The sequence below is a fragment of the Medicago sativa genome, chromosome 3 (assembly GCF_051527215.1).
Source record: "Medicago sativa cultivar Bolivia chromosome 3, Bolivia_mono, whole genome shotgun sequence".
Classification (NCBI taxonomy): domain Eukaryota; kingdom Viridiplantae; phylum Streptophyta; class Magnoliopsida; order Fabales; family Fabaceae; genus Medicago; species Medicago sativa.
Genome location: NC_140751.1, coordinates 51,980,381 through 52,094,156, shown reverse-complemented (window position 1 = coordinate 52,094,156; position 113,776 = coordinate 51,980,381). Strand labels below are relative to the sequence as shown.

General features: G+C 35.1%; 5 protein-coding genes, 2 long non-coding RNA genes, 1 other non-coding gene and 3 pseudogenes across 10 annotated transcripts; 3 read left to right on the top strand and 8 right to left on the bottom strand.

Annotated features, from left to right (window-relative positions):
* Positions 1-2,985: 2,985 nt before the first annotated feature.
* On the top strand, positions 2,986-7,123 carry LOC146938178 (neryl diphosphate diphosphatase, chloroplastic-like). Of its 2 annotated transcripts, none has more exons than XR_015031134.1 (7): positions 2,986-3,056; positions 3,189-3,459; positions 4,649-5,024; positions 5,176-5,394; positions 5,566-5,704; positions 5,851-6,281; positions 6,316-7,123. XR_015031134.1 is itself a non-coding variant. In XM_085752181.1 (7 exons), the coding sequence occupies exons 1-7, from the start codon at positions 3,054-3,056 to the stop codon at positions 6,994-6,996; spliced, it is 1,542 nt and encodes a 513-aa protein (XP_085608307.1). In that variant the 5' UTR covers positions 2,986-3,053; the 3' UTR covers positions 6,997-7,123. The 2 variants fall into 2 exon arrangements, 1 of the variants encoding a protein (XP_085608307.1); XM_085752181.1 differs by having other exon boundaries at positions 5,851-6,108; positions 6,721-7,123.
* Positions 7,124-10,778: 3,655 nt separating this feature from the next.
* Positions 10,779-11,395, bottom strand: LOC146938177 (uncharacterized). Its single transcript, XR_015031133.1, has 2 exons — positions 11,206-11,395; positions 10,779-11,113 (listed from the first exon to the last, which is right to left on the bottom strand). It is a non-coding gene; the product is annotated as an uncharacterized LOC146938177 (long non-coding RNA).
* A 9,284-nt stretch (positions 11,396-20,679) lies between these two features.
* On the top strand, positions 20,680-21,475 carry LOC146938176 (cucumber peeling cupredoxin-like). Its single transcript, XM_085757821.1, has 2 exons — positions 20,680-20,942; positions 21,033-21,475. Exons 1-2 carry the CDS (start codon positions 20,759-20,761, stop codon positions 21,329-21,331), a joined length of 483 nt encoding a protein of 160 aa, XP_085613947.1. The 5' UTR covers positions 20,680-20,758; the 3' UTR covers positions 21,332-21,475.
* Positions 21,476-41,283: 19,808 nt separating this feature from the next.
* On the top strand, positions 41,284-42,677 carry LOC146938175 (protein translation factor SUI1 homolog 1 pseudogene; annotated as a pseudogene). The gene is made up of 2 exons (XR_015031132.1): positions 41,284-41,335; positions 42,094-42,677. The product of XR_015031132.1 is annotated as a protein translation factor SUI1 homolog 1 pseudogene (transcript).
* Positions 42,678-52,557: 9,880 nt separating this feature from the next.
* LOC146938174 (uncharacterized) lies at positions 52,558-56,898 on the bottom strand. Its single transcript, XR_015031131.1, has 3 exons — positions 56,620-56,898; positions 54,937-55,439; positions 52,558-54,666 (listed from the first exon to the last, which is right to left on the bottom strand). It is a non-coding gene; the product is annotated as an uncharacterized LOC146938174 (long non-coding RNA).
* Positions 56,899-62,102: 5,204 nt separating this feature from the next.
* On the bottom strand, positions 62,103-62,498 carry LOC146938173 (uncharacterized). The gene has a single exon (XM_085749596.1). It carries the CDS (start codon positions 62,496-62,498, stop codon positions 62,103-62,105), a length of 396 nt encoding a protein of 131 aa, XP_085605722.1.
* LOC146938172 (uncharacterized) lies at positions 62,499-66,064 on the bottom strand (annotated as a pseudogene).
* Positions 66,065-73,541: 7,477 nt separating this feature from the next.
* LOC146938171 (uncharacterized) lies at positions 73,542-75,557 on the bottom strand. Its single transcript, XM_085749594.1, has 2 exons — positions 74,922-75,557; positions 73,542-74,854 (listed from the first exon to the last, which is right to left on the bottom strand). Exons 1-2 carry the CDS (start codon positions 75,555-75,557, stop codon positions 74,291-74,293), a joined length of 1,200 nt encoding a protein of 399 aa, XP_085605720.1. The 3' UTR covers positions 73,542-74,290.
* A 1,696-nt stretch (positions 75,558-77,253) lies between these two features.
* Positions 77,254-87,665, bottom strand: LOC146938170 (benzyl alcohol O-benzoyltransferase-like; annotated as a pseudogene).
* Positions 87,666-90,887: 3,222 nt separating this feature from the next.
* LOC146938169 (small nucleolar RNA R71) lies at positions 90,888-90,994 on the bottom strand. Its single transcript, XR_015033786.1, has one exon. It is a non-coding gene; the product is annotated as a small nucleolar RNA R71 (small nucleolar RNA).
* A 9,882-nt stretch (positions 90,995-100,876) lies between these two features.
* LOC146938168 (calcium-dependent protein kinase 2-like) lies at positions 100,877-105,780 on the bottom strand. The gene is made up of 8 exons (XM_085752179.1): positions 104,900-105,780; positions 103,848-103,991; positions 103,583-103,735; positions 103,271-103,383; positions 102,475-102,642; positions 102,260-102,387; positions 101,225-101,345; positions 100,877-101,145 (listed from the first exon to the last, which is right to left on the bottom strand). The coding sequence occupies exons 1-8, from the start codon at positions 105,624-105,626 to the stop codon at positions 101,071-101,073; spliced, it is 1,629 nt and encodes a 542-aa protein (XP_085608305.1). The 5' UTR covers positions 105,627-105,780; the 3' UTR covers positions 100,877-101,070.
* Between the last annotated feature and the right edge of the window lie 7,996 nt (positions 105,781-113,776).

Below are 113,776 nucleotides of genomic sequence, written 5' to 3'. Positions count from 1 at the left end.
AAAAGTTTTTGTTTGGCGGGCCGGCCCGCTAACTCGCAAGCCCGCCACTAAACGGGGCGGGGTGAGATTTTGGACTCGGTCACAAAATTTGACTCGGCTCGTCTCGTCTCGTTTTTAGCGGGCTTAGACGGAGCGGGCCTAAATGGGGCGGGCCGGCCCGCTTTGCCATCCCTCCCAGCCTATACTCAGGATAGAAATTACAAAGGGATATGATAGGAAAATGATTTATTTTATCCTATCCCTTTGGTACATCAAACATGAGATTTAAGCAGGATATGATTAATGTATCATATCATATCTCCCTATCCTGACCATCAAGGTTTCTATTTATATTCGGATCAATAACTTGTTGTAATCATTCATTTTTTCCTCTACTCACTATTATTTTACTTCCTCCCACCCCCACTTATTTAAAACTTATATTCTACACCCCGACTCTATATTATTTTATTTTTTATTCCTTTTTTCATTTTATTCAAACTCTCATAAGTCATAACATTCTCCATTCATCATCATAATTCTATTTTCTCGACAATAAAATAACACTCAAGCAAAATAACATCATCATAATCATAATCAATACTTCACCTATTAAACTTCATTGAATTAATTAAAATATAAAATAGGGGTGTTACAAAATATGGGTCACAAATTAAAATACAGAATCCTTTACGCTCAAAGTATCCAAGTCACGTTGAGAAAAGAGTAACAAGAGAATGTATGTATGATTTGATGTACCGATCTTCATTTATGCAATAAAAATGCTTTTCTTTTAAGTTGTTTACTTTCATTTTTGAAGTTTTATTTCTTTAATTTGAAAACCTTTTCAACTATGATGAAGGAGACAATTATATTCATCTTTTTCGTACTTAAACTTATGAATATGATGAACATTCAAACTTTTCTGAGAAATAATTGCACAAATATATCCTAAGATTTTTAGTTTGATCCTGCAAGCAATTAATCTAAAACTAACGCTTGTTTACCAAAAACACGGATAAACAGTGTAAATTAGCTATATATCTTCACAGCATGGACGATAATCATTTCAAATTTTACTGTCGTCTGCTTATATTTATTGAACTCGATAATAGGCACATTCGTGGCAATTTGTTTTTTTACGAGACTGATGCTAAATAGTTTAAATAAAGATAAAAGTGAAAGAAAAATTTGGTCAAAAAATATATATTCTTTTTATATATTGTTATATATTTAGAATTTTGAAGTAATTAAATTCGTATTTTTTTGATAGAGTTTATTCTTAGTTTTTTTTATTTGATAGAGTTTATTCTTAGTTTTTTTTTTTATTGACAGTGATGAGTTTAATCTAATTTTTTTTTTTTTTGGTAGAAGAGTTTAATCCATTTTATTGTGGGTGTTTTTTCTGACAAAATTTTCTTTTGTCTGTGTGTATGTACTATGAAGCCCAGATACGGATACCGGTACGGGTACGATACGATACGAGTACGCGGATACGCAAATTTTTCAAAATTTAGGATACGATACGGCTAGGATACGTCAACAAAATTTTTATACTAAAACTTATATGTATGTAAAATACTTGAAGAAAATAAACATTGATTAAAAGAACTCAACACAAATTTTATCTAATATTGATTAACTGAATCATCTCTCTCTCTCGTTACCTTCATTCACAAGAAGTATAATTTTAAGCGGTTCATCGAGAAACAATTCTAGTGATGCATATCTAAAATTGAATCATATATATCTCCACTGAAGGTTTACATCATCGTCTCACTTTTTTACTCTTCATCTTTTTCTAGGATACGTATCTGTGAAGTATCTTATAAGTATCCTTGTGTATCTGCGGAGTATCGTATAAGTATCCGTTAAAATATTTTTTAAAACTTTAAATAATTAATTCGGATACTTCGTGGGTGCGTATCCGCGAGTATCCGTGGAGTATCGGTATCCGATACGTATCCGGTACGGGTACGTCTCCATTTTGGAGTATCCGGGCTTCATAGGTACTATGTTTAATCAAGTGGTGTGACTACCAAGAAGAAAGAATGAAATAAACGTTATACACACAAAAGGGATGGCTGAACCCAACTTGGTTGTTGAGAAAAAACTAGGGGACATAAACATAATCCAGTAAATCTATACAAAGTGTATGTCAATCCAATCAAGTGATACGAAAAAATGAAAACAATACCGGTTGGTGTCTAAAGTGCGGTGTATGCATCACTGTCAACACAAAAATAATCCAAGAACCAACAACTCCTTGCAAGAACAACAAACATAATATCTCTTTCGAGGCAAACAGTCCAACATCAAACATGTAGACTGATGAGGGTTTCAAAACAGTCTGTCAGTCAGGAAGACCAACACGGATATTAAAGTGTTGCCGGCGCGGAGGAGGGAAATCATAATTTGAAACCTGCAGACCTCAACAAATCTGGACAACGATTAGAGTCAAATTATTAGAACACCCACAAGTGGCAACAAGTATGATGGCTCTTTCGAGACCAACCATCCAATATCAAACTTAATGTCGAGGATATAAAACCAATTAGTGGCATCGGTGCGGAATCTGAGCCATTGAAATCTGTAGATTTCAACAAATTTGAAAGATAATCAGAAATCCAATAAACAAAAACACAAACCCGTACCTATTCAGTCCAGACTGTCGGAGAACAACCCCGACGGATTCAAACAACACAACAGAACGTATCAAACAGATCCAAATGGATTGAGAAAGACCCAAACACGAACGAATATTCATGGCACCATAACCAACCAGACACCAAATCGACCCGACACCAACGACATGGGTTGAACCTAGAAGCTCACCCTAGCCGCCGCCGTGTGATCGATTTCAGTGGAACCAAACCAATTGATCACCAAAACCAATTTGAGTTTGAAAAACTTCTTTCAACGTCATCTTAAAATTGAGCATTAATTGAATGAACCACGTGCATTATTTAAGATATAAATAGCCTCACATATCATCATTTCTAATACAAGATACTCATAGCTTCCTTGAGTAAAGTCAGTTTTTCTGATCAAAGAATTAATTTCAGTTTTCAAGCATGGTAATTAAGTGTGTTTATTATTTTATTTTTTTGAGGGATTTTAAGTGTGTTTATTGAAAAGTACAAATTATCAAAAAAAAGAATTTCTTCTTTTAATTTCAATGTTATGATCAATCTGTTCTACATTTTCAGGATGGTATTTATGCCAAGCAAGCTTTGATGTGTAAGCAAGTTAACAAGAAACTTGCTACTAGTGAAGATCCAACTGAGAATTTTCATTTGATTGACATCATCCAAAGGCTTGGCATTGAACACTACTTTGCCGAGGAGATCAAAGTGGCTCTTGAAAAACAATTTTTGATATTGAGCAGCAATCCAATTGATTTCGTTAGTAGCCATGAACTTTATGAAGTTGCACTTGCATTCCGCTTGCTCAGACAAGGAGGCCATTATGTCAATGCAGGTTGGTTATATTCTCTTTGGTCGGTCTCCGTGAGCATAGTTAAGTTGGCAGATATGTTGCCGTATGTAGGGCTCAGAGTTCAAACTCAAGATTTCCCACTTATTCATTTTAAAGGATGGATTTCTAACTAATAGACTACTTGAAAAAAAAAATTATCTTTGGGTCTCGAATATAAACTCAAGAAATATTTGACATCATTTAAAAAATCAGTTTTATTTTTTTGATGCAATTGAAAGATGATTGCATTCTCTAAACTACTATCCATATTCACTTATTTCATAATTCTGAAAACAAAATTATTGGAAAATGAAACTTAAATACATTACCTTGTATTATATCAATTACATCTTTAAATACAGTAGAATCAGTTAAAAATTTAAAATTCTCTTATTTTTGTACCACTAAACTTCTAATTTTTGTTGGTTATATTCAAGACCACATAAAGTAAACGTATACTAAAATCAAGAATTAGTATTTATCTGCATAATACATATATATGATTGAACTACTAGAACACGTCAAGTTAGTGACTGAAATTAGTGGGAAAGAAACTAACAAACACAATAAGACATGGAAATCTTAACACAAAAAAAATAAAATATATGAAAATTAAAGACCAAAATATCACTACGAAAAAAACGTGATTTAGTGAAGGAAATTAGCAAGGAAAAATATCCCTTACTAGTTGCGACGAAATAAGAGTGAAAAGTTATATACACTATCCGATCAGTATGATCTTTATTATAGACCACATACATCATTTAATGAATGAATCTAAAATCGTAAAACTGAAATAGATGAACATTAGCGATGAACTATGTGATGATACATCTAGCACAAAATTTTTGTCATAAATTTTGTCACAAACCTAATCAGTGTGAATTTAATGAGGAATTGTGCGATGAAATTTATCCCACTCTAACGGTCCTGTCACAATTTTCGTCACTAATACGTAGGATGCTAGCGGTGATATATTTTAAGATGGAATTTAATTCAGTCTCAAAAAACTTTTAAAAAATTATGAAATTATAAATAGTTTAAAGCTTATTCGTTTTTGAAATTATTTAATTAAAATAATCAAGATAATTATCTAATTAAATTTTAGTGACTAATATAATTAGATAATTTAGCAACCAAAAAATCACTCAATAAAAAATAAAATGTATTTTGTTTACAATTGGTTATGCAGAGTTATTTGACTGCTTGAAGTGTAGCCAAAAATCATTGAGAGTAAAATATGGTGAGGATGTGAAAGGTCTCATTGCCTTGTATGAAGCATCCCAACTAAGTATTGAAGGAGAAGATGGTCTCAATGATTTAGGGCACCTCAGTTGTGAGCTTCTTCAAGCATGGCTTTCAAGACATCAAGACCATAGCCAAGCTATATATGTTTCAAACACTCTTCAATACCCTATTCACTATGGTTTGTCAAGATTTATGGATAAAAGCATATTCATCAATGATTTGAAGGCTAAGAACAAATGGATCTGTTTAGATGAACTTGCAAAAATCAACTCCAGCATAACTCAGTTCATGAACAAAAATGAGAGCGTTGAAGTTTCCAAGTATGTTTCCTGATTAAAAATGTGTGTTTTTAGACGTCCATTTTTTCTTACACCTGCAACACCTAGTTAATGGCGTTTGAAAAATATGGTTAATTCAATTGAATAGATGGTTAATTCAATTTACTAACGTATTTATTTCCTAAATTGATAGATGGTGGGAAGACCTTGGACTGACCAAGGAGATGAAATTTGCAGGGTATAATCCTCTGAAATGGTACATGTGGCCCATGGCATGTTTTACTGATCCATGCTTTTCAAACGAAAGGGTTGAGCTCACCAAACCAATCTCTCTTGTTTATATTATTGATGATATTTTCGATGTTCACGGAACATTGGATCAACTTACTCTATTTACAGAAGCTGTTAACAGGTATTAAACTTTTGATAAGTATATACATTTTATTTGCTAATATATGTATATAATTATAGTCCTGCATCAAGATAAGTGAGATTTGATTTCATTTTTTTGCTAGAAAACTTTTTATAGCATTTGATATAACTTTTGTAGCATTGTATTAAAATGATGTTTAAATCAATTCAGATGGGAAATGGATGGTGCAGAGAATCTTCCCAACTTCATGAAAGTTTCTTTGAGTTCTCTTTACAAAGTTACCAATAATTTTGCTGAAATGGTCTACAAAAAGCATGGATTCAACCCTATAGATACACTAAAAATATCGGTAAACTAATAAACTGTTGTTTTACTTCATAGTATCTTTTCTAGCTTAACCAAGGTTCTGGATTTGAATCCAGCATTGAGCATGCAACAACGTTAAAACTTTTGGGAAAACTAACGAGTATATCTAACAAACTTTGTATGAAACAGTGGGTGCACTTATTAAATGCTTTCTTGAAAGAGGCTCATTGGCTGAATTCTGGCATTTTACCAACAACTGAGGAATACTTGAACAATGGAATTGTGAGCACAGGAGTTCATGTTGTACTTATCCATGCTTTCTTCCTCATGGATCATGCTAAGGGTATAACAAAGGAAACTATTTCTATCTTAGATGAAGAATTTCCAAATATCATTTATTCAGTGGCAAAAATTCTTCGTCTCTCCGATGATTTAGAAGGAGCTAAGGTAAGAGAAACTTCCATGATTTGAATACTGCATGGAAATTTTATGAGTCTTTTTTAGTACATAAAATAATAAGATAAACTGGCAGAAATATATGAATATAATATTAATTATATTTATAAATAGTAAATACAATCAAGCCCTCCAACAAGCCCTCCAAATCGCTATTGATCTTGGTCTCAATCGGATAGTTTTTGAAATTGGTTTCAGCTAGTTGTGAATGTTGTCCTTAGTTATAGCTCATATGTTAATGAACTAGGAAGTTTACTCTCTAATTGTATAGCGTTGCTTTTTTCTAATGTTAGTTATGTTCTATCTTATGTTAGGAGACAAGCTTATAGAGTCGCTCATAATCTTGCTCGAGCGTTTAGATTACATGCTAGTCCCAGTATTTTCAATCATCCTCCCCATTATATTGACTCTATTATTCTCGATGAAATGAAATGAGCTATCTTCCCATAAAAAAAAATAGTAAATACAATCAAATAAATTATAATTTGTCATTAAATAAATTTAAATAGTTGAAATACATTTTTCTCCATCAAAATGCATCTGAAATACATTGTTAAATGTCGTGTTCTAATGATATCCAATTTTACTCATGCACAAATACAGAGTGGAGATCAAAATGGTCTTGATGGATCTTATCTTAATTGCTACATGAGTGAGCACCAAGATATTTCATGTGAAGATGTGCAAAGACATGTTGCTGAGATGATTTCAAATGAATGGAAATGTCTCAATCAAGAAATTTTGGACCCTTATTTATTTCCATCAACATTTACCAATTTTTGCCTGAATGCTGCTAGAATGGTTCCTCTCATGTACCATTATAAGAGCAACCCAAGCCTCTCTAGTTTAAAGGAACATGTCAAGTCGTTGATTAAATAATGTTAGTGTTTGTGTGAATTTAGTACATTCTCAAATTATGTAATTTGTGTAAAACTAAGTTGTTTGTGTGTAAAACTAATTTGTGTAAAACTAAGTATAAATTATACTCCCCAAGTGCTTTCAGTTATTTTATTAGTCGTTAATGTTTTTTTCTTCCTCAAGTATGTCATTTAACTTTAATAACTTTTTATTATAATGTTTATAATTAATTTTATTGAAAACAAAAAGAAAATCAAATTGATTAATGTTCACGTATGTAAACACAAGTTACAATAAATGAGCTACTTAGTGAAGTAGCTTAAGAGGTGTTTCAAGAATACTCAGATCTAAGACGAAAATACATTGTTCAAACTAGAATTAAAATTCATAAAAATGTTTCCTAAGTGCCTGCTTTTATAGTCCTCATTTGTTGATCTAATGAGTCTCTCTTTAGTCACTTAAGCCCATTAAGACGTGATTCTCAGCCTCTCATTTGTAATCTAGTATCAGTACAGTTGTGTGTCTGTATAGGACGCGTGAATTCGAGACACACTTCAGATACGTTGGTTATTTGCACAAGACATATGGAATCACAACGCACACATATTGCATTAGTGGCACTGCATTGTGTAGCAAGTCATGAAGCACTTGGAAGGGACCAGAACATGATGACTTGCACAACACGAGCTTGGCATCTTGAAAAGGCAAACTAGTGATGTGGTATGGCCTAGCTAGACATGGTGAGGTAACATAACTTTTAACAATCAAACAAGTGTTAATGCAAGACATGACTGAACAAGTTGATCTAGAATAACTTGAATAGTAAAAAAAGTGTTTGAGGTAGTACCTCGTTGGACGGGGTGAGTTAAAATAACTTGAACAATCACATAAGTGCTCAGGTAGGAACAGGATGGACGAGGTGAGCTAGCATGACTTGAATAATCAAATTAGTTTAGTTATGAGTGGGGTCTGGCTAGTCAAGTTGAAATATTAAGAGCCATGTGATACGATCGTCTATATTAGTCCACAATCCACCAAACATCAAACCTATTGAGGTATAAATGTTTTTTCTTACTCATGTCAACCCATACCAGTCCACATCTTACCAAATATCAAGCCTGTTAAGGGATCAAAATTTCTTCTTCATCGGATCACTCCATATCAGTTCACAATTCACCAAGCGTCAATTATGTTAAGACATATATGTTTATTCTTCATCAAATCAGATCATACCCGTCAACAATCCAACAAACATCAAGCCGCTTAAGGTGTAAACGTTTGTTTTTCATCAGATTGATCCATATCGGTCCATAATTTTCAGCTGACTTTTTTTAAATGTGATAGTGTCTTGACTAAGTAAATAAGTTATAAATGATAGTTTGATTCCACTTTTTCAAACTTACACTCTCATCATCTTTGAACTTTTGAAGGGATTGAATTGTCCATCTTGTCCCATCAATTGTACCTACATTTTTTTTCTCCACGCTCATAATTTTCAAGTGGACCTTATGTTGTCTTTTAATCTCCTCTTTTGTCCAAAGCATTCTCCTTAAAAATAGACACTTACGATTTACCTCTTTACCACTTCTCTTTCTATCTTTTACACTTGAAGATATTGCATTTGTGTATGCTGCAGCTCCCCCAACATTCATTCGCCGCACACTCCTCCTTTCACACTCACCCTCATTAATTACTCCCCACTTGTGTACCAGACGTGAGGATAATTTTTATTTTTATTTAAAAACTAGGTATTCGATCCAAGAACCGATTAATTCGAGGGACCAATTCCACCATTCATTTGCAGGGGGGGTCCATTTAAAACCAAAGCCAAACTCTGTATGAACTTGGCCAACGAAATTGGCACCGGAAAAATCGAACATAAGATCTTGAGTGGAGCAAACTTCAAGATCTCAAGCCAATCAATAGGCCTTGAGGATAATTAAGTGAAGCATATCATATTGCAGTAACTAAAGTGGTAAAATTATGGGTGGATGATGAAGTGAAGCGCATCATTCACGTGCAAGTCCTATCTTGTTGCAATAAGTACGATACACTTTGTTTTGTTCAAGGGACAATAACTGCAATAAGTACGATACACTTTGTTTTGTTCAAGGGACAATAACACAACAAATAATAGAATGTAGAGAGAGAACCAACTCACACTTAACCCGTTCCCTCATCACTTCAACTCGTTACTACCCTCACACTCTTCACATCACCTTTTCTTTTTAATGCGAAGAAAAAAAGTTTATTATTCCCTCCGATCCTAAGAGACTTTGAGATCAACAAAAATAAATGTATCTGATCCAAAATTTAGATTAAATACATCATTTTATGTTGATTTAAATGTTTCTTATAAAGAAGACTAGGTGAAGTATAAAAGAACTTGAACAAGATATACGAATACAACAAATAAAAGTTACGACATACACAGCTATCTCCAAGAAATAGGGAAACACCAAGAACCGAAGAAATATTATCTAACTCCAACCAACACTACCAATCTCAAAATTCATCTAACAACCTGCTACCTAGCAGACAAGACATAGAGCCCCAGTTAACAATAAGAGAAAAAGCAAGCATTCACACCTAACAAGAAAACACCACCGACAAAGAACTAGCTTTCAAAACCAATCGAACTATATACAAACTTGAGCTTGATTAGACAGAACCATTGTCCTATGCACCGCAGACCTGCTCCAAGAACTTTGCATGTACAATAACTGAGACAAGATAAATGCATCGCTACCACCCTCAGGGACGGTCCAACAAACTAAGAGGTCTAAAACAAAAATTTTAATACGGCCTTTAAAAATATATTTTTTTAACATAAAATTTGTATAAAATCAATTTTGTGGAGACCAAAATACGAATTCATGACCAAGAGTAATTGAAGCATTTTTAGTATTCAGTTAAGTTATGCAAATATATATAATTTATCTGTCATATGATATACTTATAACCAAATTAATTTTTTAGAGACATTTTTTTTCATCCAAAATTTTGAGGCCTAAAACCCTTGCTTGGGTTGCTTGGCCCTTAGGCTGGCCCTGCCCCCACTCTACAAACTGACCAAAAAATGCACTGCTAAACGTAAAGAGACCAGACCTCCAAAAGAGAAGAAAATTCACCTGACCAATAAAGGTGAGGAAAACACAAGAAAGAGGGAGTTTGAATTGTGTTTGACATTTCAACAACCCTTACAAATAACAACGGAAAGTAAAGAGATAAGGGAAGAATTTATCCTGGTTCATCCTACAACTTGAGATTACTTTCGGCCCCCTTACACTTTCAAAGGATCTTACACTATAATTAAATCTTGATTACAACAAAACCACTAAGACAACATTGTCCTAAATTTCCTTGCCTCAACCTAGACGACTTCCTAATCTCAAACTAGAATAGGGATCATTTACTTAATTGACCCTTTATTTTTTATTGTGAAGACTAGAAACTGATCGATTTCAAGTTTGAATAATCTTCTAAACATCTATCATCGAGGAAAATTTTACTAATTATTTACATTGGTTTTAAAATTACCTTATTTGTGAATTATGTTGGAAATGATGTTATATTCACTTGATATGCTTTTACTTCATTATGATACTTTTTTTCATTTGTAGTATCTTAAAAGTGAAGGGCGTCACACACATACCCTTAAGTGTGTTTTTGGCAAGTTTCTTTTGAATTGAATCATTTAGATTTAGCTAGAGTCAAAGATTGATAAACACATATTAATATTTATAAAGTTATATATGATTCATCAATTTTATGGTTAATTCAGAAAGAGAATAAATAATTAGTGAACATAATCAAACATTGACTTTATTTATTAAATGAGCTATATAATTCTACAGTGAGGATGTTGTTTTCACAATCTCCTATGGACAAACAAATATAATAGTACCTTTATTGTATAATAAGATACTTTTGAGCTTGTAAACGAAAAGGAAATGTGATAGAAACATAAATATAATTCTGAAAGAAATTATAAAAGTACCAATACGGTTTGAAGTAGCATAAAATTATTTTTATTCTTAATTGTTACTCTTTTCCGCTATCACATTTAAATTTAAGGCAAGATGGTTTTAACGGACGTTGACATTCTTTGTATATACAATTTGGCAGTTTAATGGATCTGCATGTCAAAAATAAAATAAAGGATTATGATCAAATAACGCATGTATGATATAAAAGTAAATTTGAAAATGGTTTGTAGAAACTACTTACTGATTAACGGTCTTGGAATACGAACAGCTCCAACAATAAATAAAGAAAGAAATATTGTCAAAGCATAAATCAATTTGTGAAGTTGAGCCATATTTTCTTCCTATGCATGTAATAATTGAAAAATATTTGATGACTTTATAAGTAATTTTTTTTTTATTGTTTGTCAATTATAATTATATAGACCGTAGCACTTTAGAGTTGCAATAAGCCATTAATAAAGTTGTATTTTTAATTATATAGACCGTAGCACTTTAGAGTTGCAATAAGCCATTAATAAAGTTGTATTTTTTTTTGTTAAATGCCTCTAAGATATATCAAATTGTCTTGTTTATATCTTAAATTCACTGATTTGATCACATAATTAAACCGTATATAATATATCACATAAAATTCTTGGTGCTAATCAACCGTCATTATGTTTTTATCATAACTTCATTTTCGTTTATTTTATTTTTATTTCTCTTTAGCCTTTCACAAAATACAAGGGAAAAACCGGGAAAAAAAAACCATTATTTTTTATCATAGCTTGATTTTATTTTATATTTATTTCTCTTTTAGTTTTTCATTAAAGACAAGAAAAAAAACCGAACAAATAAAAAATATGATGAATTATGAAGAAAAAAATTGGATGTAGAAATATTGAATTGAAGAGGTCAAAAATATATTCACTTCCTACATAATGTTAAAAGGACACAGTTCTTTAAAAAAAATTTTTTTTAACTTTTACATTGTTGACATTATTTTTAGGAAAATGCTGTTTGTCCTGACATAATTGTTCACGACCAAATCACGATGGTGCAAAACTAACTGTCTGCATGAATTTACTTTGTATTCTATCCATCCATGATTAAAATAATTTCATATCTAACGGTGGTAGGCAAGTCGTGATAAATTCGGGATAAGTTCCTTCGCTGCAAATAGCAGCGCTCTTATTTTTATCTGATCCTGTTTCGAACCATGCACCCAATTGTGGAAGTTGAAACTCCAACCAACAAATCATCTCTAGTGAGCAGATACAATGCTTTCGAAATTTCTATCCCAAAGTACAAAATAGATCAAATGTAGAAGTACTTGGAAGCTGATAGAAGAAAAACTTCATGTCACCATGCGTGAAGGGCATAGCCTCATGCACCAGGCCCATCGTGATCAACAATATTTTATTAAGGCGAAAGAGTCTATCAAACACGAGTATAATTCTTGAACAGTTGATAAATTCTTTAAATTTGATTTTTGATGAGCTTCATCAATGAATTTCCCAGAGTTGATATCACAAGTTAATTTTCTCTTGATCATTAAAATACATGGGATTATATTTTTTTTTTCAACAAGAGTTAAAACATTGTCCATGTTAAAAGCTTTATAACTATCCTTATGAGCCAAAGCACAACTTAGCGGTGACAAATCCATTGCTTTCTCATCAAATTTACTATTTAGCTCTTGTAATTGTTTATCAATGACAGTAAATAATATTTCATTTAAAGTAGTGTTATATTGTTACCTGATTCTCTTCAAGACAAGATCGACCAAATCTTGATGAATTGAAATCATCAAGATAAGGAATCTCTTATTGTGGTTCACCCTAATGGGCAATTTTAGTCCCCACAACTATGAGGCTTTTCAACAATGGTACTTTAGGTACCCTCTAACAAACTATATAAGAATATAAGAATGTAATTGCTTGATTTCATTCATCATAGTAAATGGTATATATACAATGATAATGTGTAAGTCAAACATATGGTAATAATGACGAACATGAATGATAATAATTACAATGATAATGTGTAAGTCAAACCTATGGTAATAACGACAAACATGAATGAGAATAATTACAAATAACTACAATAATAATTACAAAAATATTCTATTCTATCACACCCCCGCAGTCGAAGCGGGAGGTTCACATACGCTTATACTGGTCCTAAAATCATCAAAAAGAACTCGAGGTAGGAACATGAAGGATGCACGCTTGGCCACGGGAAACCTTCTCGCGCGCAAAGTGAATGTACATCTCAATATGCTTAGTACGCTGATGTTCTACATGATTACTAGAGAGGTAAATGACACTAACATTGTCACAATACACCAAAGTAGCCTGAGAAAATGGGAAGTGAAGCTCTAATAGTAGGTTGCGAAGCCAACAAGATTCAGAAACCACATTAGCAACACCTTTGTATTCATCCTTTGCACTGGAACGAGACAGTGTGGGTTGTCTCTTGGAAGACCAGGAGATTAGATTGTCACCAAGAAACACATAATAGCCAGATGTAGAATGAGGAGTGTTAGGACATCCACCCCAGTCACCATCAGTATAAGAGACAAGTTTCTTAATAGGGGATGCATATAGATGCAAGCCATAATGTAGTGCCCTGAACATAACGGAGGATGTGTTTGAGCGCTAGCATGTGATTAGTGCAAGGAGCATGCATGTGAAGGCAGCCTTGCTGGACAACATAGGAGATGTCAGGGCCTAGTGAAAGTAAGATACTACAAGGCTTCAATATAAGGTGGGATCATCATATGGAGTGCCGACAGAGGTACTGAGATTCTTCTTAGTGTCAACTGGAGTAGCAGGAAGGTTTGCACGAAGCCATACCGGCTGGAGCAATAATCTCACTGGCATAAGTACTTTGACTAAGAAAGAGTCCACCAACATGTCTGGTCACGGCAATGCCTAGGAAGTAACTCAGTGAACTCAAATCCTTCATAGCAAACTCAGAGGCAAGGAGTGTCATGATGGATTTGCGAAGGTCATCAGAGGATAATGTCATCAACATAAAGCAAGATGTAAGCCACGTCAGAGCCACTTCAGTAGATGAAGAGTGAGTGATCTTAAGTGCTATGCTGAAATCCGATGGTGGAGACAAAATCAGCAAAGCGCTGGTACCAGGCACGAGGCACTTGTATCAGACCATAGAGGGATTTCCGTAAGCGGCGAACATAATCTGGGTGATGAGGGTCATGAAAACCCAGTGGCTGATGCATGTAGACTGTCTCATTAAGGTCATCGTGTAGAAATGCAGTTTGGACATCCAGCTGATGTATGAACCAGGATTTGGAGAGAACAATGGTGAGAACGGTACGAATCGTCGCCGATTTCACCACAGGACTAAAAGTCTCATCACAATCAACACCTGCAATTTGAGACTTGCTGTCACCTACAAGACGAGCTTTGTAACGCTCAAAACAGCCATTAGATTTCTTTTTGTGCCGGAAAATCCACATACAACGAATAATATTAACATCACAAGATCGTGATGTCAAACATGAATGAGAATAATTACAAATAACTACAATAGTAATTACAAGAATATTTTATTCTATCAAACTACACTCTCTCTCTTCTTTTATTGGTCTACCTGACCTTTCAAGTGTTGGACAACCTCTTGTAACTTTAGCAACCACACAATCCACCTTTAGATTTTAAATAGGATTAGTGATGTTTTTAACTGATTACATAATTGTTTGTGATCACGATCTAACAATTATCAATTTGATCGCAAAATGACATTTTCTCGAAGTTCAATATGTGATTGCTATAGTTTTGGCTTGAGTGTATTTGGGATTGCTATATAATGTTTGAGCATGAATCTCAAATTTGAAGATGATTATGATATTTTTAAAAGCAATCTTGATTTTCTACTTCTGATCTTTTGGATCTAATTCTGATGGAGATTTGAGGGTTGTTGCGTGAGAGAGATGATCTTCTCATTTGAATGATGTTATGACTTTACATACCTATGCTTTTGGTGAGCGAGAAAGAAACAAGCCGTTGAGAATTATCCATTTTTTTGTCCTTTATTGTTTTGCCTTCATTATCATGTAACTCTTGAAACTAGCTTTTATTCCTTGTGCTTGCCTCTCATCATGTGATCTCTGCAATTCATTATTTCTCATAAGTCATCACTATTTTTCTCGTTTTGGTTTTTCCCTTGTTTTTTTTCTTTTTGACAAATATTTTCCCCTTGTTTATTAGGAAATTATAAAAGAGAAATAAAAACAAGTGATGATATTATATTAAAAAAAATAGTTATCATTTGATCACCACTAAGATTTTTAATGAGATCTTTTTTTTTTTATCTTTTTTTTTTAGTAGATAGACGAAATGGCAAAGCCATTATAAACTCACACACACAAGTGGAGGTACCGGGGTTCGAAACCCGGTCATGGCATCCGGCCTAACAATTTCGGCATTTTGCCAGTTGAGCTAGGACTTCTGGATTTTTAATGAGTTCTTTACTAAAGTTTAAGTACAAACTCAATGAGCTTAAGAGATAAACATGACATCTTCATATATCTTATAAACATTTAACACAAAATTGAATTATATTATTGTCTTCTTGCAACTCCAAAATTATTAGATATATTAAATTGTAGTAAAAAAACAATAAAAAAAATTACTTGTAAAATGATCAAACAATTTTCAATTTATTACATGCAAAGGAGCAAAAATATGGTTCACTATCCTAAATTTGTTTATGCTTTTATAATCTTTCTTTCTTTGTTTCTTGTTATAGGCATTGGTGCCAACAAATATTTCAATAACTCATTTCTTCATACCATTTACAAATTTTCTTATACACATTATCTAATAACCTATTAGTAACTATCTTTTTTTTAGGAAAATGTTAACGAGTGCTCCGGGGCACTCTTTTTTTTATTTGACATAAACTGAAGTGCCTTTTTTTTTTTAAATTGTGAATGCGTGGAACTATTCAATTAAGTTGAAGAATAATTCTATGTTTTTTTTAAGAAGCTAAAATGGAATTTATTAAAAGCACAATGAGTCCTGACCAGCACAAGAGGTGCTAGGCCAGGAGTCGTAAAATAGCAACATACAAATGATAGACGGGGAGCACCCAATTGTAAACCAATAGACCCGTGCATCTAAGACAATCTGAAAAACCCACAGGAAACATCACCTAACAAAGGACTATCTTCGAAAACAGTAAAAGGAACACCAAATTTGAAGACAACCCTCCGCACAACAACATAAACAAAAGTTGTGCCAAATCACTCAAACATCCTCACAAGCTGCCACAAAATCCGAAAACTAGATTATCCAAGCCTACCCGATCCATACCACCACGCAAAAACCACAACTTAAAAACCCCCAACCATCACGCAAGCAGTGATCTCCATCACACCACGCAAACACCAATAATCTCACTAACCCTCCCGTTGGCCACCACCCATTTTGCCACCGTTTAAACATCACCGAAAAACAACCATAAGAAACGATTCCGATGCCCCGTCTTCCTACTGCATCACCACCACCACACACCACAAAACCGCAACCACACTCACAACCCGAAACTCGTATCTTCTCACCACCGATCCACCAAAACAGCATCACAACCTCCACTATCACAACATCACCACCATCACCTCCTCCCATCACCACAACATCACCACCATCACCTCCTCCCACCACCAAAACAACACAACCATCACCACCTCCCATCACCGCAACATCACCACCACCACCTCCCACCACCACAACAACACAACCATCACCTCCTCCCACCACCTAACCCATGACCTACATCACCGCCATCACCGCCTCACCACCAAAACCATACCTACAACACCACCATCACTTCAAAGTGTATAATTTTATATGCACATCAATTTCTCTGGCAACCTTAAAAGTGTTTTATTATATTAGTATTGTTACATTTGTTCTCTGATAGAAGATAGTGAAAACAAAATCGTCACTATAAAATTATATATTGACTTGTAACACCCTATGTTTTTAAAAGAGATAGTGTAGTATTTGTTAAATCACAGCATGGTGGTATTTGGAATTTTGGAGTGTGTTTTTCTTAAGATCTCAAGTTTAAATACTTCTAGTACCAATTTTCATGTGTTAGTCCATAAACAGCTTCGCTCTAACTTTAAATGCCTCTCCTACTAGTGGACAGTGAGATTGATCCTCAGAATAAATCGGTCCTTAAAAAGTTTCATTACCTCACAACTCCTCCTTAACAAATTCACAATCCAACTCCACACCGTTCAATAGTTCAAATCAAGATTTAGACATTAATCAAAATGAAATTCTAGGTATTCCCTAATTAGGGTACCCCTCAGCATCATCGCCTAAAATGCGCCTATGGTTTGTTCTCTCTCTTTTAAACTTAACACACACCTCCTAATTAAATTAGGATGCACTTATTCAAAATTTAGACTAAAATATAACACTTCCTATTTTAAAATCCTAAAACACCATTTGTTTTAGGAAAATTAGGATACCTTTTGTTTTCAACAAGTACTTCAAGAACATCAACGACTAGTATTTATAGTTTCAAAACTCAATCAAAACCATTTCCAAAAATTATAGATTCATAAATCATCATATTTCATTGTAAAATCATAGAATTCTCAAAACTTCCCAACCATCTAGTACCAAATTTTATTTTCAAAAACTCAACCATTTGTTGTGAAACCAACTTCTATAAAAAGTCTTAAGCTTTTCTCGAAATCAAATAATCAACCATCATAACTTCCTTCCAAGCAAAATATCATATCCTCATTTTCACAACATAAAAATGAAGTTTTTCCCTTCTTAGGCAAAATGACTGAAATTTTAGTGTACTTGTTTTAAAATGTTCTGTAAGATGTTTCAACGTTTATAATGTTCCGTTCAATGTTCCAACATCTCGAATTAAACAGAAATAAAACACATGAAAGTAAATGACAAGAAATTAAAGAACACGGTGAGTTTGTTGACCCATTTCGGTGACAAACACACCTACTCTGTGGGTTACCAAGCCAGGAAGGAAATCCACTAGTGTAGTCCTTATTCTATAGCTCTCAGCAAACTCCTCGTTTACACTAAAGACCTAGGACCTACCCGTGTTGATTTCAACCTAGGAACACCTAGATCTGAGATCCCATCTCACTATCCTACAGTCAACCACAACCCCTGTGATTATCAGACTAAAACACAAACACAAAGATGAAGTTTCCTTCAAACACAAACTACTACATTGCTTAAAAGCTTTGGCGTAGCACACATTAGTATACAACTCAACACACAGTCCTTAACATGTACCACAAACGACACAAGAAAGGCTCACAATAAAAGGTACTAAACTTGTATCAACATGATACAAGAATAGAACGCATGTAGACTCAAAACCCTAAAAGCTAAACTTTTTAGTATGACGGCTTGAATAATCAATTAGGTCTTGATATCTCCCTTATATACTGAAGCAGCTTGGGTCAAATAATCCTGTTGGGCTTCAGAACAAAGCAGGTCGTTCAACAAATCTGCAAAACAAGAATCAGAGACAAGTATGGAAAATCCTAATATGTCGGAACATCTTTAGGAGCGTCCAAAACAACTTCAAATATTTCCTAAAATATAATCACAACTTTAGGAATATTCCACAACTGATTCAGTAAAGATATGCGCGTTGCTTGGTCAATAAGATAAGGAAATATTGTTTCCTTAAATAATATTAGGCGCGCGTACATATAGGCATGAACCCAGGCACACTGAACCGTGCCAGGGTGTTGGAACATCGTATCCAACATCTTAAAGAGATGCCTAAACACAAGTTGGAACATTGGTTCCAACAACACAAACAAGGATATTTCTTTTAGCAATAATGCAGCCAATACAAATACCCAACAATGGCATTATATTACAAAAATCCACCTAACAACCATGGTATCTGCTTCCACGGGATTCTCGAGGGTTTGGGAAATTTTAGAGGTCTTTGAGTTCTTGTCTTAGCTTGTCGACAACCACGCATTTCTCAATAATTTAGGAATTCTTCTCCGTTAACAACTCCCACATTCTCACATCGATCCCGACACACATTGGTCACATCGGGAGGAGTAGAAACTATTATCTTGGATTTCTTCTAGAACTTATCTTTTCACTGTCATGTCTTTCAAGATACACAACTTGTTCTCGAATAACTCTAATTTAGCTGCCACTATATGGAACATATTATCCCATCTTTCTCTTAATTTCATATCTATAAACTGAGGATGTGTAGTCTCATATAGAGGTGTGAAATTGTCTCATTGTATTATCCACAAAAAACACACAATGGATCACTAGTTATTCTTTTTTTAAAGGGATCATTTTTTACTGGTAGCTTTGTATGTAGAATCCTCCAAGAAAAATGTATGTGTCTTGGAATACTTTTTATTTTCCATAATTTTTTCCACACTTGGTGATCATTGTCCTGCACTGAGCTATGGGAGAAATCTACTTCATGTCTTGCCTTCAAGACAAAGTTTTTTTTTTTTTTTTTGCTGTTATCTTCAACATTCAAATCTATGTCACATAACTGAATCTAGTATTGGTTAAAACCATAGTTGAAGCCTTAACTTTGATTAAAGAAGTTGGAGGAAAGTTAAATTTTTCTTAACTTTTGATTAATGTGAAGTTGGAATAATCTTTATTTTACTTTACAATTATTAAAAAATATGTGTACAAATATTTAAATTATTGATAATTGTTTGCTATGAAAGAGAGATAAAGTGTGTTAAAAAAATATTGTTGAATTAAAAGAATGTAACTAAGGATTCGTTATCCCAATTACTCCATCCGTTTCTTTTTAAGTGTTTTTTAAGAAAATTTACACCAAAATAGCGATGTGTAGTTTTGCACATTTTCTTCCAATTATTCGCTCATTTTAATCCACCAATAAATTTCTATTTTTTCGCACACACTTTATCTTTTTCTCCAACAAATTCCTTTTTTTTTTTGTGCACTCTCTCTCTCTAATAACAAACATTTGTCAATTTTTTAAATTTTGTGCACATCTTTTTAATTATTTTAAGTCAATATAAAAATTATTCCAACTTCACATTAATCAAAAGTTAAGGAAAAATTAACTTTCTTCCAACTCCTTTAATTAAAGTTAAGGCTTCAACTATGACTTCAACCAATGCTAGAGTCGTCACACTTGAAATTTTTAACAATTGCTACTCATCTTATTTATAGAATTTTAACTCTTCTTAGACTCATTGTTTGGAAAAAAAAATTGTTTAAATTTGAAGATAACAAGAAACAAACTTTGTTTAAAAAAAAAAAACTTTAGTTTTCCAAATAGATAGCATTAATTAGTTTTATTGAAAAAGATAAAAGTAATTGACAAAGGGTATAATTGACTAATCGTACCCTTAAAATACCAAAAAGACAGTTAAATAGGAACGAAAAATTCACCCTAAAAAGACACTTAGAAAGAAACGGAGGGAGTATAACTTTAAACAAATTTTCCTAAAATAATGTTTATCGTTGGTTTCATTCAAAAAGAAAAGAAATTATAATTGTTGTTGTTATTGAGAAAGATAAGTATAGTTTGTTACAATATAAAAATGCAAAATATCCATTATCTAGAGTTAGTATCATAAAAACATAAATCTTGTTTACTAGTTTGTTGCGACATAGTAATAATAGGGAATTCAGTTTTTATAATTTGTGTACAAATAGATACCTCTCGTTACTTGCAAAGGACTACGAAATCATTAGTTAAAGAACTTTGAAGTTCGACACTTTTAGTGAAAGAGGGTATAGTGAAAGAGGATATCAATGTCTCAGTTAAAGAATATATCAATTCTCTTTATAGTTGTTTTTGGTGCAGCAATGTTACGAAGCACAGTAGCAATAGATCATATTGTTGGAAGCACTAATGGTTGGATTATTCCTGTAGGTGGCCATTCGTTTTACTCCGATTGGGCCTCCAATATCACATTCAAAGAAAACGATGTTCTAGGTGAGTGAGTTATTTTCTTTTGCGTATATGCTTCTTAAATCAATGTCTCAGTTAATAGTGTCTGATTTGTTATTGTATTTGCTATCACAGTTTTCAACTTTGTCACCGGACGCCACACTGTTGTTGAACTAAACCAGACATCACCAGTAAGAGTCACCCTAAATAGAACTGGGGTATTCTATTTTACATGTTCCATCCCAGGACATTGTGCCAGTGGCCAAAAGCTAAGCCTTAACGTCTCTGCCAATTCTCCAGCTTCTTCACAAGGACCATCTCCTCCTTCTCCTTCTCCTCTAAACACTCCTATTTCATCTGTCAGCCGAGACACTCATACTCTATTTTCTACTTTCTCTATTCTCGTTGCTCTAGTCGTAAACTTTTTGTTTTAGACTTCAGTTTCTTTGGAAGGGTTGTTATCGTGATATAGTTATGTTTAGTAGTATGTAAGGTCTTTCAATTTATGTGTTTGATGTTCTTTACTTTAGTATTTGATATACATATTGGATGGCTTCATTGTTAGCCTTGAGTTTGAATCAAAATAATAAATTTGCCTCATTCCTAAAGACTTGATTGTTTGGTTGTGAATCTAGAGACTAATAAAATAATGGTTTAAATGTGTAATTGGTCCCTGCACTTTCAACAGATTTTGGCATTGGTCCCTGCACTTTTTTTTGTTTGGCATTGGTCCCTGCACTTTGTAAAAATATTGACATTGGTCCCTGCACTTTTTTTTGTTTGGCATTGGTCCCTGCACTTTGTAAAAATATTGGTATTGGTCCCTGCACTTTGGAAAAATATTGGTATTGGTCCCAATCATTTCATGCCACGTGGCACCAATACCAATATTTTTTCAAAGTGCAGGGACCAATACCAATATTTTTACAAAGTGCAGGGACCAATGCCAAACAAAAAAAAGTGCAGGGACCAATGTCAATATTTTTACAAAGTGCAGGGACCAATGCCAAACAAAAAAAAGTGCAGGGACCAATGCCAAAATCTGTTAAAAGTGCAGGGACCAATTACACATTTAAACCTAAAATAATTAACGATACCAAGGCTAGAAAAGGAACAGGAAGCAAAAACGTTGTTGTTACTGTCTCCTTTGTTGGTCCATCATCATGAATACTAGTTTTCTTCTTCTTCTTCTCTTTCACTTTGCTTTTGACCACTTTGGCTTTGGTCTTCTTGTTCGTCGTCGCCATTCTACTTTGCACTGTGAAATAGCCCTATACTCTGTTAGATCATGGAGAGAAAGAATTAGTAGAGAAAAAAAGGTGCAGAGTAAAAATAGATGTGGCAAGTAGAATGGGTTTATTGTATTTATTTTTTTTTTTTTAAGAAAGAATGGGATTATTGTATTGTTTAGGGTTTAGAAAAATACATAGTACTGACTCTATGCTTAATTGCTACCCAGTTCTATTTGTGGTGGTGTAAAAAACCATTTTCTTCGATTGATATTGTCAATATTGTTAGGTTAATATTTTTGTTGTTGTTAAGTAGCACAAGAAATTCACCTTTTTAAGGTGAAGAAAAGGAGTGTCCGACGTTCGAACTCGATTTTTGCATATATTATGCAATGTCTTTAACAACTGAGCTAAACACGAAGACTATATGTTATGTTAATCATCTTCATAAGAGTTTTTATTATTACAAAGAGGGTCGAAGCCTGGGAGAGGAGAACTACAAAACTACCAAACGAGGGGTAACAATCCCCAAAATGCCAGCAACTAACAAATGACTAAACTGAGACGGACATGTCTAAAAAAAAATCAAATTGAGTTAGCTTTTTGACTTTAAATTATACCCTTAAACATATTGAACTATAAAAATGTTATTGTATTGGTGCCATTAAAAAAGATAAGAATTTATATTTGTTATATGGTTGATATTTTTTTTTGTTGAAAAGATATGGTTGATATCATTGAAAATAATAAGTATAGTTTGTTACAATATGAAAGTGCAAAATACCTACTATCTTTACTTATAATTTTAATCAAAATCAAAATAATTTTGATTAAAATCTATATAAAATATTGTTAGTAAGTTATACTCATTAGCACAATAAAAAGAGCGAACAAATTTTTCTATATTAATATTATATTGTTGATGTTATTAAAAAAAGATAAGAATTTTATATCATATTTGTTATTATATTATTGTTGTCAATGAAAAAGATAAGCATAATTTGTTGGGTTTGTTACAATTTGAAAATCACAAATATTTGCACTTATAATTTTAATTATAATCAAAATTTTATATAAAGAGGAGGATCAAATTACACCAAATAGTTACACTAAATATTACATCATTATTATCCATTGATTTTATACAAGCCTTTCTCCAAAAAAGCTCTAGCTGTGACATCTTTTTTTTTTTTTAGCACAAATCAAAATGCCATATAAATTAACAACAACAGTGAAGCTCCATGCACAAGGAGTGCAAAGAACACCACCAATCAAAGTTTACAGACACAAGGAGCCAACAACAAGCAAAACAGACAACAGTTAGTGGACACCCATACAAGGTAGTGGATGTCTCCACCAATCATGATAACAATAATAAAAGGATGCCTGTTTAGCTTTCAACCACAAAAAAGAGAGTAATTTGACTCGCTCAAAGAGAACCAAAGGAGTAGACACCATATTGTTGAAGATACGGTTATTACGTTCCTTCCAAATTACCCAAACGCAAGCAAACCATATAACCTTAAAGACACTTTCTCAGGGATGTTCCTATGCTATACATCATCCACAAGACTCCTATCCACCTGCTCACCTGAAGTTGTGAGAAAGCGATAGGATTCCCGCACCGAATAACCGTGCACATGATCTAAAAGCCATCTCCAAGAATCAGTGACATCAACCTGCAAAACAATGTTATGTAACACCTCGGAACACTCCCTCACACTATCTTCCTCCCAAGCTAACAAACGGCGTCTCCACTCCCACGCCCTTCCCCCCACCTCCCACCCTAAACTCTCCATCTCCTTCACCGTACATTCCTTATTTATGGCTAAATCAAAGAGTCTAGGAAATTTGAATCGCAAAGGCGTTTCCCCAACCCAATGATCGAACCAAAATAAGGTTGTCTTGCCATCTCCCACTAACCTGCGGACATTGTCATCAAACCAACTTCCCACTCCCTCACCAACCCCCCCTCTGACTCGACATATAGACCTCCACCACATAGAATCATGCCTTCCCCCCCCATTAATCGCCCCCCTAACTCCCCATAACGGGCCTTTAAAACACGATACCACAAACCCTCCTTATCAGTCAACATCCTCCAACACCATTTCCCCAACAACGACAAATTAAATTCACCTAATCTCCTTGAAGGTGAGAAAAACACAAGAAGGGGGGGTTGAATTGTGTTTTGAAAAATTCTTCAATTCTCCTAAACAACTGAATACACTGATCAGAAGCTAAGTGAGACAGCTTCTGAAGTGATGATCAGAATCTAAATGCAGCGGAAAAAACAGAGAGAGAGAAGAAGAACGACACAAAGCAATTATACTGGTTCCTTCCACAAACCGGAAGTAGTCCAGTCCCCCTTGCACTTCCAAGGAGATTTCACTAAGAGTAATATCTGATTACAATTGCTCAAGCACACAAGCAAGAGACTTCCTTTGCTCAAGCACACAAGCAAGAGACTTCCAATGCTCAAGCACACAAGCAAGAGACTTCCAATGCTCAAGCACACAAGCAAGAGACTTCCTAACTAAACAAAATTACACATAAAATTGTTTAAGGTTGAACACTTGATATACAATCAGAGGTGCTCACAATACAAATCAGATACAGACTCAATGGACTTAAGAATTTCTAAGATATGACTATAAGACACAGAAATTCTAAGTGAATGCAGAACAATTTCAGCAGAGGTTTGGTACTTGTGAAAATCTTGTGAGTCTTTCGTTCAGCGTTCTTGCATTACCAAAACTCTAAGTCTTCACTCCTTTATATAGAGGTGTGAAAGAGACGTTGTGAAATTGCCAGCGCACCAAAGAGTCGTTGTTGAAGCTTGATCTTTCACCAATGATATATTGCCTGATTTGGTTGTTGTCCTATGAAGAACAAATTTGAAATCCATTCCTTATCCAAAGGAACATCTATGCAGGCGAAGCTGTATTCTGGAGCTGTTTTCTTGTCTTGTAGCGTGGACACAAAACAGAGTAGTGGAGAACGTGGTTGTACAATTCGTACAAAGTACAATGTCAACGCTTTCGTCCAAATTGCAAGCACAAGCCTTCAAACACCTTTGAAATGACCGTTGCAAAATTCCACTAATCCTTTGTTTGTGTTTTCGAATCCAATAGACAACTTTTGCATTGATAATTCTTCAATTCTTGAATCTTTTGCAAATCCAGTTGAGATTCAGCTTCTGGTGAAATAGCTTCTGATGAGGCAGCTTCTGATGATGCAGCTTCTGATGATATGACTTCTGCAGCTTCTGATGATGCAGCTTCTGATGATGCAGCTTCTGATGATATGACTTCTGGACTTCTTGTCTTCAGGAGCACTATTCTTACTTCAGAAGCGTCTTAACTTCAGGAGCACTATTCTCACTTCAGAAGCGACTTAACTTCAGGAGCGCTTTTTCTCTTCAGTAACAAGTTGCCTTCAGGAGCGTCCAAGCTTCAAATTTTTGTTGTTTCCTTTGCTCTTTATTTGCTCATTCAGAACCAATGATGATGTAACTTTATAATTATGGTCCTGTACACTTGAACAAATATTAGCTAGTCCAATTTACAATTTTTAATACCTTGTTATCATCAAAACTCTTTAAGGTTCATTGTTAAACACATTTTGTTCCAACAATCTCCCCCTTTTTGATGATGATAAACAAAAGTATTTAAAATTGATCAATTGTTGTTAATCTAATTAACAAGTTGACTTTGGGGTTCTGAGGTTTGTAAGCTCAGAGTCTGAGGTTTGTAAGCTCAAACTCCCCCTGAGTCTGATAGTCTTTAAGGTGAGGTTTGTAAGCTCCCCCTAAGTTCTATCCAGGTTAATTAAATTCATTTTTCGCACAATAAAATTATCAGAGCTTTTAAAAAAAATTGAATCATTGAAAGAATTAACTTATAGATAAGAAGAATGGTTCAATTAATTTTACTTGAATTTTGATACTTCTTCGTTCGTTCATAGCTTATACCAATAAGGTCAAAATGATAGAAGTTTTTCAAAAATTTCAAATGCCATTAATGGGGCTCAGAGCCTTTAAATACTTGTCACATATACTCCCCCTTTTGTCATTATCAAAAAAAATGAGATAAAAAAAAATAAGCATAAAAGACAAAAAGATTTGAGAAAAACTCAAACACGAGAGAGTATACAAGTAATTAATTAAATAAAACAGACCAAAGTATATGAACATGAATATCCAATTATCAGAAGCAGCTAAGCAGTCAGAAGCAGTAAGCATTCAGAAGCATAGAAAAATAAAACAAGATGGTTTCAGAAGCAAGGACTAAGAATTTAAAACAAACAACAAACAAAAAAATAACACAAAGGTGTGCAACTAAGGGTTGGTTTGTTGTTGTTTCTTCATCTCCTCCATTTCTTCAATTTTCTTCTGCAACATTTCTTCAAGCTGTTGTTGCCTCTGGAGAAGAGCCTGTTCCCTTTCTCTAGCCTCTTGCTGCTGCTGTGCCATCTGTTTCTTTAGAAGCTTACACAACCTTGCTTCTCTGGTTAAGTAATCCGTTTCTAAGAAGAAAGGCTGGTTTGCCAAGAGCAGTGTAGAACTTCTTACTCTGAGACTCTGATTCAAATGCTCCATTAGCCTTCTGACTGAAGCTTGCTTGACTCTGATGCATTTAGCCTTGATATCTTCAATAAGCTCAGCTGCCCGGTTCTGAAGAGATGCCCAGGAGTCTTCATATGCACTTGTGAGATCAATTGTCCTTCTTTGATCCACCAGATTATGCAATTGACTAAGGATTGTCAGAAGCTCAGAATTAATATATCCAGATTCCAGGATGTTTGTGGGTGGTTGTTCAAGGGTTTCAAGATCAGAATCACTGATTTCCAAATCTTGAACAAGGTTAGGAACTGGAATGGTAAAGTGTGTTTGTGTGTTTGAAGATGAAGGCTGGTCAGAAGCAATGTGTGTGGTAGAGGTTGAGGCTTGAACATTGACTTGAGAGATGTCAACATCCATAGGAGTTGGTTCTGGGGAGTGTTCAATTTCAGTTGGTGGTTGTTGTGGTGAAGTTGATGTTTGAGTGTTGAGTTGGGGGTCAATGGTAGCTATTGGTGATTGTGGGGGTGTTGTGGGTTTATGTGGTTCAGGTGTGTGTTGATGAGGGTTTTCTGAAACAACATTTTCAGAAGCAGCTGCTTCTGGAGTTGTTTCAGAGGCCTTTTCTGAGGTAAGCTTGTCTTTGGGTAAGTCACCTGAATAGTGTAGAATAAGATTGTCTAAGACAGAAGTGTCTTCTATTGGTTCAGGTACTGATGGTGAAGAGGGTGAAATAGGGATGGAGGTGACTGGAATCTGGATTACCTGAACTGCAGGGCCAGCTTCAGAAGTGATCTTCTGTGGACCATCAGCTTGAGGAACTACTTCTGAAGTTCCATCTTCTGGAGCATCCTCCATAATAATCATCATTTCGTCTTCCTCGTTGTCTTCAGTAGACTTACCAGCAATGGCTCTTACTTCAGTCAATTTCTCTTTGAAGAACCTATCACAGTCCTCCATACCCAAGGCATTGAGCTTTTCATCTCTTTGATGAATGTATTGTGCTTTTAGATCCTTTTTGTCTGAAATAAGATCAGAAGCACGTTTATCTGCCATCCTTTTCCTTATTGGAGTCATCTCAACCATAGGACTTACAAGTTGAAGGGGAGCCTTCTTCTTCTTTAGCTTAGGATCAGCCTCTTCTTTCTCTATTTCTTGAAGAGCTTCCTGCAGCTGCTCTTCAGTGATTACTAAATCTGCCTTACCTTTTCTTCTTTTCTGAGGAATAGAAGCAGCACCAACCTTCTGCATCTTTCCTTTATCCTTGATAGAAACAGGTTTAGCTTCAGACTTAGCAACTTTTTGCTTTTCAGATTTAGCAATAGCAGCTTCTGACTCAGTACTAGTTCTGGCCCTCTTTCCTTTAGTAGGAGCAGCATCAGATTTTGAACTAGTTCTGGCCCTCTTCCCTTTAGTAAGATCAGCTTCCTCCTGAGAATTTGCAACTTCTTTCAAGACGTACTCAGCTACTAAATTGGCTAAGATTTCAGGGTTGCTTTCCTTAAAAATGGAAGGAAAGTCCCTGATAATCTCAGTCTCTTCCGTGGTCTTCTCCAACCACTTTTCATCTTTAGAGACTTCTTTGATGAACTTCATAGAGCATAAGCTCCTGCTACTGATAGTCCTTTCAGCAGTAGAGACTTCGAAACATTTATCAGAAGCACTCCTTGTCCTTTTTAAGAACTCCAGCACCCTTCCTTGATGAAATATTTCAGACAACAATCTTCCATAGGGTACTTGTTTTCTTCCTCTTGTAGTGCTTTCGTTTATGGCCCAGCAGAGATGATCCATTACATATCTGGGGAAGTTTATCTTTTCCAGATTGGTCATGAAATAAATTGCTAGCTTCTGTTGGTTGTTGGGTTGGTCAGACCCTCCTGCTCTTTGAAAGAAGCAATCATTACTGAATTTCACCAACATTCTGTTGTGAATCTCCATTTCTGAAGGCTTGGCATCTTTCTTCCCACCCAGAAGAGAGTTGTAGTAACCTTTTAGCAGGACATCTTCCTTCCTGACTATTTCTTGGAATCTTCCCTCTGCATGCATTCTACAAGCTTTAGCTATAACTTCCTCAGTGATGGTTATAGGAATGCCCATCACTTCAGACCTTATTTCTAAGCTGTCAAATGATGTAGGATTCATATCCATGGCCATTTTCCCTTTCTTTGACCCAGCTTGTTTGCTTACAACTTTTGCAGGCTTTTCATTGTACACTTCAGCTTTTAACCAAAAGTCCTTGACCAAGTTCACATATGTTGGCCCATTTAGCATCCTGAAATACTCAGACAGCTCCTGTGTCTCTATCAATCTTTCCATGTTTACTTCGTACTTCTTGAGTGAAGTAAAATCCACCGGTGACTCTATTTGAACTATTAAGGATTCCCATGGAATATCCATAGTCTTCTCTTTGTAGACGGACCCGGATTCTGGTACGCTTTGCATGTTTGATGTAGATTCTGAAACTTTTGAGCTTGATGATGCCATTTGATGATTGACGAAGATTTGAAGAAGATGAAGATTTTAGGGTTCTAAGGTTGAGAGAATGCGCTTACTTCGCAAGAGGTTTGAGAGCAAATGTGTTTGTTGTGAGTGAGTAGTGTGTGAATTGACAAAGTGTTAAAAGTAAAACGATTGCAATTCAAAATAGACAAACAAACATAACATTAATGACAAAATTGGGGGCGCGTGAAAAGTACTTTCAAAGCTATTAAATCATCATTGCCCTTTTAGTTATACACCAACACATACAGGCCACGTAAGAAGTTCACAGAGTAACTACCAAGTTAGTGGGCCAGAAGTTACTTTTTAAAAGGTAACTTCCAACGTTTCCACTAATTCAACTATTCAGAAGCAACAAATCCAGCTTCTGGACTTCAGATGCTGACGTCATCATCAGAAGCGAGTTTTCCTCAGAACCTCAATAAAGAGCTTCTGATGGACTACCGCTTCTGAACTGACTTCAGAACCTAAAACCCTATTCAGGAGCAAGCAAGCATTTAATCAGATACAAAGTGCATGTTCAAATTTTTCTTTATAAAATCAAATCTTTCAACAGTTAAAGGCTTAGTAAATATATCAGCCCATTGATTTTCAGTATCAATGAATTGTGTATCTAAAATTCCTTTTTGAACATAATCTCTGATAAAATGGTGTTTGATTTCAATGTGCTTAGCTCTTGAATGCAAAATTGGATTTTTAGACAAACAAATAGCAGCAGTATTATCACAATAAATGGGAATACTGTTAGCAGTTATCTGATAATCTTCCAACTGATGTTTCATCCAAAGTAGTTGTGTACAACAACTTGCAGCTGAAATGTATTCTGCTTCTGCTGTAGACATAGCAATAGTTGTTTGTTTTTTGCTAGCCCAGGATATAAGATTATCACCCAGAAATTGACAGTTAACACTGGTTGACTTTCTTTCAATCCTATCACCAGCATAATCAGCATCACAGAATCCAATTAGCTTATAATCTAAGGATTTCCTATAAAGGAGTCCAAGATTAGTTGTTCCCTTCAAATACCTGAAGATTCTCTTGACAGCAGTCATATGAGATTCTCTAGGATCTGATTGGAATCTTGCACACAAGCATACACTGAATAAAATATCTGGCCTAGATGCAGTGAGGTATAACAAAGAACCAATCATACCTCTATACAACTTCTGATCTACTTTAGCTCCTTCATCTTCTTTGCTTAAGTTGCACGTAGGGTGCATTGGAGTGTTCATCACTTTACAATCTTCAAGTTTGAACTTCTTCAGAAGCTCCTTTGTGTACTTTGATTGATGAACATAGACTCCATCTTTGCATTGATTGATTTGAATGCCCAGGAAGAACTTCAGCTCTCCCATCATGCTCATTTCAAATTCATCCTGCATTAACTCAGAAAATTCCTTGCAAAGAGATGCATTAGTAGAACCAAATATTATATCATCAACATATATTTGTACAACAAGAATATCTTTCTCAAGGGTCCTTCTGAAGAGTGTAGTATCAACCTGTCCTCTTTTAAAATCATTTTTGATTAAGAAATTACTTAGTCTATCATACCAAGCTCTGGGAGCTTGTTTCAAGCCATATAGTGATTTCTTCAGTTTAAAAACATGGTCAGGATATTTAATATCCTCAAATCCAGGAGGTTGCTTGACATACACTTCTTCTTCTATGACACCATTTAGAAATGCACTCTTGACATCCATTTGATATAATATTATGCCATGATTAACTGCATAGGAAAGGAGTAACCTGATTGCTTCCAATCTTGCAACTGGAGCAAACGTTTCAGTGTAATCAATGCCTTCTTGTTGACTATACCCTTGTGCAACAAGCCTGGCTTTGTTTCTTGTTACTTCGCCTTGCTCATTCAGCTTGTTTCTGAATACCCATTTTGTTCCAATAATGTTTTTGTGCTGAGGTTTGGGTACCAGATCCCACACATCATTTCTTTGAAATTGATTCAACTCTTCTTGCATAGCTAGGATCCATCCATCATCTGAAAGTGCTTCATCAACTGTTGTAGGTTCAATCATTGAGATTAGTCCAATCATTGACTCTTCTTGTCTGAAATGTGATCTTGTTCTTCTTGGACTATCTTTGTTTCCAATGATTAGCTCCTCAGGATGTGAAGACTTTTGTTTGAATGTGTTTCTGGGAGGATCTTCTTGATGTGAGCCATCTTGTGCTTCATCAGAAGCAGTTTCATCTTGCGCTTCTGATGTGGGTTCAGCTTCTGGACTATCTTCAGATTCAGCTATCTGATCAGGTTCTGGAGTAGCTTCAGGAACCTGTATCTCTACAGAACTTTCACCTTGCTTTGAAGTTTTATCTTCAAGCTCCTTGTCATCAAATTTAACGTGCATAGATTCTTCAACGCAAAGTGTTTCTGAATTATACACTCTGTATGCCTTTGACCTTTCAGAGTAACCTAAAAAGATTCCTCTTTGGGCCTTGGCATCAAATTTCTTTAGGTAGAGCTTGTTGTTCAGAATGTAACATGTACATCCAAATTGATGAAAGTAAGAGATATTGGGTTTTCTTCCTTTAAAGAGTTCATATGCTGTTTTCTCCAAAATAGGTCTAATATAGATCCTGTTTTGAACATAGCATGTTGTGTTCACTGCTTCTGCCCAAAAATGTTTTGGTAAATTGTTTTCATGAATCATGGTTCTGGCCATTTCTTGTAAAGTTCTATTCTTTCTCTCTACAACCCCATTTTGTTGTGGTGTTCTAGGAGAAGAGAATTCATGGAAAATTCCATGTTTTTCACAAAAAGCTTCAAATGGCTCATTTTCAAATTCTCCACCATGATCACTTCTGATTTTCAAAATTTTTGATTCTTTTTCAGATTGAATTTGAGTGCAGAAGCTACTGAATACATCACACGCAACATCTTTACTCTTTATGAATTTCACCCAAGTCCATCTGCTGTAATCATCAACAATGACTAATCCATATCTACTTCCATATAAGGATGCAGTACTCACTGGTCCAAATAAATCAATATGGAGTAATTCTAAAGGTCTTGAGGTTGAAACAATGTCTTTGGTTTTAAAAGATGATTTCACAATTTTCCCTCTCTGACATGCACCACAGAGTGCATCTGAATGATAGTCAATGTCTGGTAGCCCTTTCACAAGTTGTAACTTACTAAGCTTAGAGATTAACCTCCAGTTAGCATGTCCCAACCGTCTGTGCCACATCCATTTCTTATCATTCACTGATAGTAGGCAAATCACCTTCTGATCAGCCAGTTCAGAAAAATTGATTTTATAGACATTGTCAACTCTCTTTCCCTTGAACACAATGGATTTGTCTTCCTTGTTGATTACTGTACAGTTGGGTTTTTCAAAAAGCACATCATAACCATTATCACAAAATTGACTAATGCTCAAAAGGTTATGTTCAAGACCATCTACCAACCATACATTATTAATTGAGGTAGAGGAATTACCAATAGTTCCTGTACCTATGATCTTGCCCGACTGGTTGCCTCCAAATTTCACATTTCCTCCCTCTTTCATTGTTAGGCTGAGGAACATGGACTTGTCTCCTGTCATGTGTCTTGAGCAACCGCTGTCTAGGTACCATGATCTTTGCTTTGGCACTGCTCTTAGACATACCTGTATTATTGACATTTTTAGTTTTAGGTACCCATTGTTCTATGGGTCCTGGAAGGTTAGTACTTAAGGCTTTACTCTTCACTTCTTGTACCTTGTGCTGTGAGTTGGGTTGCTTCTGATTAACCATCACCTTAGGTTTTGGTACTTCAGAAGCAGTAACTGTCTTCTTCTGAAACTTAGACTTCAGAACCCCAGATTTTGGTTTCACCAGACTCTGAGGAATAGGTTCTGATCTTTTCAGGATCCTAACCTTTGAAGTCTTGGAATCAGATTTGATCATAGCCTTTGACTTAGAGTTCTTTGGCTTTGAAATAATCTTAGCCTTAGAACTAGAAGCTTCAGGTTCTGATTGAACAACAGTTTCCAACTCAGCCCCTTCTGGTACAAAGAATGTTTTCAGACCTTCCTTGATGCATTCACAACAAGACTTTAGATTGGTTTTCTCAAGTTTCACTTCTGGAAAACCAATTCCTCTGCCATTGTTCTTGTAAATGCTATAAATCATAGAAGCTACTCTGCTTCTGTCAATGCCAGATATAATGAAATCTTCAAGAGCAATTTCATGATTACTTAAAGGTTTTTCATTACACTTTTCTTGTAGCTTCTGACATAAGAACCTGAGCTGATCTTCATATGTTTTACACATGAAGTCAAAACCCCTAAGTCCTTGTTCAGAAGCTTTCAGATCCAATAGAGTTGATTTTTGCTGTTGTACCAAATCAGCATATTTTTCTTTTAAATCCTTCAACTCATTGGTTCTTACTTCAAAATGTGTAAGAAGTTCTTTAAGTGACTCAACAAGTTCATCTCTGGGAATTTTGGAATATACCTCGTTTTCATCTTCTGAGTCTGAATCTGATCCAGCTTCTGAAGTTGCTGTTGCTACCAACCTAACAGCTACCTTTGCATCTTCATCAGCTTCCTCTTTATCAGATCCAGATTCACTACCCAAATCATCCCAGGTTGCCATTAAACTCTGCTTAATCTGCTTCTTGAATTTGCTTGGTTTGAATGTAGACCTCTTTGATTTGTCCTTTGACTTTTCTCTTTGAAGATCAGGGCATTCAGCAATGAAGTGTCCAGGCTTCTTACAGTTGAAGCATCCCTTCTGATCTTCTTTCCTTGAGCTTCTGGAGTTACCCCTTTTGGCGAGAAACTTTCTGTTCTTCTTGGCCAGATATTGAAGTCTGTTTGAGAGCATGGCCATTTCAGCAGCATCTGGTTCAGAATCTGAACTTGACTGTTCTTCCTCTTCAGATTCAACCACTCTGAGAGCTTTTGATGACTTGCCTTTGGATGGAAGAGCTATTGATTTACTCTTCTTAGTAGACTCATGTTCATTAAGACTTAACTCATGAACTTTGAGAGAACTAACAAGATCTTCGACACTTAAAGTGTTTAAATCTTTAGCTTCCTCAATGGCAGTCACCTTCGGTCTCCATCTGGCAGGTAAGCTTCTGAGAATCTTGCTTACATGATCAGAAGCAACATAGCTCTTCTTTAGAATCTGTAGCCCAGAAACTAAGGTTTGAAACCTTGAGTACATCTCCTCAATAGTTTCATCATCCTTCATCTTGAATAACTCATACTGATGTACAAGTAGAAGAGCCTTTGCTTCTTTGACCTTCTTGCTCCCTTCATAATTTGAACAGAGAGAAGCAAACATAGCTTTAGCAGTGGATTTGTCACTCATTTTCATGTACTCCGCTTTGGGTATGGCAGTGACAAGAGCTCCTCTGATAATATGATGCTTCTTGTAGAGTTTCCTCAGTTCTGAAGTATGTTTCTTTCTATCCACAGCAGCTCCTTCTTCATCAAGGACTAAATCACCAACACCATCTTCCAGAATATCCCATAATTCTTCATCTAGGCTCATGATGTAACTGTAAAAATTGGTCTTCCACCAAGAGAACTCTTCAGCATCTCCATTGAACTTTGGAACTTTTCCAACACTGGTTTTCTTACTATCACTATAATCATGTGAGACATTTTTATAGCTAGTATCACTAGAACCAGAACCATTAGGAGGAGGAGTAGTCATGTTTTTCTCAGATCTTTGACTGTTGCACGGTTAAGTGTTACACAACAGACCAAGGCTCTAGATACCAATTGAAGGTGAGAAAAACACAAGAAGGGGGGGTTGAATTGTGTTTTGAAAAATTCTTCAATTCTCCTAAACAACTGAATACACTGATCAGAAGCTAAGTGAGACATCTTCTGAAGTGATGATCAGAATCTAAATGCAGCGGAAAAAACAGAGAGAGAGAAGAAGAACGACACAAAGCAATTATACTGGTTCCTTCCACAAACCGGAAGTAGTCCAGTCCCCCTTGCACTTCCAAGGAGATTTCACTAAGAGTAATATCTGATTACAATTGCTCAAGCACACAAGCAAGAGACTTCCTTTGCTCAAGCACACAAGCAAGAGACTTCCAATGCTCAAGCACACAAGCAAGAGACTTCCAATGCTCAAGCACACAAGCAAGAGACTTCCTAACTAAACAAAATTACACATAAAATTGTTTAAGGTTGAACACTTGATATACAATCAGAGGTGCTCATAATACAAATCAGATACAGACTCAATGGACTTAAGAATTTCTAAGATATGACTATAAGACACAGAAATTCTAAGTGAATGCAGAACAATTTCAGCAGAGGTTTGGTACTTGTGAAAATCTTGTGAGTCTTTCGTTCAGCGTTCTTGCATTACCAAAACTCTAAGTCTTCACTCCTTTATATAGAGGTGTGAAAGAGACGTTGTGAAATTGCCAGCGCACCAAAGAGTCGTTGTTGAAGCTTGATCTTTCACCAATGATATATTGCCTGATTTGGTTGTTGTCCTATGAAGAACAAATTTGAAATCCATTCCTTATCCAAAGGAACATCTATGCAGGCGAAGCTGTATTCTGGAGCTGTTTTCTTGTCTTGTAGCGTGGACACAAAACAGAGTAGTGGAGAACGTGGTTGTACAATTCGTACAAAGTACAATGTCAACGCTTTCGTCCAAATTGCAAGCACAAGCCTTCAAACACCTTTGAAATGACCGTTGCAAAATTCCACTAATCCTTTGTTTGTGTTTTCGAATCCAATAGACAACTTTTGCATTGATAATTCTTCAATTCTTGAATCTTTTGCAAATCCAGTTGAGATTCAGCTTCTGGTGAAATAGCTTCTGATGAGGCAGCTTCTGATGATGCAGCTTCTGATGATATGACTTCTGCAGCTTCTGATGATGCAGCTTCTGATGATGCAGCTTCTGATGATATGACTTCTGGACTTCTTGTCTTCAGGAGCACTATTCTTACTTCAGAAGCGTCTTAACTTCAGGAGCACTATTCTCACTTCAGAAGCGACTTAACTTCAGGAGCGCTTTTTCTCTTCAGTAACAAGTTGCCTTCAGGAGCGTCCAAGCTTCAAATTTTTGTTGTTTCCTTTGCTCTTTATTTGCTCATTCAGAACCAATGATGATGTAACTTTATAATTATGGTCCTGTACACTTGAACAAATATTAGCTAGTCCAATTTACAATTTTTAATACCTTGTTATCATCAAAACTCTTTAAGGTTCATTGTTAAACACATTTTGTTCCAACACTCCTGACCCCCAACCCTCCTTCCTCCTTCGGAACACAAACAGAGTCCCAATTAATCCATGCTATTTTCCTATGATCCTCACTACCCCAAAAAAATCTTACGACTATTAAAATCTATTAAAGATTTATAAGTATTTTAGTTACTTACGACTATTAAAATTATGAGTTTCTCAAAATAAAAAAATTGAGACAAGGTTAACACAACTAATAAATACATTTCATGCTCCTTCAAAATAAAAATACATTTCATGCTTATTATAGGAAAGTATCATTTTTTTTTTTTTTTGAGGGTATAGGAAAGTATCATAATAATCAAATTTGGATTAACGCCTAACTTTTGCGAACCAAAGGTTTTACAACTTTAATTTGATTATAGTACAAGTATATACGTTTAATACAATTTTTTTTTCTAAGCAAGGAGTAAGGACAGACATCAGGAGGAAACATCGACATCCCAACCAGGTTGGCACCCCAGGAAACCTCCATCATATGCCGCCAAACTCTACAATTTTATTAAAAAAAATGGAAAAATATATACAAGAGGGGGGACTAGGCCAAAACCCTCAGAAGAAAAACAAACAGAAAACAGTAAATGCGGAAACAGACTACAACAGACTAAGAAAACTTGTAGTTAGGAAAACCAACTCTGTCACGAAAGAAATCCATATGCAAATCCGCCGGAAGCGTGTCTAACCAAACTGAACCCTGAACAGCATGGGCCAAATTCGCTAAGCTATCAGCACTATGCCATCTCGAACATTCCAATAAAGCAAATTCATTGGGCAGATGGTGAAGGGCCACCTCTTGTACTGGTGTTATACGACGATTTTCCTAACACTAGTTTTTTCTTTGCTTGTTGCTGCTTCTTGGAAAGAACTTGAGTGAATCCTTCCTCCGCGGTCCGTTGGTCATATTCACGAATTCTAGCCCATAAATCCAAGTCGCTCTGGACATTTTTGGAAATCTGAACCTCACGGTGCTGAGCAGGGGTAACCCGAACTGGCTGCATAGTGTTATCATTCATAATCTCAACATTTGTATCAACATTGGCATTAGTGTCTGTGGTGTGCGCCACTGTTTGGGTGTCAAGGGGCAGTGGTGCGGTCTGCTCCATATCTGTAACAACAATGTCAGAAGCAACATTACCATGCACAACATCGTGCTATACAAAGGCCGGTGGCCGAACTGCTGCAAGGGTCATATACGTTTAATACATTGCTCCAACATGATGTCACCTATTAGAGTGAACCATTTTCTGAAGACAACAAATGAACACAAAATGGAGTCTTCATATAAGACATAATTCACTCCAAGACACTAAATACAACTTGTCGAAACCGCAATTTGGCAAACGCGTGATCAAGGCAGACAAACACCAACAATGAAGGGATAAATTTAAAAAACATGTAATAAGGTAAAGATATTGTGAAGAATGCGAAAAACATCACACAATATCGTATATAATCTACATTTGATATAAACAAATACAAGATACATACAATCCAATTAGCAAGAAAGATCATACACATTACAAGTCCAAGAAAATGAATGTTAATTCAATGCTTTACCACCTCTACTTCGTATGCATTTGGCACCATATTACTAACTCTAGTGCACTAGGAGTACATGTTCAATGTCTTTATTGAAGAAACACCTCAATGGTTGATTTCGGTGATTCACCATTTCACTAGTAAAATATTGTCCAGCGACGAGTCAGGGTTATCCAACTTTTAAAGTATGTTCCGACATCATGGGATCATCACGAGAGTTTCACAACGGACATATAGATTTAAAAATCACCCCCAAGACCCCGTAAATGGCCTCCATCATTCCAATTCATATCTATCATCCTCTCACATTTCCATAACTTATGCCATGATGCATTTTAACACAAACCAAGATCCAACTGACCCCTAGTTGTATAAAACTTTTGCTTTTTATTTATGTACCAAGTCCACAAGTTTTTTTAATGCGCTCATATACACTTGGTTTTTCATTTATATTTATGAAAATATAATTTCTATTTATTTATCTTAAGGGGTGAATTTTTAGTCGTTAAACTGCTTGACAAAAAAGGATAATGATACAAAGCACGACATGATTTTTCGTGCATGTTGCACGACAAGAATTTTCTCTTTTATTTGATTAGAAATTGCAAGCATATATCTTCTAGTGGTGTTGTGTGCTGCAACATATGAATCCCATTGCTACAAATCAATCATATAATATCTTTATTCCATTGGAATAAACACTGATTTGGGCTGTAGCGGTATCAACTGTGACGGTGATTATAGCAACATTATTTAGACTATGCTTATTTTTTTGTTTTGGTATTTAGTTTATAGTTGTATTTTTAAAACCTAATAGAGCAAAATTGTGTGTAGACTTTATGCCAGTCGTGCAAATTCGTGGGGAAAAAGCGTCGTGCTATATGGCACCGCTTGACAAAAAAATATAATCCCCATAATTTTTTTTTTTTATAAAAATGTAATTAGATTTATCCCAAAAACACAATGATTTTTGTTAAGATTTTAAATTTTCAAATGGATGTTTCATATACATTTATTTTAAAAAATAATAATATGTAAAAATAGTTTTTGTCTAACCCCTAATGATATAATCGACCGAATAAATAGTTTTTTTCTGTATAGTTTTGAATTCATGACCTGTTATTTGGGAAGGCCCACCCATCAGTTAAATAGAATAACGACTGATTCTGGATTCTTCTCTATCGTTCTTTGCCGTTTTTTTATTTTTTATTTTTGAAAATAATTTTATCCAATTTATAATTTTTTTAATCAATTCTATAAACAAATTCTTAATTTACGAAATCGTTGGATTATCACAAATCGATTATTTTAGAAAAATATATTTAGACTTGCTATATATTTTTTTAATGAGTTTGTTTCCTATTTTAAAAACCGATTCTTTTGTCATAGTTTAAAGGTTATCGGAATTTTGTTCTCCCATCTTACTTTTAGATCATGTTTTGATGACCTAGTCAATTAATCTATGACATAGTAGTGTTTATTAGATATATTTTTGTTTATATAAATGATCTATTAAACGTTTTTTTTGTGAAGAAGAATGATCTAATAAACGTTGTTATGTTATAAACTAATGTGTTGCGTCATAAAATATGATCTAAAATGAGATAAGGTATCAAAATTCAAATAAAAATAAATTGGGCAAAAAAAATCTGTTTTTGAGATTGAAATGAGAGAACTCAAGTTTAGGGTTTTGAAAATGAAAGGATCAGAAGTGCATGTAAGTTTTATATATGTATATATTTTTTTGCAAAGACTCATTTCAGTCATTCCGTTAATTTTATAATTTAATTTCGACGGATTTCTACGATTTTCTATTATTTACTCCCTCTATTTCATAATATTTGTCGCTTTTGGAGAATAATTTTGTTTCACATTACTTGTCATTTTCAAGTTTCAATGTAGTTCTATTATTTATTGCAGAGAGAAATAATATAATCAAATAATAAATGTTTAAAAGTATTATAGAAAATAACACATAAAATTTCATCAAAAATAACAAAATTTATTTAATTTCTCGATATGTGTAAATTCCTCAAAAACGACAAATAGTATGAAACATATGAAATAAATATTATTGATATATCATAATAAATCATACTTTGCACAATCAATAACAACTTTTGATTTTTTTTTTTAGGGAACAACTTTTGATTTTTCCATTTTACTACATTTTATTCATTTTAAAGTATCCTTACCTTAAAAAAATAAACAAAAGTTGCTTAGTTACTTATGCTTGGATGCATCCAACTGTCAAGTTCAACAACAAGTTGCTTAAAAACGCAGCTTTCAAGTTGTGGTCCAAATTTGTCAGCGTACTCGTGCGTGTGCCTTCTTCTGATCTCATCTTATCCTATCATCATCATCAATATAATTCGGATCAACGTCTTTCCTCTCATTGTTAAGAATATAAAATAAGGATCTTATTATCAAGTGTTTTTAAGACATTCGTTAAAATTTTAAAAATAAAAATAATTAATAAATATTAAGTAAAAAAATTAATTTTTCTAGTTTTAATGTGTTAAATGCTTCAATTCCAAAATGAATTTTTTCTTTCTCTTAGAACATTTGTTAGCATTCATCATAAATCAATTTAGAATGTCACTGTTTATACTAGAGAGATTGAAAATATGTAAGAGTTAAAGTTCGAACAACGGGCTAAATAAGTTTTTAGTCTTTATTAATAAAAAAGTGATCGGTTTTGGTATCTATAAAAATTTTCAACACTTCGTTTAAGTTTCTCTTAAATTAAAATGTATCTAATTATGTTTAAACTTTCAATGTTTTGAATAATTTTTCACATACATGTTAAGAAAATCAATTTTGAGCTATTTTTTAGTGAGAAACATTTAAAATGTTTTAAACAAGTTTGTAAAAGAGTTTCAAAATTTTAAAATTTAAGCATAATTATATAAATTTAATTTTAACAAAGACTAAAACTACGTGTTGAATATTTTATATAGACTAAAACATGTCAATTTTTTTATAGGAACTAAAAACCAAATTAACTATATTTATAAGATTAAAAACTTATTTAATGATCAAGAAAATACAATAAAAAAAAAAAAAAAATAGAATAAGATTCATTGAACAAAAAAAGTAGAATACGGTTCTCTTTATCTTTACAGCCGAACACGCATAATTAAATTCTGTCAAAACAAAAACACGCATAATTAAATTAAATTAAATTAAATTATCATCCCCTCTTAATCGCCTTCCACGTGTAATCATAGCCTCATCTCAGCCGTTAAAAAACTAGTGGCCCATCTACTTGCACCGACTCAACCACCTCACGCACTATATAAACACCTAAACCCTCTTTCATTTTCTTCATAATTTTCTCATCAGTTTTTCGAAGTCTCTCGAAACCTTCTTTCGTCACAGGTTCGTTTTCTTTTCTTTCCTCTTCTTTTTCCTTTCTTCAATTATGTCTCTGTTCTTTTCTTCCATTTTTTATTTAATTTAGTTTTCTCCTTTGTTTTTTGGAATTTTATTCTTCGTCGATCGAATAGGTTTGAGAAACATGTTACATGGATGATCTGTCTAACGTTGTTGTGTTTTTTTTTTCCTTTGGTTAATGATTTTGTATCTTAGAATTTTAGGGTTTTGTTCATATGATCTTGCGTTATTCTGTCTTTGATCCTTTGTTTCATAGAATTTTAGGGTTTTGATGAAATCAATTCAAATTTCTATTCAAAGAACATACTCTGTTCATGTTCATGTTGAAAGCATGATGGAATTCTCTGTCTTTGTTTTAATTATGCCACAAATTTTCTTTTTTCATAAATTGGTTTGAATTTATTTTTATTTGTGCTTGCCTATGAAGCACGGACACTCATCGAATAAGTTGTGTCTGGTCGTGTGTCTGGTCGTGTTCGACACCGACTCAACACCGGCACATATAATTACCTTGAATTATCGGCACATATAATTGCCCTGAATTATATAATTTTCTTAAATTATTAATGGTGTCGGGGTGTCCGTGTCCGTATTTGGGCTTCATTTGGGATTTTGATTTTGATTTGGTGATTGCAGATAATATGATTTCCTGTAGAAGTCTAATATGAATTTTGTTGCAAAGCTTTCATGTATGGTTAATTTTTTGTTTCTTATCTAAATATGTTGTTTTCATTACCTTGCAGTTGCTTTCATCGTTCGTGTTCCGAAGTTCAAATCAAGCAAAGTACATGGTTGAGTTGGACATTCAGATCCCAACTGCTTTTGATCCATTCGCTGACGCCATAGAATCGGATGCCCCCGGAGGAAAAGAGTATGTTCATATACGCATTCAGCAAAGGAATGGAAAAAAGAGCTTAACAACTGTTCAAGGGCTGAAAAAAGATTTCAGTTACGAGAAGATTCTCAAGGATCTTAAGAAAGAGTTTTGTTGCAACGGGAATGTTGTGCAAAAGAACTTGGTAAAATTATCCAACTCCAAGGTGATCAGAGGAAGAAGGTTTCTCAGTTTTTGGTTCAAGCCGGTCTTGTGAGGAAGGATCAGATCAAGATTCATGGTTTTTGAGAGACTTGGGTTTTTATAATTTGAAGCTGCTGGGAAATTGTGTGCTGAAATTGGAGTGTCTTTTGTTCTGTTTTTAGTTTGGTTGATGTTATTGAAATAAGTGTGGTTTGATTTTTCTTTTTTTTTGAGTTATGGATTCTGTGGTTGATTTTGAATGTTTGCAAGGCACTTCAAATATAATAATACTTAATGATTTGGTTTTAAGAGATGGTTTTGTTATTTTGATGTGCATGATTCTCAGTTGGTTACTTTATCTAATGACCTGTCTGTCCTTCATCTAATGACCTGTCTGTCTTAGATTTAGAATCCAATCCCTAAACTTAACATCTAAGCAAAGCAAGATGTGAGTTTTATAACAATGGTGGGACCTAAACCAAATTTGGGTTTTGCTTGACCACACTTTCTAAAACTATGGTCAATAGTTTTAGAGTGTTTAAGCATTTGAGAGTTGCTTTTCTCCCATTTGTTTTTGTTTATTTCCGTCTTATTTGAGTTAACTCATGTTGAAAAAATATTGGCGTAAGTTAACTTACGCTATTTGACGGAAATGACCAAAATTAGCTAGATGGGAGGAGCAATTACCTAAGCATTTAGGGGAAAAAATAGAGCAAAAAATGCCTCTTACAGGATAAGCCACAATAACGCTTCCATATGTTTACATTAGGGTTTGAAGAACTATGGTTCTCATCTATAGTGTTGTGCAATGGTAGCGTATTTTACACTATAATTATCATCAATTGTATCCATCACATGATCAGATCATCCACTTCAATCCTGACTATAGGACTCTGCTTAAATTAAGAACTTTAAAAGGGAGAAGAGTAGGGTCAATTAAGCTATGGTTCCAACATTGATTGTTCTTATCAAATATGTAACACCAAACACATAGGCTATGTCTCGGAGTTGGGATTTTAACCCTGTTTTGACAAGGCAACCAATTGTCATCCGAAATCTAGTTGACTTCCCATTGCCAATTTTCCAATACCTTAGCATGATCTATGCCTTTCCAAGTATAGATACCTAAGTTACCAATAGGAGATTTCTCTTCGTGTTAACTTTTGGTTCTCAGAGTAAAAAGATTTTGATAATCTGAAGCTCGGTTGAAAGGTGAGTAAATTTTGATCAAGAATTTTTTTTAACTCAGATTTTCTAAACAATTTTAATGAAATTATCTAACCATTTGAGACCAATTAGTTCGTTACCAACAGGAGCATTTAACTACTCTTTGGCATGAATACGGCTTGCAACAACAAGGGAATTTGGATTATTAAATCTCTAAACTTGTTTCGGCAGCATAACTTCCATGGAAATTCTACATCTCATCTCACCATTGTCTTTTGATTGGAAAATAGTTTTCATCTCTTTATTTTTTGTACTCAATCAGAAATTACAGATAACCTCTCAAGTTTCTCACACAACACTTAGGGTGTGTTTGGATCACCAAAGAAAGTAAGAGGAAAGATTGTAAGAGGAAAGATTGTTAGAGGAAAGAAAGTATGAGGAAAGTGAATGGAAAGTGAGATGATTTGTTAGGTTGTTTGATTATAGTGAAAGTGAATAGAAAGTGAAAGGAAAGAAAGATATATATTTAGTAAATGACATAAATATCCCTATGATAAAATTAGTTGTATTTAATATTTATTTAATATAATAATATGTTTATATTTACATGCTAATAAATGAAAATCGATATGTTAATATATGAATATTTTTACCGGTAGCTAGAATTAGCTATCATATGTGCTACCATCTCCATTTAAAAAAAAAAGTTCTTATATTACAATAATCCTAGTGCATCGAACTATTCATAATAACAAGGGTTATATCTGCCATTTCACTAAAAAATCTCAATATGTGCCCTTTCTTCCCGTATATGAGAGGAAACAAATATGGGTGTGGACCCCACAAAAAGTGAACTTTCCTAACCTTTATATATGAGATCCAAACGACGGAAAGACACATCACAGAAAACTTTCATTCCTCAAGCCTCTCTTTCCCTATCCTTTCATAGGTTCCAAACAGACCCTTAAGGAAGTAGAGAAAACAACTCAACGTAAGTGAGGAAATTGATTTATCCATTACTATCCAAATTCATCCATTTGGCCACACTATTACAAGGCACAATTAATCTTCAATAAGTATTAATTGAATAGATAACTTCACTTCAATTTAACAAGCAAAATTAATGATTTATTTGATACAAAATTATTCATGATAGTAATAGTGGTCTCTTTTTTAGTCGTATTTTATGTATTAAGCTTTCATTTTCTTCCATTTATATATTTTAAAATCTTTGATAACAAATTAATATGAAAACTACATAAAAAAGTCCATAATGTCCATATTTCTTTCTCAGGATTTGGAATTTGGAGAGTGCTGTTTGTAAGTTTGTATAATGTTGAGCTTTGTACTCCTTGTGTTTGGGTTAGTGGCTTTAATAAGTTTTGCCTTTTCAATAAAATTAAGATAACACAAGATAAAAAATGAGAATATAAAAATATGAAAAATAAAACTGCCATAACACGTTGAGGGGTTTGCTATTTTAAGTGTCAACCAAAACCTTCTTTATGTTAGTTTTCCTCTCATGCATATATTGTGCCATGTGCTCTATGTACCATCAATTTTGGAGCATCTCTTATATAAACAAGCAGTATGTGAGGGATAACATCAATGATTTTGGTTGGAGAATACCAAGAGAGAGCTATTGAAAAAAAAAAATATGCTGAGAGGGGGAGGAGTCAAAAAACAAAATCATTATACAGCAATAAAATCATTTGTTTTTCCCCTTCCATCTTTCATTATTTCTTCCTTTCAAAATCTCAAACTGAAAATCATTATACCGGAACAATAAAATCATTCGTTGGCTCTTAACTTTAATTTTGGTTTTGTACATTTTATGGATTTTGTTATTTTTTCTTTTTGACATTTGTTCTGCTTTGGGGTTTTTGGAGTAAATATAATATGGCGCATACGAATTTTTGTTGTTGGGACTTTAATTATTTTTACTCCTTAAGTAGTTTGATTCATTTTCTTGAATTTAATAAAAAAAAGTAATTGCATATTTTCCAATAAATTACTCCTCGAGGAACCTCTTCCATTGAAATAAAGTGGTTATTGAAAAATAAAATCTAAATAAACTGAAGGGCAGTCAGGAAAAAGTAAAAACAACATTAAATATGATTAATATTTGACTATACTTTAGACTATCAAACATAAATTAAAATTTGTTGCTTATATTTGAGAGGAAAAGAATATGTTGAATTCAGGTAAATTTTATATTTTGAGTTGTATGATTTTTCAATTTTGAATCTGTGGATGAAAAATCGGAGTAGGATGGAATAAAGCTGACATGTATAGTGTATCTTTGCACAAATTTTATTCTTCACTCTTGTTCTCTTGTGAATTCATAGTGTTAACATGATATCCAAAGCTTGTTTTAATCCTTCTAGAATTGTCTTGCCACTACTACCGAGTTTTCAATAGTTTGGAAATGCGATCATAGTTTCCTGTTTTTTGACATGATTCTTCTCCATATTAGGAATTTTCTTTGTTTCTCTTATTCTCTTTGAATTCCTGCATATTGTTAATTTATACTAAATCAAATATAATATAATCAAATGGGTTAAACGTCCAGGATCCGTTTCATTTGGTTCGAGAATTAGGAGGGGAGGGGAGGGGAGGGAAGGAATTTTAACGGAGGAGAGGGGAGGGGATATATTTTAATTAAAAGTGTGTTTGGTTCACAAGGGGAGGGGTGGGATTTTAAAATTATTTTACTGTTTTACCCTTAAACTTAATTAAATAAGGATAATAAAGTAACGAAACAATAACGATGTAATCGATAACAACACGATGTAGACGATGGAATAATGGATTAGTAATAGCGTTGTTACAATTAAAAGTAGTAATAAAAGTTGTTACAAGAAAAAATTGTTAATAATATGGAATAAAAGTTGTTACAAGATAATATAACCTATAACCTAATAATAGTAAAAGTTGTTTCGTTTCGGTCAAAAAAAAAAGTAAAAGTTGTTTCAAAATAATATAACCTAATAATAATAAATGTTGTTACGAGGATAATATTGAGATTTTAAATTAATATAAGGATAAATTTGGCAGTGTAATAAAATTTGCTCCCCCCCCCTTCTAAAAATTGAACCAAACACTTCAAATTAAAAATCTCCCCTCCAAAACTCTCGAACCAAACGGACCCTAAGAGAGAAACCACACTCTTACTCAAAATCTTAAGGCAATGGATCTTCTATCTTATATATCCAACATTTCTAGTTGATATGGGACATTATAACTCACACTTGATTTCCAACAATCTTCCTCTCAAGTGTGACGACCCACATCACTAGGATGATCCACACTAGGATCCCGTTCCCACTCCCCCGTCAAGCCTAACTAGTCCCCGATACTAGTTTGTTGGTGAGTTTGGGGAGTGTTTGGAGCGACAATGGGCTAAACGTCTAGGACCCGCTAAGAGAGAGACACCACAATCTTATCCAAAACCTTAAGACAATGGATTTATGAGTCTCCTGTCTTATATATATATATATATATATAACGTTTACTCAATTTATAGTTGATGTGAGACATTATCACTCACACTTGATTTCCAACACAAATAAACATTTTTTTAAGAAGCCAACAAAGAACACTAAAAAAATTATCAAGTAATGTTAGAACTTCAAGCAAAAACATTGAAGATCGTTGAACCATAAACAAAAAAGACTCTCCCTTAAACATTCAAGAGGGATGAACATGAGTCGAGAGAAATTTATTTTAACATCCCAACTTCAGTTTCAACATCCTTTTCTAAACAATCCACCTTTTTGTTTAAGGTATCAATTTGTTTAGCAAAGGTGTCAGATCAAGTTTGCATCGATGTAAGGTCTAAAATAAGGTCTTGTAGAAAGTCTATCCACCATTTATTTGAATTCAATATGAAGGCATGATTGCTTCTCGTCAATTTCCTTAGACTTTTGTATCTCTCTATTCAATCGAGGCTACTCTGACATTTTCACATGCAGTTGCTCTTGCAAGTTCACATGTTGCTGCTATTGTAGGTTCATCTTGTTATGCCCTAACAGGTGAACCTATAGGAGCAATAATGAATTGTAGGACCATCAACAAGTTAATATGTTGGAGCATCTGTTGTAAGTGCACAAAGGGTTGCATAAAGCTCTTGTTATTGACACAGAACACACAAGCGCGTGAATTTCAAACAAATGGAGGCAATACTTTCTAAGAACTTAACACTTTAACACCTTTGCTAAACAAATTGAAAACCTAACCGCAAAGGTAGATTGTTTAGAAAAGGATGTTAAAACTTTAATTGGTTTGAAAAAATAAATTTTCCTCTTCTCATATCTTTTGATTGTTTAACGTTGGTTTTTGTCGTATGATGATTCAATATTCTTTATTGGATTTTTTTGGTGATGTATTTTTTTTTTTGTTGTGATGATTCTTCATTGGTTTGACTTAATGTTCTGACATAGTTGGATGATTAGTATGGTGTCCTTTGTTATATTCTTCAAAAGACGTTTATTTATGCTTGATTATGTCATGTGTCATATTTTTTAATTTTAAAGGGAATTTTTTAACAAGCTTTAGCTTGAGGGGGAAATGTTTGAATTTTTAAAAAATTACCATCTTTCCTTTTCGGTGGTGGCCGGGGTTCGAACCCTTGATCTTGCAGGTATTATGCATTGTCCTAACCAACTGAGCTAAGCTCGCGAGAAAAAAAAAATTAACATGGCGAAAAAAGTTAGTGTGAATGCTAAAGCTGCAATTCCCTCGCCTTTTCGATTTAGCGGAAAATAAATGGGTAACGATGTAGGAAATGGAGAGGAGTGGTTGGGGAGTCGATGTTGGGGCCTGGATGTGGAGGAGGCGCCTCTTCACTTGGGAGGAGGAGACGGTGCCCGAGTGTGCATCTTTATTGCATAATGTTGTTTTGCATGAAAACACTACTGACAGGCGGCGTTGGAGTCTGGACCCTATTCATGGCTATTCCGTGAAGGATGCTTACAGTTACCTGTCCACTACAATCATCCCTGATGGACATGGCGTGTTTGAAGGTGTGTGGCAGAAACAAGTCCCCTTCATGGTGTCAGTCTTTGTTTGGCGACTACTTCGTAATCGATTTCCAACTAAAGACAATCTCACTCGAAGAAGAATCATTCAGCAAGACAACAATCTTTGCATTGGTGGGTGCGGTTCAGGTGAAACTGCACATCACCTTATCTTAAGCTGTGATTTTTTTTTGCAGGGTGTGGTATCATATTTATCAGTGGTTACGCATTTCTTTCACGGCTCCAGCGTCCGTTACGACACATTTTTATCAGTTTGGTCACTTAGCAGGGTTACCGAGAGCAACATATTCTTATTTGACAGTAATCTGGCATACTAGTGTTTGGATTATTTGGAAGGAAAGAAATAATAGGATCTTCAACCAGAAATATGGCGGATTGGATCAGTTAGCAGACAACATCAAACTTTTGTCTTTTTCTTGTTTAAAGGCCAAAATGACTACTTTCGCTTTCAGTTATAATGACTGATGGCGGCATCCGTTGATTTGCATGGGTGTTCTCGTGTAGCATTTTTTTTTTGTTAGCTCTTCCGTTGTTGTTATGTTTTTGGAAACAGACTCTTAACTGTGTATTTTGATGGGTGGTTCTCCTTTGCACACCTTGTGCGAGGTGAATCACTTCTTGTGAGTTAATATATATTTCATTTTGGCTTGTTAAAAAGAATATAATTCTATTTTGTTTGTTCAAAATAATAATAATTATTGTGAGAAATAATATATATGCACTAAAGAAACTGCTCCCTCAAAAAATTACTCCTGACTCCGCCGTTGATGCAGACGTGTAAAAAATTATGCCTCACTGATTTTATGAGGTCAGATCCGCCCATGAGGCCTGCGAACGCCATGGATTGGCCGCGTACAACTTCCACGTATTACAAGCGATGAATCATCGACAAGAATAGTAATGAGAAGAAGAGCCGTTGTATAGAAACAACAAGCACCGATTATAAAATCCCCAAATCGCCAAATAAATTGTGAAAAGTGGTGGCTGCGTGATAAGTGCTCAAAAGTAATATAATTCATGTGTTAATTTAGGTATTTTTAGTGACTTGTTCTGCAAGTTATCTAAGGAAAAGCTACCAATTGTTGTATTTTCACCATTTATGCTTTACATGCTTGATTCTACCCAATTTATGCAGGAAATGACAAGCAAGGACCAAGAAAAAAAGCTTCTGAACCAAAGTTCACTCGCTTGAAGCGACCTCAGCTCGCTTAAGCGAGCAAGTTCCAAAGAGCAGCTCCTTCGCTACTTTCAGCACGCTTCCTGCACGCTTCCAGAAATCAACTGCTCGCTTGAACCGACCTCAGCTCGCTTAAGCGAGCAAGTTCCAGAATGCAGCTCTTCCATACGCTTTTGGCACGCTTCCTGTTCGCTTGTTGAACTTCAGCTGCTCACTTAAAGCGACCACAACTCGCTTAAGTGAGTACAACGTCGAGAGCACCAGAATTGCTCGCTTATTGCTCGCTTCCAGCACGCTTTAAGCGAGGTTCATCAACTTTCGAAGATAAAGCCCACGTGGCAGCCTCCCAATGGCCAACGGAAGATTTTCCAGCCGTTCGCTTGAAGCGGGATCAACTTGCTTAAGCGAACGAGCACGAATTGTGCCATATAATAAATAGTTTTCTCTTCTCTTTCCACACATTCTATTACTGTTATATTGATATTTTTCTGGTTTTAAAGAGAGACTAGGGCATTTCTAGAGAGAGAAACACAAAAAAGGATGTTAGGAGTAGATTTTTCGCAATATTTGTTGAGACATCATGAATCTTAGTATGGAATCTTCATCTTTCATCCTTTGCCAAGCTTTCATAGACATATGTAGCTACATCTACCCTTGTGGGTTCTGAGGTATTCAAACAAGCTATTATGTAAACTCTTGATCATTTAATATATGGTTCTAGCTCTTTTTTCCAATATTGTTGTTATTCTTGTTTTAATGGTTATTTTAGATTTGAAATGATATTGAAAGGTACTTTTGAATCTAGGGTTAGAATAATAATCTATCAAACTTTTTAATTCTAGACATAGAGTTTAAGCTTTGGTAATCACGTTGTAATCAAGAACTTAATGCTTTTGGATCATTTAATAGGTTGGGAAATCGTCGATTAAACGATCCGATTGAACTCATGAAGTTATTTAGACATAAATAGCGATTGAAATCATGACATTATTTAGACATGAATAATGTTGTTGAGTGATTGTGATAATATCGTTTAAAAAGCTAGAATCCGTTATTTGATCGAGAGATTGCAGTTGTTACGTTTGGTTGATTATCTCTAACCCCAAGCGAAATGCCCTATCTCATATTTGTTTATTTTTATGTCAAATAGTTAATATAGGTTTACACAAACAAACATTTTAAACCCAAACACTTAATGTGATAAATGTCGTTGAAATGTTTAAGATATACACAACTTCCTATGGAAACGATCCTAATATACTCACGTGTAAATAGGAATATGACATGTAAAGATATTACATCACTGCGTAACATACAAAATTGAGGTAGGCAATTGAATCACGTAACACCAAACTTTTATTTCGCACAACCAATTGAACAATGGATATTTTGTATAGATTGGAATGCTATAAAACAAATGATGGAAAGGCTTAAAAATTCAGTGAAAGGCTATGGAAAAATGGAATGACACTCATGCTAGGCAGGGTCCGTCTTAAGATTTTTTGTGCCCTTATCCTTGATGTTAGGAGATCAATCTTAACGGTGCGTCCCTCAATTTCTCTCATTGTCATAATTTGATTTGAGGATAGAGTTTTTTTTTTTTTTTAATATTATTTTACATACTCTCACACATAACTCTTTCACTTCCATAATACTACCTTTCTCTTTTGAAGCTCAACTTCACAGGTTGTTGATCCTCACCTCCTCTAATCCAGTCTCATGTCGTCGATTTTTGAACTCAACCTCACACCGTCGCAAACCGTTGTTTTTTGAATAACGATTGTACTATTTAATTTATGTGTTGTTTATTTTGGTCATATAGAATACATAATGTTAACTAATTTGTGACACTATTCGTTGTTACTACGACTACTTTTGATTATGTTGTTTTCTATGGTTAAAAAAAATTGTTAATTGATTCTTTTTATAAATGTATGTAATGGTGACTTGTTTTGGAACAAACCCGATCTTTTCATCGTATTGTCCCGTTTTTGTTGGACCTGAACCTCATCGGGTTTGATTGGGTTCACGGAAGGATTTGGGTCTGAAAATTAACCCAATCTAATATGAGGATCGGGTGTATCCCGTACAACCCGACAAAACTCATCATTTGTACACCCCACTATCATCATTTGTACACCCCCACTAACTACGAAAATTAAAAACAATAAAAGCTAAACAAAAAGGAAATAACAACTACACACAAATCTTCTTATCGCGCGAATATTAAGCAAAGACTACCAAAGAAAATAATAAAACTACACACAAATCTTCTCATCGTGAAGATTTGGCGAAGAATACCAAAGAAAATAATAAACTTCAACAAATTCTAAACTAAAATCGAATAATATACTTAAGCTCTTGTTGCTTGGTCTTTCTACTACATTGATATAAATTGAAATTGTTAACAGCAAAGACCGGAAGAAACTTGTGGATAGAAATTTGATTAGCTTGTTATGATGGCCTCAAAATCTGCCTCACTAGTTCCTAGGAACATAAGAAAGAAATTTGATTCAAGGCATGTTATGATGGCCTCAAAATCTGCCTCACTAGTTCCTAGAACATAAGAAACATATGGCTTAATTGTTTAGCTCTGATTAACGACATGAATTTCATGGTCACTCAATATATATATATGGGAAGGTAAATTTTGTGCTGATAGTTAAGCAAATTTAGGCCTATTCCCCTTTTCTTTCTTGTATGGTTTCCTCTTTATTTTATTAAATTTGAGCTGTACACTTTGTATCATTCTTGCTTTAAAAAAAGTGAAAGAAAGTAATGTATACCAACTATGAACAAAAACATATGACATACCAGAGAGGAAGACTTTTCATTACATCTCAAATTCTCAATAGTCAATGTTTTACAAAATAGACAATTCTTCATAAAATTTCCAATTTAGAAAAGAGAAACAACACCATTTTTAAACAATTAAGTGAAGCAGAAAGGAGCAAAATTAAACAAGACCTTATTCATCAAGTCAAAATCATTTAGAGTGCCAAATCTACTATTAAAAATTCATCAACACAACACAACTTTCTCATATCCTAACCAACAACCAAAAAACAAAATTGACGACGACCCCGATAGCCAATTTGGAAATAAAGCAGAGACATCCATCACATTCTTAAAATCATTAGATTTAATAGTGCAATCAGGAAACAACTCAATGTTATATTTCTTCCCGGTTCGATCATCGACAACGGTGAGGGTTCCTTTGAGATTCAATGGAGGGGAGATTCTAGAGGAAGCTGAAAGGTGGAGGATGGATGAGTGCGGGGAGGAGGTTGTGGAGGAAGGATGAAAGTGAGCTGTGAGGGTGGCTAAACGATTATGTGCAGCTTCGTGCACCTTCGATTCAGTTGTACTTGTTGTCGTCGTTGACATTGTTGTACGATGTTTTTGTTTGTGTCCATGTTGTGTGTGATTTTGTCTTTCTTATTCTTTGAACAATTGAATGGATTCGAGAAAAAAGGATCAGAGTAGTAGTAATTAGTATTAGGACGTTGTAATGTTGTGGTAATTAGAAATTTGAGTTAAAGAGTGAGATTCACTTGTTCTTTTTTTTTTTTTTTTTTTTGAAGAAGCTAAATTAGCCACTCTCAGGTCTTAAGCCAATACCACACTACAAGAAATGTTGCATTTTGCCAGGGGCAGAAGCCCTGTTAAAATGCTAAAAGCCTTGGCAATTGGACGTTTGCCAGGGGTTTTGCCAGGAGCAGAATCACCAGCAAATCTGCTCATCGCAAATTGTCCTGCCAGGGGTTTAGCTCCTGGCAAAATGCGCTCCTGGCATAGGCCCTGGCACAACCCCTGGCAAATTGTGTCTGCATGATTGCAGGCTTCTATGACACATTCTGGTCAATGCAGGCTTTTGCAGACATCACATCAGTCATCTTCAAAACATGCCAGGGACATTGCGAGGGGTTAACCCCTGGCAAATTGTGTACGATTTTTTTTTTAAAAAAATGTTTTTTATTTGTTTAAAAAATAAAATATTAAAATTTAATAATTAAAATAATTTTAAAAAACGTTTTAATTTTTTTTTTTTGAAAAATAATTAAACATTTGGCCAAATGCTATGTTTTAGAGAGAGATTTGTGCAACAGAATGCTATGTTTTAGAAAATAATTTGTGCATCCAAAGAATCAATTTTAACCCATTAGGTGAAAATTGCAAGCAAAAGTATAGCATGAAAAGTGTGGAGAAAGGGGTGAAAATTTAATGTTGAGTTCAAGTAAAACTCAAAAAAAAAATTAGAACTGCAAATATTATTAATCAGTGGTGTCGTATCCTAAATCTCGATAGTACTGAAAAAATGTACTCCCCTAGGAAAACATACATCAGCATAACATATCAAAGAAAGTAAAACATGGTAGAGCATACTATCATAGACTTGAACATTCATAAAAGACAAACTAGTATAACATAATCATGATCAATTATACATATAATAATTTAGCATATACCTCAAGACACATTTATTTGTATATTTGCATGTATCTGAATAACAAAATCCACTTCAAACTTCAAAGAAGATTAAAAAAACCTGGAAAAGCAGAGATCTTTGCTTGGTATCAGGATCAAATATCACACGATACCCATACCCATACCTCCCAATCTTAACTGCAATCATAACATAATTCCATCCCTATACACATTTCTTTAAACACCAAGAAAACACAATTCCATCCCTATACACTCACAACCACAATTGTGCTTGAATTGTTGTTACCTTTGCCATTGTTACTATGTTAGGTTGAACACCATGGGATTCAAATCCCCAAAAATGGCTACCAGTGCGAGCAAATCCGGACTGAACCTCATCAGCAATACAAAGACCTCCAGCTTTTTTAACACTGTCATAGGCAGCAGGCAAGTAACTAGGCGCCAATTCAACAATGCCACCCACTCCCTACCATAAACAACAAGAGCATCATCAAAAAATGTGTTTGCTTACCAAAATGATTATGATATCATATGACCAATTCATTTTAGATAGGAAATTATACCATACAGATTAACTTCATGATACATCAGTTTACACCACAGTATTATTAAACAATTTCTTAAAGTAGAACCATATATCAGTCTGCACACACTATATGCAAATGGACAAGAAAATAGCAAGTGATTGTAATTTTATTCTACCTTCAAATAGTAAGTGATTGTAATTTTATTCTACCTCAAATTGAGCACACAAAGGGACCCTCAACTGTCAGGTATAATTAATACCCTCGCTTTTTAAAGCATCCTTAGTCGCAATTCTGTCCTGCAGCACGCGCCAGGCGAAGACCAAAATTTCAACGGAACCGAGCATCTCGTAAAAAAATTGAAAGCTTTAACCAACTCAGCTGAGACCGATTCTTGTGAAACAGATTTTCGCAGCAGCTTACACCCGGTTTAAAGGAGAACCCTGCGGAAGAATAACATATCCATGCCAAATTATCTGTCATTCCAGCCTACAATACTGTCCCTGCAATAATTCAAGGAGCTGATCCTTCTCATACGAACAACAGCCGCCTCCTGTTCCAGTGCCAAATCTACATGTAGCCTAGACGCTCCCTAGTTTCGGACACATCCTCGCTTATTCTCCTTAATAGAGTAAAGTCTTGGAAACCTGTCCTGCAAAATAGAATTCCCAGCCCATATATGATACCAAAACAACGCAGTCTCACCATTACCAACCTACAGACCACGAATTAGAGAACAGATTAGTGCAAGCTGGGTGAGCAGTGTCAATTAACTTTATAATCATGCCACCAAATTGAAATCCTGCTACTTGATGTAATTGAATCAATAAGATAGTGTATATGGATGATGGTAAGTAAAGAAATGTAATGAACAAATGTAAGTAAAAGCAGTTGAGGTAAGAAACAAAGAGAGGTGAAATAAGAGGAAATCATTTAAAGAGATTGAGAGTTAAAAGTAGAACTCAAGAAAAAAATATATTAAAATTGATGATCAGTGATACAACTACATACAAGGATATAGTATTATATATTTAGAGCTTATTAGGGATAAACAGGCTGCCTCACTGGTGGGAGTGACAAGTGATAACATACAAGGCTTTTTTAACACTGAGTGATAAGTTTAATTTAAATTTAATATACAACGCTAAAAAAGTAGTCCATCACTTTCTAATGTACGGTTGTAAATTGTGGTCCGTATGCAGCTTCAATTGCGGCCGAAATATAAATTTTTTTGAGATCTCCGCAACAACATTGAAACCTCGATTTCAATTTTATCAGTTGCATTTTTCGGCAATATAAAAGTTTGAAGTGTAACCTCAAGCACAATTTAAAACCATGATCCAATGAATAAGGATGATCATGGTTTATATCTAAATCAAGACATGTGAGTGCTCAACAACAATGCTCAACATATCAATCATCCAACATATAGTAAAACACAAGAAAAGGAACAAAATACAGCATTACAAGTCCAAACTATGGACTAAAAACAAGCAAAATTAGGGGTATATAATTAAGAGGGGATCTAGTGAATTTGTTAGTGTGTACAAAACACAAATAGGAAGATTGTACAGAACAAATTGAATAGCAGCAAAAATCAAATTGAAGCAGCAAACAGATCAAATTGAAGCAGGAAAAAAAACGAATTGAACATCAGTAAGTTTCATCACTTTTATCGGTTCACAAAAATCAAATGAATAACTTCAAATAAACAAAGCTGAAATTGAACCCAGAACAAAACTAATTGAACCCTAAACCACAATATCTCACATTAACTAATTAACTAATTGAACCCTAAATCACAATATCTCACACTAACTAATTAACTAATTGAACCCTAAATCCTAAGATTCAAATTGAAAATTTCAGAAAACCCTAAAATTAAGGTCCATTACCTTACTGTGTGTAGAGACTCATGAGTTGAAGAAAGATTGGACAAGATGATACACGGAATCACAGAGAGAATAGCTGAGTTGCAGATCGCAAGTTGAAGGAGAGAGGAGAAGATGAAACATGGAATCGCGAGTTGCAGTCATAGGGAAAAAGAGACTCCAATGGACTGTGGTGGTGTGAAATCGTATGAGTCTGGATGAGAGGAGGAGAAAAATTAGGTTAGAGAGAAGTTAGAGAGAAGTGTGTAATTGGATTGTGGGAGAGATAAACGTGTGGTGTGTGGTTGCTTCAATGGAAAAATAAAAATGAACTAGTAAATAAGAGAGTGAAAAGTAAACAAATCCCCTGCAACTTACTGCCACTTCCATGTGCTCTTGTCTCCATTTAAATTTCAATTTTCCCACTTTACATTTTGCCAGGGGTTATTTCAGTTTGTGAGGAGTAAACCCCTGTTTCATGAGAATCAGGTCCCACGTCATTTTCCCAGGGGCATCCCTGGCATTGCTCCTGGCAAATTTGCCAGGAGTTGTTGCTCCAGGCATAGTTTCCTGGCTAATTGCACTTTTTCTTGTAGTGCCACTAAGCCAATCCAAGTGGGTGAGATTCACTTGTTCTATTATTACAATTACCAATAGATTAGTTATAGTGTTACGTATGGGTTACTCCACACCCATCTATTTTTTCACTAACACACCATTTATTCGACTCCAATTAAAAATAGTCATTAGAGGCAAATTTGTCAGATTTGGTATTAGAGGGATACAATTTATTTGATGAGCATCAAATGTAATTTGCTGATTTAGGTGGTTTTGCGAATGAGGTCGTATGCTGTGAATATTGTTTGGATTTATACAGTATGGACAATTTAAAAAGAGCACAATCATCGTATTTTTAGGTATAAGGAGGAAATTTTGCAAGCATTAAGCGAAAAGATTAAGCTTAGACTTATTGGTGGTTGAAACCAAAATATGCTACTATTGATTTTGAATAGCATTTTTGGAGGATTCATCCTGGTCATTGCATTTTTTCTGTCACTTAATCGGCTGTGCTTTTCTTGTTTTTGTTGTTATAGAACTTTTTGATGCCTGATTATATCTTTTTATAATAATTTTTTGCACATCTTATGCCGGAAAAATTATCGTTGATAATATTTTATTTTTTCTTATTAAAAAAATTAATATGATATATTGTTTAATGATTTTATGGTAATATGTTTAAGGGTTTTTTATTTACATATTAAAACTATTTCATTCCAATATACTTACATATGTGCGTGTGTACAAACTTATTAAAATTAAAATGAAAATTAACATTTCAAAAATTAATAAGGTTAAGATAACTTAAATGATAAAAAAAAAATGAGAATATAAAATTGTAAAAAATGAAATTGCAACAAGTTGAGGGGGGGTTAAACTATTTTGAGTGTCAACCAAAACCTTCTTTGTGTTAGTTCCCCTCCTTTTGCCATTCCCTCATAGTAGCAGAGCTTTTTTCAGTACTCTCTCCCAACTACTACGAAAATACAGGGTACCTCCCAACTACCCTTTCACTGGTCTGATCTCTAGTCTCACATGCATATATGGTGCCATTGCACTTATACAATGTAGCATATCCAACAATTTGGCAACAATCCTTTATATAAACTAGCAGTATGTAATAAACCCTATTCTACAATAACCTACACCTTGATTAATAAACCATTTTCCATTCAAAATCCAGAATCCAGAATCACGTTCCTATCTTCTATGTTATAACTAACTGTCATCTTTCAACATTCATATCAACATAGTTTCATTTTCCTCCCTCTATTCACTCAGTTTTCCAAATATCACTCTTGTTCTCACTTCCCCTAAGTTTTCTCTCATTTCTTTTTTTCATTTTCTCATTCTCAGATTAACAAGGAAAATTAAGTAATTATGTTAAAATTTCTATGTTTGAAAGTTCAGAAAAGTGCATTAAGATCTATTGTTTTTCGTCCTTCTTGCTCACAGCGCTGTCGGTGTAGTTAATCAACCCACAAAAGAAGTGTCTTAGATAATGGCCCTTGACAGTTTTGGGGTAGCTCAGAGACACATACAACTTCTTTTTGTGTGTTTGTTTAACCATATCGATTGTGTGGTGAGATTTGAAGACGCCTCAATTCTCTTCAATCCACTTGTTTGTGCTCTTAAAATAGGCGAAGTTACTATATAATCATTAAAGTTTCATCTGTTTCAAAAAAAAAATCATTAAAGTTTCATTTTATTAATTTGGCACCAGTTACAAGCTTCTTTGAGTTTGGTGACTCAAAGATGTTCATTAATAGGATGAAATTGTTTAGGGAACTATAATAGAGTGAGTCAATGTTTTGTAATTATATATGTTAGATTAATGTAATGATGAACTCAAAAGATGCTTTGGCTGATATGAAACACAAATCCAAAATCATATTCACCGAAACCGAGCCAACATTCTGGTCTATTTACCATCAGATTGTGCATTGTTGCTTTGCAATCATCATTTGCTTCAGTAAATTTCTGTCAATTGCTTATAAAAACAGAGGGAAATGTTAATGAGTGCTTATAAAAATGCAAAGAGGGAGCATTTGATGATAACCAAAGGTGAGTGCCACTTTTTTAGTGAAATGTGTAATAATCTTTTTTGCTACATATTCGAAGGACTCGTTTGTTTTTTTAACTTGTTTCCTTTGACCATTTTGGAAATTTGTTGCAACTTAGCATTTGGCTATTTCGAGCGCATATACACTCTACTCTTTTACGGTGAGCATATTGTGATTATTTCAGTTAGCATGATTTATAATTTTAACCTTGCAAGTTGCAACTTTTATTACTCAAAACTGAACTCTTTTGCAGTTTGTGCTTGTTTGTCATGTATTTTGTTGGTACATGCCACTATCGGTTATCAGCTCATGTTTGCGGTAGTCTTTTATGACATTTGATTTTTGTTCCATATTACCGTGCATAAATTACTGGTAGGTGGGTAAAAGTTGAGTGGAGGTTGCTAACCAAAAGGGAAACACTTATTTTTCACATATGAGAGTTTATGATTGGTGTCCAGGTCAATCTTGTGAAACACATAATTCAGATTAGGAGAGGAAGGAAGGTCATAGATCGTAGCTCTAGAGAATCGTAGCATGGATCATAAGATCCTATCAAAACAGAAAGTCATAACTCGAAGAAGGATCGTAATCCAAAACCGGAGGATCGTAACGTTTAAAACCATAACCAATCCCCTCTATCTCAAGGTTTACACTAATACAATGTCTATATTTATAGTAAAAGTAACTCCCATAAAATTATACCAAATCTGGCCCAAAAAATACGTTTCTGAAAAATAACAGCACGCAAAATCGGGCCCCGATTTCCAAAATCGGCCGCCAATTTTTCCAGAACCAAACTGCTCCAACCTGCAGCCAAAATCGGCCGCCAATTTGTACTTTCAGCAAACATCAATTTTGGCCTCCAAACTCCAATTTTGAGTCACTTTCACAACAATGGAGATTAAGATTCAAAACTCAAACAATTCAACATACACAAAACAAATCACTTAACTTAGCAATTCAATATAAGTTCATATAGAACAAAATGAGGTGAGCAATGGTAATAGAAGAGGCAATAACTGGTACGTGGGTGTTCTTAAGTGAGAGAGGGGGAGAAATTGGTTTCGAAGTGAGAATAGAGGAAAATTTTGATAAGTGTTTCAACTTTTCAAAATGGTGGGCTTCCACTCTCCTTTAGTCAAATCAGTATCATAGTAAAATGATGAGTTTTGTAATTTCTATAATAAAACAAGTTGTTTTACCTTTATCACGTTGTTTTGTACTAGCAATAACAAAACAGATCAATTCACTTTTATACCATGTTCGACTGATGGAAAGTTGAAAGCACCGTCTTGAAGAGAGTTGAAGCACTTATTAGTCCCATTACTCCCATATTATATAGAGATGTGATGCAAGTTTTCCCACATTCTCTCTCACTTGTGAACTCCCACATATCACTTATTCTATTTTCTGTTACCATTGTAAAAGTTCTCTCCACCCCATTTTGTTCTGTTTGAACTTATGATGAATTGTTTGAGTTTTGAATCTTAATTTTTATGTTGATTTATTTGTCATTATTACGAATTTGGTTTTGATTTTAGAGGTTATGATCCTTCTCCGAGTTATGATAATCTATTTGGGTAGGATCTTACGATCCTCTCCAATTTACCATCTACTACCCTATTATAGGTCATAATCTGAAGATAAATGATTAACTACACGACACTATTTTGTCGTCAAACATGCACGAATGTACAACAACTTACAATTTCCTTTTTGATTTAGTTTTTTATTTGTTAACTTTTATTTTTTGTGTGCTTGTGTTGTTTTTTATAAGCTAAATACACATCGCCTGGGGTCCTTTAATTTAACATTTATATTAGATTAATCCTTTTTGTAACCAAAAAAAGATTAATCCTTTTTATATTTTTTAACTTTTAAATGGCCATTTATGTTGGTAAAGATGAATAAGCTACTCCTTTAATTTCTTCTTCTTTTTTTTTATAATAAATTGATCCCTTTTTCATCCAACTTTGTTAAAAAATACTCCCATAAGGTAAAATGTTTAAAAAGTGTTTATGACACAAAACATGATTACTTACATACATTTTCTTCTTATTGTTTTCCAATTTAATCTTAATTTTACAAATAAATATTTCATCAACTACATTAAAAATTTAATCTATAATTTTTTTTTCTTTCAGATTAATACTGAATAAATACACCTATGAATTCTAGTTTTGAGAGCGATAAATTTAAACTTACCAACATTTCAATAAATGTCTACATAAACTTTTTTTTAATTGAGTTTGATGGAAAATTATTAATGGTGTATACATTTTATAACTTAAAGGACTAGGTGCACACTTTGACTGACATGAAAAATCAATCTGAAACTAAAAAAATTAAAAGAACTAACCCAATAAAAATGTTACACTTAAAGAACCTCATGATGTAAGTAACCTTTTGAAAATTGCTTTTCTGACAATGAAAACTTCCTATTGACACAAGTAAATGACGTTAATACCCCCAACGGTAGTTAACAACCGCTCCATTATACGCCGACAGTTAACAGTCGCTGGGACCCAGCGGTTGTTAACAACCGCTGAAGCTGAAGGTAGCGGTTGTTAACTGCCGCTACATGCTTATCATTTTCTAGAAGCTCATTTCCATCTTCCAGTGTCTTTCCTAACCAATTTTAACTTTCATTTTCATCTAAGATTTTTATCAAATAACCAATTAAAAATTCTTCTAAAATTTTCATCTAATAATACCTAAACATATTCATCCAATATTTAACAGGAACATGGTAAAATTAAAACGCAAGAAATAATATAAAACGAATGTACGTATATGTCATAGAAATAGGAAAATGTATGGAACATGTCATAATAATACATCATGATCATCATAGTCAAAAAATACATAAAAAAATCCTAATACTAATCAGCCCTGCCTACCCTGCCTCTGCTGCCCCCTGCGCCGCCTGCAAATCTGATAAGTAAGTGCAGGCTCAGTAGCACTAGCTATCCGCATGAGCTCCTGGACAATCTCCTCTTTGGTCATCTCGGCTTGCCTGGCCACAATATCTCGGGCTATGTGCGCCACATCCCGGACGATCGTCAGTGTGTCAGGCATCTCCCTGGCATGCTCCTCCTCAATGAGCTGCTCCACGTTCGCCGGCCTGGGTGGGCATCCCTCATCAGGTGGGAGAATGCGAGGGTGAGAGACTTTGGCATACCAAGCCATGTAGCTAGGAATATGCTGCCATGGTGTCTCACACCCATCTCCCCAAGCAGGTACTAACCATGCCGCAGCGTCCATCAACACAGTGGCCAACATCTATGTAGGCACCAGAGGGACATCTGACGGATGTCTGGGAACGTCCTGCACAAAGGAGAACTTCCTCTTCACACGCTCAGGTAAATGACGGTACACCCTCTCCTTCCCGCACATGAGCCATCTCGAGTAAGTGCACAAGATATTAAATGGGTGCACGTCTCTGTGATCACCAGAGGTAGAAAACCTGACGTCATCCACCTCCAAGCGATCTAGGCGTGAGCGGTAATGGTGCACACTCTTATGCCCTCTGCTAGTGAGCCATCTCCCAGCACATGGTGTCAGCGGGTCCCACTCTGGGTTACGCTTCCTTGGGTAAGGACCTGGCAAATGCTCCAACTGAGGGTTCACCCAAAGAGGGTTCGCCACGTATCTCGCGTAGTCGGATAATAGTGACGTGGTCTCAGGTCCTCCAGGAAAGGGAGGCTCTCCAGCAGGATACGGTGGTATCAACTGAGCACGACGATGTCGTGGCTGAGTCGCCGCCTCAGGCTCACCCTCAGGAACAGGATTATCTGCCTCAAGATAATCCTCCACAACATCATGTGGCACCCCCTCATCCTCTGCCACGTCCTGCTGCGGCGGCTGAAAAAACATGCTCTCCTCCTGCATCCGATCATATCCAACAAAACCCTCATACGAATAATCATGCGCTGGTGTCGGATCAAGCACCTGGGAGGAGTAATCCACATGTGCCTGTGACTGTGAGCCCTCTCCATGCATCCTCGGGTCCCTGCGCCTCCGAGTCTTAGGGACATACGGGTCTTCAGCCCTCTTTTCTCTCCGAGCACTAGCAGTACTCGCCTCTTTACCTCTTCGCATCCCATCCTCTCTAATAACCCGTTGTTGCTCATCGATATCCCTAGCCATATCTGTACAGAACAAATTTTAAAAAAACATAAATAAGTTGCCAAAAAATCCAACACCTTAAGTGCATTTTAACATAACATATTCAAAATCCAACATAACATAACAAATTTCAAATATTCACATATTCAAAATCCAACATAACATATATACATTATTAAATTTAACATATTTGGAAAAAAAAATCACAAAAAAAGCAATATTATTTCACTTAGGCATTTCATCAAACACCTTAAGTGCATTTTAAAATACTAGCACAATTAGTGTTAATTCAACATCAAATTCAACTATATTGAACATAAACCTACTCTAAACAACAATGTCAGCATAACCAAGCCTAAACAACATCTAATTCTATCATAATTTGCAATTTTTATACCTAACCTAAACCCTAAACATTTTGATAAAATTATGAAAACTAACAACCTAAACAGCCTACATTACATGTAAATAGGAAGAAAGGTACTTACTTGTGAATTAATTGACGAAATTTGGTTGATTTTCGAGCAAATTGAAGTTTGGGTGATTTTTGGTTTGAATTGAGAAGTTAGCATGCAACACTGTAACCAAAAAATGGAGGTCTCTGCGTTCTTAAGATGCAGAACTCAGGGTAGTTAACAACCGCTGCGACTCAACGGTAGTTAACTACCGGCGTGTTTCCCAGCGGTAGTTAACTACCGCCAGGGGCATTAAGGTCATTTACTTGTGTCAATTGGAAGTATTCTTTGTCAAATAAGCAATTTTCTAACCTTTTTTGTATGATCAAAATGATCCAAAAGATTTAGGGTTTTAGGGAAAAAAAATAAATTTAAAACCAGGGCCGGTCCTAGGGCATGGGCTGCGAGTGCGACGGCCTAGGTCCCATGTCGGTAGGGGGCGCAATTTTTTTTTTATGGTGGGGGTGTATATAGAAATATTTGGATTTTGGGTGGTATATATACCAAAATTGTCGGAAAAGGCCCAAACTTTGACATGATATAGGAATGGACTGAAATCTGTTAATGTTTTTGGCCCTTTTAGTGAGATTTGCTATATATATCTCATGCAGCACAAAAATTTCTATATACACCCTCCTATAAAATTTTTTGGTTGTTCTTAATAATATGCTCGAAAATTTATTATCGAAGAAATTGGTGATATTTTTTTGGGCCCTTTGTTCCTAATAATGTGCTTCACTAATATTAAAAATATCGACGATATTTATTATCCAAGAAATTGGGATAATTTTCATAACAAAGCAAATTATATTTTAGTTGAAAATGGGGTGCTAAGATTTCAGTCTACTTCGCATGTGCTATTTTTATCTACTTCTACGATATTTTATTTTGTTTTGGTGTATATAGAGTATTTAATTTATTTTTAGATGTTGTTTAAAAAACATTTATTTGGTAGTGAAAAACGAAATGAAGAGCTAAAAAAACACAACGAGCTAAAAAAAATTATGATGTTATATAAGGGCCCTTTTTTTATATTATGCCTAAGACCCGTAAAACTCTAGGAACGGCCGTGTTTAAAACAAATTAAATAACTTAAACGCAAGGATCATTCTATAAAACTATCTACATATTTTTTCTTTTCCTTCATGAAGAGAAGAGCTACTAAATCAGGTTATTTTTATAGGACCAAAATAAACTTTTACATACAATCGTGTTTGTCGTGCTTTGTCGTGTTATATGGTCTGTTGCGCCATATAATTTAGACCTCTTAATTTCATGGAGTATATTAATTTGATCCCCAGACTACATGCTAAGCGGTCTAAAAATTCAAGCCTAAGAGCTCCATGCGCATAAGCTCTTCGAGCTGTCAAATCAGTCTTAAATTAATTTTTTTTTAAGAATAAAAAATGAAATATATTAACAACGGCGATGATTCCTCGTTAGCACAAGATGTACTAAAGAAACCACCCCAAAGAACAAACAGTCGCTATATACTTACAATAAACAAGTCAGTCGATACCCAAACAAAGTAACGGATTCGACCACCATCTAATCGTGCCATAAACAAACTTGGCATTGTTAGTTTTCAGCCACCACAATGAATTATATTTAACCTTTTCCATGAGATCTAACATATTAGTTTGGAGATTCTTAAATATTCTATTATTTCGTTCGTTCCAAGCTATCCACATACACAGTAACCAAAGCATCTGCATAAATGACCGTCGATTTGTAGACCCTCCTAAAGAGTTAGTAAACTGAAGAAAAAAAATGATCATGTAGAGTAAACGGATCAGCTCCTGAAATGCCAATCCAATTCCTTATGTGCTGCCATAGAGTGCCAAAAAATTCACAATGGAGAAACAGATGTTGCTCCGATTCGTCAATGCCACACCCCGCGGCGCACCTGATAGCTTTAGTAGAAAGAATGCCCCGCCTGAAAAGATTAATTTTCGTGGGCAGCCTATGTCGAAGCAACCTCCAAGCAAGAATAGACACCTTCAGAGGAACCTGTTTGTGCCAAACGAGCTCTTCTGTTTCATTAATTATAGGTGCAGCCTGGTGCGTTAGAATTTGATAAGCACCGCGAACTGTATAGCCGCCCACAATATCTGGGAGCCAATGCCACCTGTCAAAAACATCAGTATGCACAACAAAAGTGTTAAGTAAAAGGCGACACTTGCCTAACATCTCCTCCTCCCACGCCCACAACGGTCTCCTCCATCTCCACGCTTCTCCTCCATCCTCCCAACCTAGAGTGAACATATCAAACACCGTACTCAGCTTATTCAAAGCTAAGCCAATTAAACGGTCAAACTTTCTACACAACGGAACTCAGCTTATTCAAACACTCTGGCCCCTACCTCCAACCTCCCAGCCTCCTCACCATATCTCGCCACCAGAACCCTATACCACAACCCACCTCTATCAACTAACATCCTCCAACACCATTTTCCTAACAAGGCAAGATTAAATTCCTTCAGCTTCCTCACATTCAACCCCCCATACTCCTTTCGAGAACAAATAAAGCTCCAAGCGATCCAGGAAATTTTCCTGTTATCCTCACTCCCTCCCAATTTTTTTATTTTTTTGTAAACATAGATTCAATGGAAGAGATTACACCTGACGGAGCTTTGAAAAAGGAAAGAGCATAGACAGACAAAGAGGTCAGGACAGAATTGAGCAAAAGCAATCGGCCCCCGAAAGAGAGAAAACGACTTTGCCACCCCGACAATCTTGATTTAATGGTATGCAAAACAGGGTCCCAAAATGCTAATTTTCTAGGGTCACCACCAATCGACAAGTCAAGATACAAGAAAGGGACCTTACCAACCTTACAGTGCAAAATAGACGCCGCCTCATTTAACCAAGAGTCTGCTATATTAATTCCAACCAATAAACTTTTATTGAAATTCACTTTTAACCCTAACATCATCGCAAACAAGGAGAGGACCGCCCGTAGAGATCTTACGTTGGCCCAACTCTTGGCACCTACTATTAATGTATCATCAGCAAACTGGAGGTGAGAAACCACAGTAGCATTTGCGTCACCCACCCCATATCCAGTAAATAAATTGTTCTCAACCGACGCTTTCATCATGACGTTCAATCCCTCAGCCGCCAACAGAAACATAAAAGGTGATAGTGGGTCTCCTTGTCTCAGACCCCTCTTTAAAGGGAACTCTTCTATAGGACTACCATTGACTAGAACAGAGGCTGTGGTAGTTGACATACACTCTTTTATCCACTTTCTCCAAAGGACCGGGAACACCATTTTAATCATAAGTGCATCCAGGTAACCCCCAATCTACGGAGTCATACGCTTTCTCAAAATCAACTTTAAACAACATCAACTCCTTCATTGTTTTGTGAGCCTCATCCACCACCTCGTTCGCAATGAGAATACCATCAAGAATCTGCCTGTCTTTCACAAAAGTTGTCTGAGTCTCTGCTATCAAACTTTCCATGACCATTTTCAGACGGTTCGCTAACACTTTCGACAAAATTTTATACAGACAACCCACCAGAGATATAGGCCGAAAATAAGTTAATCGTTGTGGGCTATCCACTTTAGGAATCAAAGCTATGAAAGTAGTATTAATTCCTTTTGTTAACTTGTCGTTCCTGTGAAAATCCTGGATGAAACACATAATATCCCCTTTCACAACGTTCCAAAACTCTTTAATAAAACCAAAATGCACACCGTCTGGTCTCGGACTTTTGTAATTATCACAATCCCAAACTGCGGTCTTTACTTCATCAACGGAGAACGGTTTGATTAACCCATTTCCTTCCACATAAGATAAATTTTTAAAATCTAGATTATCAACCCCCGGCCTATAATTATCTGAATCCGCAAAATGGTCTCTGAAATGGGAGAACACTGCCTGACGGATAGGTTGAACTCCTTCGACAAGAGAGCCGTTTAACCAACAATAGCATTGCGCCGCCGTCGACTAGATAAAATGGAATGAAAGTACTTTGAGTTTGCATCTCCATCCTTCAGCCAAAGTAACCTCGACTATTGCCAACTAATGCTTGTAGTAACACGAGACAAAGAATGAATGTCATGCGTAATGCTTCGCATTTCATCCATTTCCTCTTCTGACAACCCACCAACCACCCCTTTATTATCAAAATCTGACAAACGAGCTTTCAATAAATCAATGTGTCCCGGAATATTTTTAGCATGTGTCGAATGCCACTCCTTCAATGCTACCTTAATTAATTTCAGTTTTTCCTTTATCACAAAACTGCCCTATCCCTCAATTTGGAAAGATTTCCATTTTTCTTTAACAAAATTTGTGTAACCCAGCACATCTTGCCAGCACTTCAACATCCTTGTCGGTCGAGGGCCCCAATTTTCCTCATCGATAGATAACTGGAGCGGGAAATGATCAGAGAGACCCCGAAGTAGGGCTACCTGAAAACAATTTGGCCAACATAAACACCATTCTTCTGATAACAAGAACCTATCAATTCTGCTCATAAACGTGCCATCTCCCTTAAACTAAGTAAAACAACGTACACTCAACGGCAAATCTACCAACCCGTTATCTTCAATAAAAAGGTTGAAAGAATTGATATCAAGAGATATACCACCCCCTCTTGTTGACCTTCATTCTTTCGACCTTCTCACTACATTAAAGTCACCACACACACACACACACACCTTGCAACCCCTCAACGACTGTAATCTCACTGACAAAGCTTTCCACAACTCCTCTTTAGCTCTGAAATCACACAGGGCATAAATGTTGATCAAGTAAAATTCCTCATTAGTACGTAAGAACCTTCCATGAGTTTGAAGCATGTGATCCTGACTCCACGTAGACCACACCTCCACTTCTGACGTATCCCACACCGTAAGCAGCCATCCTGATGCCCCCACGGAAGGACGATAGGAATAGTCATGACTCGAATCACCCCACAGAGAGGAACACACCAACTCATCACACACCATCAACTTAGTTTCTTGAATACAAAGCACCGAAGGACATTTCTCCCTCACCAACAACCTCTTCTCCCTCCTTTTCTCCATCCCGCCTAAACCTCTCACATTCCAAGAAATCATCTTCATCTCCACCACCCATTACGCCACAACCCCACAACACGCCACCCCTCCTAGACACCCCCTTCAGACTCTCGCCCTCCCTCCCTAACCAGCGTCAAAATTGGTCCATTAGCAGCCTTTTTGGGGCGGGACAACACACTAAATTTGTTGTTTAAGTCGCCTGGAAAAGATACACCAATAACCTTGCCTATATCATGTACATCCGCTTCAGCCGCCTTTTCATTCCCTTGTAACACAACCCAGTTTTTCCAGTCATTATTTACTGAAGCCATCGACCCTGATTCATTGTTAGAACTTTGATTCACCTCCAAAGACTTTGTTACTCTCTCCCGTTGACGTTGTCTATTCCGAACTTTTTATTTCAACACCTGGAGAACTTGTGAGTTGTTCAATACTTTCATGACCTCTTGTCGATCTTTACTTGGTAATCTTGTCACCTTCTTCAGAGTGAGCACCGGATGTCGAAGTACTCCTCCTGCTTGCCTTTAACTAACAATTTGTCTGTTTCCCCCGCCTATGTCACTGTTTTCCTTACCAGCCTTCTTCAAACGTTTGTGTAACCACTCCATGCTCCAAGGACCAGACCGTGAAGCTTGCTGATTTTTATGAGGAATGTCCGTCAATTTAATTCTTCCCTTTCTAGAACTATCATTCACATGGCTGTCTTGCTTACCCGACCCTTTATTCAGCGGTTTTCCACCCAAATCCAACGCACAAAATGACTGTGTACATGCTATATCTTGAGGTGCCGTACTTGTTCCCCTATTTGCTGAAGCGTCCACCTCATTAGAAGAAGAAGTTTCAGCCTGCATAGCAATATTGGGATTGTCCGGTTCACCACCAGGTTCTTCCATAGTCACCAATTTCGCCATGTTACAATTGTCTTCAAAAATAATCTCATCTCTTCTACAAGTGCCATTTCCTTATCAATTTTAACAGCCAATTTTTCTACATTTTTATTTGATTCCAACACATCATGTACCACTTCCGCTTTCGGGCTTGAATTAACAGATTTGTCATCATCCTCAAACAAAGAAACGTATTCCCCCATGTTAAAGCCCCATTCTTCCAATATTTTTATTTCAACAGTAACACCATCAACTAGAATTTGTTCCATGACATTCACCACGTCTAATGACGACGTAGCTACAAGGATCCTAGCATAGTCAAACCTTTCACGATTCAGCAAGCAAGTGTCTGCTCTTAAGTACCTTCCACATTCAAGCACACATAATTTGAAAAAAATTTCATTCCAAGCATGTAATGGAATCCCGTACAATCGGAGCCAAGCACCTCTATGAAATGGTATCACCTCTTTATCCCATTTACTCAAACTCAAAAAAATGAGATCAAAGAATTGTTTTGCTTCCCCCACAATGTCCACGACTTTCACATCGGATAAAGAGTGCACAAAAACCTTATCTGCCCCGAGTGAAATGATGTTTATATCCTTGAAACCAGCGTCCTCCACTCTATTCTGTATGAGCGGTATTGATTCACCATTCAACACTGTGCCAACCAAATCTTGACATGCCCAATTAATGTCCTCTGCACATGGCCTATACCCTCACAAGCTTTTTAGCGACAGTCTGCATGTCCATGCTAACGTTCCTAACTCTCTTCCCCACTCCTACTTCTTCTACCTTCTCTCCTTCACCCTCCTTCACCCTCTCTTTCCTCCCCATTTTCAACACCACTGATCCCACTCTCACCTCTCATTCACAACCCTTCTCCGCCCTCAACTCCTCTTCATCCTTCTCGCTTGCACCCCTCACTCTTTTTTCTCCCTCATGCACCTTATTCCTCACAATTGTGACCTCCCGTCCTCCGCCAACAGTCACCTTCCCCTCACCCCTACCTCCCTCACCCTCACCGCTTCACCCTCCTTCGGAACCCTCTCGTCAAACCTCGCTAATTTAGCACAAACATGACACTGACCAAAGTATACATTATTTAAGGCTTTCAATAGTTTATCCACATCACGGACTTTAGCAAAACGAACAAAACCATAAACCTCACCATTCATATTTGTATTATTTGCCACAAAAACATCCTCAAGAATTCCACACACTTCCAACCTCTTTCTCAAGAAAAAAGTCGAAGCTTGTGGAGGAAAATTAGTAATATAAAAAGTTACGAACCGTTTGAAGGGTGATTCCATGGCTGCCTCATTCCCAACCTCTGAATTCGCACGCGAATACTAACGTTGCACCATTGCACCCGCGCGCCTACCTTCCTTAAACTGCCCCAGCCGACGCGAAGAAGGAATCCTGACTTCTTCCTTGTGCGCAACATTAAACTCAGGAACATCATCTTCTGCACTGTCTCGGTCGCCCCACATAACAGACCTGTCGATTGAATTTTCTGACCCAGCATTATAATTCCCAACATACAGTTCCTCCCGAGAAGCATACCTAAACCTAGCTTGCCTGTTGTAGAAGTCTTCCCTTTGTCGAAACTGATCCCAATCCTCAAACATTTCCTGAACCTGTTCTTCCTGTCGCCGCGCTTTCCTCTTCCTCGATCTCACGTCAATCCAATCCCCTTCATCCCCCCCCATATGTGGTACCCTGCCTGGAACCCAACCCCCCCCCCCCCCCCCCCCCCCACTTTCTACCTCACTTCCGGCAACGACCGACACGCTTGCCTATGATGGTAACGCAGGCCGTCGCGGAACTCTCATTCTCCCCCTCTCATCACTCAGTGATTTTTCAACCAACTCATCTAATTCTTGGCTTAGTTTATTGTTTGCCCAAACTCATTATGTGGGTTTTTTTTTAATTATTACTTTTCTCATGCTATTTGTTACTCACGCGCCCTAATTTTTTCCTTCTGAAAATGTCATCGGATTTTAAAATCCGAAACCTACTTCGAAATAAAAAATCTAAAAACAATTAGTTTACACAGTGCTGGAATTTTACAGCAGCACTGAATGTCTTTGTGGATTCAACAATTTTTTCCAATATATAAAATTATGTAAAGGACAATGACATTATAATTATATCAAAAAATAATTATATATATATATATATATATATATATATATATATATATATATATCATTATATCAAAAAAAAAGTTGAATTTATATTTCTCTTCCACATGAGGATTTAAAATTTTAAATAAATTCAATAATCATCCTTTAAAAAATAAATGAGGATATTAATTATTACTCACAAGTCACAGATACCAGCAGGATATTAGCTGGCACATTAGAGGAATAAAATTTCTGACACTTTCAATGCATAATGTTTTCTTCTTCTTTTTTTATTTAAAAAAATTACTTGGATCGATTGGGAGTCTGTCTGTTTGGACAGGGAGGTTGGTGGTTTGGGGGTAAGGAGAATTAAAGAGTTTAACTTGTCATTATTAGAAAAATGGTGCTGGAGGATGTTGGTGAATAGGGAGGGCCTTTGGTTTAGAGTCTTGGCCGCTAGATATGGCCTTGTGGGGGGCGGTTGCAGTGTGGTGATAGGAATGGGTCAGTGTGGTGGAGGGAGATTGCTAGCATTTAGGATGGTGGTGCTTCTATTTTGGGTAGCTGGTTTCCGGATAACTTACGTATTAATATAGGTAACGGTGCTACTACCTTATTTTGGGTTGATGGGTGGGTTGGTGATGTGCCTTTTTGTGACAGGTTTAGTCGTTTATATGATTTGTCTGAAAATAAAATGGCTACTGTTGCTCAAATGTTCGGTTGGGGGTGGGAGGTTGGAGGGGAGGCGTGGAAGTGGAGACCGAGAATGTGGGATTGGGAGGAGGCCATGGTAGAAAGGATGTCCCACTGAAGGTGTCTGTGCTTGCTTAACGTCTTTTTCGGCATAGATTGCCTACTAAGATAAACTTGTTTCATCGTGGCATTATTCCTTCTGAGGCTCAGCTTTGTGTTAGTGGGTGCGGTCAACAGGAGTCGAAGACTCGTTTGTTTTTATCTTGTCCTTTTTTTGGTCAGATTTGGCAGTTTATTCGGAATTGGCTTGGTGTTTATTCCGCCGATCCCGGTAACATTATAGATCATTTTTACCAGTTTGGCTCTTCGTCAGGTTATGGAAAGTCAAGATGCTCACTTATGCTTTTGATTTGGTTTTCCTGTGTGGGTGGAATGGAAAGAAAGGAATGACAGGATTTTCCGCAGACAAGAACGTTCTCGTTATTAACTTGTAAAGGCTATTAAACTGCTATCTTTTTGGTGGTTTAAAGCTAAATTTTCTGTATTTCCTTATTGTTTTCATAATTGGTGCCAAGCCCCTTTTTTGTGCTGGCATTGGCTGATTTTTGTTAGCTACATCTGAACAGATTATGTATTTCTTGGCTGTCTTCAAGGGTACACCTTGTGCCATGAAGATATGTTGTTGGTTCGTAATATAATTCATTTTGATTTCTTCAAAAAAAAAAATTATAGTCAAATAAGTGAGATAATTTCAATTTTAATTTTTTTTTTTAAGAAAATGTTAAATCTCTCAACAATCTATTATATATATATATATATATATATATAGACATTCTTTCAAAAAAAATATATATATATAGACACACACACAGAGACACACACGTGTGTGGACATACAGAAAGTTACGCATGAGATTATTTAAATAAAATTTTGAAATAATATATATTTTAGTTACTATAGGATAAAAAATACAAAAGAAATAAAAAAAGACTAACACATGACATGTGATGCCCCGATACTTCAAAATGGATGATGTACCGTATCCCTGCGTATCCTGCACCGACACCTGCCCGATACTTTCTGATACGTATCAGGAGAGTATCCGAAGATTAAATTTTATTTTTTAAAAAAATAATTATCTGATACTTCTCGATATGTATCGGAAGAGTATCTGATAATTATTCTGCACCGCTACCTGCCCTGATAGTTGCCAATTAATGTTAATTAAAATAACTTAACTCCTGAGTATTGATGTTTTTTTTTTTTTTGATATAGTGCTTCTTTTCTTGGATCGATATAGGACTAACAATGTTCCTTTTGGATATAGTATAACACTGTTGGTGCTCTTTTTGAGATATATTGCGTATGTAATTGACTTTTTTTTGAATGGCAAAATATATATATAGATAAAAAAGGAAAGAAGAACCAAATACAAGATATCAGAATATACAAAACAGTCGCAAAGCGACACACCAACAACCCACCACAAAGAGAAAAATGCCTCAAACCCCACAGGCGGGGCTGGAGACTCACACATAAGGCCCCCAAAAAAGAGCACCACAACACTAGAAAAAAGCAAAAGAGAACACCGAGAGTCAAGCACCCCAAATAGCCGAGAGCACAGCAAACACCTGCAGGAAACAAGGAAAAAACAAGAATAACCTGAAAGTCGCACCAGGAGGAAGGGGAGATACAACCCCACCCAACCCCTCAAGCGCCCCCAGGAAAACCAAACCACCACAACACCCTACCGGTTCAAACACAGGACGGGCTCCACTTCCCACTCATATAAGGAGCAGGAACTAGCAGGGCACTTAGCAAGGAACCACTTCCAAGCTAAGAGTTTGACTCTATCCACCACAGGCTCCTCTCGGAGTAAGCCACCAGCAAAGATAAGGTCCTTCCGGGACGCCCAGATGGTCCAAATAACAGCATGCCAAACAAGAAGCAATCTTAACCTAACTCTCTTATTCCCACCTAAACCTATAAAGGCCTGAAACTGCTGGGCTAGCCCCAGAGGCATAACAAAAACCCAACCCAGCCACCTAGAAACCTGATACCACACCGGAAAGAAGGAAGGACATGATAGGAAAAGGTGCACCGAAGACTCAGCCGGCCTATCACAAAAAATACACCCCACACCATCGACCGGAAGGGGAACCCCACGCCTAATGAGGTTATCCCTAGTAGGGATCCGATCAAGGAGAAGCTGCCACGAAAAGACAATCACTTTGGAGGGAGCCCAAGACTTCCAAACCCTCGAGACCGCCAGCAACTCCTCCCCAACGGGGATACCCAGAGCCAGTAGGCCCTAAATAAGATTCGAATAGGCAGACTTCACAGAATACCGACCATCAAATCTGAGGCCAAGATCACGCATCCTCCCTCTCAACCTTGGGCGACTTAACTGCAACCGAAAGGAGATCAGCAAGCAGGTCCAATTCCCACACAAAAAGAGGTCTCCTCCAGAGAAGGTCCCAAACCCAGACTCCCTCCTCCCAATGCCCTAACTCCCCCACTTTCCGGTCCACCTGGGTAGATAGGAGAAAAAGCCGCCTAAATCTAACTTTAAGGATCACCGGACCACACCAAGGATCATGCCAGAAGTTGATCGAGAGACCATTCCCAACCACTCTAACCACCCCATCTGAAAACCAATCCCCGATAGCATCCTTATCCCCTCCAAGGAGAGAAATATTGGACCACCAGGTAGACACACCTCGGAGGCCGAAAGACCTACCACTAAGATGAGGGGAGGGAAAGCAAGTCCCATAACGAGCAGTAAGGATATCGCGCCACAGACCACCATCCCCGAGCAGATACCGCCATCGCCACTTGGCCAAAAACGCAAGATTCACCTGGCGAAGATCTCTCACACCCAACCCCCCCCCCCCCCCCCCCCCCCCCCTCTCCCGCTTCGGCTTACAAACAATAGCCCAAGAGACCCAAGGGAAACTACTACTGCGCTTGACCCCACCCCAAAGGAACATACGCTGAATGCGGACAATCATCATTCTCTTAATCGTCAATATTATTTATATTTATGTTGATGTGCTACGAGCCTATGACTGGTTTCTTTTGTTTGTTAATATATTTTCATATTAAAAAAATGGTTATAATTATATTGTACATTTAGAGCCCGTTTGTTATAACTTTTTTAAGAAAAAAATCACTTATTTAAAAAAAAAATCACTTTTAAGAGTATTGCATCCGTTTGTTATAGATTTAAAAAAAAATCAGAATCTAAAAATAATCTAAAAACAACTTCAAATGAGAAGCTGTTAGGAGCAGCTTCTAAAAAGATTGAACTAATTTTGTAAAAGAAAAAAATCCCTTTTATATAGTTGTATCCAAACAAACTAGATTATTTGCTTAAAAAAGTGATTTTTATTACGGTAAACAAACGCAAAATAGATTCTGATTTTTCATAAAATCTCTAAAAATTAATCTCTAGATTATTTCATGTCAAAATTACTTTTATTGTAATCCATAACAAACGAGCCCTTAATTATATGATTTTTTTTATTAACATATCCCAGCCGTCTTGTATCTTGATATTTGAAATTTTTCTGTATCAACGTATCAATACAGTATCGTATCCGTATCGTATCTCATATATGAGCTTTATAGCATACGACAAAAGAGACTTATAGAGAATCAACAATTAACGAAGAAGACAAAATCAAATGGACTGCATATGAATCCACCGTACGCTCATAACTTCTAACATCCAACTTTGCCAAACAATTAGCAACAAATTTCCTTCTTGGAGGGTATGAAACAATTCAATAGACCAATCTCGACTCAATTTTTTTAATCAAATTAATAAAGTTGCTAAACTTATGAAACACATTTGAGGGGTCACGAATCAACTAGGGACGGACTTAGACTCACAATATCCGTAAGACAAAAAAAAATCAATTTTAAATGATATAAAATCAATTTCAATAGCAAAAACCAAATGATATTGTAGCCAAAACCTAAAGATAGAATCAATTTCAATTTCAGTATAGTAACCAAAATTGAGCCATTATTTTTTGTTTTTCTAGCTAGCTCTCGCAAACCAACCTGCTACAATTTTAAAAGCGGAACATAAAAAAATTGAAGAATGTTCGTTAGTGCAAATTTACCAGCTGATTATATTGTAGCCAAAGAGTGTTCATAGACGATCACTCCTTGTCCTCTTCAGTCTCACATAACAGACTATGAATATGAGAATAATTTATGGCACATACATTATAGACTATGCATTACTCATACACAGGGGCTCAATCCATGAACAACTATTACTCCTAATATTTATACCAATATGAAGATTTGATAATTCTTTATCCCTGACTTGTGAGATGTGGTTATCAGTTTATCCACATAATAGATTCTATACCATACTACCATCTCATTTGATCATAGGAAAACTTCTTACTCGAATACCTAATATTGCCCTTACGTGATTTATAAGTTTAAACATAAAACTATTAGCCTTTCGGCCTTACACCAACAAAAATAGCCTATGTGATTTTTAGAGGACTAAAAAATAAATAATAATTAAAAACTTGGTTTTACACATAGCTCTTTCATATAGCTAAGTCGCCAACTCCTGTTAGTTATTATTGTAACAGTTTTAGCTTATTACATGACAATAACAAAAGACCTTTCTTTTAATTATATTGTACATAAGCCCACAACTTTATCTAAATTAAGGGCATTCATTTATTTACTTATATATATATAATGGAACATCACAAACTACATGGAAGACATGATAGAACGATGACCCCTCGTTGTAGGATGATGGTTACCAAGCATCTCATCTAACTCTTTAGCAAACCTCTTCATATCTTCATAAGGCAAAGAAATTGGTAAAATTAAACCATCTTCTCGTTTTTCATTCTTATGTGGGACAATGAAGGTTACTCCAGGAAAAAACCTAGGCCCACCTTTTGCAACTCCACCATACTTCGCCTCACCCCATCCAAAATTCACTTCTCTAAAATTAGCATGTCTCAAATCTGATATAATACAAGACCTTACAGTCGTAAATAAACATCGTTCATTAATTACCATAAAATCTGCTAAAGAATGCATGTATTCCTCTGTAACTTGACATTTGGCTTTTCTTATCAGCTCCACTGCATAACCTAATGGGTTTTCACATAGCTTCCCTGCGGTGGTGATGGCGGCAACGAACGCAAAACAGTTACCATAATAACCAACAAACGATGAATGCTTATTGTTGAATCTCGAACGTGCATTGACGGTGATCATCAATGTTACCTCTTCCTCGGGATCTATCTGCAATGCTTTTGTGTGACAACGCCAAAAGCATGCAGTGATAAGATCAAATGTGGTACATTGACGAAGGTGAAATGGAACCAAGCAACGAATTGCATCTATGTGAGCTGGTGTAAAGAAGAAAGATTGAATGATTGTGGAAGTAGTATCTTTTACGACCTTGCTAGTATTTCGAGGAATGTGTTCGTACGCACGATGGTTACATGTGATGTAATGCGTGGTGGATCCCTGGCCATTAGGAGCTCCCTACGCCACACAGGTCGAATGGAAGGTTCAAGTGCTCCTCGAGCCATTTCCGCCCAAGCATTCATGAATTGTTTCAAACCAGCTCCATCGTTCATAGTATGATTCATAGATAAGACCAATATGAAACCACCACACTTGAGACGTGTCACCTGTCATATTTCAAAATGTAAATATTAGACATCAAATTTCTTCGTCTTCTTCATTCAACGTTTGATATCCATATTCTTCGTTAAAAAATCGAACCATACTTGTCATTAGAGGTAAATTACCCCAATTCATCAAGGATGGTGTAGGCCTCACCGATAGGGTTTTTCTTACAATAAGTACCATTTTCATCTCAAGAACATCAGACTTCTTCATCTCTTTCATTTAACATGTGATATCCATCTTTTTCGTTTCAGAATTGAATCCTACATGTCATCCTTTATTATAAAAGCTAGACTTGTTTGGCTATCATGTTTGCCCTAATTCACCCTTCTTTGCCCTAATCCCTAGCATTTTTCCCTCCTAAACATGAACTAATGACTAATCTAATCTCATCCGTTCAACCTCTATTTTCACACTTGATCACACCCATTGATTCAAAGTCTACAAATTTTCTCTCACATTACTTAGTTAATGCAATTGAAGACGTATTTAATGCAAATAAAGTCGGTTAACAATCCCCTAACTAATTGCTGATCAAAAGGTGTTCTTCGTACTGACATTACAATGTTTCACACATACATTTTTTAAATAAAGTCGAAATTATATGCCATTAACTATAATTAAATTGCTATAACTAATTGCTTTAAATAAAATGATATGCCACTGTCCAAAAAGTATTTCAACTTCTCTAAAAAAAAAAGTATTTCGACTAAATAGGAATTACTTTAAATATTTCTATAAAATAGGCTGGTAATTAATTGCTTTTAATTTTCGCAATGAATGAGAATTACTACCGATAGAAGCACAATGGTCATTCACATTAATTAGCATTCTATAAAATGTTGTCTTCTCCTTATAACTTTGGTGCATATTTTCGAATGAAAGCCTTAAAAAAACATATGATCCTGTAATTCTATGACGTTAGACCTTACGACCGCAAAAAATATCACGGATTTCGCTCTATACTCATGCTCATGTATATTTTGTATAATAAAAACTTTATGTTAATATCATCTGATTACTCTTATTTTTTGATGAGTGAAATATACCGTAGCTATGGAACAGAATAATATATTAACATTGTTCCTTCACAGATGTTGCACTATGGGAGTATCACGTTGAAGATGCTGCATTTATGCAACTGTTGAAGCTAAAGTGGCACACATATCATGTGCAGTACCACCCAGACGAGGTATTTTATACAAAAAATCCTGGAACTCAATCATACTGTTAGAAAGTAAAATAGAAGAAAGAAAATATTTTGCTATTTAGTTGCTATAAATAGCATAATTGATTTATTTTGATATATGTTTCCAATACATACGCATTTGATATTGGGTACAACTCTCAACAGCGGGATAGGCAATGAGTTGAATAGGAATGTCACTTTAATTGATCCAGGACTCAATCAATTTGAGGTTGTCGTGGATAAATATGATGGAAAGCTGTATTTCTCTCATGGAATAGAAGAACTGAACAAGGCCTATAAATTAGAGCATGGTGGCTGGATATCTCTGATTTATGCTTTCCATCAAATTTTTGTGATTCGGGTTCACGATCGCCATAACTATGAGATCAAGTATCCGAGTTATATCCCTCCTTTACGTTTAAGGCTAGCACAATTAATTTACGGTCCTAATGCAGCACCTGAATTTGTCAAGATCGACTACTCCGCTCCTTATCCCCACATATGCGACTGTTTTAAATTTAGTGTCACCAAATGGTTAACACTTGCAGATGTAACATCTGATCAAGTGGTATAAAATCTTTATAGATTTAGTCGCATATTTCAGTTTGTTATCTGCAATGTCGATTTATTTATAAGATCTCATATGTGTCTGTTTTCTTATTTTACACAGACTTTCTCCTATGCTAAAGTATTTGATAGCATCGTTGACAAGAATTGCAAAGAATTGGCAATTATTGACGATAGCGGACATCATTGGTTGTTCAATGTGGTCATTCTTTTTTACAAGGACGAAATCAAGTTTGGAGGGGATTGGAAAATGTTTTGCACCGCAAGGAATATGTACGAGTGGAAGGCTTAAGGCTTGGAGCAAAAACTTTGGCCCCCAATGCATTCCTATTTTGAACATTTGATTTTTAGTTGTCTGATGGTTTTGATTATGTGCTATCTAATGTCATGTAATTCCTATTTGATATGTTTTTATTATTTTCAATTGAAGGATGCTATGTTTTGGTTGATTCATTATTTTCATCTATTGTAGACTTTTATATATTTCGATTGAAAACCAGATTAATTATATTTGCTTAAAGAAACCAAAATAAGTTCATCTTATTGTTGCAATCTAAACAAATACTAAAACTAGAATAAAAATAGTGAAAAAAATACAGTCACCGATTTGTAGAAATAATAATAATAGTCATCATGACTCTTTGATTAATTATGTAGTGATCATGTCTCAAACCATGGACGATAAAGGCCATTTGATTTGCAATATAAGGTCTTAAGAGATCAACATATTTATTTCTTAGAAACCGACAAAATAGGTATATCGTCACATGAGAAATCAAATTTGAATTACTCCATGAGAACATAGTTAATGCTAATTAAAAAACGAATAACTTACTTAATGCTAATTAAAAACGAATAATACACTTTTAATGCAATTAACAACGAATGACGCACTGTTAATGGCAATTAAGAGCGTAGTTAATGGCTTGAAAACGTAGTCAATGACAATTGAAAACTTTTAACTTGCATATTTTCCTATAAAAATTGCTTTTATGCATTATGCACTAATTACTCTACCAATTACTACCTATTAAAAGCATTTATGATGAACTTATATCAATTGGTCACGAAAAACTTAATAAACGGAGAAGTTAATCGACTATGCTATATATGCTATATATCAAATATGCTCCAATAAGAAAAAATAACCACAAAAAAATATATTAAACACATTTGTCACGCTATATGAAAAAGTTTTGCATCAATATGCACAGAAAATTTAACAACAAATATTGCATCACGAAAAAATGATGTAGTATATTTTTTGTTAAATTTTCTGTTTCCATTCTTTACGGTAATGACACTTTTTTTTGATGCTCTCCATTTTTCTTTATGATGTGACTTAAGATCGAGCAGTGCAGGGCTATGTGCAATTTTGTTAACAAGTATTCAATTTTATTCAATTTTGTTAACTACCATTTCATTTTGTTATGTATGATATAAAACTTCTATCGGCTATGTATGGTTACATTATTTTCATTGATTCGATTAACTTCTATGTGGTAGACCCGTGCGGCAGCACGGGTCAATGGTCTAGTTAGGGTTAAATTAACCCCAATTTATCAAGGGATAATGTAGGTCTCGCCGTATTAGGGTAATCTGACCTAAACTCCCTTAATGCAAGCTCAAGCTTGCTTGTAAAAATAGCAAAGTCAATTACCTGAATTCTTGTTCTTTAACTGCATGACTTCAAAGTCTCTCTCTCTCTCTCTCTCTCTCTCTCTCTCTCTCTATATATATATATATATATATATATATATATATATATATATATATATATATAGGGTCAGGATCAAATGACACCATGGTGTCAAAATTAGTTTGACACCAAATCTCATCCATTCATTTTATTTAATCCAAAGGCTTAAAACTATCACCAAATTAATTAATATAGGCTTAAATATGACATTGGTCCCTGCATTTTCATCAGTTTTTGGTTTTGGTCCTTGCACTTTTTTTTGGTTGGTTTTGGTCCTTACACTTTGTAAAAAAATTGTTATTAGTCCCTCTGTTAAGCTGCTGTTAAAAAAAAAAAAAACTAACGGAGTGCCACGTGGCCCACTAAAATCATGCCACTTTATCTCTTCGACACTACATATATAAGCCTAAATAAAACAAGTTTTTCCTTAGGATTTGTATAAGATTTATAGTTCTACGTATATTAAGGCTAAGTTAGCAAGTGTGTACCTTTTTATTTAGACAAAAAAAAAAAAAACCATTTATCTTATTATTCAAAACTAATAATTTCAGGATTATTTTCGTAACTTTCATTTATAAATATTTGTTAACTTGCACCAACTTTATTAACTTAGACTCACTTTATTATAAACGCATTTATGTTTTGGAACACACTTACAAACATGAAACAAGTCAAAATAAACACGGATATATACAAATATGTTTCATTAATTTTTTTGGTTCATAAATATTCAAATTTACATATTTGTCTTTTAGTTATATTATTAATTTAAACTAGTGACAAGATATTTTTATGTCCAACTGAAAAAAAATGTACACTTGTTAACTTGGATAATGTTTTTAGGTTTGTCTAAATTAACAACCCTATATATATATATATATATATATATATATATATATATATATATATATATATATATATATATATATATATAGAGTCAGGATCCGTTGACACCAGGTGTCAACGAATTCGTTGACACCAAATCTTATCCGTCCTTTTTCTCATCTTAACGGCTGACATTTATTCACTTTAATTGTTCATGTGAAGACTCCTTAGCAGATCAAAGAAATCACGCATCTTCCTTTTCCTTAACTCACTCACGGCGGCTACGATGCTTTTATTCTTGCAGAAAAAAGTTCTATCATAATTCTGTAAATTGACCAGGCCATCAGGATCATAATTCTGTAAATTGACAATCTCTTCCACAAGCATATCTAACATTTTACTAAAATAGAATAAAATAAATTTGATAGTATGATTCCCTAATGTTTTGTAAATTGATAAGCCTAAATTCCATTCGACATTTGAATCCTAGAAGCACCAGTGATGGACGAGAACCTCTATTTCCATTTATCCCACTTTATCTCTTCGTTTAAGATGTCATCCCCACTTCTTGTTTTCATAATATTCATTATTTTTTTAATTATTTGGACCTTACATCTCATTGAAATTAGGGATGATGGAATTAAACAAATCATGTGATCGTTTATGATATTATGTTGAAATTTGAATCGAGCATCTAGTATTTCCCTGAATCCCCAATTGAATAAAATTGAATTCCTTATAATTCTTGAAGATCTAAACACCTTAATTGCTTTCACCATTCTTCTTGATAATCGGAGAGGGTGAAAAGCAGTGATGGAGCTCCAATGGGGGAGACCGATAATCAATGAGACCCAACATGTAGTAGGAGATCATGTGGGCGAATAGACACAATAATCACACGAGTTGTTTAACGAATGATTTCTGGCTTTTAGATCAAATGATATGGACGGTCATGATTTGGTGTCAACGAATTCGTTGACACCTGGTGTCAACGGATCCTGACTCATATATATATATATATATATATATATATATATATATATATATATATATATATATATATATATATATATATATATATATATATATATGGGTCAGGATCAAATGACACCATGGTGTCAAAATTAGTTTGACACCAAATCTTATCCATTCATTTCATTTAATCCAAAGGCTTAAAACTATCACCAAATTAATTAACATACATCAAATACTCTCTATCACCTAATTAAGAAACATATCTAACATCATTAATTCATAATCAAACAATCCCTTCTTGTTTTTGGTAGATTCAAACCCTTTTTATTTTCCCCTAATTTTTTTTCTTTTGGCCATAAGCACAAACTCAAACTTTATAATTTTTATAAAATCATGATAAATCTTAATTCATTTAAACATGAGACACGTTGAGTCCTCTAAAAAAAATTAGACCTATGAGTGACAAAATAATCTAATTAGCATGAACAATTCAAGAATCATTAGTCGAGCTTGTTGGTTTTTCTTTAATACAATTTAATTAATTATTAAAAAAATATGAGTATATGAGATAAAGACAGAAATATCATTGATGGTGATGATGACTCAAACAACCATAGGTATATGAGTTCTACCATTCATTTTAGGCTTATATATGTAATCGGTCCCTGCACTTTGACAAGATTTTGGTAGTAGTCCTTACACTTTTTTTTTTTTGGTTTTAGTCCTTACACTTTGTAAAAAAATTGCATTTAGTCCCTGCCGTTAGTCAACTGTTAAAAAAAAGTTAGTCAACTGTTAAAAAAATGGGAAGGATAACAGAGTGCCACGTGTCATATAATTATTGGGCCACGTGGCACTGTAAAAGTGTTTGCTGAATTCATTAAAAGGTTACCTATTTTCTTGTATTTTTAATTATAAAAAAACTGTTATAAATTAATAATAATATTAAATGGAAATGATTAATTTTCTTCAGCGCTCTCCTTCTTCCATTCCAGTATGCACTCACCTCCTTCATCCACATCAAGTTCACTCACACCTCTATCACCCACTCCCACCTTCATCAACCTAGTTATCTCTCAGCGCTGTCTTCATCATCTTCATCCTATTCTTTGAAATTTTCATTCAGATTCCTTTATTCCCAAAACCCAATTCTGTTATTGGATTTTAATTAGCTTTTTCTTTTTATCATTTCTGATTTTCGAATCCCTTTTATGATTTCAAGGCCTTATGAAAATTTTGGATTTTGTTGTTGTTGTTGTGGTACTGGTTTGTTGAAAGATTTTAAATGTTGATTTGTTCATTGTTGTTGAATTTCTGGATTTATTATCGTTGTTGTTTGTGTTTTGGGTTGTTGAATTTGTAAAGAGATGAATAAGATGGTTTGGGTAGTGATGAAGCAAAACATGATGATGGAGATGTGGTTGGATTCACGTAAAGAAGGAGAAGAAGTTGGGTTGTAATTTTTAATTAATAAAATGATATTAAAACAAATTAAGGACATTGGTTTTTATTTGATTTTTTTTTTGTATTTTAGTGTGCCACGTGGCATGATTTTAGTGGGCCACGTGGCACTCCGTTAGTTTTTTTTTTTTTTTAACAGCAGCTTAACAGAGGGACTAATAACAATTTTTTTACAAAGTGTAAGGACCAAAACCAACCAAAAAAAAGTGCAAGGACCAAAACCAAAAACTGATGAAAATGCAGGGACCAATGTCATATTTAAGCCTTTTATTTAAGAAATGATAAAGGGGTATTTGTTTGTTGTCACCAAGCACCTTTTGGTGTGGATTCTCTCACATCTGAAGTTATAAAATTGATGCTGGATGCAAATTGAACAGTGTGAGAGTAATAAAGGGTAAAATAAAGAGCATGTTTTTCAACTGTAATATTCCCCTCAAGAGATGTAGAGCTAATTAACTACAACCCAATGAACATATGATCAGTTCAATTAATCAATCTTGAGTCGAAGAAAAAAATCTTAGATATGCAAATAGTCCATGTAAACATAAAGCGTTTTGATTTTAGTCATGTCAAATAGTATTTTGTTTTGGTCCTTGGTATTTTGTTAGTCCTTGTTGTAAAATCCATTGATATTGAAATTGATACTTATAATATATAATTTAGACCTTATTTTGAAGGACTCAAATCAAATATTCTGCATATCAAACGAACCAAATTCAAATTAATCAATTCTGCATTGACCAAGACAAAACAATAAAGACCGAAAGTAAAAGAAAATATTTGCAAGGAATATAACCAAAAAAATACTTTTACCGGGACTAAAACTAAAACACTTAATTTTTTGAGGGACCATTTTCACATTTAAGTCTTAGGATCAATTCTAAAGATTAGGTGAATTAAAGCATTAGACTAGTTTAGGGGAATTGACATCTGAAGATTGAAAAGTCAAATTATTTGAAATATAATGCAATTGCAGCAGTTAAAATGGGAGAGGTTACCTCTCGAAAGAAAAGGAGATGTCATGTTGAAATTCTTCCATAACAAATAAGGGGTTTGGTGTTCACTTAAAAACTAGTGAGAGAGTGTGAATGACGTTTTAATATTTTTTAAGAAAGATGAATGATGAATCTAATTTACCCTAAAATAAAATATATATAATAAAAGTAATTTATCCTAAAATAAAATACTATAAATAAGCATATGTTTTTTTTTGGGGAATTAGTCACTTTAGGCCCTCAATGGGAGAGGATTCGTCACTTTAGTCCCTGAATGAAGAGAAATTGCAAAACAGTCCCTACATGGTCAATTTTAGGGACTAAAGTGACTAACGGAGTCTACATTCAGGGACTAAATTGACTAACGAAGTTTGCATTCAGGGACTAAATTGACTAACAAAGTCTACATTCAGGGACTATTTTGCAATTTATCTGCATTCAGGGACTAAAATGACGAATCCCTTCCGATTTAGGGACTAAAGTGACTAATTCCCCTTTTTTTTTTTTAAGGAAAACATATGTTTTATTAATGGCAAGTATATATATATATATATATATGAGAGATGCTACAACACATCCACCTATTTTTGTGAATGTTTGTTTTAGCATACTATATTGTACCACACAGGGAGAGCAGTGCAACAAAAAATAACATACACCCCGTGTCTTCGGGCACCAACAACCTACGCCAAAGGAGGTTCTTCTTGGTCAGCATCCTATCCCGAGGAAGTTGCCCAAATAACATATATGCATTAAAAGATAAATTAATATCTTATGTTTAACAAACGGGTGTCCATGTCCATATCACTATCCCTATCCCTCGTCCACATCATTGAATAACGGATAAGATTCCAACCATACCATGATCGAAAGTAACTTTTGTATGAACATTAGTGCAAAGTTGAGGCATGTATCTACGGGGTCTGATTTTGTGTCCACACAATGCAAACCAATTGTAGGAATATAAAAGTCTAATCTCTCAATTAACTAAAGTTTAAATTGGTCAATAAATTATAAAACCGGTCGCATTAGTCTTGTTGTTCTATCTAGTGTGTACTCCTTGTACTCCAAGTAATTTACTTTTACTTATAAAAAATAAATAAATTTTGTTGTATGAAATACTATGATGATATCTTTTTAATCTCAAAGGTAACCTGGGAATTTCATTAGAGACCAAATTGGATATATCAATCCTCCATTGACAAAAACGGTGATTAAGTTAAGTGAGGCCTGTAAAATTTAAAGGATGTGAGAAATAATATAACTTAACCTGTATGAGCCGAATTGGACGAACAATATTTAGTAATGAGTCTCGTTTTGGAACATCGTATAGAAGTTCGTCGAAGCATGGGAATGGGGGATGCAAAGCGTCACCAAAGTCATCAAGTGTTACATTAGCTTCAGCTTCAATGAACATGACACCCTCACCAATACAATCCACCGTTAACTTGCGTCCAACTCCTTCCCTAATTCTTCCCGCATATGGATAGTAATGCACAAGTGCTTGTGAGAGTGCATGTCTAAGAACCTTAACAGGGTCTTTCTTTGTCATTGATGGTTCATGACGATAGATAAAGATGATAGGAATATTGCAACGGAGACCTTTTTGATCATCTATGTCTGATAGTATTTTAACTTCACGAGGAGTGGGTGCAGCCGGAGGTACCAACTCTGGTTGGCACCTCCGCACAGTGAACATTAGAGATGAAGAGGATAGTAATGCCATGCTAGCTATCACGAGATTTGTGTTACTTGAGTGACTTGTATATTGGGTGCGTTTATATAAATGGAGTGTTTGAAAATGACATTAAAGTAGTGGCATGGCTGAGCTTGACTAATTGTTACGAGGGGGGCCACCTGTAATTAAGTAATGCATAAAGTTTAAAATCACATAGAAGAATTGCCTAGATTATAGGCAGCGTCCAAGTGTCTAGATTATAGGCAGCGTCCACGTATATTAAAGAAAAGAGAAGATAAAAAAAAGATTAAATAAGGAAACGGTCCCTCTAAATATACAAGCCCCTAAAGATTAAATAAGGAAACGGTCCCCCTAAATAAGGAAACGGTCCACATAATATTCCTTAGGTTTTTGGTCCCTTCAAAAAAAATTATCCATGAAATTAGTCCATGTTCTCAATGTAGAGTAGGGACTAATTTAATAGTTGAAAATTTTTGGAAGGACTAAAAACCGAAGAAATATTTTAAATGGACTAAAATCAAATGTTGTTATATTTAAGGGAATCATTTACTTATTTAACCCTAAAAAAATGAGGGGGGATAACCAATCCTATAGGTAGATAGACCCAACGTATTATGACTTTAAATTGCTAATACATCAGAAGACAAAGTATCAAGCCAGACAAAGCAATTAGAGGATAAGCCTAAATTTGCTAATTAATTTGTTGTTTGCCATGGACGTGAGAGATGATGAAATTCATATTAAACAGAAGATAGAGGCAATTGTTCCATCTGTTTTCTTAGTATCCAAGGAACTTGTTGGAGCATTGGTGTAAAGTTTGAATGAAATTGGAAGTTTGGAAGATTAAACACCAAATAATTGGACTTTGATCTAGTGTTGTGTAAATTAAAAAAAAAATAGAGTGTGGGGGTTAACATGAAATAGAACACAGACATTAGTAGTGTTTAAATTGTGATATTTAAATACCTGATAATGGTAAAAATAATAATAATTATTAATTTTTACTAGCGGAAAGACGGGCACTCATGTGCTCGTCTATCCAATATTTTTATTGCGCTAACATCTGTAAAAAATTATGAAATTTTAATTTTGATTAAAAGTATAGATATAGACATTTGTCACTTTCAAATTATAACAAACCCAACATACCATGGTATTCTATTTAAATGACACCAACAATGAACATTATTGTACCCCTAAAAAAACATTATTGTAGGAAAATTTATTTGAGGGTATAATTGAAATATGAAAAAATCAGTCCAAAATTCTCTATTTTCATTATATATATAGTATAGATTTATGGATATCACTTTCCATAATTTTAGCTTAGGTTGGTGATGACATGCTGTCATTACGTAATTTTTAGGACTTATTTTGACATTTTGATAGAGTTCTAAGCAACATTAAGTGTCCAGGAGCAGTTAAAAGCATCAAATATGGAAGAACTGGAAGAAGCCAATCGTACTGCGATTTGCTAATCGCAATACGATTTCTTGAAGTCAGAAAGCATGTTTTTTGAAGAGTTGGATCGCAATACGATCCATACCATCGTGATACGATTTCAAGGAGGGCTTTAAAGGAAATTAGGGTTCAAAGTACCAATCGTGGTACGATTTGTGCCATCGTGGTACGATTTTGGGCGATCAGAACTTGCCTATTTAAGCTGAAGTCAGTCTCAAACAAAGGGGATTACGATTTTGGAGAACTAAAGTGCGATTTTAACACCCAGAAGGCTGCAGCGGAGAGGATTTCATCATCTCTAACCCAGTTTATGTATGTTTTAATTCTTTCATTGATTATGCTATTTGTAAACTCAATTATGAGTAGCTAAATCTCTTAGAGATTAGGTCGGAGATGAACCTATGTAACCCTAATTGATCATATGTTGCTGTGAAACTCTATTGTTTATTAATGAATTTCTAGTCTTTATTCAATTCAATTGTTCTTAATGCTTTTTATATCCTGATCAAATATAAACATGATTTCGTGAGATCGAATGACTACTGACCATAGCTTTCGACTTAGACCTAATTAAATTGTTCTGATAAACATGGTTAGTCTAGGAATAGATAATCGTTTGTTAGTGATATTAGGTTAACGTTCATAAAACCTTCAAGGATTATTAGACCACCTAAGGAATTAGGGGCTGTAGTTTAAGAAGAGGGTCCTAACTCAAGGGATTGATTAGGGCTAATTTGTTAACTATCGTGAAACTAGAAAATCATTAGTAATAATAGGTGCAGTAACCAATTAGGGGAAGCATAGAGGATTCGAAGACCTGATCTCATCTCTCTCCATATTTTCTTAATCAAATCTTATTCTTTTTATTTGATTTCATAAAATCAAACCAAATCTACTGCCTAGTGGCAAACAAAAATAAACCTTTGTACATCCTATTTTTATAACGCGATTGAATTTTTGAAGTTAAAAACAGTCCTCGTGGGAACGATATTTTTACTACTTCGATAGTATTTGGTGCACTTGCCAGAGATCTATCAAGTTTTTGGCGCCGCTGCCGGGGACTGTTGAATTATTTCAACAAGGCAATTACGTTATAATTTAGGGTTTTTGCAATTTACTTTTCTGTTTTTTTTTTATTTTTATTTTTCTGTTTTCATATTCACTTGATTATTTTGCGTTGTGCAGTGCTACTAAGGTATTTTGCTGTTTATGCGAGGTAAACAGAGCTCTGACGACCTAGAGTACGATCCGGAAATTGAAAGAACTGCTAGAGCACTTCGGAAAGCTGTCCGATCGCAAAGGTTAGCTCAATCCGTTCCACCGGGTGTTCGAGAACAAGTACCGGAGCAACTCTCAAGTGAATCTGAAACAATCTCTTCTCCTAAATCTGCAACTATGGAAGGAGAAGGAGTTGTACCACCAAGACCTAAACTAGGAGACTACGGGTTAGCCACTCATCGCGGTCAACTGACCCACACTTTTCAACCAGCTAACCCCGTAGCTTTCGACATCAAGACAACTGTCCTCAACGGTTTAAGGGACAAGCAATTCGATGGGACTGAAGCTATGAGTCCTCATGAACACTTGAGTCGCTTTGCTGAAACCTGTGAGTTTTGTGTGCAACCAGCCACCGTGACTGAAGCACAAAAGAAGCTAAGGCTATTTCCTTTCACCTTGACGGGAAGAGCAAAAGATTGGTTGCTAACAATTCCAAACGGGACTGTCCAAACATGGGAAGAGTTAGAGCTGAAGTTCTTGGAGAAATATTTCCCGATGTCTAAGTATTGGGACAAGAAGATGGAGATCTCTAACTTCAAGCAAGGAGAAGGTGAATCATTGTATGATGCTTGGGAGCGATTCAATTTGCTTCTTAAGAGATGCCCTAATCATGAGTTCACCGAGAAACAATACCTCCAAATCTTTACTGAGGGGGTGACACCAAACACAAGAATGTTCTTAGATGCTTCCGCGGGAGGTAGTCTCAAGAGCAAAACTGATCATGAAGTTCAAGCTTTGATAGAAAACATGGCTGGAAATGAGTATCGTGCTGAAGCTAAGAAGAAGGAAAGAGGAGTGTTTGGGGTGAGTGAACAAACTGCTATCCTTGCTAACCAAGCAGCGATGAACAAACAAATCGAAGCTCTAACTAAGGAGTTTCAAGGCTTCACTTTGGCTCATAAGCAACAACAAGTAGCTGCAATCAAGTGCGACTTATGTGGTGAAGAACATCCCAATGGTGAATGTGTTCCAGAAGGATCAAATGAAGAAGCTAACTTCATGGGAGGTTATCAAAGGCAGAATCAATACTACAATTCAGGCATTAACAAGCATCCAAATCTAAGCTACTCAAATAACAATGCTTTGAACTCTCAGATGCTCACTCCTCCTCAACAACAACAAAGGAAGCCATCAGCTCTTGAGGAAACTATGATGAATTTCATGAAGATGACTCAAGGCAACTTTGAAGAGATGAAGAAGAGTCAAGAAGCTGAAAGAAAGAACAATGAAGCTTCTAGGAAGATGCTTGAAACTCAACTGGGGCAATTAGCTAAGCAATTGGCTGAACAAAGTAAAGGCGGATTCTCAGGTAACACTAAAGACAACCCTAAGAATGAGTCTTGTAATGCTATTGAATTGAGGAGCAAAAAGGTTTTGACACCTTTAGTTCCAAAAGCTCCAAAGAAGGTTGATGATGTAGTTGAGGTGGAGGAGAATGATGTAGTTGAAAAAAATGATGAGGGTGTAGTTGAAAAAGAAAATGATCAGGGAGTAGTTGAAAATGAAAGGAAGAAAAAAATAGAGGGAGAAAAAAGTGAGAAGTTAATTGATGAAGATTCAATCTTGAGGAAGTCGAAGAGTCAAATTTTGAAAGAGGGAGACAAACCACAGGTTATTCCATCATATGTGAAGCTTCCATACCCTCACCTTTCAAAGAAGAAAGAAAAGGATGAAGGCCAATTCAAGAAGTTCATGCAACTTTTCTCACAACTTCAGGTGAATATTCCTTTCGGTGAAGCCCTTGATCAAATGCCGTTATATGCTAAGTTCATGAAAGACTTGTTGACTAAACGAAGGAAGCCTAAGGATGATGAGAACATTGCACTTTCTGAAAATTGTAGTGCTATTCTTCAAAAGAAGCTGCCACCTAAGTTGAAGGATCCTGGTGCCTTTACTATCCCTTGTTCAATTGGACCGGTAGACATTGGTAGAGCTTTATGTGACTTGGGAGCAAGTATAAATCTGATGCCACTTTCAATGATGAAGAAGCTTAAGTGTGGGGAACCAAAACCAACAAGAATGACCATTACTTTAGCTGATCGGTCAATCTCTTATCCTTTCGGTATACTTGAAGATGTGCTAGTCAAGGTTAATGACTTGGTGTTCCCAGCAGATTTTGTGGTCTTAGATATGGCTGAAGATGAGGATATGCCACTCATTCTAGGAAGACCTTTCCTTGCAACTGGTCGTGCTTTGATTGATGTTGAATGTGGAGAGTTAATGTTGAGATTCCACAATGAGCAGGTAGTTTTCAATATCTTTGAGGCAATAAAGAACCAAGATGATAACCACAAGTGTTACCGGATTGACGTTAGTGAAGAAACAGTCGAAGAAAACTCCTTTGAATCTCAACCTATTCAACCTATGGAAGGGGAAATTGTGAAGCTTATTGAAAGTAAGAAAGAGGTTGAAGATGTGGATCTAAGGAAGTCTGGTGCACAAGGAACTTTCAAGGGCAAGGAACAAAAGCTGAAACGGTACCGTGAAGGAGGACTCCCAAACAATGAAGAGGGGGAGACATCAACTGATCCTTAGGGATAGTCATCAGTCAAGCTAGTGACGGTAAAGAAGCGCTGGGTGGGAGGCAACCCACTGATTTATTTTCAGGTATAATTTATAGCTTTTAGCTTTTAAATTTTTTCTTTTGGAACAAAACACAAAAACAGGCAGAGGATTGTAATACAAAACTGATGTTGTATCACAATCTCCCTTTCCAAGAATAATTATTTTTCAAAAGTAGAAGTCCAGAAAAAAGTTTAAATTTTAAAATATTGGCATTCTGACTTTACAAAATCGCATTACGATTGTAAAATCGTAGTACGATGGTGAAGTCAAACACCTGGACTTTGACTTTTGATATCGTATTACGATTGGGGTATCGCAATACGATAAATGGAAAAATTTTGCACCCTTTCTGTTTCAAACAAATCGCACTACGATGGTAGAATCGCATTACGATGGCATCAAGAATTTGAAAGATATAACCGTTACAAACTGCAATCGTAATACGATTATACAATCGCAGTACGATTTTATCAGGTTCTATAAAAACCCAGCAGTTGCAAGCACAACCCATTCGACCCTTTTCCTAGTGTTACTCTGCCCAAATTTCTCCTGAAACCCTAACCACGAAATTCATCCCTTTTCTACCAATTTTTCATCTTCCTAACACTTCCCAACATCAATTCACTCAACAACCTTCATCTTCATCCACATAATCCAACATATTCATCCAACCCTTTTCACCAAATCATCCAATTTTCATCAATGGCACCCAAACAACAACCACCTTCCAAACCATTGACCCGTCAACAATCCAAGCCTAAGAAAACAACCACCCAACCTTCATCTAGCCAAAACAAACGCAAACGAACCGCCGTCCCACCAACAAACGTTAACCGGTTCATTTCCGAAGATGCTAGAGCGTGGTTTGATTATTGCAAGGGTTTTGAAGTGGTGGGAGAACGAAAATTTGATGTGGTGAATCTCACAAAGTATCCAATCTTTGACACAATGCTTCGTGAGAGAGGATGGGAAGAGTTGAACAACATGGTACCGGAAGAGAATAACAAGTCTGTGGTGATGGAGTTCTATGCAAACGCTCGTTTCACGGAAACGGAATATCAATCCTACGTTCGAGGGAAGGTGATAGATTTCAGTCCTGCTGCTATAAACAATTTGCTTGGGATAATTGCACCGGAAGAGTGTGCGGTTCGGAGATTGGAGCGTGAAGCAAAAAGTTGGGGTGATGATCGATGGGCTGAGTTGCTTGCCCAAATGTGTAGGCCAGGGGCTACATGGAAGAAAGCCCGGATGTTGACTTATGCTGAATTTTTGCCCATTCCAAAGGCATGGGCCTCTTTTGTTATTCAGACGCTTGAGAGCACTTCTTGCTCCTCTGAGATTCCTCTCAAGCGAGTACTCACTGTTTCTGCTATTCTTGATCAACAACACATAAATGTTGGTGAACTCATTGCCAACAACATTCATATGATCGCAAAGGGTAGCAAGTCAGTCTATGGGCATGGGAGCATGATTAATTGGCTATGTGAGAAGATGCTGGTGTTAGAATTTGAGGGTGACTTGCATACTCCTACCACAAAGCCTATCACTGACAAGACTATGGATGTCTTGATGAAAAAGTACGCGGATTATATGCGGAGGAGAAGCGGTGAACCTGAAGCACCACCACAGTAACAGCCACCACAAATGGAGCATGGAGAGGGTAGTAGTCAGCATGGTTCTTACCCTCCAGTTCATCCTATGGTTCTAGAGTATATGTTCAGTTCTGCTAACTGGATGAATGAGACCTCTGATCTCATGTGGGTTAACCGTCCGAGGTTCTCCGCTGAGTTTGCTGCAGAGGCACAGATGCATAGGAGGCCTATCACCGGGTCTTATGAGAGGTTTGACAAGTCTAGGGAGTCTATGGATGCTTACTTTGATCGCCAAGAGCGATATGCTGCTTTCATGAAGAAGGAGATCACTGATGATTTCAAGGCAGGAGAGAAGGCAGATGCTGATGACTTCTTTGATGGGATACCCGGGACTGCTGGTGATGATGATGTGGATATGGGACTGGATCACTGAGGGTCCAGCTTTGCTTGTTTTATTGTTTTGTTGTAATTTTTATTTTCTGTTGAACAATTTTATTTCATTCCGTATTGTTTTTTTTATTTTCTCGTATTGTCAGAAGTCCATTGAACTAATTTCCCCGTTTGCGATAAATTTGCACTTGTTTATTATTGACGAATTTGTTTGTTATGTGACCTATTCCAGTTTAGTAACAGTTGTCTGATGAAACGGTATTCTAAAAGTTCAAAAGGAGGGGTGACTTGATTCAAAGGCGAAGTGTAAGGCGTTGCTAGGTAGTCACATACTCCCACAAATCTCAGCCATAAGGTTCATTGCCAAATCTTGTTTTTCAATTTACTTATATTTAGATTAGTTTTCCATGCAACTACATTTCTAGAACTTGCATTGTTTCTCTATTATTAATTGGTCTTTGTCAATTACACACTGAGGCAAAAGTGCTTGGTCCTGTGAGCCTTTTTGAAGCCTACCCTGTTTTAATTTGTTGAATTTATCCTTTCTTAACCAATTGTGAGCCGGTAGGATTAGAACTTTTTGTTCGGTGACAAACTACATTACAAGCCTAGAGACTTTTAGGACTTGTCCCTTAATGTATTTTCTGAGTTAAGGCATTGTAGAATGTTGCTAAAGATTAAGTTTGGGGTTGCTATTGGAATTTGCAACCAAATTAAGTTTGGGGTGGGGGTACTAGAGAATAAGAGAACAAAAATGAAAGAAAAAGAAATTGTCATGCAAAATATACACAAAAATGGTGTATCAACAAAAAAAAAAAGAAATTGAATGATGAAAAAGGGACAAAACATTTAAAATCCGAGTAACTTCAAACTCGATTGTCCCTAAATGTTAAAAATATTCTCTAGTACCTTTGCATTGATTGTTATTCCACAAGGTGAATGATTGAAGGATTGAATTTTGTGCTTTAACTTCCGTAGGAATGCCTAACTCAAATTTTGTGTAGCCTACTTATCCAAATATATCCCACCTTTCACCTAAGCCCCGTTATAACCCTAAAGACCTCAAAAGTGTGTAATGATATTGACTTTGATTGATGTTTAGAAACTTTTCAAGCGTATGGTAATATGTAGACCTGCATGTCGACTGGTAGAACCCTGTTTCAATTGAATGCGTGGAGTTGTGAATTGGTGGATGCGAACAAGTCAAACTAGCTCATCTTTAGCTAGAAGGAGAATGAACTTTTGGGTACTATCGTTTTGTCAGGTAACTGTTATTTTACTGTCGTTTGTCACTGTTGCAAGCAAATTCCTTGAGGACAAGGAATGGTTTAAGTTTGGGGTTGTGATGACATGCTGTCATTACGTAATTTTTAGGACTTATTTTGACATTTTGATAGAGTTCTAAGCAACATTAAGTGTCCAGGAGCAGTTAAAAGCATCAAATATGGAAGAACTGGAAGAAGCCAATCGTACTGCGATTTGCTAATCGCAATACGATTTCTTGAAGTCAGAAAGCATGTTTTTTGAAGAGTTGGATCGCAATACGATCCATACCATCGTGATACGATTTCAAGGAGGGCTTTAAAGGAAATTAGGGTTCAAAGTACCAATCGTGGTACGATTTGTGCCATCGTGGTACGATTTTGGGCGATCAGAACTTGCCTATTTAAGCTGAAGTCAGTCTCAAACAAAGGGGATTACGATTTTGGAGAACTAAAGTGCGATTTTAACACCCAGAAGGCTGCAGCGGAGAGGATTTCATCATCTCTAACCCAGTTTATGTATGTTTTAATTCTTTCATTGATTATGCTATTTGTAAACTCAATTATGAGTAGCTAAATCTCTTAGAGATTAGGTCGGAGATGAACCTATGTAACCCTAATTGATCATATGTTGCTGTGAAACTCTATTGTTTATTAATGAATTTCTAGTCTTTATTCAATTCAATTGTTCTTAATGCTTTTTATATCCTGATCAAATATAAACATGATTTCGTGAGATCGAATGACTACTGACCATAGCTTTCGACTTAGACCTAATTAAATTGTTCTGATAAACATGGTTAGTCTAGGAATAGATAATCGTTTGTTAGTGATATTAGGTTAACGTTCATAAAACCTTCAAGGATTATTAGACCACCTAAGGAATTAGGGGCTGTAGTTTAAGAAGAGGGTCCTAACTCAAGGGATTGATTAGGGCTAATTTGTTAACTATCGTGAAACTAGAAAATCATTAGTAATAATAGGTGCAGTAACCAATTAGGGGAAGCATAGAGGATTCGAAGACCTGATCTCATCTCTCTCCATATTTTCTTAATCAAATCTTATTCTTTTTATTTGATTTCATAAAATCAAACCAAATCTACTGCCTAGTGGCAAACAAAAATAAACCTTTGTACATCCTATTTTTATAACGCGATTGAATTTTTGAAGTTAAAAACAGTCCTCGTGGGAACGATATTTTTACTACTTCGATAGTATTTGGTGCACTTGCCAGAGATCTATCAGTTGGTTATGATAAGATTGAGAATCCAACTAAGTTTTCTAGCTTTCCTTCATTCATATCTAATTAGTTTGTTTCCTCCACTTTTGTGGGTTTGTTCCTTTTTTTTATCTTATCCCCAAGAGTTTTTGAACTGATTAATGGGTTAATTTTCTTTTGATCTTATTCATAAGAGTAACTATTGTCGCAGCCTTTATTAAATACAGTTACAAAATCTCTATATAAATAGAGGACTCTACAAGTAAAAAAACACATTAAAGAGTTATATTGAGTTGTCGAGAATCTTTCATTCTTCTCCCTCTTTCTGCTCGATGCATTTTAGAGCTACTTCTCCCCTTTCTTTTATGTCTCTTCAAAATTAAGAGTGTTCTTAAGATCATAGTCCATATCGAGATATAATGTCCCTTCGAAATTAAGAATGATCTTAAGTGCATAGTCCATTCGATAATACATGTCCCTTCAGATAAAAAATATTTTTAAGATATAGTCCCTTTTCAAGAATAATGTCCCTTCAGAATTCAGAATGATCTTAAGAGAATAGACCCTTTTCGATATTTCCTTCCCTCGGAGAAGTTAGAGGTAATAAAATGGTGGTAGCACCATATTTGAGTGGTCATAGTACCATAGTTGGAGAAAAAGGTTAGTATGGTGATAACACCATATTTGAGTGGTTTCAATACCATAATAGAATGGTCACATACCATATTAGAGGGGTTTCAGTATTAAATTTGAGTGGCCTTAATAGCTATATTTGCGGGTGTAAGTCTCGACCGATTAGCTACAGTGCAATAATTAATCGCACATCTGTTGTTGGGCTTGTTTTATTCTGGAGGTGGTTGAAAGTCTGGCTTGCACAATTTTGGACAGTGCCACAAAACGTATTAAAAAAAGCGACCAGGTCAACCAAGTAATAACTTCGATAGCTGAAAATTCTTTTTCAAAATAGACTTTGGAAATCCAAATATAACAGTTTAGAAATTCAAAAATCAACAATTTTAAGACGGAATAATTGCAATTCCAGCAATTTTAAGACGTTTCCTTTTGCCATGTCTATCGAAGAAATTATTGACTCGGTTTTTATTGTCCCCAAATACAATAAGGATATAAAGGCTATAGAAATACATCTTTCAAATGAACACGATAAAGTGATTGTTGTTATAAACAATAACACTATGAAATTCACATACGCGTTCTAAATCTGTTTGTAATTTGTTTTCAAAAATCAAAACTGCAGTGTGAGTAAATAACTCTAACTGCCAAGAGAATATGAACCCCAAAAAGGTCCTATAATTGAAATCAGCAGCTATCATCAAGAAGTGACACTGGTTCACAATTTATTTAATACAATTGTGAGAAACAAGAGCACATGTCTAGCAAGTATATGAACAGGTAAGTGCTACTCCGCAGCCTAACCGGACCATAGAAAAATTCACTAATATGTCTAGTTAAATCAATCTAGTTGGTGGATCAAGTGAATGGTGGATAGACATTAGCGTCTCACGTCACGTTTGTTAAGATTGACTTATGTTCAAAACACACGCGACTGCTGAAAATAAAAAAGTGTTGTTAGAATATTCTTACACCTTTAAAGTCATTGGCATTCGTGACATGAAGTTGCAACTCACGTCCAAAAAGAAAATTATTCTCCAGGACGTGATACAAGCTTCAAAGATAAGAAATAATCTTCATTTCATATTTTTGTTGAATAAAATTTAGTTTACTCGGAGTTAAAGAGAAACTTGTACATCATGCATTCTTGTTGGAAAAGACTACGCCTTTGATGGTATATAAAAATTAAAATTCTCCCTCTGTTTTACAAGTTGTGAGATTTTAATATTTGACATGTCATATACCTTTGATATCAATTACGACACATTTCCTTTTATTTTGTTATGTTTCGGATTTTAGAATCCGAAAATCCCTATAATATGGTTCAGATTTCATAATCTGAACAAAGGGTATTTTCGAAAAAAAAGTAAATAGAATGCTCGAGTAAACCATAGGATGAAAAAAGTAATAGTCAAGATATAATATCACCACCATTTCCTACCGAAGGTAGATAAACCCAATCACAATCCTCACCACCTCGCAGAGCATACACAATGAATCTGTGATAGATTCTAGTTTAGTTTTTTGAATTGTCAAGAAATTCACCTTGTGTTGGCAAACCAACTCATTAATTTTCCTCATTTTCAATTCCCCCCAACCCTTTTTACCAACTTCTTAACAATTGTCTCATCATATCCTTAATAAACAACTTTATATGCCTAATGTCTAAAGATCACGAGCGATGTTAACCCGACTTAAATGACCGGAGATCACAAAAATAGGTCTAATGGATAATAACTAGAATATGCTATGATAAAACTAGAAAAACATGATTCTTGCAGCAACAAGAGGATGAGATAATAGAAACTCTTAATGAGCCTAATAATCTTTTCGGTGACAATATTTTTAACTAATTTTGCCTATTGTTCCAACGACGTCTTTAACTTCTACGAACTTCTTAACAATTGGTTCTTCCTCTTTTAAAAGAAATTCCTTCATGCTTTTGTAAGAGAAAAATCCTCCTCCCATCCAATTCATTTCTTCCAATTCCTCCACGTTTCCTCCCGGTGTTTCCGGCACTATAGCACCACCTTCTTCCATAACAATCCGCAATCTTGTTGGAGGCCTTATTGAACAACTGGGCAACACTATCTCAATCTGAGAACCATTTGAATCTCCTTCCCCCGCCGCCATAAAATGTGTTGTATCAACATCTACATTCGAGACTTTACTCCCTTCTCATCTCTGCTTACGCGTATTCGCACCCCTTCCAACCGATGCTGCTGCCACTATTTGAAGACATTCTGGATTCCGGAAGACTCGATGCATTTGATATCTTCTTCGGTCACTTCCTCCATTCTTCCTGCTGAATTTTTAGATACCAGTCTCCTTTAGATGTGTTTTTCGCAATATGTTCCTTCTCTAATCTCTCGATAGTTAACTATTTGATCTAATTTTTTGTACAAAGCAGCTAGCGATCGAGCTTAAGATCAGATAGTTAACAACTCTAAACAAATGTTTAACAAACCTAAATTGGAAACACAGCGCTTTCATTTTTAAGATTCACCATGAATTGGATAGCTGTTGAATTTATCCTTCAAACTAACAGGTCCTATTGCATACACAAATCTCACATTCAATGTTCATACAATGGCATTGGCATTGTCATAATCTAACCCATTTAACTCCTACCATTAAATAATGAACTAAAGTTATAGTAGTTCCAATTTGTCTCAAATCGATATCTTAACAGAAATAACATCGAGTTTACTGCACCGTTGTTTAGCTCTTACGTGAGCCTTCACAGTTTTGTCCTTAAAAATGGCCTTAGTAGGTGATTTATAAACCACTCGTCTTTAAGCATCATATCCTTAATAAACAACATTATTTGAGGATTTCAAGTGCAAAAACTTGTGTAATCTTATTCAAGTATCAACTTTGCTATGTCTATAACCGGTGTCCAAGACAAATTTGAAGAGGACTCAAAAATGAATTGTCTATGGAAAGAAAAAGAAACAGAAAAAAAAAATCCAAAATCAAAAACTTTACATGCCTATCAATGATATGATATTTTAGAAGCACTTCTCAGAAGTACTTTAGAATAGCTTAACTTGCTGTTGGTTTCCACTTCTCATCATTGCACAGAATTCTTCATAGTTGATTCTACCATCCTGTGGAACCACAAAACTGAGGGTTAAACTATGGAACTAGAATAAAAACTTGTAGTAACACAAAAGAAAATTGACTTACATGATCTGTGTCGACTTCAGATATAATTGTATCAACTTCAGATATAATTTCCTTGATTGTGGCATCATCTCCCATACCATATTCTTTCATTGCAGTTTCCAGTTCATCTCTTGTAATAAACCTACAAATGGGAACAATTAGGCTCTTCATTGGGATATGCATAACACTTGGTGCATGTTTGAATCAGCGATGAATTTGGCTGAATCAAGATGTGCCACTGTGATTCTGGCAAAAACTACACTTTGAAGCATGATTTTGTCAAATTCACCATCAATCTAAACATGAACTTAATTGCCAGACATGGCCTTGACAACAAACTTGAAACATAAAACAAGCTACGACTGAGCCAACAAAATGTAAAGCCTAAAGCGAGATTGTATACCACAGGCAAGCTTAAAAAGTATAGATTCAAATTGTGAATTGGAAGATCTTTTTTCCTTAATTGTGAATCAAATCTTCGTATGAATTGTAAGATACATTGTCAACAAAATAAGTCATATTTAAGTAAAAACAAGCGACACAACAAAATTATAAGTTGATATATCATCATATATGAACCTCAATATCATTCAAGATTCAAGTTATATATCAAATGACAAAAGAATAGTGGTTGTTATGCAAAGTTGACAAAAAAAATGGCTACACTAAGTTGAGGTAGTGATTTATTAGAATGCATCTGGATTCATTCATGATAGTGAATCGGGATTCATCATAACAAATCGGGATTCAAGATCGGATTCGTGTCCAAATAGATACACACTAGAGATTCATATTGAATTGGTTCAATTTAGTATCAAACTGAGATATGAGTCACATGTATCGTAAGATAGTAAAGTGTAACTCAAAATATTTTCGGGGTCTTGGAAGCTATTAGTAAATAAATAAAAAATTCAAAGGCCTAAAACAAGGGACTTATTAGCTTGACCTTGGAATTTTCCTAGAACTAAAATAGTCCAAAATTCATATGAAAGGCATACTTAAAAGCAAATGAAGGAAAAAATTAGGATGGAGAAGAATACAAGATGAAGAACCTACCCACTGCTGTCTTTATCAAAATATTGAAATGCCTTATAAAGATGGTCATCTCTTTCTAACTTGTGTCTATGCATTGTAGCAGTGATGAATTCAATGCAATCAATTGTGCCATTTCCATCTACATCAGCCTACATTTTATGCCAAGTAATGTAAGTTAGGAAAATTTTCAAAAAGAAAGAAAAAGAAATAGTTGACAAAACTTAAGAATATCTTACAGCTTCCATGAGTTGCTTAACCTCAGCTTCTGAAAGCTTTGAGCCAAGTCTTTGCAATCCTGCTTTTAGTTCTTCATAGGTGATTGTACCACTATTGTCTGTGTCCATATTTGTAAACATCGCCTTCAAACCTCGGATTTCTTCTTCAGACATATTCTCAGCAATGACCTAAAAGAATGTTATAAATCCGTTTAGTTTTGAACTGGGAGATCAATATATAGATTGGCGAAATTGAGAGTCATCGCTGGATCACAAGAATGGTTTTTTAAAGGTAATGTTGTATACTCGTAACCATTGATTAACATTAACAGAATTATTAAGAAGCTATGGCTTGAAATTAGCCTTGGTTTGAAATGGATCCATAGACTAAGTTTGTTTGGATTGGCTTATTTGACATAAGCTCGCTAGGATTTCTTATGAAACCAGCTTATACCTCATATGTAAAACAGTTTGACTTAGTTTTATCTTTTGTTATAGAAATAGCTTATGCATGAACACTTAAATGATAAGCCTTTATACTATATGCCCTTAATTAAGCTGTTTATCCAAACAGTAAGCCTGTTTGGATTGGCTTATTTGACATAAGCTGTTTACAACTTATTTATATGTACAACAATTTGACTATTTTAACTTTTATTATAGGAATTCCCTATGCCAAAGCACCTAAGTGATAAGCACTTAATTAAACCTTTTATCGAAACAGTGCCTTAGGGTTATTTAGTATACTATCTAGAAATAAAAACACACATTAAAGATCACTTTGGTCTCTCTTAATGGAGATTCTGGTTAGACATACCTTCAATGCAAGTTTCTTTAGTTTATTCATAGCTCTGAATTGCTTCATTCTAGAAAGAACTGCGCTGTCTATAGGCTTATCAGAAGCATTTCCACCTTTAATCCAAGGGTGCTCTACTCATCATGAAAAACATATGAATCAGTTAGTAAAGAAAATAAAATCCACTAACCAAGAAAATTCATATGAATGACATGCAAATTCGAAATTAAACAAATAATCAATACGCTGCGAAATAACAGAAGCAATCATGCATTTACTGGTATTGATAATAAAATTTCCATGTAATGTAGCAAGCATATTAGAATTACACACCTAGAACCTGTGCAGCAGTAATGCGTTTCTTCGGTTCCTGTATAAGCATTTTACGAACAAGATCCTTGGCGCTGTCTGAAATTTTAGGCCACGGTTCACTTTCAAAATCAATATGACCTTCCAATATTGCATCAAATATTCCCTTTTCAGTCTCTACAGAAAAATATGTGATAATAAAAATTAGATAAGCCTCGAAAACATGCTTTAAATTTTTTGTTCTAGTTGATAATTCTTCTATTGTATGAAAATCAAAATCATAGTTTACCAGCCCAAAATGGAGGTACACCGCTAAGTAAGATATATAGTATAACTCCTGCACTCCATATATCTATTTCTTTCCCGCATCTGCGACGAAGAACTTCTGGAGCCACATAATAAGCACTTCCAACTATATCGCGATACACCCTTCCTGAAAAGCATTCATTGGAGAAATTTAGGTACATAATCTTGCTTTTATTCAGATAATCAGAAGATAAGCAGTTGTGAAACGTACTAAAGTCTAAATGAGAGTCTGCAAATACTAAGGCTGATTATCCCTCATAAATGCAAGATGGCCCATCACATTATACATGGTGTAAATTTTATATCCACATTTCAAGCATGTATTATTATAATTCATTGTCATAATTGCATACACATGGAGAGAAAAGAACAATAATATGAAGCTACTGGTAAATGAACTGGCAGAAGTTAATTCCAACATAAATCCAAGACAGGTTCTGACAAAACAAAGCTATCAATAACAAGTATGGTCAACAGAGCTACTTTAGTAACTGCTTGGATAGATATAGCATAAGTGCTTATCATATAAGTGCTTACATATAAGCTATTTCTATTTCTATGCCAACAGATCAAATAAAGTCAAACTGTTTTCATATACGCTATAAGCTGTTTTCATCAGCTATCCTGGAGAGCTTATGAAAATAAGTTGAAAACAGCTGACGGACATGTCATGTTTGCATATGTTCTCAAAAAACTCTTTCAAAAATGATTATGTCGGTAGATAAATTGAAATAAGTCAATCCAAACAGACCAATAAGTCTTCCTCACACACCCTTTTAAGAAAGGAAACTAGAACAACCATATATTAAAATTTCTAAAGCTAACATACTAGTTAAACATGAACAATATACCATTAAAATTTGCTATAGGAATTGGAACCGAAAAATATTACTCGAATTCTGGATGGAACAATTATTGACCCGACTTAGCTTAATTTACAGCGGAACTTTCGATTACCATGACTCTTTTCTTGTTAGGACCACATAGTTAAGATAAAAAATGAAATGACAAATGAGTGGATCAAAAACAATTTACCTTCTTCAATGAAAACAGACAAACCAAAATCAGTGGCCTTAAGAAGTGCATTTTCATCTTTACTAGCCAACAAGAAATTCTCTGGCTTGAGATCCCTATGCATAACTCCCATAAAATGACAAATATTCACAACATTAACAATCTGTCTACAAATAGAAGCAGCAGCTTTTTCACTATAATGTCCTTTAGCAATAATCCTATCAAAAAGTTCACCACCAGCACAAAGTTCCATAACAACATGAACTGAATTCCTATCCTCATAAGCTCCTTTAAATTCAACAATATTTGGTTGACCACTCAAATGTTGCATGATCTGAATCTCTCTCTTTATATCTTCCCTATCAGATTTACTCACAAGTTTCCTCTTGGAAATTGACTTGCAAGCATAAAGCAATCCAGTTGAATTCTCGGTGCATAGAAACGTTACTCCGAATTGGCCTCTACCTAATTCTTTACCTAGTGTGTAGAATTGTTTCACATCTTCCAAACCTTTTCCTAGGATTGTGTTTGTGTCTTGCTTGATAAGAGGTTTTGGACTTGGAGCAGAAATTGATGAAGGCTTGGTTGGTATTTGAGGTTGATAAGAACTTGTTGGTGCTGTTCTTGATGTGTTGACTTGTTCATGATTGTTCCTATGATTGTGCATACCAGAAGATTCAGCATATCTATAACCACCATTGTTGTGTTCTTGTTCTGAATCTTTGTCTTTACTTAACAAACACCCCATTTTTTCTGATTCTCAAATTCAAGTGTTTCAACTAAAAAACAATAACAAAGATTATTGATTCAGTCAAAAAAAAAACATAAAGCTTTTGATCATAAATCTAAAGAGAATGTGAAAACTAAAAAGAGAGAGAAAACAAAGTTTGATGCACTTTGATGAAGAAATATAAAAAGCTATTAGTATTATAAGGCTTGATTCAAAGAGTGTGAAAGAGGTATTAAAAATATATGACGAAATTATAGGGAAAAAAATATATGAAACAGGAAAGAATTTGTATTGTGAAAGTTTTTGTTTACTTTGTGGGCAAGTAATATTCCAATATTTCTATATATATGATGAAAAACTTTAATGTTGTTTTTAGCATTAAAAAAGTTTACGCGTCAAAATAAAAGCATTATAAGTTTCTCAAAATAAATTTTTTTTACATAGTAGTAAATTAATTTTTAATTTTTAATTCTACGATAAATTTATTCTTCCTAATTTTGCATTAGCGTGTGCCTGTTTTTTTTCCAAAAAAAGTTGTGCGTGTCACTTTTAAATTATTTCCTTTATCCATAAGTGACTTATTTGACCAGTCTAGATTAAAATAATATATAAATAAATAGAGAATAATAATTTTACTAAACCACATTTGTTAAGTAATCAATGTATTTACCATTATTATTATAAATACAAAGTAAAATATATTAAATTGAGCCTAATGTTTGTATCAACTAAAAAAAAATATATGAAATATGAGGCGATGTAAGTTGTATCGAAATGTACTTAACATTAGATAAAAAATTGAAATGGTTGATTTATTTTGCGACAATTTATTTGACAAACGAGGTTGTGAGACGGAGAGGGTATTATATTCAATTATATAACTAAAACTATAAATTACAAAAGGTTATTTTATAAAATTGAAAACCCTTTTACTCATTTATAATTTTTATTAATTCCTCTCAATTATTTTTTTCTTAATCTATATAAAACTACACTTATTTTGTATAGGATACACCAAGAGAAAGAAGACAAAAAATAGCTTAATGTGGAACAGGTCAACAAGAACCGTGTATTTTATAAGTTTAAAGTTGAAAGTCACATTGGTTTCACAGGAAAAGAAAGGGGAGACAGATCAGAGAAGCTTCCTTGACATTGCGAGGGAGGGACAGCTCTTCATCATCACATCTTATGACTAAATGAATGAATCAAAGTTTATCAAAGATGCATGCTACACGTCATTCTGCTATTTGACTCATGGTTTTATATTATAAAACATTTTAATAATACATACAATGGTCAGATAAATATTAAAAAAAGTTTGTCATCTTTTTCCAAAGTTGGATCTTAGTTGCCCACTCACCAAACTAGAAAATAGATTGGGATTTTGCTACTTTTTATAATGTTTATGTTTGTTTTTATATGAAAAAATTCTATCGACTTAAATTTGTTATGATTGTTATAAGTCAATAGTCAAGAGTGGTAATGATTATTATTTTTGATAAAATTGTTTCTTTTTTTTTCTGTATTATATTAAGTAGTTGAAGATTATTGACAAAATAATAGTTGAAGTTTCATTAAATTTTGAAAGGACAAATAATTATAAACAAAACTTTAAACCCCTCTCTAAAAATAAAATTTTTCACTAAATTTGTGTTTGTTGTTTTTGAAATTTAAAAAAGTACTTTAGAAAAAAGATTTTACCTTTGAAGAGATTATCAGGGTTGAGTCGGTGTCTAAAGTTGTGCAAGACACATAGCAATGCGCTGCCTCCAACAATGTAGATAATCTTTCGAGGCGAAGGGACATACAGAAAAGAGGGAGAGAAAAAAAAAGGCTCGTCAACACAAAGCAAAAAGGAAGAAGAGAATAAAAAAGATTTGAATTTCAGAAATTTTTTTCGGTGTATAGAATGAACTATGCGAATTCTCTATTTATTGAGAAATTTTCATAACTAATATGTGAGTAACTTTTCAAACAATTAATTCACTTATTAGATCTAGTACAAAAATATTTCAATTAAGTGTCAAAATATATTATATTGTTTACGAAAATATATATCATATTGAGTAAAGAAATATATTATATTGAGTACCAAAATATATTATTGTAACTTGGGATTAAGAAAACACTTTCTTTTTTTGGTTGAGAGAAGGGGAAAAAAACAAAAGAGAAAGAAGCAAAGAAAAACTACATTCTAATAAAGGACACTCTCATAGCATCAATTAGTAAGGCTGAGGATAGACATGGTAATGGTTGATGAACCATCATGAGAGACTCTCAATGATTAGCAGCTAGTTTTGCAAGTATATCGGTGCAAGAGTTTCCTTCTCGAAAAATATAGTGAATGGAAATATATCACTCCTTATCCAAATACATCCGAATGAGCTCCAAGAGGTTTGCATGGTGATGAAGTCTCGACACTTCCTTTGACACTAAATGCACTACATGAAGATAGAAAAACAAACAAATTTCTTATAACCAGCCTCACAACAAAGCTTAATCACAATCACAAGAGCATGAATTTCTGCATGCAAAATAATGGGTAGCACTTGGGTGACAGGGTGCATTTAGTTTGGACAATGTGGTTGGTGACATTGGTGACATTGATCAACCACAATGTCATAAGTGGTTTTCTTCTCTCTCCTTCACAAGTTTTTTTTTTTGTTTTTTTGTATGCGCGTGACATTGTGATTGGTCAATGTCACCGACTACAATGTTACCAAAGTGCTACCCCAAAATATTGGACAACCCCACACTACCATAGAAGGAAAATTGAAATTTTCCCTCAAAATTCCCACAAAATAGCAAGAAAGCACTTTCTTATAATGTTTAATTAACATTTCCGAATATTTTTTTTTATTTTTGAAGGAAACATTTCCAAATAATAAAATATAAATATATATCGTTAGAGCTTACTCCGTTCACAAAAGTTATGTACCCCCACACACTATATAAACACCATCACTGTCCGCGATCCATCCAATAGTTATGTACCCCCACACACTATATAAACACCATCACTGTCCGCGATCCATCTAATGCGAGACTTATTTTCAATTTACACCACACTAGTTCTATCTAATATGGGACTTTGTGTTTGGTATTTTAACTTTCAATTTTCACACTTTCTAACCGAACTTCAAAATATTAAGACCCTTTCCCCTAATAATATGAGGGTTGAAACAAAAAAAGAATTTTTTTACGCAAACATAATCATACCTTAGTTTTTTGAAAATTATGTTTCAGATACACGTATTCGGTACCATATTTATGATATAGATAGTCGTTAGATCAAGATCAAACACTTCAAATCTAACCATGAATTTTGAGTTTTTAAAAATCTAAAATATAAGCTTTTTTTAGCTTAATTCAATCGGTAGGGACATTATATACTCCATCCGGTGCTATTTATAAGAGAAAGTTAGGTCAACAAAAGTTAATGTTTTTGGACTGAATTTTTAACTAGATACATCAACTTTTGTTGACTCAAGTTTCTCTTATAAATAGGACCGGATGGAGTAATATATAATCGGTATTAAACTCCGATCACTACATTTATTCTCCTAAAAAGAAAAATTTCTAGCCAATAAATTACTTGAATTTTAGTGATTCAATAATCTTCAATATGATGACAGAATAAATATGTGGAATTTCCAAATCCCATAATATGCCTTATCATCCCCACGTTTGAATTGACATGAACAAGAAACCGAGTGATTAATTAGATCATCAAAGTATGTGATCTGCATTTACAGCCACGTGATCGACAAAAAAATAAAGAGCAGTTGCAAGCCTCATTTAGTGCTTTTAAACAGCAACACAACACTTTACGCGCTTTTCGTTTGGAATTTCAGTTTTTCCATTTAAAGTCAACCACACACACACGACATAAAGATTTTGTTTGGTAAAGGTTTCTCAATTTACATCTCATTTCTAGAGTATAGTAAACAAGAACAATATTTTTTTTTTGACGGAAAATAAAAAACAACTATCTCACCTTATTTGAGAAAATTATTTATCACTTACTCAAAAATTTAAAATTTGATTGGGTTCTCCAAACTTTCAAATTCTTTAAGATTTGTTTTGTAAGAATAAATGATTATTAAAATCATCTACAAGTTTTTGTCAAAAAAAAAAAAATCATCTACAAGTCCTAGCTCTTCTAACAAAATTGTTGAAATGGTACATCGGACACGCCCTAATCAAAATTTGAACTCCTGCTAATTCACTTGTGTGTGTGAGTTTTCAATGACTATTGTCATTTTGTCTATCTACAAAAAATAATTAACAAAATCTTAATAAGTTTGTTCTCAAATGATTGATGTTGCAGGGAGTTGATGGTATGTGATTTGTTACTGTGTTGATGGTCGGTTCATTTGCCAAATTATGACCCGGTTTACACTTGCAAATGCCCAAACTTGGTGTTCGTTTGTTATAATCGGGTAGAGTTGGATCCAATGTGTGGTTCTTATTGGTTGTATTATCCATTAGGGTTGATTCACGTGGATTGAATGAGTCAGGCTTTATGTCCACCTAATTTTTATGTATTTCCCTCCATTTTTTAATAATATATAGGGAGATTAGTCACTTTAGTCCCTGAATAGGAAAGGAGTCGTCACTTTAGTCACTGAATGCAGATAAATTGCAAAATAGTCCCTGAATGTAGACTTTTAGTCAATTTAGTCCCTGAATGCAGACTCCGTTATTCAATTTAGTCCCTGAATGTAGACTCCGTTAGTCACTTTAGTCCCTGAAATTGACCGATAGAGTCTACATTCAGGGACTGTTTTGCAATTTCTCTGCATTCAGGGACTAAAGTGACTACTTATTTTCTATTCAGAGACTAAAGTGATTAATACCCCTGATATATATGAACACTTGACAAAAGATTATATTAGAGTGCCAACTTAATTGAGACGTATACAGTATATGCCTAGAATGTATCTCTTGAGTTGGACAAAGTTCTTCTACGTCCATGAAGCTGATGTTTATGTTTTTCTTTCAACTAACCTAGTGAATATAACTAATTCATCCTTTAAAATGAAAAAAATGAGAAATTCATGGTTCAAATCCCAACACCATATATTGCAATATTCCAATTGAACTATGCTCACATGACAGGTTTATGTTTTTTAAATTACCTGCATAAAGAATATAGCTTTCAAGTTTCAAGTTTTTTTATTTTAAAGGTAGTTTAAAGTTAAAATTAGTTTTTCGAGTTTTCATGTATTTTGTTTGGTCTGTGGAGATGTCAATTTTTGGGTGGTGCTTTTAGAAGATTTTTTTATTTATTTTTAGTTGGATGGGTATTTGAAAATCAACTAACAAAAGCTTTAAGCTTAATTAATTATATGATCAGACAATAACCAGCATGGCATAGGCACCAAAGCGGCACCGTCCTTTGTCCATAATCCACGAGTTTAATTATATTTATTTTCAAAATCACAATTAGCATGTTTGTTACAAATAAAAACTGATGTATGCATTTCCATTGACCATTGTGTTGTTCTACATTTTAATATACTCCTTTTCCATTATGATAGCTATCACATAAACATCAGCTATACTCCTCTCAATATACTCCTTTTTCAATATACTCCTTTCTAAGAAAAACATAAACATTTACACATCCCCTATCTTTCCTCTATTTTATATTAAGTTCGTTCCTAAGACAATGTATTTATTTGGTAATTCATATTTTCTCTCGGAACACATGAATGTGTCTCGAAATAATGATCAAGACTATTCTCATGGCCGGTCATCGTATAGACTCTTTGAGTACAATCTTACTGTCCCAAAAATCTCAAAAATATTCATATGTTTTGATTGACTTGTGTAACCTCGTTTGGTCCAATATCAAACTTCATTTCTCGGTACTTTGTTTGATATTTGAAATATGATTGAATGTTGTTTTTGGATTTCCAAACTGTTAAATTTGAATTTCCAAATTCTATCATCTACCGAAGTTGTTACTAGGTTGAGTCACGACCAGGTCGCTCTCTTTAAGACGTTTCGTGGCACTACCCAAAGTTGTGCAAGGTAGACTATCAACCACGCCGCCTCCAGGATAAAACAAGCCCAGCTACAACTGTTCGATTAACTACTGCACTGTAGAAAAATCGTTCGAGAATTACACCCTCAAAATATGGCTCAATCGTTTGATCGAAGCCACTCGATACGGTACGTAACCGCTCTATTCGAAACCGTTCAAATTAATATGGTATTATTACCATTCTATTATGGTGCTGAGACCACTCAAATATGGTGTTACCACCATTCTAACTTCTCCAAAACATGAATATGGCACTACGACCACTCATATATACTGTTAAGATCATTCTTTAATATGATCTTAATAGTACTCTATATCCCGAAGAATCATATATTATCGAAGGGACTATGAACTTAAGACCAAGGGACTATGGTCTTAAGAACACTCTTAATACCGAAGGGACAGAAAGGAGTAGAAGCAGAAGAAACTTGTTAAAAACAAGTCGGAGGGAGAAGAGAGGAAAAAACACAGGAAGCATCGACTGTGAATTTTCGGTGTAAAGAATCAAATGGGGCGAGCTCTCCTTTTATAGGGAGAGTTTGTAACAAAAAACGAGTGACTTGGGGATTAAGTCTGCTTAATCCTTAAGCAAACGCGTTTTGTTTCTTAATTGGATATATCCGAAAGTTTCTGGATATGCTTTTGGATCGGGTCAGATCGTAACAAATTTATTTGTTACGCGTAGCGCTTACGGATAATGATTAAATTAATTAATTAATTAATTTAACATTTTCAAGTGACAAAAAAATATATGTCAATTTTTTTTTAAGCGTTCACCCGTTCACAAAATTGGGTACCCCAAGGGCACACCCTTGGAGGTCACTTTTCCCATATATAAACACTTACTAGTTGGGGTGACCCTTCAATGTGGGACATTTTTAAGTCACACCCACACACTAGTTTTTTCATAGTGTTTTTCTTTCCAATTTTCTTCACTAGAATTAACTAGTGTTCCAACAATCCCCCACTTGACTTCAAAATGGTTTCGACAAATAACGTAAAACGTTTCCATAAGATTTGCTAATATACAAAGGTGTCGCCAACAACTTGAACCTTAGCATAGTGGAAGGTATTCTGATTTAACAAGAGTTGCTTACAGCATTGAACTCTATCTCAGACATAGAATCCACACACAAACCTTTTCATAGGTGTATTCTAAAAGCCCGTGCGTTTTAAGGCCCTGCACGTGTATCCCGGTTTTAACGAATGCTCTAGGAATTCTGCCTCGAAATTCCATAGGACCGGCCTAAGTTCCACATTCGTATAGGTGAGTCTATCAAGGGTACTCCTGTAGCTGTGTACCCCACTCAACATAGAGTATAGATCTCATTAAGAGTTACTATTACCTCATCCTTCTTTTGCTGCAGGATCATGCTTTCTAAATTCTTTCTCTCATAGCATGTTCTACCACTTCATGACTTGTTTTTACCCATTGAACCTATTTCTTGGGATCTCCAGTCATGTAGGTCGGGTTACCATCATTTGTGGGCTATAGGCATTAGTCCCATCCTACTGGATGTTTCTTGGACTTTCTCTCTATTAAGTCCTTTCGTCAAAGGATCAGCTAAGTTTTCATTCGTACGTACAAAATCAACTCTAACCGCTCCATTTAGAGATACACTCTCTAATCGTGCTATGTTTTCGCCTTATCTGTCGTCTCTTACCATTGTAATAACGATTCTTAATCTTTGCAATAGCCGCGGTACTATCGCAATGAATTAACATAGCCGGTAACGGTTTCTCCCATGAAGGGATTTCAGCTAGCAAGAATCTTAGCTAACTTGCTTCTTCACTAGTTTTCTCTAGTGTTCTCATCTCAGATTCATTCCATAGTGGACTGAGTCAATATCATTTGTTTTAACAAACAACTCCTCTAGTGATGCTCAATGTGCAAACACTAGTCACTAAATATTCATCTGAAAGATGTTCAATTCTATATCTTGTACCATTTAAGTACAATATGTTACTCCTAGTGAAGTAATCTTAGAGTCATAGTCTTCTTAAGACACCTCATGACTCTTTCTATAGCATGGCAATGCTTCCCATCCGTCTACTAGTAAACTTGCACAAGAGTTTCACGACATCGACAATGTCGGATCTAATACATTCAGTGGCA

What these genes read in the sequence shown, in the direction of transcription:
- LOC146938178 (XM_085752181.1), top strand. An exon ending in TTTACAGAAGCTGTTAACAG is followed by an intron (nt 5,395 to 5,565) that starts GTATTAAACTTT and finishes AAATCAATTCAG; the next exon opens with ATGGGAAATGGATGGTGCAG. An exon ending in ATGATTTAGAAGGAGCTAAG is followed by an intron (nt 6,109 to 6,720) that starts GTAAGAGAAACT and finishes GCACAAATACAG; the next exon opens with AGTGGAGATCAAAATGGTCT.
- LOC146938176 (XM_085757821.1), top strand. Translation starts at nt 20,759, where the DNA reads ATGTCTCAGTTAAAGAATATATCAATTCTCTTTATAGTTGTTTTTGGT. An exon ending in CAAAGAAAACGATGTTCTAG is followed by an intron (nt 20,943 to 21,032) that starts GTGAGTGAGTTA and finishes TTGCTATCACAG; the next exon opens with TTTTCAACTTTGTCACCGGA.
- LOC146938173 (XM_085749596.1), bottom strand. Translation starts at nt 62,498, where the DNA reads ATGTTGGCCACTGTGTTGATGGACGCTGCGGCATGGTTAGTACCTGCT.
- LOC146938171 (XM_085749594.1), bottom strand. Translation starts at nt 75,557, where the DNA reads ATGATGATTGTCCGCATTCAGCGTATGTTCCTTTGGGGTGGGGTCAAG. An exon ending in CCAAGGTTGAGAGGGAGGAT is followed by an intron (nt 74,855 to 74,921) that starts GCGTGATCTTGG and finishes AATCTTATTTAG; the next exon opens with GGCCTACTGGCTCTGGGTAT.
- LOC146938168 (XM_085752179.1), bottom strand. Translation starts at nt 105,626, where the DNA reads ATGGGGTGTTTGTTAAGTAAAGACAAAGATTCAGAACAAGAACACAAC. An exon ending in TGTACCTCCATTTTGGGCTG is followed by an intron (nt 103,736 to 103,847) that starts GTAAACTATGAT and finishes ATTTTTCTGTAG; the next exon opens with AGACTGAAAAGGGAATATTT. An exon ending in TACTGCTGCACAGGTTCTAG is followed by an intron (nt 103,384 to 103,582) that starts GTGTGTAATTCT and finishes CATGATGAGTAG; the next exon opens with AGCACCCTTGGATTAAAGGT.